The 112,500-nt window shown below is 43.3% G+C and overlaps 3 protein-coding genes across 12 annotated transcripts in view; all 3 read left to right on the forward strand.

Annotated features, from left to right (window-relative positions):
• Nucleotides 1-10,771, forward strand: part of LOC121965174 (phosphatidylinositol 4,5-bisphosphate 3-kinase catalytic subunit alpha isoform) — a 38,854-nt gene extending 28,083 nt beyond the window's left edge. For 3 of the 6 annotated variants that reach the window (XM_088073713.1, XM_088073716.1, XM_088073714.1), the window contains 12 exons: nt 1,482-1,646; nt 2,472-2,575; nt 3,115-3,214; nt 4,652-4,723; nt 4,988-5,094; nt 5,632-5,753; nt 6,072-6,150; nt 6,255-6,425; nt 6,696-6,813; nt 7,082-7,233; nt 7,322-7,470; nt 9,255-10,512. In XM_088073713.1, the coding sequence (XP_087929839.1) occupies nt 1,482-1,646; nt 2,472-2,575; nt 3,115-3,214; nt 4,652-4,723; nt 4,988-5,094; nt 5,632-5,753; nt 6,072-6,150; nt 6,255-6,425; nt 6,696-6,813; nt 7,082-7,233; nt 7,322-7,470; nt 9,255-9,424 (1,509 nt within the window). In that variant the 3' untranslated portion in view covers nt 9,425-10,512. Of the gene's footprint in view, nt 1-1,481; nt 1,647-2,471; nt 2,576-3,114; nt 3,215-4,651; nt 4,724-4,987; nt 5,095-5,631; nt 5,754-6,071; nt 6,151-6,254; nt 6,426-6,695; nt 6,814-7,081; nt 7,234-7,321; nt 7,471-8,778; nt 8,916-9,254; nt 10,513-10,545 lie in introns of those variants that run through there. The other 3 variants (XR_015775726.1, XM_088073715.1, XM_088073717.1) reach the window with 3 other exon arrangements.
• A 5,368-nt stretch (nt 10,772-16,139) lies between these two features.
• Nucleotides 16,140-34,444, forward strand: eif4e2rs1 (eukaryotic translation initiation factor 4E family member 2 related sequence 1). Of its 3 annotated transcripts, XM_088073721.1 has the most exons (7): nt 16,143-16,314; nt 18,305-18,401; nt 19,352-19,486; nt 25,348-25,452; nt 30,921-31,073; nt 32,892-33,028; nt 34,037-34,444. In XM_088073721.1, the coding sequence occupies exons 1-7, from the start codon at nt 16,298-16,300 to the stop codon at nt 34,074-34,076; spliced, it is 684 nt and encodes a 227-aa protein (XP_087929847.1). In that variant the 5' UTR covers nt 16,143-16,297; the 3' UTR covers nt 34,077-34,444. The 3 variants fall into 3 exon arrangements, with proteins under 3 accessions (XP_087929848.1, XP_087929849.1, XP_087929847.1); XM_088073722.1 differs by lacking the exon at nt 25,348-25,452 and having other exon boundaries at nt 16,140-16,314; XM_088073723.1 differs by lacking the exon at nt 19,352-19,486 and having other exon boundaries at nt 16,140-16,314.
• Nucleotides 34,445-37,402: 2,958 nt separating this feature from the next.
• Nucleotides 37,403-105,513, forward strand: LOC121964767 (retinal guanylyl cyclase 2-like). Of its 3 annotated transcripts, XM_088073695.1 has the most exons (25): nt 37,403-37,514; nt 45,406-45,655; nt 57,998-58,228; nt 60,919-61,074; nt 62,122-62,264; nt 64,051-64,206; nt 64,400-64,549; nt 66,179-66,398; nt 66,597-66,672; nt 68,234-68,318; nt 69,273-69,389; nt 73,001-73,084; nt 73,497-73,673; nt 74,991-75,144; nt 76,594-76,737; nt 77,103-77,251; nt 77,398-77,561; nt 77,860-77,983; nt 78,073-78,141; nt 78,544-78,718; nt 93,595-93,693; nt 93,817-93,902; nt 95,940-96,092; nt 103,859-103,944; nt 104,328-105,513. In XM_088073695.1, the coding sequence occupies exons 2-25, from the start codon at nt 45,415-45,417 to the stop codon at nt 104,413-104,415; spliced, it is 3,327 nt and encodes a 1,108-aa protein (XP_087929821.1). In that variant the 5' UTR covers nt 37,403-37,514; nt 45,406-45,414; the 3' UTR covers nt 104,416-105,513. The 3 variants fall into 3 exon arrangements, with proteins under 3 accessions (XP_087929821.1, XP_087929822.1, XP_087929823.1); XM_088073696.1 differs by lacking the exon at nt 95,940-96,092; XM_088073697.1 differs by lacking the exons at nt 95,940-96,092; nt 103,859-103,944; nt 104,328-105,513 and adding an exon at nt 94,712-95,254.
• Nucleotides 105,514-112,500: the final 6,987 nt, after the last annotated feature.

The raw sequence follows: 112,500 nt of genomic DNA on the forward strand, positions 1-112,500 counted from the left end.
TCCTCTCTCCTCCCTCCTCCTCCTCCCTCCCTCCCCTCTCCTCTCTCTCCTCCCTCCTCCTCCCCTCTCTCCTCCTCCTCTCCTCCTCCCTCCTCCTCTCCTCCTCCCTCCCTCCTCCCTCCCTCCTCTCCTCTCCTCCCTCCCTCCCCCTCTCTCTCCCCTCTCCTCCCTCCTCCTCCCCTCCCTCTCTCCTCTCCCTCCCCTCCCTCTCCTCCCTCCCTCTCTCCTCTCTCCTCTCTCTCCCTCCCTCCCTCCCTCCTCCTCCTCCCTCCTCCTCTCTCCTCTCTCTCTCCTCTCCTCCTCCTCCTCCCTCCCTCCTCTCCTCTCCTCCCTCCCTCCTCCTCCCTCCTCCCTCCTCCTCTCCCCTCCTCTCTCCTCTCCCTCTCTCTCCTCCCTCCCTCCCTCCTCTCCCCTCTCCCTCTCTCCTCTCCCTCCCTCCTCCCTCCCTCCTCCCTCTCCTCCCTCCTCCTCCTCCCCCTCCTCTCTCCTCTCCTCCCTCCCTCCTCTCTCTCCTCCTCTCTCCTCCCTCCCTCCTCCTCTCCCTCTCCCTCTCCCTCCTCTCTCTCCTCCTCTCCCTCCTCCTCTCTCTCTCCCTCCCTCCTCCTCCCTCTCTCTTTCTCCCCCCCTCTCTCCCCCTCCCTCCCTCCCTCTCTCTCCTCTCTCCCCTCTCCTCCCTCCTCCCTCCTCCCCTCTCTCTCTCTCCTCCTCCCTCCTCCCCTCCCCCCCCCTCCTCCTCCCCTCCCCTCCTCCCCCCTCCCCCTCCTCCTCCCCTCCCTCTTCTCCTCTCCCCTCCTCTCTCCTCTCTCCTCCTCCTCCTCTCCTCCTCTCCCTCTCCTCCCTCCCTCCTCCTCTCCCTCTCTCCTCCCCTCTCCTCCCTCCTCCCTCCTCCCCTCTCCTCCCCTCTCTCCTCCCTCCTCCCCTCTCCTCTCCTCCTCCTCCTCCCTCCTCTCCCTCCCTCCTCTCTCCTCCCTCCCTCCTCCTCCTCCCTCTCTCCTCTCTCCTCCTTCCTCCTCCCTCTCTCCCTCCTCCCTCCTCTCCCCTCTCTCTCCCTCCTCCCTCCTCCTCCTCCCTCCTCCCTCTCCTCCCTCTCTCCTCCTCCCTCCTCCTCCCTCCTCCTCCCTCCTCCTCTCTCCTCCCTCCCTCCTCCTCCTCCTCCTCTCCCTCCTCCCTCCTCCTCCCTCCTCCTCCCTCCTCCCTCCTCTCTCCTCCTCCTCCTCCCTCTCCTCCTCCCTCCCTCTCTCTCCTCCTCCCTCCCTCCTCTCCCCTCCTCTCTCCTCTCCTCCCTCCCTCCTCCTCCTCCCTCCTCCTCTCTCCTCCTCTCTCCTCCCTCCTCCTCTCCTCTCCTCCCTCCTCCTCCTCCTCACTCTCCTCCTCTCCCCTCCTCTCTCTCTCCCCCCTCCCTCTCCTCCTCCCTCCTCCTCCCTCCCTCCACTCTCCTACCCTCTCCTCCCTCCCCTGCTCCTCCCCCTGCTCCTCCTCAGATGTACTGTCTGTTGAAGGAGTGGCCTCTGATGGAGCCTGAATCGGCTCTGGAGTTGTTGGACTGTAACTTTCCTGATCCGATGGTTCGAGAGTTCGCTCTGCGCTGCCTGGTTCAGGGTCTGACTGACGACAAGCTGTCGCAGTACCTGCTGCAGCTCGTACAGGTGAGTGTGCTCCCTCTGCACCTCCTGCTGCACCTCCCTCTACACCTCCTAACTCCCGTTGTCGGTAGAATTCACCTCCTGCAGCGGGTTCTTTTCCATTCAGTGTGTCCTGCTGCTCTTTATCAGCGTCTGTGCACAGCTGACTGTTGTTTTGTTGTTATTTCGTTGCTTCTAAATCTCGTGTTTTGTCGTCTTGTTCCTTCATTAATCTGCTCCAGCAGCATCCACACTGATGCTCTCAGGTTCTTCTCCGTCTGTTCAGTTTAGTTTGAGAACTTGATTATTCATACACGCTTTGTGGTCGCTAAAGTATACTCTTCATATTTAAACAAAGATAACTTTGGAGACCTCCAAAAGGTGCGCTGGTCTGAACAGGTTTAAAGTCCGCCTGTTTGCAGATGATGTGGTGTCATTTATCAGAAGGTTTTACTGCTGATACATAACGTCATCCAACAGTTCTGACAGGAGGAAAATAAAGATTCACGTTCCAGTCTGCTTGGAAAAGAAGATGATTTCAGGAAAATGAACCAAAAACAGCTTTATGAAACACCTGGCTGAAACATTAGACCTGCACACCTTCAAATCTGCCAACTGCACCGAGGTGAAAGTCACAGAAATCAGTGAGTCGAGTCCGAGTCAGTCTGAAGATGGACCGAAGTGTCTAACGTCAGTCAGTGTGAATGCAGGAGCTTTAAATGTTGTGTTTGTGTAACATCTGCAAACATGGATCCTGCCCCTGCCCGTTTTTATTTATGTTTTATCAGATACAGGTTTGATTTTATCACCACGTGATGAAGCTATCATAGACTCTAAATATGTCCGCAGGTGTTAAAGTACGAGATGTACCTGGACAATCCTCTGGCTCGCTTCCTCATCAAGAAAGCTCTGACCAATCAGAGGATAGGACACTTCTTCTTCTGGCATCTCAAGTGAGGACCCTGACCTGTCGAGTACAGGAGCAGTTCACCTGTACACTTTACCTTCAGCCCCTCCCCCTCTGAGCTCCTTACCTGAAATCAGACTCAGGTTTACTGCAGGTGCAGATTAACTGCAGGTGTGTATTTACTGCAGGTGCAGATTAACTGCAGGTGCAGATTAACTGCAGGTGTGTATTTACTGCAGGTGCAGATTAACTGCAGGTGCAGATTAACTGCAGGTATGTATTTACTGCAGGTGTGTGTTTACTGCAGGTGTGTATTTACTGCAGGTGCAGATTTACTGCAGGTATGTATTTACTGCAGGTGCAGATTAACTGCAGGTATGTATTTACTGCAGGTGCAGATTTACTGCAGGTGCAGATTAACTGCAGGTATGTATTTACTGCAGGTGTGTGTTTACTGCAGGTGTGTATTTACTGCAGGTGCAGATTAACTGCAGGTGTGTATTTACTGCAGGTGTGTATTTACTGCAGGTGCAGATTAACTGCTGATATCTGTTAAATTGACGCAATCTGAAACTCTGCTCTCAGGTCAGAGATGCACAATAAGACGGTTTCCCGCCGCTTTGGTCTGCTGTTGGAAGCTTTCTGCAGAGCCTGTGGGATGTACCTGAAACACCTGAACAGACAGGTGAGCACTGAGACAGAGCCGACCCTCCCACACAGAGGGTCGGTCACAGAGCGTCAGTCCGTCTGTAGAGGGTCGGTCACAGAGCGTCAGTCCGTCTGTAGAGGGTCGGTCACAGAGCGTCAGTCCGTCTAAAGAGGGTCGGTCACAGAGCATCAGTCCGTCTGTAGAGGGTCGGTCTCAGAGCGTCAGCCCGTCTGTAGAGGGTCGGTCTCAGAGCGTCAGTCCGTCTGTAGAGGGTCGGTCTCAGAGCGTCAGCCCGTCTGTAGAGGGTCGGTCTCAGAGCGTCAGTCCGTCTGTAGAGGGTCGGTCTCAGAGCGTCAGTCCGTCTGTAGAGGGTCGGTCTCAGAGCGTCAGTCCGTCTAAAGAGGGTCGGTCACAGAGCGTCGGTCCGTCTGTAGAGGGTCGGTCAAACACTGCAGCAGCTCTGGGACAAACAGACGAGCCGTCCTAACTCTAAGAGCTCTGTCATAGTAGTATTGGACATGTATATTTATATTCTCCTTTTGCTGTTAAAATAAGTAAATGTATTGATAAATAAATAAACGAACACTGATGTTTATAAGCTGCTGGTTTTTGTTTCAACAGTTTCTGCAAATAAACAATAAAATAAAAAACTACCTAAAAAATTAAAAGAACAGAAGATGAGAAATACAGATTTATTCTAAAATATAACGTAGAACATGAAATGTCCTGAGAGTCAAACAGAATTTTATTAGTCGTCTTCATGACGACCACAACACGGCGCTGCAGTCGGTCAGTAAGGCGACGGCGAAGGTATCGAACGCTCGGAGGAAACAGAAACTGAGATTATCTGAACAGGAAAAGATTCATCTGAACAATTCATTAATGTGAAGCTGCTGCCATCTAATGGATCCACGTGGTACTGCAGCCAACAACAGAACGCTCTGTGTGTGTGTGTGTGTGTGTGTGTGTGTTACTGTGCGTGTGTGTGTGTGTGTGTTACTGTGTGTGTGTGTGTGTGTGTGTGTGTGTTACTCTGTGTGTGTGTGTGTGTGTGTGTGTTACTCTGTGTGTGTGTGTGTGTGTGTGTGTGTGTGTGTGTGTGTGTGTTTCTGTGTGTGGGTGACTCTGTGTGTGTGTGTGTGTGTGTGTGTGTTACTGTGTGTGTGTGTTACTCCGTGTGTGTGTGTGTGTGTGTTACTGTGTGTGGGTTACTCTGTGTGTGTGTGTGTGTGTGTGTGTGTGTGTGTGTGTTACTGTGTGTGTGTGTGTTACTGTGTTTGTGTTACTCTGTGTGTGTGTGTGTGTGTTACTGTGTGTGTGTGTGTGTTACTGTGTGTGGGTTACTCTGTGTGTGTGTGTGTGTGTGTGTGTGTGTGTGTGTGTGTGTGTGTGTGTGTGTGTGTGTGTGTGTGTGTGTGTGTGTGTGTGTGTGTTACTCTATGTGTGTGTGTTATTGTGTGTGTGTGTGTGCAGGTGGAGGCCATGGATAAACTGGTGAATCTGACCGACACACTGAAACAAGAGAAGAAGGACGAAACACAGAAAGTAAGAAAACAATAAACTGTTTCTATTTTAATTTAAATGTTTCTACTTTTGATTTTATGTGTTGCTGTGATAGGCTGTCACTAATGTTACTGTGATAGGCTGTCACTAATGTTACTGTGATAGGCTGTCACTAATGTTACTGTGACTGGTTGACAGTGATATGTTGTTGTGATTGGTTGTCACATATATGTTGCTATGATTGGTTGACACTGATATTTTGCTATCATTGGTTGTCACTGATTTGCTGCTGTGATTGGTTGTCAGACTCAGATGAAGTTCTTAGTTGAACACATGTCTCGTCCTGATTACATGGAGGCTCTTCAGGGATTCGTCTCTCCTCTGAACCCCGTCCACCAACTTGGAAACCTCAGGTAACGTCCTGAACCCCAAACCCAAACCCGTAACCTGGGTAACACCTGAACCTGAACCAACCAGCCCAGGAACCACTTTATTTATAAACACAAGAGTCAGCTGAAATCCTAAAATTAAGACTCTGTCCAGACTAAAGGGGGGCAGGATCATAAAGTTTAACAGTGTGTGGACATTGTTTGTGTGTGTGTGTGTGTGTGTCTGTGTCTGTGTCTGTATGCACGTGTGTTACTGTGTGTGTGTGTGTGTGAGTGTTACTGTGTGTTACTGCATGTGCCTGTGTGTGTCTGTGTGTTACTGTGTGTTACTGTGTGTGCCTGTGTGTGCCTGTGTGTGTGTTACTGTGTGTGCCTGTGTGTGTGTTACTGTGTGTGTGTGCGTGTGTGTGTGTGTTACTGTGTGTGCGTGTGTTTGTGTGTTACTGTGTGTGTGTGTGTGTGTTACTGTGTGTGCCTGAGTGTGTGTTACTGTGTGTGTGTGCGTGCATGTTATTGTGTGTTACTGTGTGTGTGTGTGTGTGTGTGTGCGCGTGCACTCAGGCTGGAGGAGTGCAGGATCATGTCGTCGGCGAAGCGCCCCCTGTGGTTGAACTGGGAAAACCCTGACATCATGTCGGAGCTCCTCTTCACCAACAACGAGATCATCTTCAAGAACGGAGACGGTAACTGACTCAGCGCTAACCCAACACCTTCAGTGCTAACCATGCTAACGGGCGACGTTCCCTCGTACGATGGTCGTATTTGTCATACGAACTAACGCCAGAACCACGTTACAAACTTAGAGCGGTTACATATTTAAGCTTAATCACTGTGGTTCTTCTACAGAACAGAAACATGACGAGAACCGTAAAATGACTCACAGGGTTAGGGTTAGGCCAGTTCGATCAGACCTGCATCAAGACAGGGGGTTTGTGGGTAATGTAGTCTGTATGTGTGTGTGTGTGTGTGTGTGTGTGTGTGTGTGTGTGTGTGTGTTGCAGACCTGCGTCAGGACATGCTGACTCTACAGATCATTAAGATCATGGAGAACATCTGGCAGAACCAGGGCCTGGACCTGCGGTGAGACCCTGCAATATCATCAGCGACCCCCATGACATCACCACACACCTGTCTGACCTCTGTGTGTGTGTGTGTGTGTGTGTGTGTGTGTGTGTGTGTGTCAGCATGCTGCCGTATGGCTGCCTGTCCATCGGGGACTGTGTGGGACTTATCGAGGTGGTGAAGAACAGTTTCACCATCATGCAGATTCAGTGCAAAGGAGGCCTGAAGGGGGCGCTGCAGTTCAACTCTAACACCCTGCACCACTGGATCAAGGACAAGAACCGCGGGGAGGGGTCAGTACCTGTCTGTCCGACTGTCTGCCTGTCCAACTGTCTGTCCAACTGTCGGTCCATCTGTCCATATCTTCCGTTTGTTGACATGAAGAGGTTTCAGCAGCCGGTCTTCACACCTTAAAGAGCTGTCACACATCTTAGATTTAGGAAAATAACCTGCATCACTGCGTTTCTGCCTCCACAGGAACCAGTTTAACCACTAATATACAACCTGACTCATCTTTAGCCAGAGTCTGTGTCTGTCTGTCTGTCTGTCTGTCTGTCTCTCAGGTACGACCGAGCCATCGACCTGTTCACCCGCTCGTGTGCAGGTTACTGCGTAGCAACGTTCATCCTGGGAATCGGAGACCGACACAACTCCAACATCATGGTGAAGGAGAACGGACAGGTGAGCCGGCGGCCCTGCAAACATCCTGAAACTGTTCAGACTGTCAACCTAACTCCTCCTCCTTCTCCTCCTTCTCCTCCTTCTCCTCCTCCTCCTCCTTCTCCTCCTCCTTCTCCTCCTCCTCCTTCTCCTTCTTCTCCTCCTCCTTCTCCTTCTTCTCCTCCTCCTCCTCCTTCTCCTTCTTCTCCTCCTCCTTCTCCTTCTTCTCCTCCTCCTCCTCCTCCTCTTCCTCCTCCTCCTTCTCCTCCTCCTCCTCCTCCTCCTCCAGCTGTTCCACATCGACTTCGGTCACTTCCTGGACCACAAGAAGAAGAAGTTCGGGTACAAGAGGGAGCGAGTCCCATTCGTCCTCACTCAGGACTTCCTCATCGTCATCAGTAAAGGAGTCCAGGAGTCGACAAAGACCAAAGAGTTCGAGAGGTCTCTCCTGCTCCTCACTTGTCCAGCGCTGGTCCCCCGGTCTGGCTCTCTGCCCGACTCACCCTCTGTCCACCTGTCTGTGTCTCAGGTTCCAGGAGATGTGCTATAAAGCCTACCTGGCCATCCGGCAGCACGCCAGCCTCTTCATCAACCTCTTCTCCCTCCTGCTGGGCTGCGGCATGCCCGAACTGCAGAGCTTCGACGACATCGCCTACCTGAGGAAGACCCTGGCTCTGGGTAAGACAAATGGGTGGACAGAGGGACAGGTAGAGAGAGACAAAGACAGAGTTGTGCGTCACCTTGCGTAGATGGTGTTCCCCTCAGTGAATCCTTGTTTACATAATCCTGTTCATATGGATCTAAAATACACATCATTTGTTCGTCCGGCAGCAGACCGCCGTGCGTTCATCATGACGTCATCACGCTCGATTTCTGCGGGTCAGAACTCACGGTGGCACCAGAGGAATAAATGATGAGCCAATCACCACGCCTTTGCACTCTGCGCATAAAAATGATCAAATCTCAAAAACTAAATAATGAACAGAGTTCAAATAACTTCTGGAGTTACAGGAAGTATTTAGTTTATGATTCTGCTTTCAAAAATATTTTGGATCCATCTATACTGTGCTTTTATTTTGTAAAATCTGATTTAAAAAAGTCTTATTGTATTTTGTATTGAATTGTATTGAAAACACAATTTAAATACTTTTATCAGTTATTATGATTTATTGACCTTTATCACCTTTTAGCTCAGGTTGTACAGATTTTAGGGATACAAAGCATTTGAAATACTTGTGGACCGAACCAGCTGCAGAGTTCAAATGGTTAAAATTAATTTCAGGTCCGTGATGTTGAGTTAACGGGTGTGAAAATCAGTCTGCAGATTTAAAAATGCTGTCTCTGCAGTTCACGGCTGTCGTCTAAATAAAGACTGTACTGCAGAATTTATTACAAGTATCATTAATACGAATGAAAAAAGCAAGGCTCCCAAAATCGATCCTTGTGGAACACCATTCTTCACAACAGTCCCGTGTTTACAGGATTTTATTCTGGGAGCAGAAAGTCTTGGTTCTTTTGATTTGTGGAAAATGAGGAGAAACTGGCGGAGTTATAAAGTGAACGAGAGTCTGTGTTTGATCAGTATCTGATCCACAGATCAGCTCTTATTTTAGTGAGACTCTAAACTCTGAAAGGTTCATTTCTACGGTCTCCTCACTCTGAAATATCTCAGCTAACCAGCAGAGGCCTGTGCAGCTGAGAATATAAAATCCAAAATTTAAAGTTGGATTGAGTTTATCTTGAACTGACAAGAATCCTGTTGACATGTGAAGCCTTTTATGTGAAGTTTCTACAGATGTTTTTAAGTTTTATGTGGGTTTTTTAAACCTTATTTTTGAAAGGGATTTCGATGTAATATTTTCCACCAGGAGTAGAAAAGGAAATTATCTTAAAATGAATCGAGTTGTAATCTGCGAACTGTGACCCTGTAAGATCCACAGTCTTTGTAAAATCTTAAAATGTGACTAAAACTCTCTTTGTCTTCAGATGTGAGATGGTGTCACGTGTTAAAGTCTTTACAGTCTTTTGGAGTAAAGCAGCCATAAAGAAACCATTTCCTCACAAGTTGGTGGAGACCAAAAGCAGAGCTAAAAGAGAGAGAATACTGGACATAAATTCATCAGGTGAAAGACTCCTCATCTGCTGTTCTCTGTCTGCTGGATGTGGAAACGGAAACATTTAACTGTATGAATCCTAAAAAAAAACTGTCTGTGAGCGACCAAATCAATCAATACTATTGTAAGAAAAACAGCTGCTCCAGTGTAACTAACGGTAACTGGACTCTGTTGCCTCCTGCTACCCAGAGAAAAAGAAACCAAAAACCAAAATGAGTCCAGATGAAACTGGGGTTTCTCTGAACAAAGATGTTGTCTTGTTGGGGTTTAAAAGTCCTTCAGTCTTTGTTGGACATCAGTTTGTCTTCATCTGTTCTGTTTCCATCACTAACTCTCATGTCATTGCAGATGCTGCCTCTCCCTCCTGCCTGCCATCATCTCACCTCCCTCACCTGGTTTTCCTGCCCGCCTCCTCACCTGCAGCTCCTCCCCCATCACCCTCAGTATTTACACCCATCCGGTCTCGTTCACTCTGCGTCACACTCTCTGGATCCTCATTTACGGTCGTACGTGATTAGTGGGTCGACCGTCAGCATGCTGCGCGCCTGCCGAGTCTGAACACCAGTCAGCGGTTATCGGAGCTGGCAGATGGGTCGGTGCTAAATTTCAGGGGCCAAAATGTCATTGTCTTCTGTCTCAGAGGCCTCACAGCAGAGCAACGCTTCTCCTTCAGTTAACAGAAACCAAATCTGCGATTGGTTTATTTTTGTCTTTTGCATTGCTGATAGTTGCAGCCGGAGCCATTATACTGTCGGGTTGTTTTTCCATTTTCGTGAACGTGATATCTCAAGAACACGTTGACAGAATTTCCTCAGATTTCTCAAAAACGTTGACGTAGATTCAGCAATGAACTGATTATATTTTGGTGATCATAGGTCAAAGGTCAAAATCACTGTGACCCTGAATCCATTTAGTCTCATTCTTGTAAACATGAAAAACACCTTTGGAGAGTTTCTTCAAAATTTGGCACAAATGTCTACTTTTAGTCACAAATTTGATGGTCAAAGGTGACTCAGGCCTTGCGTCCATCTCATTCTCATCAGCGTGATACCTCAACAACCCCTTGAGAGAATTTTCTCAAATTTGGCACAAACATCCATGTTAAATCACAGATGAGCTGATTATAATTTGGTGGTTGAAGGGCAAAGGTCAAGGTCATAGTGACCCTGTCTGTCACATTCTCATGAACACAATATCTCAAAAACACCTTTTGAGAGGGTTTCCTTAAATTTGGCACAAATGTTCACTTGGACTCAACAATGAAATGATTAGATGTTGGTGTTCAAAGGTTGCTATAACGTTGCATGTGTAACACTCTCATGAACATGATATGATAGCGCCTTAACTTGATTGGGCAGAAATGTCAATTTTAAGTCAAAATGAACTCATTAAAATTTGGAGGTTGGAGGTCAGACGTTAAGGTCATGGTGACGTTGACCTGTTTCATTCTCTGAAACAAAATATCTTAATAAATTGAGGGAATTTACTCCAATGTGGCACAAACGTCCACACGAAGCTCCACATCCACATCTGACCTCTTCTGCAGGACACCTTTGTGTCCAAGAACACGTCTCATCTATTTCTGTCTCTGTCCGTCTCTCTGTCCGTCTCTCTGTCTGTCCACCTGTCTGTTTCTCAGAGAAGAGTCAGCAGGAGGCGCTGGAGTATTTCACCAAACAGATGAACGACGCTCATCACGGAGGCTGGAGCACCAAGATGGACTGGATCTTCCACACCATCAGACACATGCCCAACGAACACTGACACACACACACACACACACACACACATGTACACACACGCACACACGCACACACACACACACACGCACGCACGGACACACACACATGCACACGCATGCACGGACACACACACACACACACACGCACGGACACACACACATGCACACGCATGCACGGACACACATGCACACGCACGCATGCACGGACACACACACACACGGACACGTGCATACACGCGGACACGCACACACACACGTATGCACGCACGCACGCGCGCACACACGCATGCACACACACACACATGCACGCGCGCACACACATACACACACACACTCACACATTCATGTAACATATATTTATGTGACACGTAGTGTCTGTATAAACACTGAAACATACACTATAACACACACACACACACATACTTTATACATAAGTATATAAACACACACTGTGTCTTTGCTGCACCACTGTGAGGATGAGGATGATGATGAGTATGAGGATGATGATGATGACAATGATGATGATGATGACAATGATGATGATGATGACAATAATAATGATGATGACGATGATGATGAAGATGATGACAATGATGACGATCAGGATGATGATGATGATGATGAGAATGATGATGATGATGATGACAATGATGACGATCAGGATGATGATGATGATGATGAGAATGATGATGATGATGATGATGATGATGACAATGATGACGATCAGGATGATGATGATGATGATGAGAATGATGATGATGATGATGATGATGACAATGATGACGATCAGGATGATGATGATGATGATGATGAGAATGATGATGATGAGGATGAGGATGAGGATGATAATGATGGTGATGATGATGATGATGATGATGAGGATGAGGATGAGGATGATGATGGCAGTGATGAAGGTGTATGGTTGTTGCAGTTTTTGTGTTTCATGGTGTCTGTAGATGGATGGTTGTCACAGCAACATGAATCTCAGGGTCAGAGGTCAAAGGGGCGGTAGAGGATGCCAAAGGCATGCTGGGAAAAGATGATGTCGTGGTAAAAGTCTTCCAGGTGGTGCTAAGTTAGCCAGTTAGCTCTGCTAAAAAATGTAGCATTCATTTGAATCAAACTTTATTGAGAAGCAGCCGATTTAAATGACTGCAGCTTTATTGAAACCAGCAACGTGAACACTGTGAGAGCAATAAAATCTCCAATCGCTGATCAATACTTTGATTTCTGACAATACAAAGCTCTGACCAATAGGAAGGCAGAGCTGACCAGCTGTGGGCGGAGTCAGTGTGAAGAAACACGGCGAGTTTTTATCAGATTCACGTAAAATGTTCAGAAAAACAAAATGTGTTTAAATGCCACAATGACGTCAGTTTTTATTAAATATCATAACATGATAATATTCAAACATGAAATATTTCAACATTTTCTGTATTTAGAGTCACAAATTTTCTCAAAATATTACAGTTTTTTTGGGGGGATGACTTCATCAAATATTAACAAATATTTCAATTACGGCTGTCAAATGATTAACTTTTGAAAATCACGTGTTCGGGTTATTTATTTATTCATTCGTTACCTGAGTGACGTTTTTCAGACTCAGACGACAGTTTTGTCTCTTTTCGTTGCAGTTTGGTGTTTTTCTCTGATTTTGGCTGCTTCTGTTGGACAGAGACGTCTGACTGAGGACGTCCCTCTGAGCCTCAGTGTGTCGATTTGTTGCTTCAGTGTCTTTATCGGGTCTGAGGAGACTTTTTGGTGATTTGGCTGCTCGCTTACATCCTCTGTGCTGAGCTCGAAGGCGGGAACAATCCCACGAATCTTTCAAATATCCAAAAATTTTGGAAGAAAAGAAAATCACAAAAAATATCACCAACATTTTTTTAAGACAAAAAAAGCAATTATTTAAAACAACAACAAAACAACATCTAAAAAAGTCTTTGAAGAAAAAACATTTGTCAAAAGTGTTTTTTTTAAATAAAAAATCACCAAAACGTTCTGAGGGAAAAAATGAAACAGCAAAAATTTTAGGGAGGACAAATAACCCCATGAAAAATAAAACCAAATGTTTTAAAAAAAAAATAATCGCCAAAATATTTTAAAGAAAAGTGGTTAATGAAAAAAAAGTTTAAAAACGAGATTGGCTAAAAATTTTGAATAAAAAATAAAAATTTAAAAAATTCCCTAAATTTTGAAATTTAGGAAATATTGTGTGTTTTTCCCCCAAACCTTGTGAGCCTGAAGTCATAAACTCTTCTGCCTCTTCCTGAGCAGCTCGAGTCCTCGCTGTAGCGTTAACTCTCAGCTCGCCGCGTCCTCGTAAAGACGGGGCGGTCCGCCGGAGATTACCGTGATGACGAAGTTATGTGAACATTAACGGTAACGGCTCTGATTTTATCAAAAACGTTATTTCAACATAAGTCTGATTTTTCTCTTTTAATTACAACATAAAAATCTGACTTACTTTTAAATTCCTGCTGATTTTTAACTTTTCCTGTAAAATTTTGTGTTTGATGCCTGAAAATCTTAATTTTCCTACAGAAGCTGATTTTTGTCCTTAAAGGCGTCCCGAATGTCTTCATTCAGCCAGCTGACGGATTTTAAGTCTCCGTCCTGAGCTGCTGACGGACCGCCGGCTTCGCTCCAGAATATTTTTAATTTTGATGGTTTCAGACAATCTGAATCCATTTAACGATTTTCTTGAAACAACATATCGAGTTTTATCAGGGATCAAAATCTGTCCTCGACAATCTGAACCAATCAGCTGCTCGCTAGCCGTTAGCATGTTAGCTCCGTGAACCATGCTAGGTTAGCCGTTAGCATGTTAGCTCTTTAACTTCAATCAGGTGCACTCATAGTAAGCCATCACTTAGGTCACCTGTTCTGTTGCACTGGGACAAAGAATTGTGGGTAGTGTAGTTGGCGTAACGCAGCATCATTGGAGACTGGGTTAAATTTTATTGTGAAAGTTTGTGTTTGTTTCTGCTCAGGTCAGAGGTCAGATAAACCACACCCACACCGTCAGTAACCATGACAACCTGTGAAGTGGCCTGGCCCCGCCCCCTGTGGCATGATGATGTCACTGCTGGTTACCATAGTGACTGAACATGTGTTTTTTCTCCATGTGATAAATATGATGATGATATGACGATTGATTTTAAGTGATGTATTGATTATTGATTGGTTGATCTTGAAGTGATGTATTAATGATTGATTGATTTTAAAGCGATATTGTGATTATTGATTGATGTGTTTACTCTGATCAGTTTGTTGATACTGATCCTGTTTGAGACACTTTTCTAAAGACTCGGGACTCTGTGGAGCTGACGCCCACTTCCTGCCTGTCGGCCAATCAGAGGGCGTGTCCTGCTCCACGCCCTGATCAGGTTTCAAACTGGGCTTTACTGCGGGTCACCAGGGGGGCGGAGCCTGCTGACCATCAGTGTTGTGATGTGATTTCAAAATAAAAGCTTGACAGGTGTGTGACTCACGAGCTGACCAAACCCTCAGTCTCCAAATGTTTCACCGTCCTCCTCCGCAGAGACCCCGATGTCTGTCCCCGCCGCCCTGAGAGATGCAGGGACGCCATCAGCTGTGACAGGTGAGACAGTCTTCTCTCAGGTCCTCAGGAGGTGGTTACAGCGTCACTCAAAGATGCTCGTAACAAACCCGTCGCACTCCAAGATCAGAATACTCTGCTGCTGAAGATGTCCAATCACCAAACGTCCCCTCTCTCTGTCTGTCTCTGTCTCTGTCTCCAGGGTCAGTGAAATACTTGACATGTGGACGTTACACGTTAAATGTGTGATAACCTGATATTTTTCCTCCTCGCTCTTTTGTTTTAAAAGATTTGATACCAGAACAGAAGCAGTGAAAAAACGTCTGCAGAAAAAGGACAGCTGGCAGGACGGACAGTGGACAGGACGGACAGTGGACAGGATGGACCGTGGACGGGATGGTGGGACGTTTTGACAGCGTGTTCTGTGTTTGATCCGCAGCAGGAAATTTAAAAAGCAGCTGTTAGCAGGAAACTCAAAGAAGAAGAATAGTGGTCGAAAATGTCCACAATTTTTTGGAAAAATCAAATTTGAATTTCAATTTTTTTTTAATGGATGAAACAGAGCAACAGTGTTTTGTGATTTATTTTCTTTTTAATGTAAACTTTTAAAGAAAAATAAACAGCCCCAGATTTCTGAAGTTAACAATGTTACCAATTTTTTTTAAAAGAAAAAAAAAGCCAACAATTTTTACTAAAAAAGGCCTAAATTTTCTGTGAAAAAGTTTTGTAGAACAAAAATTGCTCATAAACTTTAAAAGAAATTAATGCCAAAAAAACAAAACAAAAAAATGTTTTCTGTAAAAATCATCAGATCAATGATTACTGACAAGTGATGTCACTGTTATTGTTTACAAACACCTGCTGACATGTATGTTACATGTCACACTTGAGGAACTCGCTGTTGTGTTAAAGCGCTGTAGTTTCTGCGGTGCCGGCATGCTGCCTAAAATCACTCTGAGCTCCTTATCAAAACATTAAAACACTCATCTGATGTTTTTTCTGATCAACTGTTACAACAAAAAAACAAACACACCTCAGGTGGTTTCTGCTTTTATTTATAAAGCGCAGAATGACCAAAATAATAATAAATATAAAAATAAAGAATATAAATTTAGAGAGACAGAAAACTGCACTTAATTGGTTTCATAGAAAACTCAACGGAATAAACGTCAGAATTTCACGTTAACAATAAAAATCCACTTAAAACTGAAAGTGTGAGTATATGCAGGTTAATGTTGTTTTGTTTGTTTATTTGTGATCATGCTTGGGCTGTACAGTTAGAAATCGTGTATATGTATGTATATCAGTCAGTCATTTTCTGTAACCGCTTGCCCTTGTAACGTCGCGGGGGGGTTGGAGCCAATCCCAGCTGTCATCGGGCGGACGGCGGGGTCACCCTTGACAGGTCACCAGACCATCGACACATATAGACAGACAACCGTACACACTCACAGTCTCACAGTCACACCTACAGGCAATTTAGAGTCACCACTCAACCTGAGCTGCAGGTCTTTGGACTGTGGGAGGAAACCGGAGACTCAGAGAGAACCCACGCAGACACGGGAGAACACGCAAACTCCACACAGAAGGGCCCCCGCCGCCCGGACGCCCAGGCAACAGTGCTAACCACAAAGCCACTGTGCTGCCCTTTGTACATATATATATATATATATATATATATATATACATATATATATGTTTATGTATGTATATATAAAGTTCACATCAGTTCCTTAACAGGTTTTCTCTTCCAGCTGCTCCTGATGTCTGTGTGTGTTTCTCTGTGTTTTTGTGTGTGTTACTGTGTGTATTTCTGTGTGTGTTTCAGGCCTCAGAGGGTTAAATGTCGCCGAGCTCCCGTGGATCCAGGAGTTTAAGGGTTAATGATCAGAGAGGATTTCAAAACGCGAAACGCCCTTTAACTTGTTCTTTCTCGGCTACTGTCCACTGCAGCCGCACATGCGCAGTGAGAGGAGCGATCAGCGGCTGCACGCGGAGGGAAAGAAACAAAGTCAAAATAAATGTAAATAAACTCAAATAAAATCCAAACAGAGACAGAAAACAGAGTCAGAGACGCACCGAGGAGGCATGAACCCGCTGGAGCGGTAAGACGCTCTCTGAGCCGAGAAATACACGAGAAATACACGAGAAGTACACGGATCAAACACCGGTCACTGCTAACAGTTAGCATCAGCTGTTTGTACCGAAAATAAAAATAAAATAAAAATATATTTATTTACACATTTACATCGATGTTTATATACTTATGTCTGCAGTTTGTATATGTACATCCGAGGTTTACATATTTATATCTGTAGTTACTGCACAATGTGTATATTTATATCTGTAGTTTATAAAGTACTGCACAATGTGTATATGTATTTATATCTGTAGTTTTTAAAGTACTGCACAGTGTGTATATTTATATAATTATATCTGTATATTTATATATTTATATATGTACTTTATAAAGTACTGCACAATGTGTATATGTATTTATATCTGTAGTTTTTAAAGTACTGCACAGTGTGTATACTTATATGTTTATATGTGTACTTTATAAAGTACTGCACAGTATGTATATTTATATATGTACTTTATAAAGTACTGCACAGTATGTATATTTATATATGTACTTTATAAAGTACTGCACTGTATGTATATTTATATATGTGCTTTATAAAGTACTGCACAGTGTGTATAATTATATATGTACTTTATAAAGTACTACAGTGTGTATAATTATATATGTACTTTATAAAGTACTGCACAGTGTGTATATTTATATATTTATATATGTACTTTATAAAGTACTACAGTGTGTATAATTATAGATGTACTTTATAAAGTACTGCACAGTGTGTATATTTATATATTTATATATGTGCTTTATAAAGTACTGCACAGTGTGTATATTTATATATTTATATATGTACTTTATAAAGTACTGCACAGTGTGTATATGTATATATTTATATATATATACTTTATAAAGTACTGCACAGTGTGTATATGTATATATTTATATATGTGCTTTATAAAGTACTGCACAGTGTGTATATGTATATATTTATATATGTACTTTATAAAGTACTGCACAGTGTGTATATGTATATATTTATATATGTGCTTTATAAAGTACTGCACAGTGTGTATAATTATATATGTACTTTATAAAGTACTGCACAGTGTGTATATTTATATATTTATATATGTGCTTTATAAAGTACTGCACAGTGTGTATATTTATATATTTATATATGTACTTTATAAAGTACTGCACAGTGTGTATATTTATATATGTATATAGATACTTTATAAAGTACTGCACAGTGTGTATATGTATATATTTATATATGTGCTTTATAAAGTACTGCACAGTGTGTATAATTATATATGTACTTTATAAAGTACTGCACAGTGTGTATATTTATATATTTATATATGTGCTTTATAAAGTACTGCACAGTGTGTATATTTATATATTTATATATATACTTTATAAAGTACTGCACAGTGTGTATATGTATATATTTATATATGTGTTTTATAAAGTACTGCAGTGTGTATATTTATATATTTATATATGTGCTTTATAAAGTACTGCACAGTGTGTATATGTATATATTTATATATGTGCTTTATAAAGTACTGCACAGTGTGTATATGTATATATTTATATGTGTTTTATAAAGTACTGCACAGTGTGTATATTTATATATTTATATATATACTTTATAAAGTACTGCACAGTGTGTATATGTATATATTTATATATGTGTTTTATAAAGTACTGCACAGTGTGTATATTTATATATTTATATATGTGCTTTATAAAGTACTGCACAGTGTGTATATGTATATATTTATATATGTACTTTATAAAGTACTGCACAGTGTGTATATGTATATATTTATATATGTACTTTATAAAGTACTGCACAGTGTGTATATGTATATATTTATATATGTACTTTATAAAGTACTGCACAGTGTGTATATGTATATGGAACTTTCTAAATAATCAATAATTTACACAGATGTGATTCAATGATCAGCTGATGACGTCAGAGACACTTCCTGTTTGTGTTTCAGTCCTAAAGACGAGGAGGACCAGGAGGAGATTGACTGTCTCCATGACAACAGCGATGGGACGACCAACAACAACAACAACAACAACAACCGCCGCAAGGTGAGACGACCTGTCTGTCTGTCCCTCTGTAGCTGTGTATATATATATACACAGTACATATGTGTGTGTGTGTGTGTGTGTGTGTGTATATATACACTAGTGCTGGGCATAGATTAATTTTTTTAATCTAGATTAATCTCACTGCAATCCTGTAGTTAATCTAGATTAATCTAGATTAAAATTATAGATTTGAATTTTGCCAAAGACATTCAAAATAATATCTATCTATCTAAATGATGAAAATGCATCACAAACTGCTTGAGAAAGCTGTTCTACTATAATATTTGGTAAAGAAAAATAATGTTCCATAAGATTTACTTTGGTGTTTAACTTTTTTTTCTTTTGTTAAACACAGACATTTAGGAGCACAGGTTCTGTCTCCATGTGGAAAAAGCTTTTTCCTGCTAACTGGAATGAACAGCAGAGGGCGCAGCCTCTGATAACATGACCCTAACTGAACTGTGGGCCTACATTAGAGGTCATGAAGAAGACCATTAACGGTCAGCAGCTCTGTGACACGGCTTGAGCCAATCACTCCGGTCACTCAGGCAGACCAGCTTCCGCCTTGTTCACGCCCCCTCCGCGTAATTCGACCAGGTATACATCCGCGCTTAAACAACAAAGTGAAATTGGTGCCTTGCTCACTGTATAGACCCAACTTAGTGAATAGTTTATTGCACGATAATTTCCTTATCGCGCGTTAACGCAGCACGTTAATGCCGTTAACGGCCCAGCACTAATATACACACATATATATGGTTCTTCTGTGTGACTGTGTATATATACATATGTGTATGTGTGTGTGTGTGTGTGTGTGTGTGTATGTGTGTGTGTGTAGTCCCGGTTGTCTATTTACAGTATTTTTATTATTTTATTTATTTTTATTTATTCTCTGTCTGTCTCTTTCGGTCCCTCTGTCTCTGTCCCTCTGTCCCCCTCTGCATGGACAGACGGTGTGTCCCGGTGTGGGTGAACACCCTCTGCAGTATAACTACACCTTCTGGTTCAGCAGAAGAACTCCGAGTCGTCCGGCAAGTTCTCAAAGTTACGAACAAAACATCCGACAGATCGGCTCTGTGGCATCGGTACACACACACACACACACACACACACACACACTCTCACACACACTCTCACACACACTCACACTCACACTCACACACTCTCACACACACACACACACACACACACACACACACACACACACACACACACACACACACACACACACACACACACTCACACTCACACTCACACACACACACACACACACACACACACACACTCATACACACTCACACACACACACACACTCAGACACACACTCACACACACACACACTCACACACACTCACTCACACTCACACTCACACACACGCTCACACACACACACACACACTCACACACACACACTCACACACACTCACACACTCACACACACACACACACACACACACTCAGACACACACACACACACACACACACACACACTCACACACACACAGCTGTCTCTGAGTCAGTGACGTTCCTGATGTGTTGCATCATTGTTCTGATACAGATGTGGTGTGGTACCAGATGAAGAGGTGGGTTCTGGCAGGGAGAACGTGTATAGGTGTGTGTGTAGGTTCTGGTTCAGGTGACATGATGATAATAACTTTATTTATGTAGCACCTTTAAAAACACGAGTTTACAAAGTGCTTTGACAGAAACAAAAACAAACTCAGGGAACCCCACAACACATGCAGACAAACAAAACAACAGGATACATTAACATATATATATATATATATATATATATATATATATATATATATATATATATATATATATATATATATATATATATATATATATATATATATATATATATATATATATAGTTAGTGCTGGGCCGTTATGGCGTTAACGTGCTGCGTTAACGCGGGGTTCTTATCGCGCGATAAACTATTCACTAAGTTGGGTCTATACAGTGAGCGAGGCACCAATTTCACTTTGTTGTTTAAGCGCGGATGTATACCTGGTCGAATTACGCGGAGGGGGCGTGAACAAGGCGGGAGCTGGTCTGCCTGAGTGACCGGAGTGATTGGCTCCAGCCGTGTCACAGAGCTGCTGACCGTTAATGGTCTTCTTCATGACCTCTAATGTAGGCCCACAGTTCAGTTAGGGTCATGTTATCAGAGGCTGCGCCCTCTGCTGTTCATTCCAGTTAGCAGGAAAAAGCTTTTTCCACATGGAGACAGAACCTGTGCTCCTAAATGTCTGTTTAACAAAAGAAAATAAAGTTAAACACCAAAGTAAATCTTATGGAACATTATTTTTCTTTACCAAATATTATAGTAGAACAGCTTTCTCAAGCAGTTTGTGATGCATTTTCATCATTTAGATAGATAGATATTATTTTGAATGTCTTTGGCAAAATTCAAATCTATAATTTTAATCTAGATTAATCTAGATTAACTACAGGATTGCAGTGAGATTAATCTAGATTAAAAAAATTAATCTATGCCCAGCACTAATATATATATATATATGTGTACACATATACATACATGCATACATATACACACTCATAAATACAACAACAACAATAATAAAACCATCTGACTTTGTTAATCCAGCAACACAAGAACCCAAACATGATGAGCTGAGACCCGCAGGACTGAAATGATGTGACGGATCAAAGAAGTGAGAATAAAAAGAGGGAAATAAAAAAGTAAAAAGAGATCAGGGCAGTAAAATGAAGCAGTACAAGGTAGTATCAATAAACAATACAAATACAACCATACTGACGAAAAACACGAGACAAATGAGAGAACAGAACATGAAATGAACATGATGAGTAAAAAGAGGGTTAGGGTTAAAGAGGTTAAATAAGAATAAATAAAATAACAAATTAAATCTGTAAATAGGGAAAATACCAGGATGGTATATAAATCTGAAAGGAGCTGATAATATTAGGGAGATGAACAAAGGACAAGAAACACGGCAGGAGGAGGAGCGAAAACACGGAAAACAGGGAAAACACAGAAAACAGGGAAAACGGGAAAGAGGGGAAAAGCGACATCAAATAAAGGCAAGTCTATAGAAGTGGGTTTTAGGAAGCGATTTAAAGATGTAACTGACGTCTTGTCTCCTGGGACAGGTCGTCCCGCAGTCGAGGGGCTCTGATTGAAAATGCTCGATCGCCTTTAGTTTTTAGTGTCGGTTTTGGAACGACCATGAGGTCTTTGCCCGAGGATCTGAGGCTGCAGGCTGACTCACAGGGGGTTAATAATTCAGTTATGTAACTTGGAGCCAGACCCATAAGTGCTTTAAAGGTGATCAGTAAAATCCTAAAATCAATTCTAAAACTAACAGGGAGCCAGTGGAGAGAAGCTAAAACGGGATAATATGATGTCGTCTGTTAAAACCAGTAAGAGGCGTAACTGCTGCGTTCTGGACCAGTTGGAGGCGAGAGTGATTTATGGGTGATACCGGAGAGTTACAGGCGTCTAATCTGGAGAAAACGAGGGCATGTTTGAGTTTTTCCAGATCTGACTAAGTACTGATTTTAGCTGTTGTGCGTATTTGAAGGTAGCGTGATGAGTTTATTTGTAAATGACAGATTTGAATCTGAAACTACGCCTAAATTTCTGGCAGTAAGTTTGACATTTACTGAGAATTCACCAGGGTTATTTTCAATGATATGGGAGTTGTTTTGGACGTGGAACAGTATTATTTCAGATTTTGAGTTGAAGAACATTTTGTCATCCAGCAGCTGATATCAGATAGACGATGTTTGACGGCAGCTCGGCTTCTCGGGTCGTCCGGTCTCAGCGGAGAGTATATCTGTGCGTCGTCTGCTGGCAGTGAAAGGAGACTTTTTGGCGCTGAATTATTTGGCCAGGGGGCAGCATAAAAATAGAAAATCAAATTGGACCTAAAACCGAACCTTGCGGTACACCACCGGTAATAGAAGAGGAGTAATCACCTGCGCTGACTGCAGAGGTTCGCTCTAAAAGATAAGAATGAAACCAGCTAAGCAGCGTCCCACCCAGTGTTTCAAATGTTCGATTAAAACAGCGTGATCAATGGTGTCAAAGGCTGCACTGAGATCCAAAAGGATCCAGATTGAGCCCTCCCCCCATCTGCTGCTGAAAGGATGTCATTGGCTACCTGGAGGAGGGCCGTCTGAGTGCCGTGACCGGCTCCAAAACCAGACTGAAATTTTTCAAAGAGCTTATTCTCAGACATAAAAGTTAAAAGCTGTGCAGAAATCACCGTCTCTAAAAGTTTGAATAAAAATGGGAGCTTTGAAATCGGTCTAAAATTATCAAAATCAAAGGGAACAAGGTTGGGTTTCTTTAAAAGAGGCTGGACCATAGCGTGTATAAAAACAACAACCTTCTGCTAAAGAACTATTAAAAATGGATAAAATACTGGGCCCAACCGTGTTAAAAACCTCCTTTTTATTTAATTTAGTCGGCAAAAAAATCCAGGCTGCACGTCGTTAGTTTCATGTGGGATAAAATCTTTACTAAAAGTGTCCAGACACTGGCTCAGCTGCTAAAATAACTTTGAATCTCCGTCTGTGTGTTTAAGACACAATCTGGGGGAGTGATACTCTGCCGAATGTCCCTAACCTCAGCGGGGAAGGAAATGAAAAATGTCTGGCATAGTTCCCGGGTGGGGTCAGTAAAAGGAGAGGGTCTAAAACCTTAAATAAAATCCTGGGCTTTGAGTGATCAGATGAATTCAGATCAGAGTAAAGTGCTGCCCTCGTGTCTCCAACTGCCTCTTGAGTTTGTCTCAGCACGTCTTTCCAAATGTCGTAGCATACCTGCCTGTCTTCTTCCATTTACGTTCTTTTCTTCTGCAATCTCTTTTTAAGTCATTTCTAAAACCTTTTAGCCTCGGCTGTGGGGCTCTGCCTGAGCTCTTGTTTTTGTAAGGTGCAGCAGAGTCCAGGACAGTCGAGGTGTGATCAAAGAGAGACAAGCTCTTCTGTGTTAAATCTTGATTAGAGGCAGTTAAAGACTCAGTTATAAAAAAAAATAAAACCGTATTAAATAAAACCAGTTTGTGCTGACACATCGATGTCCTTCATCTCAAAGCTGTCAGGGCGGAGGCCGCCATGTAAAACTGGGTCCACGGTGTGGCCCTTTGAGTGTGAGGGCCCCTGTTTTAAATGCGCGAGGTTAAGAGATTCCAGAGTTTCTATAAAATCAGCAGTGAGACACTGTCAGGGACACAGACGTGTATATTATAATCACCTAAAATCAGGATTCTGTCAAACTTAGAAGTAAAATGGGATAGAAACTCTGAAAACTCTGAGATGAAAACATTTTTAGGTGGTCTGTTAACTAAAGTTAATACAGGAAGTTCAGATTAAACTATAAAAACGAGGTGTTCGAACGATGAGAAGCCATCGTGTGTGACAGGAGTGCATTTAAACTGTAGATGACAGAAACCCCCCCCCGGGGCTGATGCAGGTACTTAAAATCTGGGGGACTAGCTTCAGTGAGGGGAGCGCGATCTCCTGGGCTCAGCCAGGTTTCTGTGAAAATAAGATCTAGGTGGTTTTGTGAGATAAAATCAGTGCATGAAAGATTTGTTATTGAGTGATCTGATTTTCAAAAGTCCAAAGTTTGCTGGATCACATTTAAAAGAGGGCGGGGCTGCAGGGGGATTTGAATTAGGTTGGAGAGGTAACAAGATTTGACAGGTGGCGGGTGGAGATGTCTGGAGGTGATGAGGACCGGGACAAGGAGTTGAGTGGTTGGCGTGATGTGGGGAGCGGGAGACGAATGGAGGCTGACAGGTACGATGGCGGGATCTGAAACATGGGTGACTTCAGGTGAACGGGGATTATCGTATGGGGGTGAGGCCTGGGCGTGGGAACATGCTGTTGTTTCTAAAGTGCCGTACGTTTGAGGAGCGGACCGCGTGTTGAATGTTTGCGGACAGCATTCGGTCAGCCCGCCTGTTGGGATGGAGCCCGCCTTGCTGGAAGAGCGAGGCGGGCTCCCAGAGCAGATTAAAATTGTTGGAGCCAGGTGTTCAGGGCAAGGATGTGGCTAAACTGCTCTGCTCCACGACCAACTGTGGGGATTGGTCCAGAGATAAAAACCGGCGTTCCCGTGTCCTTTAAAACGTTAAAAAGCAGGTTAAAATTGTGTTACGTGCGCTTGGATTCCCCTCAGAACGTGTCATTTGTCCCAACATGAAGCACAGTTTTGGATGTGGAGATCGGGACGGAGGGCAGTAAATGCAGCAGTTTGTCCAGGATAACAGAGGAATGCAGTGGGTGATGGCGTTAAAAACCGAAGGTCCCTGGTTATGGAGTCCCCGAAGATTAGAGATGGTGTGCGGGGGCCGGTGCGGCCCCCAGAGTGCTGCGGCCAGCTGAGGAAGGCTCCGGTTGTTGGTGCGTCACAGGTGTGTCGGGGATGGGCGTGTCTGCCCCCTGAGCATCTGGACCCGCTTCAGCAACTGTCGGTGCATCGTCCCGGTCGTGAACGAGCAGCGCAGCCACTCGCCGAGGAGATGCCGGTGCAACAGCTGGTACGGGGTCTGGCCGGTTAATGTGGTGCTGAGGATTCCACGACACCTGAGGGTGGACCGCGACACCTGAGGGTGGACCGTGACACCTGAGGGTGAACCGCGACACCTGAGGGTGGACCTGGGCCTCAGCCATCAGCGCCATGAGGCCATTGGAGAGGGACAGTTGTGGCGGGGGCGGGACTCTCTCAGGAAGCGGGTCCGTCCTCCAGACGAAAGCCGCCTCCGACCACGACAACGAACAGGCTTCGGTGTAGAGCTGCGAGCCGAGACCACGACTTTCATACATCACACCTTTAGTGTCGGATCACCACCGTTTACAGATCAATCAACAGCTTCATCAATACATCCATTAATAAACTGAGTGTGTGTGTGTGTGTGTGTGTGTGTGTGTGTGTGTGTTCAGGTGGAGCAGTTCTGGAGGTTTTACAGTCACATGATCAGACCAGGTGACCTCAGCGGACACAGTGACTTCCACCTGTTCAAAGAAGGAATCAAACCCATGTGGGAGGTAACAACACCGAAAATGTACTGTAGTAGTACTGTAGTAATACTGTACTAACTCTGTCATGCTGTAGAATCTGTAGTTATACTATAATTATATTGTAGTCACGCTGTAGGCATACTACAGTTATGTTGTAGTCATGCTGTAGTCATTCTGCAGTTATGTTGTAGTCATGCTGTAGTTTTATTGTAGTTATACTGTAGTTGTATTGTAGTCATGCTGTAGTCATTCTGCAGTTATGTTGTAGTCATGTTGTAGTTTTATTGTAGTTATACTGTAGTTGTATTGTAGTCATGCTGTAGTCATAATGAGATCATACTGTAGTCATATTGTAATTATGCTATTGTCATACTGTAGTTATAATATAGTCATACTGTAATTATATTGTCATTACACTGTAATCATGCTGTACTAATACTGCAGTTAGTCAGTCAGTCAGTTTTATTTATAGAGCCCATTATCACAAAAACATGGTTTGCCTCAGAGGGCTTTACAGTGTACGACATCCCTCTGCCCTCAGACCCTCACATCACCCGAGGAAAAACTCCCCAAAAAGAACCCCTGTAACGGGGAAAAAAAAGAGGAAGAAACCTCAGGAAGAGCGGTAGAGGATAGTGAGGGATCCCTCTTCCAGGACGGACAGACGAGCAATAGATGTCGTAAATAGCAAATGAAATACAATCATGGCAAAAAAGGAAAGAGAAAGAGAGAGAGGGGAGAGAGGAAGGGGAGGGGGGGCACAGCAACAATAGAAACAGATGCATGTCATATTACAATAATGGTAAGTGTGAAATTAGTAATTGCTCTCTATGATGATGTTGATAGAGATGATAACAGTCTCATGCATATGTGAAAGGGAGTTGTCCAAAGGCAAGATCACAGCATCGGCGCAACCTGGAACAGACCACGATCAGGGCGAGCGGGGGGCACAGAATCAGTACAGCCACAGCACGAGCACAACCAAAGGCAGGGTCGCGGCATCAGCACAGCTATCACCACGGTCAGGCACAGTCAAGGTTACGGCCTGGATCCAGGGAAACTAGGAAACAAGGGAGCAGGAACGCTCCTGAGAGGCAACAGGATTAGCGTAGTGCAGTTCAACAGACCCAGGCTCTGTAATCGCGAGCCCCAGGCAGTGAGAGTACCACAGGGCTATCACAGAGCTAAGCTAAGCTTGCACATGGCAATGCAGTAAACAGACATGCATGATTTCTGATGGCGGCATTGAGAGAAGGAAAAGGAGCTCAGTGTATCAGAGGAAGTCCCCCGGCAGGTTAAACCTATGTCAGCCTAATTATGGGCTGGTCCAGGCAGCCTGAGCCAGCCCTAATTATAAGCTTTATCAAAGAGGAAGGTCTTAAGTCTACCCTTAAAAGCTGAAACGGTGTCTGCCTCCCTGACCGAAAATGGAAGATGGTTCCATAGGAGAGGAGCGTGGTAGCTGAAGGCTCTGGTTCCTAACCTACTTTTTTTTGGGGAAATTTTGGGAACCACAAGTAACCCTGCGTTTTCAGAGCGCAGTGATCTTGAGGGTTGGTAAGGAACTATGAGCTGTGACAGATAAGACGGAGCCTGAACATTTAGAGCTTTGTAAGTAAGGAGGAGGATTTTAAATTCAATCCTGGATTTCACAGGGAGCCAGTGCAGAGAAGCTGAAACAGGAGAAATATGGTCCCTTTTCTTGGTTCCCGTTAAAACACGAGCAGCAGGGTTCTGCACCAGTTGGAGAGACCTAAGAGATTTGTTGGGGCAACCAAATAATAGGGAATTACAGTAATCCAGCCTAGAGGTGACAAATGCATGTACTAATTTTTCAGCATCTGTTTGGGATAGGATATGTCTAATTTTTGCGATGTTACGCAAGTGAAAGAAAGCCGTCCTTGAAGTTTGTTTTATATGGGAGGCAAAGGATAAATCCTGGTCAAATAAAACTCAGAGGTTCCTTACAGTTGTGCTAGAGGCCAAGGTAATGCCATCTAGAGAAATTACAAATTACAATAATTACAATTATTGTTGGAAAAGGAGCTTCTGAGGTGTTTTGGGCCAAGAACAATAACTTCAGTTTTGTCTGAATTCAACATCAGGAAATTACGGCTCATCCAGGCTTTTACATCCTTAAGACATGTTTGAAGTCTAGATAGCTGATCATTTTCATCTGGTTTCATAGATAGATATAATTGCGTATCATCAGCATAACAATGGAAATTTAAGGAATGTTTTCTAATTATGTTGCCTAGAGGAAGCATATATAAAGTGAAAAGGATTGGTCCAAGCACCGAACCTTGTGGCACTCCAAAGCAGACCTTTGTATGTGCGGAGGGTTGATCATTGATGTGAACAAATTGGGAACGATCTGATAAGTATGACTTAAACCAGGCTAGTGACGTTCCTTTAAGGCCAATTGAGGTTTCAAGTCTGTGCAGTAAGATTTGATGGTCAATGGTGACAAATGCAGCACTAAGATCTAATAGGATTAAAACAGAGACCAGACCCGTGTCAGAAGCGATAAATAAGTCGTTATTAATTTTTACTAGTGCCGTCTCTGTGCTATGATGAACTCTGAAGCCTGACTGAAAGTCCTCGAATAAACTGTTGTCTCGGAGAAAGTCACAGAGCTGATGAGCAACCACTCTCTCAAGGATTTTAGAAATAAAGGGGAGATTAGATATTGGTCTATAGTTAGCTAAAATCTCAGGATGGAGAGTGGGCTTCTTTAGAAGAGGTTTAATGACAGCTACTTTAAAAGACTGGGGTACATAACCTGTTAACAAAGACGCGTTGATTATATCTAATAAAAAGTTGTCTAATAAAGGCAAAACTTCCTTAAGGAGCTTAGTTGGGATGGGGTCTAGCAGGCATGTTGATGGCTTAGATGCAGAAACCAAAGTATAGAGTTGATGAAGGTCAATGGGGGAGAAATGGTCTAGATAAATTTCGGGCCTTGCTGCCATATCCAGGCTATCTGAGTTCGGGGTCAGGTCAGTTGAGGGTAAGAGGTGATGGATTTTATCTCGAATAGTTATGATTTTATTATTAAAGAAATTCATAAAGTCGTCACTGCTGAGGGCCAAAGGAATACAGGCTCTATAGAGCTGTGACTCTGAGTCAACCTGGCTACAGTGTTGAAAAGAAACCTGGGATTGTTTTTGTTTTCCTCAATTAATGATGAATAATAGTTTGCCCTGGCATGGCGGAGGGCCTTCTTATAGACTTTAAGACTGTCCAGCCAGACTAAACGGGACTCTTCCAGTTTGGTCGAACGCTAATGTCTTTCAAATTTTCGCGATGTTTATTTCAATTTGCGAATCTGGAGGTTAAACCATGGGGCTAATTTTCTTTGTTTCATTATTTTCTTCTTGAAGGTTGCAACAGTGTCGAGAGCTGATCGCAGTGAGCCAGTAGCATTATCGATGAGACAGTCAATTTGGGAATGACTTAAGTTAGTAGTAGTGTGCTCAGGAGTTGTAAGACATGGTAATGATGTCAAAGCAGAGGGAATTAGTTTCTTAAATTTAGCCACTCCTGAATCAGATAGACATCTAGAAGAGTAGCTCTTACTGAGAGGCTTGTAGTCAAGTAATAAAAAATTGAAAGTTATCAAATAATGGTCAGACAGAGCAGGAATCTCAGGAAAGACTGATAAATCTGCAATATCAATGCCGTATGCAAGGACTAAATCGAGGGTGTGATTGTAGTGGTGGGTGGGTTTATGTACACACTTACTGAAGCCTATTGAATCCAACAGTGTGGAGAAAGCAGAACTAAGGCTATCACTATTAACATCCATGTGAATGTTAAAATCCCCTACAATAATAATTTTGTCTGATTTGAGCACTAAACTTGATATAAGCTCAGAGAACTCAGATAGAAATTCAGAGTATGGGCTGGGGGCGCGGTACACTATAACAAACAGAATTGGCTGTAAAGTTTTCCAGGATGGGTGAGAAGACGAAGAAAAAGGCTTTCAAATGAATTATAGTTTAACTTGGCCTTAGTGTGAATTGCTAAGCTTGAATCAAAAATAGCAGCGACTCCCCCTCCTCGGCCAGTGTCCCGCGCAACGTGAGTATTTATATGACCAGGAGGAGTGGATTCATTCAGGCTAACGTACTCTTCAGGACAGAGCCAGGTCTCAGTGAGGCAGAATAAATCAATATGGTTATCCGATATTAAATCAGTGACTAAATGAGCCTTGGTTGATAAGGATCTAACGTTCAAGAGTCCACATTTAATTCTCCTGTTATGATGCTGTATGACAGGAGATGAGTTAATTTTTATGAGATTTTCATGTACAACTCCCCTTTTGTTTATTTTAGCATTAAACAAATGAAGTGGTCGGGGGACAGACACTGTTTTTATAACATTTACATTATGGGTGTGTGACTGTGCTAGAGGATCAGAGAAGCGTGTAAGACTGCGACTCTGAAACCTGGTCCCAACTCTGGTTTGTCATGGCACGTTTCGCAAAATAGAGCTACCAATGACCAGGGTTGTGTCCTCGGTTGGTGTGTGGTTGAGAGGGGAGTACTTATTTGAAACGTGAAGGGGGGGTGGGTGGTGTACCGTGGGCTTCGGCTTACTACGCTTCGCTCGGACAGTCACCCAGCCTCCCGGCTGCACGGGGGTTGCCGGGGGACGGCTAGCAGAGGCTATGCTATGTTGGTCCGCACCGGCTACAGGGGGCTCGCTAACTATCGCAGCTAAAGAGGGATTATCTACGGTGCGGAGCCACGCTTCCAGATCGCTAAGCCCCGCCTCCAGCGCAGCAAATAAACTACGCTTGTTACAGGTACCACTATCACTGAAGGAGGCAGAGGAGTAACTAAACATCTGACACAATGAGCAGGAGAGGAGCAGAAGGAGAGGAGCAGAGAGGAAAGGAGCAGAGGGAGGGGAGCAGGGAGAAGTCATCGCTAACCAAAGCTAATGCTAACGAAGCTAACCGGCTAACAGTGAGAGCGGTTGTGAATACACAGGAAAAACCGCTGAGAGGAGGAGACAGCTGTGAGTGATTAAATAAAACTTATGTGAGTTTTCAGTCACAGACAGATAAAAGCAGCCGAAGTCAGGAACAAGTTGGAAGATTAGCTGAGAATCGCTCGTAGGAGCAGCTCAGAGACGCTACCAGAGACACAGACAAGATACACCAGAAGTGATGTAACACGCTTACCCGCAGTACATCAGCATGTCAATCATCCAAGCATGACTAAGTTATACTGTAGTCATGCTGTAGTTATACTGCAGTTTTACTGTGGCCACTCTGTATTGATGCTGTAATTATACTGCAGTCATACTGCAGTCATACTGTACTGTCCCTTACCTGTCTGTCCCTCACCTGTCTGTCCCTCACCTGTCTGTCCCTCATCTGTCTATCCCTCACCTGTCTGTCTCTCACCTGTCTGTCCCTCACCTGTCTGTCCCTCACCTGTCTGTCTCTCACCTGTCTGTCTCTCACCTGTCTGTCCTCCCTGCAGGACGAGTCTAACCGCAGTGGGGGGAAGTGGATCATCCGTCTTCGTAAAGGTTTGGCCAGTCGGTTCTGGGAGAACATCATACTGGCCATGCTGGGAGAACAGTTCATGGTGGGAGAGGAGATCTGTGGAGCTGTCGTCTCCATACGCTTTCAGGTACTACTGCTACTGCAGTGCTGCTACTGCAGTGCTGCTACTGCTGTACTACTGCTGCAGCGCTACTACTGCTCTACTACTACTGCCGTACAACTACCGCAGTACTACTATTGCTCTACTAGTAATGCCGTACTTTTACAACTGTACTACTACAGGCTTACTAATATTGTAGTACTACCATTGCACTGCTACTTCTGCTGTACAACTGCTGCGTACTACTACTAATACTACTACTTCAGTACTGCCAATGCAGTACTAATATTGTTATATTACTAATGCTGTACTACTACTACTACTGGAGGATGGAACGGATAGACGTTGAACGTTTCCAAAATCAAAGCAGCAGGACTAGTAGAACATGATGACACAGAAAAACTTGTGCCAGAAGGAGGAGTCGTGTCTGTTGTTTGGAGGTTTTCTGGTTTCAAAAAATCAGACGTCAACCAGACAACTTTAGTCCGGCAACACTTGCATAAAATGATATGCAAGTGTTAAGTGTTGCCGGACTAAAGTTGTCGCCGGAGGCGTGTCTTGGAATATCAAGAATGTATGAAGTCGAGGTCAGCAGCCTCCACATCAGCAGGTCCTGCTAACTTGGGGAACGCAAAAAAAAAGTCGAGCCAAATGCCACCTCAAGTCGCGTTTGCTAGAGGGACTGCCTACGAGAGAACAAGCAACGGTGGACGAAGATTACAAACGCTATCACTACCCACCTAGAAAAGACATGGTTACGCTTAACAGACGAAAAACAAAGCTTCAAGCAGATGATCGAGACGCTGGATATACGGAGCAGAAAGTACTTTATCCAGGCTGCAGTCCCGACCGTCCGCCACTTCGCACCAGCGACTGATATAATGACTGGCTCTTCTTTGTAAACCGCGTCGTCTTCTGGTGCCTGGGAACCTGTATTAGTACTTGTACTTGTACTATACTGTGATTCCTCCCTCAACCGGTCGAAAATGTTGTGATGATGCATGGAAACGAAACACCGTCATATACCGTGAAACCGTAAGAATTTTGAAAAATACCGTGATATACATCTTTGGTCATACCGCCCAGCACTAGCTACTATAGTACTACAACTGCCGTACTGATACTGCTGTACAATTACAGTACTAATATTATACTACAACTACTGTTTCCAATACTAAATTGCTATGGTACTACTACTGCTGGACTAGGACAGCACTACTACTTTTCTACTAATACTGTACTTCTATAGCATCACTACTGCTGTACAAGTACAGTACTACTACTGCACCACTACTGTACTACTAAAGTTTTACTAATGCTATAGTTCTACAGTACTACTACATTGCCACTACTTCCACACTACTGCAGTACTACTATTGTATTATTTGTGCTGCACTACTACACTACTACTGTAGTACTACTTTTGCTGTATGAATACGTTACTACTATAGCACAATCACTACTGCAGTGCCACTACTAGAGTACTACTGTAGTAAAAGAATTGCAGTACTACTGCAGTATTACTGTTGTAAAAGGACTGCAGCACTATAACACTATTACTTTTGTAAAAGGGCTGGAGTACTACCACAGTAACACTACAGGACTACCGCAATAATATTGCAGTACGACCACACAGACATTTGTTCTTAAAATCAGAAGCAATTAAAACTGTGAAGGTCTGTCTCCACCTGTCTGTCTCCACCTGTTTGTCTCCACCTGTCTGTCTCCACCTGTCTGTCTCCACCTGTTTGTCTCCACCTGTCTGTCTCTACCTGTCTTCCTCTCCATCTGTCCGTCTCTATCTGTTTGTCTCCACCTGTCTGTCTTTACCTGTCTCCCTGTCAGGAGGACATCTTGTCCATCTGGAACAGAACGTCCAACGACCAAATGACAACATCCAGAATCAGAGACACTTTGAGACGAGTCCTGAACCTTCCAGCCAACACGATCATGGAGTATAAGACCCACAATGACAGCCTCAGGTATTACTGCTACTACAGCTAGTACTTCTACTACAAGTACCTCTACTACCTGCTTGATTGTATTTCATTTGTTATTTACGACATCTAACGCTCGTCTGTCCGTCCTGAAGAGGGATCCCTCATCATCCTCTGCCGCTCTTCCTGAGGGTTCTTCCTTTTTTCCCGTTACAGGGTTTTTTTTCGGAAGTGTTTCCTCGGGTGATGTGAGGGTCCAAGGGCAGAGGGAGGGTGCCTGCTGTAAAGCCCTCTGAGGCAAACCATGTTTAGTGAAAATGGGCTCTATGAATAAAAATTTACTTGACTTGAGTACCACCACCGCTATTACTAGTACTTCTGCTACTGTATTACTACTGCGAAACACCATCATGGAGTACAAAACCCATAAATTAGCCTCAGGTACAACTACTAATAGTACTAATACCACCACCATAACTACTACTACTTCTACTACTACTACTACTTCTACTACCACCACCACTACTACTGCTATTATTATTACCTTTACCACCATTACTATTACTGCTATTACTTCTACCACTACTACTACTATTACTACTACTACTACTACTATTACTACTACTGCTGCTATTATTATTACCTTTACCACCATTACTATTATTGCTGTTACTTCTACTACTACTACTACTACTTCTGCAAAACCCCATCATGGAGTACAAGACCCACGACAGTCTGGAACAATTCTCTTTTACAGCTAGAACCTGATGTTCCTGTTTGAAATTATTATCCTCTTCGAACTAGAACCCAGTGTTCTTGTTGACACATTTATCCTCTAAGAACTGGAACCTGATGTTCCTGTTGACATGTTTATCCTGTAAGAACTAGAACCTGATGTTCCTTTTACACATTCATCCTGTCAGGACTAGAACCTGATGTTCCTGTTGACATGTTTATATTGTCAGGACTAGAACCTGATGTTCTTGTTGACATGTTTATATTGTCAGGACTAGAACCTGATGTTCTTGTTGACGTTCTCTCTGTGTGTTTCAGGGACAACTCGAGCTTCAGGAACACAAAGATTTCTCTCTAAAGATGTCAGCTGATCATCCGTCTGACCAATCAGGAAGCAGATCATCATCGTTACACCCTGCTGTGTCATTGGCCAGAGGAGGGCCGTGTGTGTGTGTGTGTGTGTGTGTTTGTGTGTTTGTGTGTTAGTGTTTGTGTGTGTGTGTGTGTTAGTGTTTGTGTTTGTGTGTTTGTGTTTGTGTTTGTGTGTGTGTGTGTGTGTTAGTGTTTGTGTGTGTGTGTGTGTGTGTGTGTGTGTTAGTGTTTGTGTTTGTGTTTGTGTGTGTGTGTGTGTTTGTGTTTGTGTGTGTGTGTGTGTGTTTGTGTTTGTGTTTGTGTGTGTGTGTGTGTGTGTGTTGTGACTGTGGACCAATAAACTGACTGAACTGGTCTTGTTTCACTGTTTTTTCGTTTCAATCATTTATTGATTATTGATTGATTATTGATCACAGAAGACTTTAAAAATGTTTAAATTCAAAACTGTGCAATCTAACTAGTACAAACCAGTATGAGCAAGTATATACTAATGTAAACCAGTATTAACCAGTGTAAACCAGAATAGACCAGTGTAAACCAGTGTAAACAAGTATAGACCAGTGTAAAACAGTAAAAACTAGAGTGAACCAGGATAGATCAGTGTAAACCAGTATAGACCAGTGTAAACCAGTATAAACGAGGTTGAACCAGTATATACTAGTGTAAACCAGTATTAACTAGTGTGAATCAGTGTAAATCAGTATAGACCGGTGTAAACCAGTATAGACCAGTGTAAACCAGTGTAAACCAGTATAGACCAGTAGTATAGTATATTTCAACAATGGTAAAATACAGACGACCAGATCAGTATATAAATATTTTAAAACCATCAGTGATGTCAGTTCAGTTTAAATTTTAGAAACAAATCTCCAACAGATTGTTATTATTTGTTTATTATTATTATTTTTAGATTGTTCTGCCCTCTGATGGCTGAAAAGGTTCTTTCAGCTTCAGTCAGGGAGGATTTAAAACAAAATCTCAATAAACTGACGAACATCACTGATCTAAAGACGACAGATAAGAACCGTAAATTAACAAAAACAACAACAACACGCAATTATAAAGAACCACAAGAACAATAACGCAGTGTGTTCTGCATGTCTTTGTGTTTGGTTCTTTGGTCTATAGAGAACCTTATGAACACATGTCTTTATGTTTGGTTCTTTGGTCTATAGAGAACCTTATGAACACATGTCTTTATGTTTGGTTCTTTGGTCTATAGAGAACCTTATGAACACATGTCTTTATGTTTGGTTCTTTGGTCTATAGAGAACCTTATGAACACAGGTCTTTATATTTGGTTCTTTGGTCTATAGAGAACCTTATGAACACAGGTCTTTATATTTGGTTCTTTGGTCTATAGAGAACCTTATGAACACGTCTTTTGTCTTTGGTTCTCAGTGGTCTGAGTTCCATGGTGCCAGGTTCTTGTCCTCAGTGTGACTCGGTGTGTTTGCAGCGGTTTGACCCAGCTGGCAGCACCGTCATCTGTCAGAGTTTGCAGAACCGTCCCAGGCTATTCCAGGCTGTTCCAGGCGGGTTAGTGCAGGTCTAATCCTGCCCCTATTCCTGGCTGCAGACCAGCTGGAAGATGTGATCTCTCAGGATGGACCTAATCCAGATGAGGATTAACAGATCAGCCTCAACACAGAACCCACAGCCACACTCAAACACCTCAGTGCTGTAATACTGCAGAACACCTCACACTGTAATACTGCAGAACACTGAAACACTGTAATACCGCAGAACACTGAAACACTGTAATACCGCAGAACACTGAAACACTGTAATACCGCAGAACACTGAAACACTGTAATACTGCAGAACACTGAAACACTGCAGAACACTGTAATACTGCAGAACACCTCACACTGTAATACTGCAGAACACTGTAATACTGCAGAACACTGAAACACTGTAATACTGCAGAACACTGTAATACTGCAGAACACTGAAACACTGTAATACTGCAGAACACTGTAATACTGCAGAACACTGAAACACTGTAATACTGCAGAACACTGTAATACTGCAGAACACTAATACTGCAGAACACCTCACACTGTAATACTGCAGAACACTGTAATACTGCAGAACACTGTAAAACTGCAGAACACCTCACACTGTAATACTGCAGAACACTGTAATACTGCAGAACACTGTAAAACTGCAGATGAGGATTCGCTGAACGGATCTGCCTCAACAGAGAACCCACAGTCACACTCAAACACTTCAACACTTCAGCACGACAGAACACTGAAACACCAAAAAACACTGAGTCCCTGAAAAAGTGTGATATTTTCGACATTCATCATTAACGTTCTTTACCTTCGTGAACAGACAGAGTTCAGACTGACCAGCGCTGAGACACAACTGGACCAGATCCGGGACAAACCTGGATAAACTGGGACAAACCAGGTCGTTCTGACCAGACTGATCAGATACAGACTTCAGTGAACCCACTTACTGATCCACGTCATCACTGAAATGCTCTGTGAATTACATCATAGTGTGTTTAATGTTATAGTTCAGCTTTATAGTTTGTCATATATTATAGTTACGTTATAGTTCAGCTTTATAGTTTGTCATATATTATAGTTACGTTATAGTTCAGCTTTATAGTTTGTCATATATTATAGTTACGTTATAGTTCAGCTTTATAGTTTGTCATATATTATAGTTACGTTATAGTTCAGCTTTATAGTTTGTCATATATTATAGTTACGTTATAGTTCAGCTTTATAGTTTGTCATATATTATAGTTACATTATAGTTCAGCTTTATAGTTTGTCATATGTTATAGTTATAGTTCAGTTTTTAGTTTGTCATATATTATAGTTACGTTATAGTTCAGCTTTATAGTTTGTCATATATTATAGTTACGTTATAGTTCAGCTTTATAGTTTGTCATATAGTTACGTTATAGTTCAGTTTTATAGTTTGTCATATATTATAGTTACGTTATAGTTCAGCTGTATAGTTTCATATATTATAGTTATGTTATAGTTCAGTACAGGTACACTGAGCACCTGTGACGTCAGGCAGGTCCAAGATGTCATTCAGGAAACGACATTTGGGAAATGCCCTCAGAGATATTCTGCAGGAAACAAGGTCAGATCGTCACACACACACACACACACACACACACACACACACACACACACACACACACACAGAGTCATCCTCTCATTACTGACTCTAAACTGATTCCAAACTTCTTCCTGAACTCTAAATAAGATTAAACTAAATCCTGTGTGTGTGTGTCTGTGTGTGTGTATGTGTGTGTGTTAATGAGTCTCTTTCTCTCTCTTGTTTGACCTGACATCAGCACTTTCTGCAGCTCTGCATCCATTTCAAGACTTTTTTCTTTTAATGACTCGTTTTGAAGGAATTTGTTTGGACTGATGACTCTGTGAGAAAAAAGGTAAACATTGTTCGTGTGTGTGCGTGTGTGTGTTAGAGTATGTGTGTTTGGGAGAATCAGCTGTTTAAGTTTGTTTAAAAGTCATTAAATGTAAAAACATTTCAAGTGCTGATTTAAATATAAATGGGTAAAGACTAAACTGAACGGTGGTTAAGTGTTAACATTCGAGTTAGTTATACACAGAATATATAATAGATAACTAAACTGTACACTGAAATGTGGTTAATTGTAACATTAGAGACAGTTTTAATGACAAAATATGTAATAGATAACTGAACTGTAAACTGTGGTTAGATGTTAACAGTAGAGATAGTTATTATGAACAGCATATTTGATGGATAACTGAACTGTAAACTGAATTGTGGTGGATGTTAACATTGAAGTTAGTTTTTATTGACAGTATATATAATACAAAACTATACTGTACACTGAATTGTGGTTAACTGTTAACATTAGAGATAGTTATTATAAACACTCGATAACTAAACAGTGCATAGAAAGTGTCAGTAACCTGATTCAACCGGAGAAAAAATAAATTAATTAAAAAATATAAAATAAAATTCTGATACAAAAATTCTGTAAAACTCAGTGCAGTTAGTAAAGCAGATAAATACTGTATGTCAAGTCAAGTCAATTTTATTTATAGATCCTACTTTCACAAAACATGTTTTTCCTCAGAGGGCTTTACAGCAGGCACCATCCCTCTGCCCTCAGACCCTCACATCACCCGAGGAAAAACTCCCCAAAAAGACTCCTGTAACGGGAAAAAAAAGAGGAAACCTCAGGAAGAGCAGCAGAGGATGATGAGGGATCCCTCTTCAGGACGGACAGACGAGCAATAGATGTCGTAAATGGCAATTAAATTACAATTATGACAATGAGAAAGAGAAAGAAAGAGGGAGAGAGAGGGAGAGAAAGGGGGAGAGATGCACAGCAACAGACGCATGTCATATTGCAATAACTATAGGTGTAAAATCACTAAATACACGTGGCTCATAATAAAGGCAGTAGGAGGTTGCGTCAAGCACGATCACAGCGTCGGCGCAACCAGGACCCACAACACAGGCGCAGCTTCAGACAGGACCACAGCAACGGCAAAACCAAGACCAGGATCAGGGTGAACCGGGGGTACAGTATCAGTGCAGCCTCAGCACGAGCACAACCAAAGGCAGGATCACAACACCAGCACAATTTTCACCAGGATCAGGCGCAGCCAAGACTGCAGCCAGGATCTGTGAAAAGGATACAAGGGAGCAGGAACGCTCTGTGGAGGCATGGAGTAATGCCGTAAACAGACATGAGCGTTTTCAGATGGAGGGAGTAAGAGAAGGAAAAAGGAGCTCAGTGTGTTATAGAAAGTCCCCTTGCATGTATACTGTATTTATACTTTTAATCACAATGACTCTGTCACACTTGTTACACCTGCTGTGAATTTTTAAAGTTACATTTAGTAAAAATAAAGATAAAATTAATAATGGTGTATCTAACAAAGCTCATATCGGACGGGAGGAGATGCTGAAACTCAAAGTGACAGAATTATGAAGAGAAGTTTGACCTTGTTTTCATCAGCCAATCAGAGAGCTGCATGCTCGTTCTGACAAATCAAATTTACAGCATTCAGATTTACTGTGATTGGATTTAAGGCATCAGGTTAACCTCCTTGTCTCTGATTTTACCTTCAGACTGTTTGATGATGATATCTGATGAAAATGTTTATATCTAGAGACAAAAATCTGTCTTTTCTTGTAAGTCAGAAAATTTTTCATCTGTCATTACTGGAAAGATTTTACAGATGTTTTACATTCAGTTCAATTTTAGTTCAGTTTGATTTTTAAAGTCCAATATCACAAATCACAGTTTCTCTCAGAGGAATTTACAGCTCCTTGTGTCACAGGAAGGCCTCTGACAGACTATATCAGCCTAACTAGGGGCTGGTCCATGGCAAGCTTTATCAAAGAGGAGAGTCTGAGCCAGCCCTGACTATAGGCTTTATCAAAGAGGAGAGTCTGAGCCAGCCCTGACTGTAGGCTTTATCAAAGAGAGTCTGAGCCAGCCCTGACTGTAGGCTTTATCAAAGAGAGTCTGAGCCAGCCCTGACTATAGGCTTTATCAAAGAGGAGAATCTGAGCCAGCCCTGACTATAGGCTTTATCAAAGAGGAGAGTCTGAGCCAGCCCTGACTATAGGCTTTATCAAAGAGGAGAGTCTGAGCCAGCCCTGACTATAAGCTTTATCACAGAGAGTCAGAATGTTCTACTTTGACTTTAGAAACCTTCGTAAATCTGCATTCTTCGATCTTCTGGTCAACATGTCCAAATAAACTGTGCACCAAACTGCTCCTGACGGCTAATTCATCGGTGGGTTAATGTTTATGAATGTTTAAAAACTGAGCAGCAGGTGGCGCCTTGAATGTTCGCCTCCACCAACAGTGTGTGAACGTGTGTGCGTGTGTGTGTGTGTGTGTGTGTGTGTGTGTGTGTGTGCGCGTGTGTGATGCCATCTTGTTTTTTCGATATAATTCATCCCTAACGTCATTGACTCGATGAGTCGTTACGAAGTCATTTCTGTTCCATGGTGTTGTTTTACGGCAACATGTACTTCACCTTGTTTTCACTGACAGGCAGTTATTTAAAATCCATCTTCTGCTGATTAGCTGTGAAAAACTGGTCTTCTGCCTCGTTGTGACAAATAATTGATGACATGACCAGGAAATCGTGTTAAACTTCCCTCTTCAACTAACTCACGACAAGCACAAAACGATCTGAGTTTACTGATAGTTCGACATTTAGGCAAAATTCCTTCAAGAAAAAAGTAAATACTATCTTGAATAGATTAACTTTGAATTTATCATTCACATTCACCCGAATATTAGAAGTTTTTTTTTTAAATGGTAAAATTAATTGAAGCCATAAAGCAACTATAGTGTAGTAAGTATTAAAAGTGATCTGTATGAAATTAAGTAATCCCCAAAATTGTGAATGCCAAAAAACGAGGGGACAGACCTGTCAGCCGCAGGTCAGTGTCACGAATACAAACTTCCATTCCTTTTATTCAAACTTTTATTCAAACTTTTATTTCATTTATTCAAACTTTTACTCAATTTATTTGTAAGGTTCAGGTGTGTCGATGATGTCATAAGTTCAGGTGTGTTGATGATGTCATAGGTTCAGGTGTGTTGATGATGATGATGTCACAGTCAGGTACAGGTGTGTTGATGATGTCATAGGTACAGGTGTGTCAAAGCTGAGCTGCTGAATACAACAAAATGATATCAGATGCCGTCCCTCTGGGTGGTGATGTGGTGATGACATCACAGCGGACACTGTCCCTCTGGGTAGTGATGTCATCATGTCCTCTGTGTGCCTCGCAGCTTGTCTTAAGAGCGTTAGCATTGTTGTTATACTTGGCGTTCTCAGTGCTCTTTAGCATTAGCAAGTGAAGATTTAGAGGTCAAAGGTCACCTCAGTCAGCTGGGTCCAATCTGTGAGATCAGACTCTGAGACAGAGGGACAACTACCTGTCTCACACTGAGGGACAGACAGTGGGACAACTACCTGTCTCACACTGGAGGACAGACAGAGGGACACCTACCTGTCTCACACTGAGGGACAGACAGAGGGACACCTACCTGTCTCACACTGAGGGACAGACAACTATCTGTGAAAAGCGTTCAGACCACAGAGGTCGTTCTGCTGACCTCTGGTTGAGGAAACAGCAGTCTTAATAATCTTCGGTGGTTTCGGTGGTTCAGTGAACGTCTCCTGATGTCAGAAAACAAACAGGCAGCTTTGACATGCAGATGTGTGACTGTTTTTGTCCTCTGAACCCGAATAAAAGAAACACAGGTCCCCCCCCCGAATTCATTATTTTTAAATATTACGAAATTAAAATCTGTGATATAGTGATGAAAAAGATCCGATGAGAGGAATTGCTGGTCGTTTCAGAAAATGTTTGTTTTTTAAAATTAACAGAAAAAAACACTCAGCACATTTGACAAACACTCACGACTAATTAATATAACTTTGTCCATGATGGTAATTAAATCAAATATTCATGAAGTATCTGTTGTCCAGCTTCAAACCTTTTTGTTGTCTGGATGTTTCTGCTTCTGTGAACTTTTTCTGATCTTTCACATTTTCCTTAAAGTCATGGAGAAAAAAAGGAAAAGTCATGGAAACTCATGGAAAAGTCATGGAAATGTATTGGTCAAAATGCGTGTGAACCCTGTTAGTCGCATCCTGTCGGGAACTTTTTCTCCTCCTGGGCTTCTGAAGATTATTGATTATTTTTCATTGATTATTTGTTGTTGATTAACTGCTGCAGTTTAGTTTTCTGTGAGGAGAGATTTTATTTTGAGTCGTGATCGGTCTGACCCCAACACCTTTACAGAAACCCAACAGCACAAATACAGCAGAAACCATCTGAGTAATTCTCTGCAGTTTCCATAGTAACGCAGCACAGAGTCTGCTCAGAGGTTTACCTGTCGACAGGTGACCGTCGGGGTCTGTTATTCACTCAGTGATTGATCAATGTGTGCTGAAGGTTTGATGATCAGTGAAGTTAAGCTGCTCAGCTGGTTCTCCTGATGTCTGATTCTGGATCAGTTTTAGGTCGAGGACTGTTTGTTATTAACCCTTTAGTGACTGTTTGTCTCATTTTAGTCTCTTGTCTTCTTCCTGTTGTGATAATTGTGTGTGTGTTGATGCATGTGTCCTAAATGTAGTCCAGATTGTGTATTTGAGTGTAATCAGTGAATTTGCAGCTCAGCTCCTACAATAAGTCTAAAATACACTGTGGAAACTAAATAGTTACATTCAGACTGTTCAGGTCCAAAAATGCTCCATTGAAACCCATTCAAACTGACATTTTTGATCCCACAGCCATCAGAGCAGAAAAACAGGACTTGTATTATTTCTGGGTGTCATTCTGGGCTTTTGACTCTGAATTTGTCATTTTGGGTTAAGGGTTAGGGTTAACCCTAACCCTAACCCTAACCCTGATGAGGTCATTTTGACCATGTTTGGCATATGGAGGAAATACATGCTATTTCCACTAGGTGACCTGTCACAGTCAATGTAGCTGCTGATCACTGACATATCCCAGACTGTCAGCAGCTACACATGGTGGCATCATGACAAAAACCTGGCATTTAAAGGGTTACAATTCTGAAAAATAATGAACACATGATATTAATGATTAGGACTGATTTTGGTTAAAAAAAAATAATCTCAGTCAAGTAAACGTCATATTAATGTATATTGATTTAAAGTTTCATTTTGAAAAGTACATTTTGTGTGCAGAGCGATATGAGTGTGTGTGACATTAATTCGGGGCCTAAAGGGTTAATCTGAGCTCTTGTTAATAAAGTTTGAAATCTGAATACAGTCAGAGTTTTGGTCACCACTGTGCTGAAGGTGCTGAGTGTTTAATCCTGAGCTGATCGGCAGTTAAAAATACACCAGAAATCTGGATTATACCCAACACACACACACACACACACACACACACACACACACACACACACACACACACACACACACACACACACACATCACACACACACACACACACACACATCACACACACATCACACACACACACACACACACACACACACACACACACACACACACACACACACACACACACACACACACACACACACACACACACACACTGACACACACACACACACACACACACACACACACACACACACACACACACACACACACACACACACACTGACACAGACACACACACACACACACACACACACACACAGACACACACACACACACACAGACACACACACGCTGTGGTTCACAGTCAGAAAAGATAACCCTCTATGCAGATGATGCAGTTTTTTGTTCACTTTTGGTCCAAAGAAATTAAAACTTGTTATAGCTAATAACAGAAGTTCTGCACTAAAACAGCAGAAGGAACTAAAGCAGGTCGACACGTCGTCCACCAATCAGAAGCTCGAGTTCGATCCGCTGTCAACACAAGTCAAGATACCGAACTCCAAACTGGACCTGATTACCTGATCAGCAGGTGGCACCTCCACGGTCGCCATGGCCACCAGTGCGTGAATGTGTGTGTGAATGTTGTGTGTGTGTGAGTGTGTGAATCTGTGTGTGAATGTTGTGTGTGTGTGTGTGTGTTTGAATGTGTGTGAGTGTGTGTGATGTGTGTTTGAATGTGTGTGTGATGTGTTTGTGTGTTTGAAAGTGTGTGTGATGTGTGTGTGTGTGTGTGTGTGTGTGTGTGTGTGTGTGTGTGTGATGTGTGTGTGTGTGTTTGAAAGTGTGTGTGTGTGTGATGTGTGTGTGTGTGTTTGAAAGTGTGTGTGATGTGTGTGTGTTTGTGTGTGTGTGTGTGTGTGTGTGTGTGTGTGTGTGTGTGTGTGTGTGTGTGTGTTTGAATGAGTGTGTGTGAGTGTGTGTGTGTGTTTTCCAGGCTTTGACGTGTTTGAATTAATCAAATGTTCAGTAAAAGTTTAGAAAACACACATTTGGCTTGTTTTTAAGGTTTGGGGTAAATGTTTATTTAAAAGTGTTCCTGAGGTTCAAACGAAACAAAAACTGACTGATTTAAACTTCTTTAAAAAGTCAAAGAAACAGAGTAAAATATGAAGAAAAGTTTTTAAAATGCTTTGATAAAAATGAGGTGATTTTTTTTTGGTTCAGTCCGTACTTGAACAAACATCAAATCAAATTTTAACGGTGGTGCATTCAGTGTCTTTTCTAAATGCGAGAGTGAATCTGTTTTTTAAATGTCACTTTGTTCTGATGGTTTTCATTGTTAAGATTTTTCTTAAAAAAAGCTTTTCCAGAATGTTTTCCAAAAGGTTCTGGGCAGAACCGCAGCCCTTTTTTCTCTGAGAGTGTGAAACATTGGCACATTGAAAGCAACACTGTTCCTGTTGTTGTTTATTGTCTCTATTTTTGTTTATAGTTTGTTGTTTATTCCTGAAGATCAGTTTGGACTGAGTGAGGGTTAGTGTAGAGCAGAGCGTGAGATGTACGGACGCTTCGGTGCGGCGTCTGCAGTGATGCGGGAGTTTGACTGTCATGGTTAAGAAGGAGCTGAGCCGACTCAGAGAGAGCTGAGATCTGGACTTACCGGTCCATCTGTGGTCCGACCCTCACCTTTGGTCATGAGCTCTGACCGAAAGAATGAGATCGTGGATACAAGCGGCCTGATGGGCTTCCCCCAGAAGGCGGCTGGGCTCAGCCTTAGAGATAGGGTGAGGAGCTCAGAGTGCTCTGCTCAGCCTGCTGCCCCCACGACCCGGCCTCAGATAAGAGGACAGAAAGGGATGGATCGATGGATGGATGGATGGAGGGATGATGGATGTATGGATGATGTATGGATGATGGATGGATGGATGATGGATGGATGGATGGATGATGGATGGATGGATGATGGATGGATGGATGGAGGGATGATGGATGGATGGATGGATGATGGATGGATGATAGCTGGATGGATGGATGATGGATGGATGGATGATGGATGGATGGATGGATGGATGGATGGATGGATGGATGATGGATGATGATGATGGATGGAGGGATGATGGATGGATGGATGATGGAGGGATGATGGATGGATGGATGGATGGATGGATGATGGATGGATGATGGATGGAGGGATGATGGATGGATGGATGGATGGATGGATGATGGATGGATGGATGGATGGATGATGGATGGAGGGATGATGGATGGATGGATGGATGGATGATGGATGGATGGATGGATGATGGATGGAGGGATGATGGATGGATGGATGGAAGGATGATGGATGGATGGATGTTGGAGTTCTAAATGAGCTCAACAATCTGTTTCTATTGTTGTTTATTGTTGTTTATTGTTTATGTTCTGCAGGTCACCACAATGCAACTTCTCATGTGGTTGCTAGGGGCGTGTCTGTGGTTGCTATGCATTAATGAAGTCCAGACAGCGACCTTCAAGCTGGCTCTGATTGGTCCGTGGTCATGTGACCCCATGTTCTCGCGGGCGATGCCCTCGGCGGCGGCCAACCTGGCGTTGTCACGGTTACGGAGCGACACCAGTCTGAGAAGAGGATACTGGTACGACGTCAAACTGCTGGAGGAGGACTGCTCCACCTCCAAAGGTTCGTTAACCAATTCGCTAACAAGCAGAAACAGACTGAAGACGTGAATGACTCTGAAGTACGAGATAAGTCACTAAATTTTACATTTTAATTAATGACAAAATTCTGATTAAATCAGAGAGATAAAACTGATTCATTTCTCATCAGAACTTTTATTTCTCTTCTTCTGTTTTATTTTTGACAAACCTCAAGTAATAAGGAGTAACAAAAGTTAATTAATCTGAATTATGACAAAATAATCAGACTAAATAAAGTCAAACTTTATTCAGATAGGATCTAATCTGAGTTATAAAATGATAATCAGACTAAATAAAGTCCATCTTTATTTGGATTAAATGAAGTCTGAGTTGATGACCAGTGATGTACAAAATAACTTTCTAATAATGTAAATGTAATCATGAGTAATTGTGTGATGTATAGAATAATTTCATCATGATTTTTGAATCCTCCACTGTCTCCAATAAATCTGAGTGTTTCGATATTGTCAGAGCGAGACCTTGTCGCTGTCCTGATTACATAGTTTAGGCACAGCTGTGTGACGTCTGAAATGGAGTTTGATGAAACTAAAGTTCATGACTCTTCTGTTCCTTTAAGTCTTGGTTTGTCTCTGCCCGTGTGACCAGATTAGTGTAATAAATATTTTTACACTGAACAAAAATATAAATGACACACTTTTGTTTTTGCTCCCATTTTTCATGAGCTGAACTCAAAGACCTAAAACATTTTTCTAAAAACACAAAAGACACATTTCTCTCAGATTTTGTTCACAGATCCGTCTAAATCTGCGTCAGCGAGGCTTCTCTGTGCAGAGATAATCCGTCCCACCAACGTGTTATTCACGTTGGCGGCAATGACACCCGGTTACGTCAATCGGAGGTCACTAAAATTAACATAGAGTCAGTGTGTGAGTACGCCAAGAGGGTTAGGGTTAGGGTTAGGGCTAACCCTAACCCTAACCCGGACACCGTAATCTTCTCTGGACCCCTCCCCAATGTGACCAGTGATGACATGTTTAGCTGCATGTCAGCACTCAACCGCTGGTTGTCGTGGAGATGTCCAGCAAATGATGTGGGCTTTGTTAATAATTGGTGCTCCTTTTGGGGTAAACCTGGTCTTATCCGGAGGGACGGCATCCATCCCACTTTGGATGGAGCCGCTCTCCTCTCTAAGAATCTGGCCGATTTTATTAGAGGCCCAAAGCCATGACAAACCAGAGTTGGGACCAGGTTTCAGAGTCGCAGTCTTACACGCTTCTCTGAGCTTCCTCTAGCACAGTCACACACCCATAATGTAAATGTTATAAAAACAATGTCTGTCCCCCGACCACTTCATTTGTTTAATGCTAAAATAAAAAAAGGGGAGTTGTACATGAAAATCTCATAAAAATTAACTCATCTCCTGTCATACAGCATCATAACAGGAGAATTAAATGCGGACTCTTGAACGTTAGATCCTTATCAACCAAGGCTCATTTAGTCACTGATTTAATATCGGATAACCATATTGATTTATTCTGCCTCACTGAGACCTGGCTCTGTCCTGAAGAGTACGTTAGCCTGAATGAATCCACTCCTCCTGGTCATATAAATAGTCACGTTGCGCGGGACACTGGCCGAGGAGGGGGAGTCGCTGCTATTTTTGATTCAAGCTTAGCAATTCACACTAAGGCTAAGCTAAACTATAATTCATTTGAAAGCCTTTTTCTTAGTCTTTCTCACCCATCCTGGAAAACTTTACAGCCAATTCTGTTTGTCATAGTGTACCGCGCCCCCGGCCCATACTCTGAATTTCTATCTGAATTCTCTGAGCTTATATCAAGTTTAGTGCTCAAATCAGACAAAATTATTATCGTAGGGGATTTTAACATTCACATGGATGTTAATAGTGATAGCCTTAGCTCTGCTTTCTCCACACTGTTGGATTCAATAGGCTTCAGTCAGTGTGTACATAAACCCACCCACCGCTACAATCACACCCTCGATTTAGTCCTTGCATACGGCATTGATATTGCAGATTTATTAATCTTTCCTGAGATTCCTGCTCCGTCAGACCATTATTTGATAACTTTCAATTTTTTATTACTTGACTACAAGCCTCTCAGTAAGAGCTACTCTTCTAGATGTCTATCTGATTCAGCAGTGGCTAAATTTAAGAAACTAATTCCTTCTGCTTTGACATCATTACCATTACCAAGTCATTCCCAAATTGACTGTCTCATCGATAATGCTACTGGCTCACTGCGATCAGCTCTCGACACTGTTGCACCCTTCAAGAAGAAAATAATGAAACAAAGAAAATTAGCCCCATGGTTTAACCTCCAGATTTGCAAATTGAAACAAACATCGCGAAAATTTGAAAGACATTAGCGTTCAACCAAACTGGAAGAGTCCCATTTAGTCTGGCTGGACAGTCTTAAAGTCTATAAGAAGGCCCTCCGCCATGCCAGGGCAAACTATTATTCATCACTAATTGAGGAAAACAAAAACAATCCCAGGTTTCTTTTCAACACTGTAGCCAGGTTGACTCAGAGTCACAGCTCTATAGAGCCCTGTATTCCTTCAGCCCTCAGCAGTGACGACTTTATGAATTTCTTTAATAATAAAATCATAACTATTCGAGATAAAATCCATCACCTCTTACCCTCAACTGACCTGACCCCGAACTCAGATAGCCTAGATATGGCAGCAAGGCCCGAAATTTATCTAGACCATTTCTCCCCCATTGACCTTCATCAACTCTATACTTTGGTTTCTGCATCTAAGCCATCAACATGCCTGCTAGACCCCATCCCAACTAAGCTCCTTAAGGAAGTTTTGCCTTTATTAGACAACTTTTTATTAGATATAATCAACGCGTCTTTGTTAACAGGTTATGTACCCCAGTCTTTTAAAGTAGCTGTCATTAAACCTCTTCTAAAGAAGCCCACTCTCCATCCTGAGATTTTAGCTAACTATAGACCGATATCTAATCTCCCCTTTATTTCTAAAATCCTTGAGAGAGTGGTTGCTCATCAGCTCTGTGACTTTCTCCGAGACAACAGTTTATTCGAGGACTTTCAGTCAGGCTTCAGAGTTCATCATAGCACAGAGACGGCACTAGTAAAAATTAATAACGACTTATTTATCGCTTCTGACACGGGTCTGGTCTCTGTTTTAATCCTATTAGATCTTAGTGCTGCATTTGTCACCATTGACCATCAAATCTTACTGCACAGACTTGAAACCTCAATTGGCCTTAAAGGAACGTCACTAGCCTGGTTTAAGTCATACTTATCAGATCGTTCCCAATTTGTTCACATCAATGATCAACCCTCCGCACATACAAAGGTCTGCTTTGGAGTGCCACAAGGTTCGGTGCTTGGACCAATCCTTTTCACTTTATATATGCTTCCTCTAGGCAACATAATTAGAAAACATTCCTTAAATTTCCATTGTTATGCTGATGATACGCAATTATATCTATCTATGAAACCAGATGAAACTGATCAGCTATCTAGACTTCAAACATCTCTTAAGGACGTAAAAGCCTGGATGAGCCGTAATTTCCTGATGTTGAATTCAGACAAAACTGAAGTTATTGTTCTTGGCCCAAAACACCTCAGAAGCTCCTTTTCCAACAATAATTGTAATTATTGTAATTTGTAATTTCTCTAGATGGCATTACCTTGGCCTCTAGCACAACTGTAAGGAACCTCTGAGTTTTATTTGACCAGGATTTATCCTTTGCCTCCCATATAAAACAAACTTCAAGGACGGCTTTCTTTCACTTGCGTAACATCGCAAAAATTAGACATATCCTATCCCAAACAGATGCTGAAAAATTAGTACATGCATTTGTCACCTCTAGGCTGGATTACTGTAATTCCCTATTATTTGGTTGCCCCAACAAATCTCTTAGGTCTCTCCAGCTGGTGCAGAACGCTGCTGCTCATGTTTTAATGGGAACCAAGAAAAGGGATCATATTTCTCCTGTTTTAGCTTCTCTGCACTGGCTCCCTGTGAAATCCAGGATTGAATTTAAAATCCTCCTCCTTACTTACAAAGCTCTAAATGTTCAGGCTCCGTCTTATCTGTCACAGCTCATAGTTCCTTACCAACCCTCAAGATCACTGCGCTCTGAAAACGCAGGGTTACTTGTGGTTCCCAAAATTTCCCAAAAAAAAAGTAGGTTAGGAACCAGAGCCTTCAGCTACCACGCTCCTCTCCTATGGAACCATCTTCCATTTTCGGTCAGGGAGGCAGACACCGTTTCAACTTTTAAGGGTAGACTTAAGACCTTCCTCTTTGATAAAGCTTATAATCAGGGCTGGCTCAGGCTGCCTGGACCAGCCCATAATTAGGCTGACATAGGTTTAACCTGCCGGGGGACTTCCCCTGATACGCTGAGCTCCTTTCCTTCTCTCAATGCCGCCATCAGAAATCATGCATGTCTGTTTACTGCATTGCCATGTGCAAGCTTAGCTTAGCTCTGTGATAGCCCTGTGGTACTCTCACTACCTGGGGCTCGCGATTACAGAGCCTGGGTCTGTTGAACTGCACTACGCTAATCCTGCTGCCTCTCGGGAGCATTCCTGCTCCCTTGTTTCCTAGTTTCCCTGGATCCTGGCCGTAACCTTGACTGTGCCTGACCGTGGTGATAGCTGTGCTGATGCTGCGACCCTGCCTTTGGTTGTGCTCGTGCTCTGGCTGTACTGATTCTGTGCCCCCCGCTCGCCCTGATCGTGGTCTGGTCCTGGTTGCGCCGATGCTGTGATCTTGCCTTTGGACAACTCCCTTTCACATATGCATGAGACTGTTATCATCTCTCTCAACATCATCATAGAGAGCAATTACTAATTCCACACCTACCATTATTGTAATATGACATGCATCTGTTTCTGTTATTGCTGTGTCCCCCCACCCTCTCTCCCCCTCTCTCTTTCCTTTTTTGCCATGATTGTATTTCATTTGCTATTTGCGACATCTATTGCTCGTCTGTCCGTCCTGGAAGAGGGATCCCTCACTATCCTCTACCGCTCTTCCTGAGGTTTCTTCCTTTTTTTTCCCCGTTACAGGGGTTCTTTTTGGGGAGTTTTTCCTCGGGTGATGTGAGGGTCTAAGGGCAGAGGGATGTCGTACACTGTAAAGCCCTCTGAGGCAAACCATGTTTTGTGATAATGGGCTATATAAATAAAACTGACTTGACTTGACCTCACAGGTGTGGCAGATCAGGATGCTGATTGGACAGGTGATTATTGCACAGGTGCGCCTCAGGCTGGACGCAGTAAAGGCCACTCTGAAAGGTTCGGTTTTTGCTTTATTGGGGGGTCTGGGGGGTCAGAGGACCGTTCAGTATCTGGTGTGACCCCTGTTTGTCTCGCGCAGTTCTCACAGCTGCTCCGTACAGAGCTGATCGGGGTGTTGATTGTGGCCTGAGGAGCGCTGGTCCTCCTCAGTGGATGTGCCAAGTCGCTGGATATCGGCAGGAAGTGTAACACGCTGTCGTATACGCTGATCCGGAGCATCCCGAACATGCTCAAAGGGTCACATGTCCGGCGAGTATGCTGGCCATGCAGGAGCTGGGATGTTTTCAGCTTCCAGGACTCGTGTGCAGATCTTTGCAGCATGTGTCCGCGCATCATCGCGCTGCAGCGTGACGTGGTGGTCGTGGATCAATGGCACAAAATCTCCGTCAATCAAAATGCCATCAATAAAATGCACCTGTGTTCGTTGTCCATAACATACGCCGGCCCATACCATAACCCCACCGCCGCCATGGGCAATTCGATCCGCAGCATCGACATCAGCAAACCACTCACCCACACGACGCCACGCACGCTGTCCGCCATCCGCCCCGAACAGTGAAACCGGGATTCATCCATGAACAGAACACCTCTCCAGCGTGCCAGACGCCAGCGAATGTGAGCATTTGCCCACTGAGGTTGGTTAAGATGCCCTGCGGTCAGGTTGAGACCCCGATGAGGACGACGAGCGCGCAGACGAGCTTCCCTGAGACGGTTTCTGATGGTTTGTGCAAAAATTCTTTGTTTATGCAAACCGACTGTTGCAGCAGCTGTGCGGGTGGCTGGTCTTGGTGTGGAGGTCCTGGGCCAGGGCGGGTCACGCCTGCTCGGCGGTTGTGAGGCTGGTCGGATGTACTGCCAAATTGTCTGAAACGCCTTTGGAGACGGCTTATGGTAGAGAAACGGACATTCAATTCACGGGAAACAGCTCTGATGGACATTCCTGCAGTCAGCACACCGACTGCACGCTCCCCCAAAACCTGCGACGTCTGTGGTGTTGTGCCGTAAAACCGAACATTTCAGAGCGGCCTTTACTGTGTCCAGCCTGAGGCGCACCTGTGCAATAATCACCTGTCCAATCAGCATCCTGATCTGCCACACCTGTGAGGTGGGATGGATTATCTCTAGCCTCGCTGACGCAGATTTAGACGGATCTGTGAACAAAATCTGAGAGAAATGTGTCTTTTGTGTTTTTAGAAAAATGCTTTAGGTCTTTGAGTTCAGCTCGTGAAAAATGGGAGCAAAAACAAAATTGTTGCGTTTCTGTTTTCAGTCTGCTTTCAGTCTAACGCACAACGCACAATGTGTCTCTCATGCATCCCGGTCATTATCGGCAACCGGAAAAGACGCACAGTCTGCCGTACACGCAATCTTTGAAACCTGTCCGCTCTCCCAGAAAGTGGTCCCAGCCCACACTCACTTACCTTTGGTCTTTGGGACTGTCAGTCCGCAGTTAACAAGACAGAATTCATCAGTTCACTGGTGAAACTCTCAGACATTCAGGTCCTAGCCCTGACTGAGACATGGATCCGCCCAGAAAACTCAGCTACACCAGCTGCACTCTCTGAGTCCGCTGCGCTAAGCCACACCCCTCGCTCCACTGGACAAGGAGGCGGTGCTGGCGTGCTCATTCCTGACAACTGGTCTTTTTCCACACTGCGCCCGTTGAGCAGCAACACAACATTTGAATATCATGCTCTAAATGTCACTGCTCCTGTCAAAGCATATATTCTGGTTGTGTACCGCCCACCAGGGGGTAATCTGGATGGCTTTGTCTCTGAAATGGACATGTTACTCTCTGACATCCCTGATGATGGCACATCACTTATTGTCATGGGAGACATGAACATTCACATTGACAGTACTCTGGCAAACAACTTTCTGGCACTACTCTCCTCCTTTGCACTTGTACTAGCTCCTTCTCCTCCCACCCACAAAGCTGGTAAAGTCCTTGACTTGGTGCTGACTCGTAACTGCTCCATAGCAGATGTGACAGTTACCCCACTACACCTGTCAGACCATTTCTTGACCATACAATTTCTCTCCGCAGAAACCATAAGTCCCTCACAGCAGCACAGCTGTCTGATGAGGTGAGCTCTGCCATGCCTGACCACTCACACTTCTCCTCACTTTCTGTTAATGAGGCTACAGAAACACTCTGTTCCTCTCTGGCATCCTCTCTGGACAAACTCTGCCCCCTGGTGTCCAAACCAGCCAAGAAAAAACAATTAAGTCCATGGCTCTCTGAAGTCCTGAGAGAACAAAGAACTGGACTCAGGGCAGCAGAAAGAAAGTGGCGTAAATCCCAAGAACCCACTGATTTGTCCTCATACAAACAGAAACTTGCTTCCTTTACCTCTTCCTTGCAGTCCACTAAGAAAGCCTTCTATCAGAACAAGATCTGTGCTGCTACTGACTCCAGAAAACTGTTTATGGTGTTTAACTCCTTGCTTTCTCCTCCAGCTGCTCAGCCCTCCCCTACACTGACTCCAGACATGTTCTCCTCCTTTTTCACTGAAAACGTGGCTGCAATCAGCAACCAGTTCTCTGAGCCTGACCGGCCCAGTCAGCTCAAACCCACTACTGCAGCTTCACTCTGCTCTTTCGCTCCTCTGACTGAGGATGAGGTCTCCAGACTTCTTCTGAGCTCAAAACCTACAACATGTCCTCTCGATCCAATACCCACCCGCATCCTGCAGACCATCCTGCCCACTATCAAACCTGCAGTCCTCCCTAAAAACTGGCACTTTTCCTGCTACTTTTAAGCAAACCCATGTCACCCCACTGCTCAAAAAGCCTAATCTCAACCCCGCCCAGGTTGAAAACTACAGGCCAGTCTCACTTCTACCATTTCTGTCGAAAATACTGGAGCGTGCAGTATTTAACCAGGTCTCTGAACACTTGCGGAACAACAACCTACTCGACTCCTTTCAGTCTGGCTTCAGGTGTGACCACTCCACTGAGACTGCACTCCTGTCAGTCACCAAGTCACTGAGACTGGCTCGAGCTGCTGGTCAATCCTCTGTCCTACTGCTGCTGGACCTGTCTGCTGCCTTTGACATGGTGAACCATCAAATCCTCTTCTCCACACTCTCTGAGCTCGGCATCTCAGGTTCTGTCCTATGGTGGTTCAAGTCCTACCTCACAGGCAGCTCCTTCAGAGTGTCATGGCGAGGAGAGGTGTCTAGGTCACATGGCCTATCGACAGGGGTTCCTCAGGGGTCGGTGCTTGGTCCCCTACTCTTCTCTCTGTACACCACCTCACTCGGTGCAGTGATCCACTCCCACGGTTTCTCCTACCGCTGCTATGCTGATGACACTCAGCTCTTCCTCTCCTTTCCACCTGATGACAGAACGGTCTCAGCTCGGATATCAGCGTGTCTGGCTGATATCTCCACATGGATGAAAGAAGGCCACCTTCAGCTAAATCTGTCTAAGACCGAACTCATGGTCTTTCCAGCTTGTCCATCTGTTCAGCCCCGGATCAGTGTCCAACTTGACTCGAGCCTACTTGTGCCCACAAACTCAGCCAGAAACCTGGGTGTCATGATCGATGACCAGCTGACCTTTAAGGTTCATGTGGCCTCAGTTTCTCGGTCTTGTCGTTATGCCCTCTACAACATCAGGAAGATCAGACCCTTCCTGACCCAACAGGCCACACAGCTTCTGGTTCAGGCTCTTGTGATCTCACGCATTGACTACTGCAACTCTCTTCTGGCAGGCCTCCCTGCATGCTCATTCAAACCTCTTCAGATGATCCAGAACGCAGCAGCACGTCTGGTCTTCAACCAGCCCAAAAGAGCACATGTCACCCCGCTGCTAATTTCTCTTCACTGGCTTCCAGTGGCAGCCAGGATCAAATTCAAAGCACTTCTCTTGGCTTACAAAACAATCACAAGAACTGCTCCAGCCTACCTGGAATCCCTGATCCAGGTCTACTCTTCTTCTCGCCCACTACGCTCTGCATGCGAAAGACGCCCGGTGCTTCCAGCCCAGCACGGCTCTAAATCTATAGCCAGACTCTTTTCTTCTGTTGTTCCCAAATGGTGGAACAAACTTCCAAACTCTGTGCGATCTGCTGAGTCCCTTTCTACCTTTAAGAGACAATTGAAAACTCAATTGTTCCGAGAACACCTCGGCACTTAACCTGACTCTTCTCCTCTTTGCCCTTTGGGGTAGATTAAGTCGGATGGTCCAAAACCCAGCACTTATTGATTATCTAGCACTGACAAAGTTGTGTGATGTTGTATGTTGACTGTCATTGTAAGTAGTGATACTGAGATTGCTGAATCTCAGATGCTGAGATCGCTACTGGTTATTACTTTGGTTTCCAAAAAAAAAAAAGGGGGTGGGGGGCTGTGCGGCACTTCTTCTGCCACTAGACGGCAATACCTGTGACCAATCACACCTGCACCTGAAGCACTTTTTGCACTTACTAAGGGTTTTTTCCTTAAGTCTAAATTCTTGCTTGTGTTGTACGTTGCTTTGGATAAAAGCGTCTGCTAAATGAAACTGTAGAATTGTAGAATTCTATTTTTGTTCAGTGTATTAAAGAAAGGACAACTGAAGCTCACCAAGTTCTTTTCATTATACAAGTATACTTCTTTTCTTGTTAAGTTTATTTAACTATACATCAAGTTTAGACTATTAGTTATCAGGTTTACTTCACCATTCAGTGGTTCAAGGGTTAGGGTTCAAGTGTACAAGATTTTTCAAAATAAGAGGAAAACTTTTGGCCCAAAAAAAAATGGCACAAAAAAATCCAAGTCCAGGCACTCAAGTGGGTTTGAAAAATGTAAAAGGCCTTTAATTTAATGGGCGACATTCATTAAAATTACACCAACGCGTATCGGCTTGCGCCTTCTTCAGGGTGCAGTGACACAAAGACAAACAGAGTAATCATGGTTGCAATTACTAGGGCGTTTGATTATGTCCCCACCCCTGGCATCAAAGCTGATGGCCTCAATACCTGACACTCTTAGAGTTGCATCACTTCCATGTTTGGCCTCCTTGTAGTGTTTAGCCATTGGATAATTCATGTTTCCACTGCGAATAGCATACCTGTGGCTGAACACAGGTATGCTATTCGCAGTGGAAACATAAAAAATCAAACGCCTCAAACAAAGGGAGGCATACTGGATTTATGCCCTTAAAGGCACCAGTTACCCTGGCCTCAATGAAGACTTTGATCTCACATCTTTCTTGTAGTCATTGCTTCAGTCCTATTGTATAGATGTGCTTTTTCCTTTAAGGATTAGATATTCTCAACATTTTTTCTAAATGTGCTACGAAGTGGTTTCCTCAGTTTTACTACTTTTGCAACTTCTCATTATCTCTGCCATAATGTCTTCACTAATGCTAAATGCTGTACTTTAATGTTTAATTCTTAGTGTGGATTTTATCCTCCTTTGCCTACACCACCCCTAACAGGGTTTGTGTTGTTTCAGGGATCTTGTTCTTATATTTATTTTTTCATATTTCTCTCTATGTGTTTGCTGTTTGGTGCCTCTAGAGGCTAGAGAGAAAAAATGTCGCACATGGGAGGTTCTCATGTTTGTACTTCCTGTCTTGTATTCACTGAGTACTGCCCCTACAGGTCAGAACAAACTTTGCATGTTTCACTCTTGCTCACCTGTGTACATTTCTAGTAATTGCAACCATGATTACTCTGTTTGTCTTTGTGTCACTGCACCCTGAAGAAGGCGCAAGCTGATACGCGATGGTGTAATTTTAATGAATGTCGCCCATTAAATTAAAGGCCTTTTACATTTTTCAAACCCACTTGAGTGCCTGGACTTGGATTTTTTTGTGCCATTTTTTTTTTGGCCAGAAGTGTCACAATCCTGCTCCTCTCCTCCCTCAGTACTTTTCCACTCACTCTCCCTCTGCTCCCTCTACCTGCTGACCACGCCCACTCTGCCTGCTCTGCTCACTCACCTCCAGCTGCAGTCCATCAGTAATCAACTCAGTATATAAGCCACCCACACACACACACTCATTGCCAGATTGTTCCTCGCATTATGCAAGACTCTCCAGCATTCTCCTGCCAGATCTCTGAAAGCCGACCCTGCCTGTTCCTGACCTGCTCTCTTCGCCTGATCCCCGGTAAACCTACCTGCCTTCTGTCCCCGACCACGAGTTCTGTTTTGGCGTTCCTGATCTGCTCTGCTGGCAAAGACCTCTCCGCCTGGCCCCGACGATCCTCCTGGTCCATCCCCATCGGTACCGTTGCATCATCGGACTGCTCACTCGGTTTCGGAACCTCCGCCTGTCCCCGACCACGCTTCCGCCTTCTCCTCGACGATATCTCCACACGTGCTGTCGAGCTGCTGGGCTACGGGGTTTCCTCTGCATCCACGTCGAGTGACGTAAGCTTCGGTTTGTTGCTTCGATCTCCCTCCAGAGACTTTGTTGTGGGTTCCGACCCGAAGAACGAACTGTGTGCAGAATTACTTCATCTTGCTTCGTGTCTGATTTGTGCTGGGCTGAATAAACGTCATTACCAACTATCCCTGTTTACCGGTGTACTGCATCTGGGTCCGTACAACACCCGTTACAAGAAATTTTCCTCTTATTTTGGACATTTTTCCCTTCCATGAGCACTGGTGGTTTAAGGGACACCAGCAGCGCTCCAGTCTCCTCCCTCTCTCTGTACAAGATTTTCTTCAACAATAAGACTAAATTAAGTCGAGCTTTATTCACATTAAATCAAGTCTAAATTGCGAGATGATAATCAGACTAAATTAAGTCAGGCTTTATTTAGATTAAATCTAATCTGAGTTATAAGATAATAATCAGACTAAATTAAATCAAACTTTATTCAGATTAGATCTAATCTGAATTATAAAATGATAATCAGACTAAATTAAGTCAAGCTTTATTTAGATTAGATCTAATCTGAATTATAAAATGATAATCAGACTAAATTAAGTCAAACTTTATTTAGATTAAATCTAATCTGAGTTAGAAGATAATAATCAGACTAAATTAAGTCAAGCTTTATTTAGATTAGATCTAGTCTGAGTTATAAGATGATCAGTCTTTTCTGTGCTTTTTTTCAGCTCTAATAGAATTTGGGGACCTGGAGGGTTATGGCCACGCCTACATCGGCCCCTTTAACCCCGCCCTCTGTCACGCTGCGTCCCTATTGGCCCAGCACTGGGAGGCAGGGCTTGCCTCTCCAGGCTGTCTGGATGCTGATTGGCCGAACCTGCCGCCCATCTCTCCGCCCAGCAGAATCCTGTTCACCGTGCTGCGATTCTTCCGCTGGGCACATGTCGCCGTCATCTCAGGTGAGTGTGATGTTAACTTAGCAGGTGTGGTCTTCTGATTCCTGAGCTTCACCACTTAAGTTTTTCAGGATTCAGATACGTTTAATTTCGTCACATGACAAATAACCAACACAAACACTAACAACCACATAATTACATCGAACCAAATCATGAGGTTTAGGAAAAAGTTTGAGTAATTTTGATAAATACTCTCATCAGCTGTGTGTTCATCCCGACTCAGTTAACTGCCCATGAAAGAGGAGCATCGTAGCTGAAGGCTCTGGTTCCCATCCTACATTTGGAGACTTTGGGAACCACAAGTAACCCTGCGTTTTCAGAGCGCAGTGATCTTGAGGGTTGGTAAGGAACTATGAGCTGTGACAGATAAGACGGAGCCTGAACATTTAGAGCTTTGTAAGTAAGGAGGAGGATTTTAAATTCAATCCTGGATTTCACAGGGAGCCAGTGCAGAGAAGCTAAAACAGGAGAAATATGATCCCTTTTCTTGCTTCCCGTTAAAACACGAGCAGCAGCGTTCTGCACCAGTTGGAGAGACCTAAGAGATTTGTTGGGTCAACCAAATAATAGGGAATTACAGTAATCCAGCCTAGAGGTGACAAGTGCATGTACTAATTTTTCAGCATCTGTTTGTGATAGGATATGTCTAATTTTTGCGATGTTACGCAAGTGAAAGAAAGCCATCCTTGAAGTTTGTTTTATATGGGAGGCAAAGGATAAATCCTGGTCAAATAAAACGCCGAGGTTCCTTACAGTTGTGCTAGAGGCCAAGGTAATGCCATCTAGAGAAATTACACTGTTGGAAAAGGAGCTTCTGAGGTGTTTTGGGCCAAGAACAATAACTTCAGTTTTGTCTGAATTCAACATCAGGAAATTATGGCTCATCCAGGCTTTTACATCCTTAAGACATGTTTGAAGTCTAGATAGCTGATCAGTTTCATCTGGTTTCATAGATAGATACAGTCGCACATCATCCGCATAAAAATGGAAATTTACAGAGAGATTTCTAATTATGTTGCCCGTGGAAAGCACATATGAAGTGAAAAGGACGGGTCAGAAAAAGGATTGGTTCGTAATGATAATGATTGATAATGAATGATAATGATCATGTTCAATAATAATTATTAATAATGAAATTGATAATGATCATGTTTAATAAAGATAATTATTTATAATGATCAGGATTGATAATAATCACCTTTAATAATGATAATGATTGATAATGATAATAATTGATAATGATCACATCTAATAGTGATAATGATTGATAATGATCATGTCTAATATAGATAATGATTAATAATGATAATGTTTAATGAAGATAATATTTGAGTATAATAATGTTTAATAAAGATAATGATTAATAATTATCATGTTTAATAAAAATAATGATTGATAATCAAATTGATTGATGATTTAATATTTATGAAGTTTTATTTATTAAATTAATGAATTAGGTTAATGCACATTAATCAACATATCAGCGCATCAATGTAAATATGCCGGAATAGCTACATTTCATCAGTAATCCTAAAGCAGGTATCACAAAGAACATAAAAAAGACGACAGATGACCAGAAGACAAAAGACAGAAAACATCACCCTTTACAGACAAATGGACACATTACAACTAATAGATCCACAGAAATGATCAAAAATGGTTAAGAAGCAGGATTTGCCATTAACCCCGCGGATATAGGCATCAAAGAAGGAGACATATACTGAACCAGTGTTTGAGTGTATTTTTAGAGGTTTTTAAAGGTTAATAGTTGTCACAGTCTCTGATATCTGCTGGTACTTTGTTCCGTGAACTTTGGTACTTTGAACCTTCTGACCAAATTCAGTTCTGCGCTTCGGTGTTTACAGTCTCCTCTGGTCTGAGCTCTGGTATTTATCCTGTTACTGTGGTTTTTCTGGATGAAATCATTTAATGGTTTAATGGCAAACCCATTTAAAACCTTAAACACAAGGCACAAATCCCTGAACATTAAGGAACTCAAAGTTTAAAATACTTCACTTACTAATGAAATTACAGAAATGGAAATCAAAAGGATCTGTCCGGGATTTTGACTGTCTTCTTAACGAGATACTTGATGGGTTTAAATTGTGATAATGATTGATAATGATCATGTTTAATAATAATAATGACTGATAGTGATCATGTTTAATAGTGATAATGATTGATAATGATCATGTTTCATAGTGATAATGATTGATAATGATCATGTTTCATAGTGATAATGATCACATTTAATAGTGATAATGATTGATAATGATCATGTTTCATAGTGATAATGATTGATAATGATCATGTTTCATAGTGATAATGATCACATTTAATAGTGATAATGATTGATAATGATCATGTTTCATAGTGATAATGATTATAATGATCATGTTTAATAGTGATGATTGATAATGATCACATTTAATGGTGATAATGATTGATAATGATCATGTTTCATAGTGATAATGATTGATAATGATCACATTTAATACTGATAAAGAGTAATAATGAAATTGATTGACATTAATCACGTTCAATAATGACAATGATTAATAATGAAACTGATTGATAATGAGGTTCAGGTTTAGTAATCAGGTTTAATAAAGATAATGTTTGATGATGATAATGTTTAATAATGATAATGATTGGTAATGATTGATTTTGATATCTTCTTATTTGGTCATCAGCTCCTTCTGACCTATGGGAGAGCACCGGACAGGAAGTGGCCTCTGCACTCAGAGCTCTGGGTCTGCCCATTGGTCCGGTGGTTACCATGGAAACGAAGAACAGAGGAGGACCTCGGGCGGCGCTCAATACCATCAGAGAGGCCGACAAGGTCAAAGGTCAGAGCAGAAAGATGAACCTACAGATGTTTTCTATGTTCATATTAAAATCCAATAATTACAGCACATCTGTGAACGTTTTACATCATTTTAGCAACTAAAGTTCAAACATTTCTAATCTGCGACTGTAATCTCACAGATTTTAATCCCGAGAATAAATCTGAAAGATTAGAACTGAAGATTTCTCTGTTTTCACATTAAAGCCCAGATGTTCGGGCACATCTGTGACTGTTTTACATCCTCCAGATTAAATCTGAAAGACTAGAAACTACAGATAAACTATTCATAATCTCTCTCTGTAATACGACACATTTGAATCACCAGATTAAATCTGAAAGATTAGAAATTAAAGATGTTTCACATTAAAGTTCAAACATTACAGCACATCTGTGACTGTTTTACATCCTTTCAGAAATTTAAGATTAATAATTCATAATCTGTCTATAATCTGAAAGGTTTTAATATTCTGATTAAACCAAAAAGATTAGAAACTCAAAATAAAACATTCATAATCTATCTCTGTAATATGACACATTCTAATTTACAGGTTAAATCTGTAACATTAGAAACTCAAGATTAATGATTTATAATCTGTCTCTGTAATCTGACAGATTTTAATCTTCATATTAAATCTAAAATGTTAGAATTTAAAGATAAAACATTCATAATCTCTCTGTAATGTGACAGATTTTAATCTCAAAATTAACTCTTGAAAGATTGGAAACTTTAGATAAATCATTCATAATCTCTCTAAAATCTGACAGATTCTGATCTCCATATTAAATTTAAAAGATTCAAAATTAAAGATAAAACAGTCATAATCTCTCTCTCTGTAATCTGAGGGATGTGAATTTCTAGATAAAATCTGAAAGATTAGAAATTAAAGAGAAAACATTTATGATCTCTCTGCAATCTGTCAGATTTTAATCTCCAGATTAAATCTGAAACATTAATTATCTCACGCTTTAATCTAACACATTTTAATCTCCAGATTAGGTCTGAAAGATTAGAAATTGATAAACTCTGTTTTTCGGTTCAAATCTTCAGTGGTGATAATGTGCATGAGCTCCGTCCTAATTGGTGGAGAGGATCAGAGAGAGCTCCTATTGGCTGCTCTGGACATGGGGATGGTTTCGGAAGGTTACGTGTTTATTCCATACGACGCCCTGCTGTACGCCATGCCCTACCAGGTAATCAATCACTTCAATCCCAAATACGCTGATCAATAACTCAATCAAACTGCTGCATTTAAACAGAAACCCCTAACCCTAACCCCCTCTGATACAGAAACATAAATATAATCAGAAATCAATGATTCTTTCTAATCAATATTCAGATCGATCCAGACCAAATGTTCAATTTTCAAACAAATCAACTTTATTGGTTTTAGCACTTTCAAATAAAGTTAGACAGTTTGTAAACAGGTTACAGGTCAACAGGTTACAGGTCAACAGGTTACAGGTGGACAAGTGAGCAGGTCAACAGGTCAACAGGTCAACAGGTAACAGGTCAACAGGTAACAGGTAACAGGTCAACAGGTTACAGGTCAACAGGTTACAGGTCAACAGGTAACAGGTCAACAGGTCAACAGGTTACAGGTCAACAGGTAACAGGTCAACAGGTAACAGGTCAACAGGTGACAGGTCAACAGGTTACAGGTCAACAGGTAACAGGTCAACAGGTTACAGGTCAACAGGTAACAGGTCAACAGGTCAACAGGTAACAGGTCAACAGGTAACAGGTCAACAGGTAACAGGTCAACAGGTGACAGGTCAACAGGTTACAGGTCAACAGGTTACAGGTCAACAGGTTACAGGTGGACAAGTGAGCAGCTAACAGGTCAACAGGTTACAGGTCAATAGGTAACAGGTCAACAGGTTACAGGTCAACAGGTTACAGGTGGACAAGTGAGCAGGTAACAGGTCAACAGGTAACAGGTCAACAGGTTACAGGTCAACAGGTTACAGGTCAGCAGATAACAGGTCAACAGGTCCATGCAGGATTTAGAGCAACATATACTGCCATTCAGACCAGTCTTTCTTCAGGGACGTCCCTGCGTCTTCCACAGAGACAGTGAGACACTTAGTGTAGGGGTGCCAGGTCAGTGACCAGACTGACCTGATGCTGTCCAGATGTGTCCCCCATTGGACATGTGAGGGACATCATGAAGCTAAACAAATGACCCCAGAGAGGACACACCGAAGATGCACATCAAGACAGAATGGACAGTTAGTGTTCTCACTGAAGACAGACATGAGGACAGAATGGACAGAAACGACAGTTAGTGTCTTCACTGAAGTGTGAAGTGTGCAGATGGACGAAGACTTTGTTGTTAAATGAACTCGATTGTAAATAAACACGCTTGAGTGTCTGATGTCTCACAGTGGGGACAGTCTCCTGTCCAACTTTATGACGAAAGTTGATCAGTTTGATCATTAACTGTTTCTGATTGATTATCGATCAGAGAGGATCATTGATCTCTGATTTCTGGTTTAGGAATCAGAGACAGACACAGACACAGACACAGACACAGACATAAAGACAAATATAATAACAAATATAAATAAAACAAGTTTTTTTTCCACATTTTAGGTAGAAAAAGAAGTTTTACTTTAAAAACTGGATTTATAGAATTTCCTCTGCTGCTTTTTGTTCTTCCTCTTGTCCCTGGTGTAGTCACTGTTTTTTTTTTATTATTATTATTTTCTTTTTTCTCGTAGTGGGTTAGGGTTAGGGTTAGGGTTGTTATTATTTTTATTATCATTGTAAAAAATATTTGTTCTTGTTATATTTATTGTTATTTTTCTTTTTGTTGTTGTTGTTATATCACTGAAGCTGTTTTATGAATTACACATTTCAAAATCATCTTTAATCCTCAGAGTGGTCAAACCGCAAACAGGAAGTCCTCTTTCAAAATAAAGTTCATATGAAGATTTTTTTTCTTTCATTTCCTTGTTTTCTTCTCTGTCCAATCAGGATGCAGCATTCCCTCAGCTGACCAACAACACAAAACTTCGTCACGCCTACAGCGTCGTTCTGACCATCACCATGGCATCCGACCAGAGCTTCTATGAAGCTTTCCGACAGGCGCAAATCAACCGAGAGATCCGCTCTGCTGTGGCTGCGACTGAGGTAAACAACAACAACAACAACAAATACACACAATGAGAACAAATACATAAACAACAACAGACACAACAACAAACAGACACAACAACAAACAGACAACACACCAGATGAAACCAAACGTTATCTCTCTCTGGGATTATTGATTGAACTAAATGGTTGAGAGTTGTGATCGGTGTGCCCTGGGTGCTGTCTGCAGGTGTCTCCGGTTTTTGGGACGATCTTTAACATGGTGTACTTCGTTGCTAAGGCCGTGGAGGAGCGTCGTCAGGCAGGCGGCGGGCACTGGGTGACGGGCGAAAAGCTCATCCAATCAGATGGAGGCTTTGATTTCCAGGGTTTCAATCAGGTCAGAAACTTTTCAACATTTAACCCTAATGTTGATAAATAAACGTTTGTATGCTGTGTGACTTCGTGTTGTTTCGGATTTCACCGGACTGAACTCACGGCGCTTCACGTCCAACCTCACAGGAAATTAGACGATTTAAAACTATTCTTAAATACTTTGGCAAGAAAATCAAACTTTTGAGGATCCAAGTTATTTTAAACCCTTTTTTCCTAAAGTTTATTCATTAGACCTGTAAAACTTCAATCGACTTTAATTAATCATCAGAAAAAGTTTAGTTCTTTCTTTAAAAACTGTGATGAATGTCAACGGGTTCAGAGGTCAAACTCTACGAAGACGGATTTTTTCACTGTAAAAACATCAACACCAACTGTTTATTTTTTCAACTCTGATCCTGAGAGAGTTAGTTTTTATATCAATTTATACCGTTTATTTTATATGAGTTTATACTGTTTATTTTATGAGTTTATATGTTTATTTTATGAGTTTATACTGTTTATTTTATGGGTTTATATGTTTTTTTATATGAGTTTATACTGTTTATTTTATGAGTTTATATGTTTTTTTATATGAGTTTATACTGTTTATTTTATGAGTTTATACTGTTTATTTTATATGAGTTTATACTGTTTATTTTATGAATTTATACTGTTTATTATATATGAGTTTATACAGTTTATTTTATAGTTTTCACCGTCTGTTTTATGAATTTATACTATACATATATAGATTGTATATAAACACATTTATAGATTGTACATAAGGACACATATTTAGATTTTATATAAAGACATATACAGACAGATTATACACACATATACAAACAGTATATAAAGACACGTATGCAGACTGTATATAAAGACACATATGTGGTCTGTAAATAAAGACAGAGACTGTATATAAAAATACACATACAGACTGTATTTAAAGACAAATATATAGACTTTACATGAAGACACATATATAGTCTGTATATAAAGACACATATATAGACTGTATATAAATACACATATGTGGTCTGTGGTGTTGTAGATTGTACTTTGTATGTTGTAAAGTTTTCAAATTTGTGATTTCACTGATGTGATTTTCAGGTACACTTAAAATAACAATAATTTTAATTATGTAATAGACGAATACAGTCACACACTCTGAAAGTCATTGTGTGTCAAATGTTTCTGTGATTTTTGGTTCCTGCTTCCTCGGCTTCAGGTCAAATAAACGTTTTTGTTGTGCGTAAAAGGCAGGGTTGGGACTCTGAATGCAACCCTCACAAAGCTATATAAATCATGTGTTAATGTGAATAATAATAAAATGTTTAAATAAATTCAAATATTTGGGAAATTGTCGTTTCCAAAGCTAAAAATCGACACAGATGTTGCATTATATCCTGATGTGTATTATGTCCTAAATCCTTGTATAAATTGTGGTGTACTGTTGCTTTAACAACATTATGAATAAATGTGTTTGTGAACTTTATCATCAGTTCGGTCTTATGAAGTTCCTGCAGATCCACATCTTTTAGTCTGTTCTTGTTTTGGTTTTAGTCACATCGGTCACATGATAAACCAGAGAGCAGGAGGACGTTTTCAGCTCAGTCTCATCAGCCCCTCTCCTCTGATTTTTGTTTTTCAGGTGTTGTACGGAGGTAGAGAGGGGCGGGGCCTGCAGGCCAAGTACGTGGTGTTGGACAGCGACGGTGACCGACTCGTGCCGACGCACTCGCTCGCTCCGACACACACTGAGGGGACGGTTGGCGGCCTGAGACCCATGAGTCGCTCCTTCTTCTTCCCCGGAGGAAAACCCCCCAGCGCCAGCTTCTGTTGGTTCGATCCGGAGGAGGCCTGCAGGGGGGGTACGTTTGCTGACCGCTCCCCCTGACCGCTCCCCCTGACCGCTCCCCCTGAGTGCTCCCCCTGACCGCTCCTCCTGTCCGGCTCCCCCTGACCGCTCCCCCTGCCCGCTCCCCCTGCCGTCCGTCATCATGAGGTCAGTTTTGGTTAATTTCACCGATCAGCAGGAAGTAATTTTTTTATTATCTTGTCTTTTGCAGGTTTGGACTCAGTGACGATGCTGTTTGTCTTCCTGTTGCTCTGCGCTGTGATTGGAGCTTTTATCTATTGGATAAGGTGAACACACACAACTGACCGGTACAACATCTACACACAGACACACAACTGACCGGTACAACATCTACACACAGACACACAACTGACCGGTACAACATCTACACACAGATACACAACTGACCGGTACAACATCTACACACAGACACACAACTGACCGGTACAACATCTACACACAGACACACAACTGACCGGTACAACATCTACACACAGACACACAACATACATAGACAAAGAGAAGCTAATGATGGAAAAACACAAAAGTGACACAAGTGCGTTTTATAAGGACGACCATGGAGGAACCCATCGAAGGTTAATGGAACCACTTATTGGGAGTTCTGGGAGCGGATGGAGATTTTACTTCTTCTTCTGTCCTGATAAACTGTGTGTGATTCGTCCGCATCCGTAGAGCCAGTCTTTTCCGCACCTGCCTTACTAACCTGACCTCAGCCCCTCCTCCCGTGAGGGGTGGGCAGCTCCCTTTGGTTGAGGCACAACCACCAGACATTCGATGGTGTGGTTTTCTGCCAGATCTGGTTTCAGAGGGGGCCTTGGTTTACCTTTTGCGAGCGATGTACTCCAGCTTCCTTTTCTGGATCCATGAGGGTCTGTTGAGTCACGTGTAGTCTCTCCCCTCCTCTGGGTTCAGTTTACTTTGGGAAACCCTCTCAGGAGGTACTGCCTCCAGAAATATTGCTCCCAGGATCACAGCAGCACCCTAACACCCCACCACATTTAGCCCCCCCACATTTAGCCCCCCACCACCACCACCACAGTTAGGCCCCTCCCTCCACCACATTTAGGCCCCTCCCACCACCACATTTAGAGTCCTCCGCCCACCACATTTAGGCTCCTCCCTCCACCACAGTTAGGCTCCTCCCTCCACCAGAGCGTTTGGTTCCAGCAGAAAACGCCGTCAGAGATGCACAGCTGTCTGAGGACGTTTCACAGGCTCTGCGTTTTCTCTGCGGAGAGGCTGTGTACTATGTATGTGTGTATGTGTGTACTACTATGAGTACTATGATACAGGATATCTGCAGAAGTAAACACACTGACAAAAGTTTCGGTACCAGGGAAAACACTGAATTATATTTATTGTTGTGAGTAAGGGGGAGACTGAAGCATGCTGGGACAGAGGATGGACTGCTGCTCAGTGAGGCTTCATGACGGGAAACATGACGCGTGTTACGGTTTATTAATGGGTTTTTGATGTTGTTTAACCCTTTGTCGTGTCAGATATGACGGTTTGTCTTCGTGGTCAGGTGTCTGTTCCTCCTCCACTGTGACTGGACGGCTGAAGTGACAGTGACAAGCGTTAACTCTTGGAGCGCTGGAAAAAAAATGCCCATTCAGCAGTTTGTTGTGTGACGTGAACATGCGACACTCATTAAAAAATACACTGAACAAAGAAAAATAAAGAAAAAATAAAGAAAACAAAGAAAAATACACAGAAAATACACTTTGGTGGATAAAGCCACTGAGTTTGTGATTCTGGCGGGGGTAATAACAATAATAGTAACGGGAGTAATAAAACTGTTACTAATATAAAACTCTGCGTTTACAGGAAGTACAAGAGAACAGTGAACACGACCAAACTCATCCTGAATCTGGACGACATCGTTTTCATCGACACTCAAGTCAGCAGGAAGGTGAGAAACTGTGAACTGAGATCCAGTACCCAGAACGGTACCTGGTCTCTGATCCAGTACTCAGAACAGTACCCCATCTCTGATCCAGTACCCAGAACAGTACCCGATCTCTGATCCAGTACACAGAACAGTACCTGGTCTCTGATCCAGTACTCAGAACAGTACCCGATCTCTGATCCAGTACACAGAACAGTACTGAGTCTGAGATCCACTACACAGAACAGCACCCGATCTCTGATCCAGTACCCAGAACAGTACCTGGTCTCTGATCCAGTACCCAGAACAGTGCCTGGTCTCTGATCCAGTACCCAAAACAGTACCCAGTCTGAAATCCAGTACCTAGAACAGTACCTGGTCTCTGATCCAGTACACAGAAAAGTACTGAATCTGAGATCCAGTACACAGAACAGTACCTGGTCTCTGATCCAGTACACAGAACAGTACCCAGTCTGAGATCCAGTGCACAGAACAGTACCTGGTCTCTGATCCAGTACACAGAACAGTACCTGGTCTCTAATCCAGTACCCAGAACAGTACCTGGTCTCTGATCCAGTACACAGAACAGTACTGAGTCTGAGATCCAGTACCCAGAACAGTACCTGGTCTCTGATCCAGTACACAGAACAGTACTGAATCTGAGATCCAGTACACAGAACAGTACCTGCTCTCTGATCCAGTACACAGAACAGTACCCAGTCTGAGATCCAGTACCCAGAACAGTACCTGGACTCTGATCCAGTACCCAGAACAGTACCTGGTCTCAGATCCAGTACCCAGAACAGTACCTGGACTCTGATCCAGTACCCAGAACAGTATCTGGTCTCTGATCCAGTACACAGAACAGTACTGAGTGCATTTTTCTTTTGTTATTGTTGTGTGTTTGTATGTTTGTTTTTTTCTATGTTTATCTCATTGTTGTTGTTGTTGTTGTTGTTGTTGTTTTCGTTCTTGTAGAAACTGAATGATGAGTCGATCATGAGGAGTCTTCTGGAAATCAAAACTCCGTTTCGCTCGATTGCTCGAAGTTACATCCTGACGACACCTGAGAGCTCCAATATCGGAATACTGGAGGTATACCTGTCTGTCTGTCTGTCTACCCTCACCTGTCTGTCTGTCTGTTTACCCTCACCTGTCTGTCTGTCTGTCTGTCTGTTTACCCTCACCTGTCTGTATGTTTACCCTCTACAATTCTACAATTTCATTTGGCAGACGCTTTTATCCAAAGTGACGTACAACACAAGCAAGAATTTAGACTTAAGGAAAAAACCCTTAGTAAGTGCAAAAAGTGCTTCAGGTGCAGGTGTGATTGGTCACAGGTATTGCCGTCTAGTGGCAGAAGAAGTTTTTGGAAACCAAAGTAATAACCAGTAGCGATCTCAGCATCTGAGATTCAACAATCTCAGTGTCACTACTTACGATGACAATCAACATACAACATCACACAACTTTGTCAGTGCTAGATAATCATTAGGTGCTGGGTTTTGGACCATCTGACTTAATCTACCCCAAAGGGCGAAGAGGAGAAGAGTCAGGTTAAGTGCCGAGGTGTTCTCGGAACAAATGAGTTTTCAATTGTCTCTTAAAAGTAGAAAGGGACTCAGCAGATCGCACAGAGTTTGGAAGTTTGTTCCACCATTTGGGAACAACAGAAGAGAAGAGTCTGGCTATAGATTTAGAGCCGTGCTGGGCTGGAAGCACCAGGCGTCTTTCGCATGCAGAGCGTAGTGGGCGAGAAGGAGAGTAGACCTGGATCAGGGATTCCAGGTAGGCTGGAGCAGTTCTTGTGATTGTTTTGTAAGCCAAGAGAAGTGCTTTGAATTTGATCCTGGCTGCCACTGGAAGCCAGTGAAGAGAAATTAGCAGCGGGGTGACATGTGCTCTTTTGGGCTGGTTGAAGACCAGACGTGCTGCTGCATTCTGGATCATCTGAAGAGGTTTGAATGAGCATGCAGGGAGGCCTGCCAGAAGAGAGTTGCAGTAGTCAATGCGTAAGATCACAAGAGCCTGAACCAGAAGCTGTGTGGCCTGTTGGGTCAGGAAGGGTCTGATCTTCCTGATGTTGTAGAGGGCATAACGGCAAGACCGAGAAACTGAGGCCACATGAACCTTAAAGGTCAGCTGGTCATCAATCATGGCACCCAGGTTTCTGGCTGAGTTTGTGGGCACAAGTAGGCTCGAGTCAAGTTGGACACTGATCCGAGGCTGAACAGATGGACAAGCTGGAAAGACCATGAGTTCGGTCTTAGACAGATTTAGCTGAAGGTGGCCTTCCTTCATCCATGTGGAGATATCAGCCAGACATGCTGATATCCGAGCTGAGACCGTTCTGTCATCAGGTGGAAAGGAGAGGAAGAGCTGAGTGTCATCAGCATAGTAGTGGTAGGAGAAACCGTGGGAGCGGATCACTGCACCGAGTGAGGTGGTGTACAGAGAGAAGAGTAGGGGACCAAGCACCGACCCCTGAGGAACCCCTGTCGATAGGCCATGTGACCTAGACACCTCTCCTCGCCATGACACTCTGAAGGATCTGCTTGTGAGGTAGGACTTGAACCACCATAGGACAGAACCTGAGATGCCGAGCTCAGAGAGTGCGGAGAGGAGGATTTGATGGTTCACCGTGTCAAAGGCAGCAGACAGGTCCAGCAGCAGTAGGACAGAGGATTGACCAGCAGCTCGAGCCAGTCTCAGTGATTTGGTGACTGACAGGAGTGCAGTCTCAGTGGAGTGGTCACACCTGAAGCCAGACTGAAAGGAGTCGAGTAGGTTGTTGTTCCGCAAGTGTTCAGAGACCTGGTTAAATACTGCACACTCCAGTATTTTCGACAGAAATGGTAGAAGTGAGACTGGCCTGTAGTTTTCAACCTGGGCGGGGTTGAGATTAGGCTTTTTGAGCAGTGGGGTGACATGGGCTTGCTTAAAAGTAGCAGGAAAAGTGCTAGTTTTTAGGGAGGAATTGACAATATGTGTGACTGCAGGTTTGATAGTGGGCAGGATGGTCTGCAGGATGCGGGTGGGTATTGGATCGAGAGGACATGTTGTAGGTTTTGAGCTCAGAAGAAGTCTGGAGACCTCATCCTCGGTCAGAGGAGCAAAAGAGCGGAGTGAAGCAGCAGTAGTGGGTTTGCTGATTGCAGCCACCTTTTCAGTGAAAAAGGAGGCAAACATGTCTGGAGTCAGTGTAGGGGAAGGAAGCAGCTGGAGGAGAAAGCAAGGACTTAAACACCATAAACAGTTTTCTGGAGTCAGTAGCAGCACAGATCTTGTTCTGATAGAAGGCTTTCTTAGTGGACTGCAAGGAAGAGGTAAAGGAAGCAAGTTTCTGTTTGTATGAGGACAAATCAGTGGGTTCTTGGGATTTACGCCACTTTCTTTCTGCTGCCCTGAGTCCAGTTCTTTGTTCTCTCAGGACTTCAGAGAGCCATGGACTTGGTTGTTTTTTCTTGGCTGGTTTGGACACCAGGGGGCAGAGTTTGTCCAGAGACCAGAATATATGCTTTGACGGGAGCAGTGACATTTAGAGCATGATATTCAAATGTTGTGTTGCTGCTCAACAGGCGCAGTGTTGAAAAAGACCAGTTGTCAGGAATGAGCACACCAGCACCGCCTCCTCGTCCAGTGGAGCGAGGGATGTGGCTTAGCGTAGCAGACTCAGAGAGTGCAGCTGGTGTAGCTGAGTTTTCTGGGCAGATCCATGTCTCAGTCAGGGCTAGGACCTGAATGTCTGAGAGTTTCACCAGTGAACTGATGAATTCTGTCTTGTTAACTGCGGACTGACACTCCCAAAGACCAAAGGTAAGTGAGTGTGGGCTGGGACCACTTTCTGGGAGAGTGGACAGGTTTTGCGGATTGCGTGTACGGCAGACTGCTTCTTTTCCGGTTGCCGATAATGACCGGATGCGTGAGAGACTCATTGTGAGACACATTGTGCGTTAGACTGACAACAGACTGAAAACAGACAGGCGGCAGCGGTAGTCGGTGTCCTTGCTCGGTGGACTCGCGCAGGTAGACTCGCAGGTCTTCCCACTGTGTGGGCTGACGCTTGAGCGAGGTATCTGAACACAGTCACAGCTGTTTCCAACTTGACTGATTGCGCCCAGCTGAACCGCCCCTGTCTGGTTTCACTTGGGCAATCAATAGAGGGTGTGACCCGCGTCAGCTGACCTCACCTATTGTTGCAGAGAGAAACTGAAACTCAGTGCTAAGCACTTAACGACCCCCCAGCACAAAAACAAACCCAAGCAAGATTTCACCTTACCTAAGCTGGCTCAATCCTTCTTCTGTCTAAGATTCAGTGCTACCCTCACCTGTCTGTCTGTCTGTCTGTTAACCCTCACCTGTCTTTCTGTTTGCCTTCACCTGTCTGTCTGTCTGTTTACCTTCAGCTGTCTGTCTGTCTGTTTACCTTCAGCTGTCTGTCTGTCTGTGTGTCTGTCTGTCTGTCTGTCTGTCTGTCTGTGTGTCTGTCTGTCTGTCTGTGTGTCGGTGTGTCTGTCTGTCTGTGTGTCTGTGTGTCTGTCTGTCTGTCTGTCTGTGTGTCTGTGTGTCTGTCTGTCTGTGTGTCTGTCTGTCTGTGTGTCTGTGTGTCTGTCTGTCTGTGTGTCTGTGTGTCTGTCTGTCTGTCTGTGTGTCTGTCTGTGTGTCTGTCTGTCTGCCTGTGCTCTTAATGGTTGTGCTGTTGCCAGGGCGACTGGGTTTGGCTGAAGAAGATTCCTGTTGAAAAGACGATAACAGCTGTCAATCAAAACACCCAAAGTCTGTTCAGCCAGGTATGATGAACAGTAGAATCACAGTAGAATCACAGTAGAATCGCAGTAGAATACCTGAAGAATCACAGTATAATAGCTGTAGAATTGCAGTAGAATTACTGAATAAGGGTGTGACATGAAAACCTGAATAGTATTTTAACAGTATTATATATATATATTTAAACTGTGTGTAGATTTATGTCGACATTAAAGTGAATATATTTAACCAGACTATAGATTAAATGTTGACATTAAAGTGAATATATTTCACCAGTCTATAGATTAAATGTTGACATTAAAGTGAATATATTTCACCAGTCTATAGATTAAATGTTGACATTAAAGTGAATACATTTAACCAGTCTATAGATTAAATGTTGACATTAAATTGTATATATTTTAAAAGTATTTTTTCCGCCTCTCATGTCTCCAGCTGAGGGAGATGCGACATGAGAACCTGAACCTGTACGTGGGTTTGTTTCTGGATTCGGGGATCTTTGCTCTGGTGGTCGAACATTGTCCTCGAGGGAGTCTGGCTGACCTGCTGGCCAACAGTGAAATGAGGCTGGACTGGATGTTCAAGTCCTCCCTGCTCATGGACCTCATCAAGGTGCTACAAATACTCATAATACTCATAATAATACAAATGCTTCAAATATCACTACGAATACGTATAATACTACTAATAGCTATAACAATAACGATGAAACATCCTGATAAAATCTGGTGGTAGGTGTTCGTATGTGTCATTTTTTGTTAGTTTTTGTTGGTTTTTGTTCGTGTTCATTAGCATGCATTAGTAGGTGTTGTTTTTTTTTGCAGTTTTTGTTGGTATGTGTTATTTTTGTCAGTTTTTGTTGGTTAGTGTTAGTTTTTGTTATTTTTTGTTGGTTAGTGTTTGTTTTTGTTAGTTTTTGTTGGTTTTTGTTAGTGTTCATTAGTATGCATTAGTAGATGTTAGTTTTTGTTAGTTTTTGTTGGTTAATGTTTGTTTTTATTATTTTTTGTTGGTATGTGTTATTTTTTGTCAGTTTTTGTTGGTTAGTGTTTGTTTTTGTTAGTTTTTGTTGGCATGCATTAGTAGATGTTAGTTTTTGTTGGTATGTGTTATTTTTTGTTATTTTTTGTTGGTTAGTGTTTGTTTTTGTTAGTTTTTGTTGGTATGCATTAGCAGATGTTAGTTTTTGTCAGTTTTTGTTGGTTAATGTTATTTTTTGTGTTAGTTTTTGTTGGTTAGTGTTTGCTTTTGTTGGTTTTTGTTGGTATGCATTAGTAGATGTTAGTTTTTGTTGGTATGTGTTAGTTTTTGTCAGTTTTTGTTGGTTAGTGTTAGTTTTGTCAGTTTTTGTTGGTATGTGTTAGTTTTTGTCAGTTTTTGTTGGTTAGTGTTATTTTTTGTGTTAGTTTTTGTTGGTTAGTGTTTGCTTTTGTTGGTTTTTGTTGGTATGCATCAGTAGATGTTAGTTTTTGTTGGTTTGTGTTATTTTTTGTCAGTTTTTGTTGGTTAGTGATTGCTTTTGTTGGTTTTTGTTGGTATGCATTCGTAGCTGTTAGGTTTTATTATGATATGTTGGTATGTGTTGTGTCCTGTTTTGGGTTTTTGGGTGTCCAGGCTTTGTGTGATGTGACTTTGGTTTCTTTGCTGATCCTTTAATCCTCTGTTCCTGTCCTTCACATGGGAACTTCCTGTCTCTCTTTGCAAAGTTGAAGTCTGAAGGTGACTAAGCCTCAGTCTTAAGGAGATTACATCTGAAGTTTATAATACCGTGTGAATTATACATTTACAATCCAGCCTTTAAAGAGAAACTGAAACAATGCTCTGTGTTTCATGTGTATGATGTGGTATTTCTTCAATTTTTCGCTGTTTATTCTCAGACAAATTCTAATTCAAATCTTTAGTGATAATGAAACCTGTTTTCTTTGTCAGGGGATGAAGTATCTCCATCTACGAGGCTTAAGTCATGGTCGATTGAAGTCCACAAATTGCTTAGTCGACGGGCGCTTCGTTCTGAAAATCACAGACTATGGACTTCCCATGATCCTTCACTCTCAGAACCTCAGCCTTCCTGAGGACCCACAAGGTAAAAACTTTAATGGTGCTTTCACACCTGAACTGTCAGGTCCAAATCAGCTGAATGGTGGAGTGTTTTGTCAGATAGTTTGGTTGGTTTGGAGTGGTCCTGAAGGTTAGGGTCTCAGTTCACATCCAAGTAATGGTGGAGTGGTGGGTATACGCGAGCTGTTTGAATGTGGAGGATACTCACTTCCTCCTCAGTAACCCAACCATTGACGTGGCATTACACTCAGCTCAGCAAATGCCCTTAAACCACTGACGCCAGGTGTACTGACATTCGGTCCACTCAGAATGTGATCTGATCCGATGACAGGAAGTGAACTGAACACAGAGCTTGTTGTCTTTGTAACAAGGTCACCTCATCATAATCTGTTTTTCATGCAAGACCCTGTCTGAATGAGGCATGAACAAACTAAATCCAAACCAACTGATGACTAATAACAACTCATTCAATAGCACTGCATCAATACATGGTACACACGTACGGTGAAAGATAAACAGTCTTGCTCAGCCTATACGTATGTCCTCATGCTATGCCCGGATGTTACCTGCCGTTCTGGGAGTGGTACAAGAGTTCTCTGGGTTGCTGGTTGGGGAAAAGGGAGTTCTGGTTCGGTCACTTCAGACCTGCAGTCTTCCAGACCTGCAGCCTTCCAGACCTGCAGTCTTCCAGACCTGCAGTCCTCCAGACCTGCAGTCTTCCAGACCTGCAGTCTTCCTCAGAGGAGGTTTGGGACTGAGCCAGAAGGATGGCAGTCGTGTCTCTTCTTGACTGTGTGACATCCTAGGGGTCAGAACATGAGGCATTCTGGGACACTGATTTCAAATGGCTGTTCGAGGAACAAAGGAGACAACAGAAGCCATTTGGAAGAAGAAACTCACAGGACATGTGACACATGTCCAGTGGCAAGTGTCCAAATGAACAAATTATATGTGGAATTCCCAGGTCCCTATAATGTGATTGATCTCAACAACAAATCAAAATCAGAAAACCAGGAACTGAATTTATTTTATGTTTGTGCATTATTTCAGAGAACATTAAGTATCACTGAGTTTCACTCAGATATTCTGTCCAACAGATGAGAGGCTGATTCACATTGTGAAGTTTGGTTCTCTTCAATTCAGTGTGAATGCTAACTGCACCAAACGAAAAATGCACCAGTGTTGAATCTCACCGAATCTTCTGAACTGCAGGTGTGAAAAACGTTCTCTGTCGTCAAGAGCTGAAACATAAAGATGAGGTTTTCTTTCTGCTGCTTAAGTGAATAAAAAACAGGAATAAGAATGATGTCAGAGGTTTAAAGGAACTTTCTACCAGTCTGTCTCTCTGTCTACCCATCTGTCTCTTTGTGAACCTGTCTCTCTTTCTACCTGCCTGTCTCTGTCTGAATCTGTCTCTCTGTCTCCCTGTCTGTCTCTGTCTGAACTTCTCTCTGTCCACCTGTCTGTGTCTCAGAGCTGCTGTGGACAGCTCCAGAGCTCTTGAGAAATCCGGTCCGAGGAGGTTCCTTTGCTGGAGACGTCTTCAGTTTCTCCATCATCATACAGGAAGTGATCTCACGAACACTGCCGTACGCCATGATGGACATGCCCGCGCATGGTGAGACCACCTGTCTGTCTTTTTAACCACCTGTCTGTCTGTCTGTGTGCCTGTCTGTCTCTCAGAGATTGTGCAGCGTCTGAAGAAGCCCCCTCCTCTCTGCAGACCACCTGTCTGTCTCTTTAACCACCTGTCTGTCTGTCTGTGTACCTGTCTGTCTCTCAGAGATTGTGCAGCGTCTGAAGAAGCCCCCTCCTCTCTGCAGACCACCTGTCTGTCTCTTTAACCACCTGTCTGTCTGTCTGTGTACCTGTCTGTCTCTCAGAGATTGTGGAGCATCTGAAGAAGCCCCCTCCTCTCTGCAGACCACCTGTCTGTCTCTTTAACCACCTGTCTGTCTGTCTGTGTACCTGTCTGTCTCTCAGAGATTGTGGAGCGTCTGAAGAAGCCCCCTCCTCTCTGCAGGCCTCTGGTTTCAGTGGATGAGGCTCCTGCCGAGTGTCTGAGTCTGATGAATGAATGTTGGAATGAAGATCCGAGTAAGAGGCCGAGCTTCGATGACATTTTCAAACAGGTAAGACGAATTGCACCGCTGCCATCTGGTGGCCTATGTCATGTATTACCTTTGTATGTTGAACTGATTTCCATTAGTTTTTTTATGCAGGACATTTCTGAGCACTTCAGGCATATTTTTATTCATTTTGTCCTTTGTGTTTGCAGTTTCGGGGCATTAACCGAGGGAAGAGGGCGAACATCATCGACTCCATGTTGCGGATGTTGGAGCAATATAGTTCAAACCTGGAGGATTTGATCAGAGAACGAACAGACGAACTGGAGGTTGAGAGAAACAAGACGGAGAAGCTGGTCGGACAGCTGCTGCCAAAGTAAGATGCAATCAAACTTCTCTTTAATCGGCTCAGCGGTCAGGACATTGTAACCATGATGATATTATGGGCTGTTTGTCCAGAATAAATGTCACTTAATTAGCTGAGATATGATAGAACGCAGAATCACTGTGTTTTTGAATGGTGGTCAGTTGGTAGTTTTCTATAAATTCAAACTGCTCATACATTATTCAGATCACTGTGAAGGGACACATTTCGTAAAGAAGGATGTTTATTTAACCTCTAAATGTAAATAAATGTGAATAAATGTGTGTGTGTGTGTGTGTGTGTTTTTCAGGTCTGTGGCTCAGGCTCTGAAGAAAGGGAGGCCGGTACGACCTGAACATTATTCGGACTGCACTCTTTACTTTAGTGACATTGTTGGATTCACAACCATCTCTGCTCTCAGCGAACCCATCGAGGTACAAACTGTTCAACATCTGCTGATGATGCACGTCCGTCACTGTAAACATCACTAACCCTAACCCCAGCACCTTGTGTGTATGTGTAGGTGGTAGACCTGCTTAATGACCTCTACACCATGTTTGATGCCATCATTGCTACTCACGATGTGTACAAGGTAGGAACCATTTCATGTTTGACATTAACCTTTGTTTCATCATCATGAGTTTATCCATATGAAGCAGCTGGAATGAATAAACCTCCTTTTAGAGTAAAGTTAGGTTATATTAAAAATCTCTGCAGAGTTTGAATGCATAACAGACTGGTACTCAACAAGAAGAGATGCACTAATTTTCATATTTTCCAGATGTTTTACAGCAAAGTCTCCTGACACACCTGGAGACTCAAGACGACTTCATTTAATCAAAGAATCTCACTCATCTGACATCTAAATGCTCACTTTATCTTTTCATGTTAACAAAGATCTTGATTGTGAACCTCAGTAGCCATGTCTGATAGATTATCAATAACTGTTTCCTTCAGTCTACTGTGAAGTGTTTTGTGTGCATCATGTTTGCAGGTGGAAACTATCGGAGACGCCTACATGGTGGCTTCAGGTATTCCTAACAGAAACGGGAATCGACACGCAGGAGAAGTGGCCAACATGTCTCTAGACATCCTGCACTCAATAGGAGCGTTTAAGATCAAACACATGCCTGAGATCAAAGTCAAAATACGCATCGGATTGCACACAGGTACAAACACACACATACAACTATCTCTGCATAACAACAGAGCGCCGAAGGGATGACCTGTTTTTGTGTGCCAACCAGGAAGTTGGCATCTGTGTCTGCTGTGAGGACGTCTAATGTCCCTGACAAACACTGTAGTCCATTTAGCCACTTGTTAGCAACTGCCTTTTTTAGGACGAGTAAAACCTAAAAAGTTTAAAAAATTGGGTTTAAACAGATGTATTTTTTGTTGCAAAACAAAATGTCTCAATATCATTAGCGTGCCAATGTGCAGGCTGATTTTTACACCTTATAACACACCCTTACAGACCCGAAACTGCTTTTGTACTCAACAAAAACAAAAATTTTGATTCTCTCTCCCAGGCAGACAGAGGTTCCAACTATACTCAATCAATAATTTCAATTGTCTCTCTTTGGTTTGTTGATAATTATAAATGTTTGGAAATTAGGTTGGACAAAAGTCTCCCCTTTAAACACCACATTGACTATGTTACAAAGAAATCAAAATTATCACTGGACTTTCTGTTCAGGCTGAAGTCTGGTTTTTCCACAGGATCGAGAAAATGCCGGGTGCTGGCCTAGGTGATGAGTCCAGTTTAATTGGTTATACTTTATGGTGATTTTTACAGCTTTGCCTAACTGTCCACCTTGTCCAAGCTTAATCCCCTATATTGCTCAGCCTGGGGCGTATTACTAAATCTAGCCTCAGGACCCATCATTGTACCTTATACAGCATGGAGTGATGGCCATCTATCAGTATGCATGTTTCAACACTGGCACATTCAAGTCTTTAAAATCCTCTCATTTACATTTCCAACTGACCTCAGCCAGAAGTTTTCATCTTTGCACAACAGCCATAATCTGAAGTCCAGCAGAGAGAGACACCCGGTTTGTTCTGCTGTGGTCTCTGATACTAGACGACCTGCAGAGACCCTCATTTCTTTAAATGATTTTAAACTTAGAGCACAGGGAGTGGTCACAGCTTGCTGCAACTGCTTCATTTAACAAAGTATAGATTAAATAATGTTGCCAGTTAATGCACTCTTTTGACATACTGTATATTTGTACAGCTGTTGTTGCTGTTATTGTTGGATGTTTTTTTTTTATAACTTTTATTTATAAAGGACAAGTCATCAATATTCAGTGTATATAAGAGTGTGTACAATCCCCCCCCCCCTTTTTTTATAACATTAACAAGTAAATTGAACATAAATAGATAAGCAGTGCCTCCCCCCACCCAAATCCCCTGAACCCCTTGTATAATTATAAAGTACGAAGGTGACAGACCAACTGATGAGAATAAACACAGGTCACAACAATTTAAATAAATAATTTAAAAAAAAGAATAATAATAATAATTAAATAAGATAAAATAAACAGATAGAAAAATGAAATTATAGTAATAATATTGCTATAACAATAATAGCAATATATATATATATATATATATATATATATATATATATATATATATATATATATATATATATATATAATAATAATATTATATATATATGTATATACGTCTGCAGGATAGATACCTACCCAGATACATACACACATACTTCCACATTCACACATATATACTGTACACATATACATACTCATACATATCCACATATTACATATCTATATAGGTAAAGGCCAGTGTAGATCATTAGAAATACGAAATACATAATGGTGGCTGCCCACTCCTTGGTCATGGATGCAAAATAATTATGCTGGCGTGTCTTAGGATAAATACGTTATTGGGGGGGTGGCTATCTGCCGCTGGTGGGTTAGTTCTTATCAGTTTACAGAAAGATTTCCCCAGCTGGAAGCTTATCCAAATAATTGAGTAGTGGTCTCCAGTGGGTGTAAAACCTGTTGGATGAGCCTCTAAGTGAAAACTTGATCTTTTCCAGTTTTAGAAGAGATAAAATGTCATGTAACCAAACTTTGATTGATGGTGATTGAGGAGACTTCCATAATAAGAGGATTCTTTTACGAGCAATAAGAGAGGCAAAGGCTATAACATTGTTTTGAATATTTGTAGTATGAAGTTCGTCTGGGGGTTTCCCAAAAATAGCGATATGTGGGGTTGGGGTTATATTTATATTCAGGACATCTGAGATTGTTTTGAAGAATAGTTGCCAGAATTTAGTCAGTTTGGGACATGACCAGAACATGTGGGTGAGATTACATGGAGATTGTGAGCATCTATTGCATTTCCCATCAATTTTGTCAGGATATAGCTTCGATAGTTTCTCTTTACTGTAGTGTAATCTATGAAGGATCTTAAACTGTATTAGTGAGAGCCTGGCGCAGCTGGATGATGAGTTGACAGCTCTCGTAGCCCCTTCCCAGAAAGACTCTGAAAAATTTAGTTGAAGCTCTGACTCCCAGCTTAGCTTGATCCTGTTTTATAATAGATTCATCGGTAGGGGAGAGTAATTTATAAAAGAAGGAGATGTGACCCTTTGTTAGGGTTTTAGCCTTAAGAGCCAGGTCTATTCCACTGGGTGTTGGGGTTTGTGGGAATGATGTTGCATGCGTTTTTGCAAAATTCCGCAGTTGGAAATACCGAAAAAAGTCTGATCTATGCAAATTAAAAGCAGAGATTAGTTGGTTAAAGCTTGCAAACACACCATCAATGTACAAGTCTCCCAAACTACCTAGCCCCTTATTTGCTAAGGTGCTGAATCGTGGATCAGTCTTCGCTGGAATAAATAAATGATTGTTGCAAATGGGTGAGGCCAGAGGGAGGGTAAGCCATCTAAAGTGGTGTCTTATTTGTGCCCAGATTTTTAAAGTTCCAGCAACAACTGGATTAGAGGTAAAATTTGACGGGAGGAGGGGCAAGGTACTGCATGTCAACGCTAACAGCGATGAGGAGCAGGAGGCTGCCTTACTCCGGCACCAAATAGATTGAGGGGTGGTAAACCATGATATTATCTTATGCGTGTTGGCTGCCCAATAATAACCAATAAGGTTAGGTAGCCCCAGCCCCCCGACCGATTTATCCCTACAGAGCAATGACCGATTCGCCCTTGGACGTCTGTTGGCCCAGATGAATGATGAAATAATACCGTTTACAGCAGTGAAGAACGATTTTGGAAGATATATTGGGAGACATTGGAAGACATATAAATATCTTGGTAGTACATTCATTTTAATAATTTGTATCCTACCTGCTAAGGATAATGGTAGGTAATTCCATTTTTGTAGGTCTGATTTAACTGCAGTTGTTAGTGAGGTCAGATTATGCTCTCGCATCATTCGTATAGATTGTGTAATTGTAATGCAAAGGTAATTAAATCCCTTATTGGCTAATTTAAAAGGGATGAACGAGGGTGGTATATCAATGGCTGACTGGTTGATTGGGAAATATTCACTTTTAGAAATGTTAAGTTTATATCCAGATAAACGACCAAAAGCATCTAATACTGTCAGGATGTGTGGGATGCTTGCTAAGGGGTTTCTGACATAGAGAAGCATGTCGTCTGCATATAACGAAACTCGATGTTCTATGTTCCATCTCACAATTCCCTCGAATCCTGTCTCCCTTTTTAGAGCGGCCGACAGTGGTTCAGTCGCTAGTGCAAATAGCAGTGGGGATAATGGACATCCCTGTCGAGTGCCCCGAAAAAGTGAAAATGGCAGATCGTTGATTGTTTGTGCACACTGAGGCATAGGGAGAGGAGTAAAGTAATTTGATCCATGAGATAAAGTTGCTATTGAACCCAAACTGTCGCAGGGAAAAAAATAGATAGGCCCACTCCACCCTGTCGAATGCCTTCTTGGCATCGAGAGATATTATGGCCTCTGGAACATCAGAAGAGGATGGAGAGAGAATGACGTTGAGGAGCCTCCTTATGTTGGAATATGAGTGTCTTCCTCTTATAAATCCCGTCTGATCATCTGAGATGATCTGGGGCATAATACACTCTAATCGGCGAGCTAATATTTTTGCAAGTATTTTGACATCTACTGGGAGAAGCGATATTGGGCGGTAGGATGAACAATTTAGTGGGTCTTTACCCTTCTTAAAAATTAGAGAGATGGAAGCTTGCATTAGTGTAGGTGGCAGGATGCCTTGATTAAATGAGTTATTAAACATGTCGAGTAAAAGTGGAGCCAGTTGATCCAAAAATCTTTTGAAAAATTCAACCGGGTATCCGTCGGGGCCAGGGGATTTACCACTACTCATTGATTGTATTGCTTCTTTAATTTCTGATAGCGTAAGAGCAGTGTCTAGTTTTAGATTGTTTTCAGGTGAGACCTTAGGTAGGTCCAAATTTTCAAAAAAAGTATTAAGTTGATTTTCGTCTGTGAGAGACTCTGAAGTATACAGCTGGGAGTAGAACCATTTAAAGGTGCTATTTATTTTGTCCGGGTCAGAGGTTATGGAGCCTGATCCGTCTATTACCTGTGTAATTTGGTTTGATGCTGTTCTTGCCTTCAGCTGGTGAGCCAACAGGCGTCCAGCTTTGTCACCATGTTCATATACTAGCCCGCGGGAGCGAAGGAGGAGCTGTTCAGCCTCATTAGTGAGGAGCAGATCCAGTTCTGTTTGGAGCCTAATTCTTTCTTTATACAAGTCTGGAGTGTTTGTGGTTGAGATTGCATTATCTAAGTTTGCAATAGATTCCTCTAATTCTTTCTGCCGAGACCTCCGTAGTTTATTTGCATGTGAAGTGAAAGAAATAATTTCGCCCCTTATATATGCTTTAAGGGTATCCCATAATATAGACGGGGAGGTTTCCTTATTTTTATTAGTTTCACAGAAGAACGTAATTGACTCGGAGATGCGCTTACAGAAGTTGGCATCCGCCAGTAAAAGGGGATTCAGACTCCAATGTCTGAATCTCTTTGGTTTCATACTAAAATGGAGATCTAAAATTACTGTGGCATGGTCCGACACTGTGATGGGTAAATACTGAGTGGAGACGACTGCTGAGGTAAGTTTTTTATCAATCAAAAAATAGTCAATACGCGAGAATGAACGGTGTGCATGGGAAAAAAAGGAGTATTGTTTTGCAGCGGGATGTGAAAGTCGCCAGGGGTCAACAAATCCATATTGTGTCATAAATGTGGTGAGAGCCTGGGACATTTTCATAGGTGTGGCTGAACGTGAGGTAGACCTATCCAGTGCTGGGTCGAGTACGCAGTTCATGTCTCCTCCCATTATCAGTAAATGAGTGTCTAAATTTGGGATAGTAGCAAATAGCGAACTCACAAAATTATGATCATCCCAGTTGGGAGCGTAGACGGATACTAAAATTACTTGCTTTTCGTATAATATCCCGGTGACAATTGTCATGGTTCCTGCTTCCTCCCCCTCCTCCTCACCGCCAGTATTCTTCCACTCACCTTCCCCTGACCTGCTCTCCAGACAAGCCACGCCCACTGCTGCAGCCTCCTCTCTCACAGCTGCAGCTCATCGCCAATCAGGCCGGTATTTAAGACACTCCCACACATTCATTCACTGCCAGATTGTTCCTCTGCATAATGCACGACTCTCCAGCGTTTTCCTGCCAGATTTACCGTTGCCGACCCAGCCTGTTCCCGACCAGCTCTCCGTGCCTGACTCCCCGTGTACCTACCTGCCTTCTGTCCCCGACCACGTGCTTCGTTTCGGCGTTCCGGAAATCTGACGGCTTCACTGGCAAAGACCTCCCCGCTCGACCACGACGATCCTCCTGCCTGCTCCTCGACGGTACCGTTCTCTCGGACTGTTTTCCCGGCTACGGATCCACTGCCTGTCCCCGACCACGATTCAGCGCAATCCCCGACAACGCTCACACACGTGTTGTCGGCTCGTCGAACTACAGGGTTTCCAGCTCTCCAGCCACGGTAGATTCAAGCTTCGTGTCTTCTCCTCGTGGGATACCCAGAGACTGTGTTTGGGCTCACGGCCCGAAGAACGGACTGAATATCTGTGAGTTGCTTTTCGTGAGTGTTGGGATTAATAAAAGTCATTACCAACAATCCCTGAGCTGTGGTGTACTGCATCTGGGTTCAACACACACCCGTTTCAGTACAATCTGGCCAGAAATGGACCCAGCAGACGCCAGCGCTCTCCAGAATCCTACCATGCAGCGTCAAGGAATGTTGCAGCAGCACGAGGCTCAGCTCTCCTCCAACGCAGCTGAGGCTCGTCAGTCTGCCTCTGCCTTGGAAAGAGCTCTCACCCTGTTGGCTAATCAAGTCCAACAGATGGCAACCACGCTGACACAGCACGCCGTCCCAGCTGCAAGTTCCGCTCAACTGGCTCCCAGTTCCACTCCATCGCCCAGCTCCGCTCCAGAACCCCGGGTGGGCGCGCCAAAACGATATGCTGGAGATCCGGAGGGATGCAACCCGTTCTTGACGAACTGTTCCATCTTGTTTGCTCTGCAGCCACACACGTTCGCCACTGAGGGAGCCAGAGTGGCCCTTGCTATTAACCACCTCACGGGCCGAGCACGTCTGTGGGGAACGGCCGAGTGGGAGAGAGGCACTACAGCCTGTTCTTCATTCCACGCTTTCGCTGAGGAGCTACGAAAGGTTTTCGGGGCTGTTCCTCTGGGTCCCGATGCCACTGGAGGTCTCCTGAACCAGCGACAGGGCGATCGGACCGTGGCTGATTTTGCTATCGACTTCCGGACCCGAGCCCGGCAGAGTGACTGGAATTTGGCGGCCCAATGTGACGCTTTTCTCAATGGGTTAGCTCCTTACATAAAGGATGAGCTGATCTCGTTTGATCTTCCCCACTCCCTGGATGGCCTCATTGAACTGACCACCAGACTGGACAGGCGAATTCAGGCGAGGAGGAGGGAGCAGCGACTAGAGGGAGGCGCTCAGCGGGTTCCTGTTCATCGACATGGTCCTTCTGCAACCACCAGCAGTTCCCCAAACTCAGTTCCTGGTGGAACGGAGCCCATGCAGGTGGGTCGCACCAGGCTATCTCCAGAGGAGCGAGAAAGGTGACGTCGGGCTAATCTCTGCCTTTACTGTGGTCAGGCCGGTCATTTCATCTCCGGCTGTCCGGTAAAAGGGCAGGCTCAGCGGTAGAAAGGGGCATCCTGCTGAGCCGTTCCCAGAACTCTGCTCCTAGTCTTCGTCCCCTATTCCACGTCCAGTTCCTGTTGAAAGAGGGTTCACACACCCTCTCCACGTTCATTGACTCTGGGGCCGACGTAAACCTGATCGATGAGGACCTCGCATTGCAGTTGGATATTGAGCTGGTTCCTCTTCCACGCCCGTTACCAGCCAGCGCACTGGATGGTCACCTCCTGGGAACCGTCACTCATCAGACCACCCCCATTTCCATGCTCCTGTCGGGGAGACACCACGAGACCATCCAGTTCCACGTCCTGAAGTCTCCCAACTTACCCCTGATCCTCGGATACCCCTGGCTCCGTCGTCACAACCCGCACATAGACTGGTCCACTGGTTCAATCCTGGCGTGGGGGTCATCTTGCCAACAGATCTGCCTCCAACAGTCAGACGCAGCCAGACCCATCTCCAGGACCGGGTCCGTTCCAGATCTCTCCGGGGTGCCGCCCGAATACAACGACTTCAGGGAAGTGTTCAATAAGTCAAGGGCCACTTCTCTGCCTCCTCACCGGCCCTATGACTGCGCCATTGACCGCCTACCCGGGTCAGCACCTCCTAAGGGTCGTCTCTACTCCCTCTCTGCTCCCGAGAGGGAGGCCATGGAGACCTACATAAATGACTCTTTGGCTAGCGGCATAATCCGTCCCTCCTCATCTCCTGCCGGAGCCGGATTTTTCTTCATGGGGAAGAAAGATGGTTCTTTACGACCATGCATTGACTATAGGGGGCTGAATGACATTACCGTGAAGAACCGTTACCCTCTCCCCCTCATCGCCTCAGCGTTTGAACTGTTACAAGGGGCCACCATCTTCACTAAGCTGGACCTTCGTAACGCCTACCACCTGGTCCGCGCCAAGAGAGAGGGGATGAGTGGAAAACGGCCTTTAACACCCCCACTGGACATTATGAGTATCTAGTGATGCCGTTCGGTCTCACTAATGCCCCGACGTTTCCAGGCCCTCACGTCAGCAGCGTCCTCAGAGACTACCTAAATAAGTTTGTGTTAGTTTATTTGGACGACATCCTGATTTTCTCTCGGTCCAGACAGGAACACATCCATCACGTCCAGTCGGTCCTGCAGCTTCTTCTCAAGAACTCTCTGTTCGTAAAGGCGGAAAAATGTCACTTCCACGTATCCTCTGTTTCTTTCCTGGGGTACATCGTGGGTCACAACCGCATGGAGATGGACCCTGATAAGGTCTCAGCGGTGACCTCCTGGCCCGTTCCGGACTCACGCAAACAGTTGCAACGTTTCCTGGGGTTTGCCAACTTTTACAGACGGTTTATTCGTGGATACAGCACGGTGGCAGCTCCCCTCACAGCTCTCACCTCATCCAAGGTTCTGTTCCGCTGGTCTCCTGCCGCCGCCGACGCCTTCCAACACCTCAAGGAACGCTTCTGCTCTGCCCCCATACTCCTCATTCCTGACCCAGACAGACAGTTCGTAGTGAGGCGCTAGTCACGCCGGATGTGGGGTGGGAGCTGTCCCTCCCAACGTTCGGCTGTAGATGAGAAGTTGCACCCATGTGCATTCTTCTCTCGGCGGCTGTCTGTGGGAGAGAAACTACGACATTGGCAATCGGGAGTTACTGGCAGTAAAGTTGGCATTGGAGGAGTGGCGCCATTGGCTGGAGGGCACCAAGATTCCCTTCCTGGTCTGGACGGATCACAAAAACCTCGAGTACATCCGCTCCGCCAAAAGACTGAACTCTCGCCAGGCCCGTTGGGCCCTGTTCTTCACCCGCTTCTCCTTCACCCTCTCCTATCGTCCCGGTTCCCGCAATGTCAAGCCCGACGCTCTGTCCCGCCAGTTCCTGGAGGAGGAAGAGGCCACATCCCGTCCTGACAACATTCTCCCTGCTCCCCGTCTCCTAGCTGCCCTCACCTGGGAAATTGAAGAACGCATATTGTCAGCATTGGAGGAGCAGCCAGGTCCCAGCTCCTGCCCACAGAACCGCCTGTTCGTTCCCGATGAGTTCAGGTCGGAGGTTCTCCAGTGGGCCCACGCCTCGTGCCTCACCTGTCACCCGGGGATCACTCGCACCAGGGAGGTTCTGCAGCGACGGTTTTGGTGGACCACCCTGGCCGAAGACACAAAAGACTTTGTTAATGCCTGTCCGGTATGTAACCAAAGCAAGACGCCACGCCAAGCTCCTGCCGGCCTCCTGCACCCACTCCCAGTGCCTCATCGCCCCTGGTCCCACATCTCGCTGGACTTCGTTACTGGTCTACCACTGTCGGGTGGCAACACAACAGTCCTGACAGTGGTAGACCGGTTCAGCAAAATGGCACATTCCGTGCCTCTACCCAAGCTTCCCTCCGCCAAAGAGACTGCAGGGTTACTATTGGAGCATGTGGTCCGGCTTCATGGCATCCCTTCTGATGTGGTCTCCGATCGCGGACCTCAGTTCACTTCTGCGTTCTGGAGAGAGTTCTGCCGGCTCCTGGGGGCGTCTACCAGCCTGTCCTCGGGATATCACCCCCAGTCCAACGGCCAGACGAACGCATGAACCAGGAGATGGAGACCAGCAGCTGCGATGTATGGCCTCCAACCAGCCAGCTTCCTGGTCATCTCAGCTATTATGGGTAGAGTTTTGCTCCTAACACCCTCGTCAGTTCCGCCACTGGATTATCCCGTTCCAGTCGCATATGGTAGTTCCAGCCTCGCTGTTTCCTGCTCAAGAGAAAGGAGCGGCCTACCCTTCGGTGGAGGTCTACATTCGTCGCTGCCGTCAGACCTGGTTCCGGGCCAGAGCGACTCTCCTACGGGCGGCTGGTCGGTACACCTCCACGGCCAACCGTCGCTGTTCCCGGGCTCCCTCCTACCAGGTGGGCCAAAGGGTCTGGTTGTCGACGAGGGACCTCCCGCTGAGGGTGGAATCCCGGAAGCTGGCTCCTAAGTTCATCGGTCCGTTCCCCGTAGAGAAGGTCATCAACCCTGTGGCAGTTCGGCTGAAACTGCCCCGCTCCATGAGGGTCCACTCCACGTTCCACGTCTCCAGGGTCAAGCCGGTTCGGGAGTGCCCTCTGCAGCCGGCCTCTCGACCTCCCCCACCTCCTCGTCTCCGAGGCGCTCCTGCCTGCAGTGCGTCGACTCCTGCGTTCAAGCGCCCGGCAGGGACTCAGTACCTCGTGGATTGGGAAGGTTACGGTCCGGAGGGCGGTCCTGGTCGGCCCGGCAGATCCTGGGCCGGCCAGCTCGTTGAGGACTTCCATCGTCTCCATCCGGATCAGCCCTCCCGTACCATCCCTGGGCGGGGTCCTCCGCCTCCTCCGCCGTCCTCCTTCTCTGGTTCCTGGACCGTCGGGTGTGGATCTCGCCTGGGGAGCTCCGCCTCCCGCCTGGGGGGCAACCGTCTTCCGATGACGACGGTGACGACGGTGACAACGATGACGACGGTGACGACGGTGTCGACGTTGGGTCGGAGGGTTCTGTGGAGTTCTAGCCCTCCTCCGGGCCCCCTCCGCCCGCCTGTTTTGGGACATCGTGGGCCGTCCCTTGGGGGGGGGGTTCTGTCATGGTTCCTGCTTCCTCCCCCTCCTCCTCACCGCCAGTATTCTTCCACTCACCTTCCCCTGACCTGCTCTCCAGACGAGCCACGCCCACTGCTGCAGCCTCCTCTCTCACAGCTGCAGCTCATCGCCAATCAGGCCGGTATTTAAGACACTCCCACACATTCATTCACTGCCAGATTGTTCCTCTGCATAATGCACGACTCTCCAGCATTTTCCTGCCAGATTTACCGTTGCCGACCCAGCCTGTTCCCGACCAGCTCTCCGTGCCTGACTCCCCGTGTACCTACCTGCCTTCTGTCCCCGACCACGTGCTTCGTTTCGGCGTTCCGGAAATCTGCCGGCTTCACTGGCAAAGACCTCCCGCCGACCACGACGATCCTCCTGCCTGCTCCTCGACGGTACCGTTGTTCTCTCGGACTGTTTTCCCGGCTACGGATCCACTGCCTGTCCCCGACCACGATTCAGCGCAATCCCCGACAACGCTCACACACGTGTTGTCGGCTCGTCCGAAGCTCTGGGTTTCCAGCTCTCAGCCCGCAGTAGATTCAAGCCGTGTCTTCTCCTCGTGGGATACCCAGAGACTGTGTTTGGGCTCACGGCCCGAAGAACGGACTGAATACCTGTGAGTTGCTTTTCGTGAGTGTTGGGATTAATAAAAGTCATTACCAACAATCCCTGAGCTGTGGTGTACTGCATCTGGGTTCAACACACACCCGTTTCAACAATAGCATAACGGCCGTTCGGATCTGTTAGTACTTTATCTGGGCTAAAATGAACATTCTTCCGAATTAATATGGCCGTGCCCCTTGCTTTAACATATAATTGAGAATGAAAAAAATTGTCAATCCAAGGCCTGCTCAATTTCCTGTGATCAGAGTTACATAAATGAGTCTTTTGAAGAAACATTATATCTGCATTTAAGTTGTTGATATGTGTCATAACTTTTGTGTGTTTGATTGAAGCATTTAGCCCACCAGTATTTAGTGAAATGATCCTTACAGTCTGTCCACCAGCAGCACCCTAGCCATGATCCAGCATCCAGCAGTAGATTGTCGGGTCAGTTCCAAGGAGCAAGCAGCCAGAAGTAAATGTAAGCCTCTGTACAAAGACAGCATGATATGGAATGAAAACATATATAATAAGGAAATGAAAACAGACAATATCAAATAAAGAGGTTCTTCTCCACCCCTCCTCCCCAATCCCATTAATCAAAACTACCCCCAACTCTTCACACTTCCCTTTCTGTATCATCTTACCTCTTCTTGTCTGTCTGTCTCAGCTTGCAGCTTCTTTATGTCAGTTAAAACCCCCAAAATCTTAGGTGTGAACCCTGAACATATTCACAACTCTTCTACAGTATATATAGGTATGAGAATGATTTAGAATACCAAAAGCAATTCAAATAGCAACAACAAAGTGGGGGATTAACATAAATGTTCAAAAGGAACATGGTGCATACTTGGATTTATAAGAAAAAAGAAATATTACATTGTAGAAATAGTTCCCCCTCCATTATAATAATAGTAGTTTCTAACCATGTATTGACTTGGCGACAACACAGCACTAGCTTCTGAACTTATGAGAACGTGGCCACTGCTTAAATACACAGCACAACAGCTGAACAGTGAGACATCAGGCCTAAGCTCTACAGTGTCCAAGACGTCTTTAAGTCTCTTTAGGATGAACGAACTGACCAAGCATATTGTCCATCTGGTGCTAAGGCACAGAAGATTCCCGTTTTAGACATATTGCTTACCGATGCGATGCCAGCTCCTCCTGTAAGGAGGTTAGGTTACCTGAGCCCAGTTAGCTGCGGGTAGGTTAGCAGTTAAGCTAATCGGGCCTCGGAGTTTGTTGATATTTGGCCACGAAAGTAGAGGCTTCCTCGGGAGATGCGAATCTCTTTTTCGCTCCGTTCTCCAGGGTAATCTGTAGTCGAGCTGGGAAGAGGAGTGCCGGCCGAAGAGCGAGGTTGTAAAGTTCGGCCATCACTGCTCGGTATTTAGCCCGTTCTTCAGCGACTTCTGGCGTGTAGTCCTCAAAGATCTGGATTGGTGACCCCCGGTACTGGAGCTTCCCTCGGTTCTTACGAGCCTCTCGGATGATCTGCTCCTTGATCTGGTAGCGATGGAGGCGAATTATCACCGGTCTTGGTCACGAGCCTAGTTGTGGTTTAGCGGTGAGTGTCCTGTGGGCCCGGTCTAGCTCAGGAGGAGACTGCAGTATCTGGTCACCAAGTACCTCGGTCAGGAGGTCAGCGAAAAAGCTTGTGGGTCTGGGACCTTCAATTGATTTGGGGAGGCCGATTATTCTAATATTGTTTCTACGGCTGCGGCTCTCAAGATCGATAGCTTTAGCTGTTAGCTTGATGTTGCTAGCCGCTAATGCCGCACAGCTCTCCTCTAATGCCTGAATCCGTTGGTCTTGTAGCTCGACATGGGATTCCAAAGAGTCCACTCGTTGGCCATACTCTGTTATCGTTGACTGAATTTTGTCGAGTCTCACCTCCAACGCAGCGAATGAAGTTTTAAAGTCGGTAGCGAGGCTAGCTCTGTGGTCCTCTAGCATGGTGGCTATGCTAGTTAGGGCTGTTTCGCTGTTGGTCACGGAGGCGTCTGCCTCCGTCTTCTTGGACGATTTTGTTGTCTTTGACATCTCTCCAAGATAGTCAGGGCTCTAATATTATCTTTCCCACTCACAGCTGATTGGGTTTTTGAAGAAAAAGTAAGTTTCTAAAGTTATAGCTGCGGAGACTGAGACGACGCTCCTCTCACATGTTCACCCAAACCGGAAGTCTGCTATTGTTGGATGTTGTTGTCCTGTTTGTGTTGGATGCCGTTATTTGATCCTGTCTTGTAGGTCTCACTTAAAAAGGAGGGTTGGATCTCACTGTGACTTCCTAGTTGACTAAGGGATATATAAAAAACCTTTTTTAGCACAAGTTTATGCTCAGACACACAACATGTGCTGTGTGATTTGTGACTGTGAAGTGTTAGATCCTGTCACCTGACCTTCGGTGTGACTGACAAGTTACTGTTCCTGAGAAGTCAAGTCAAGTCTTTTTTATGTAAAGAGCTCATTTTCACAAAACAGAGGGCTTTGCCTCAGAGGGTTGTACAGCATATGACATCCCTCTGCCCTCAGACCCTCACATCACCTGAGGAAAAACTCCCGAAAAACAACCCCTGTAACCGTGGGGAGAAACTTCAGGAAGAGTGACAGAGGATGATGAGGGATCCTTCGTCCATGACGGACAGATGAGCAATAGATGTTGTAAATAACAGTTGAAATACGATGATGACAAAAAGGAAAGAGAAAGAGAGAGAGGGACAGAGGGGGAGAGAGAGGGACAGAGGGGGAGAAAGGGGGACAGAGGGGGAGAGATGCACAGCAATAATGGAAACAGACGCATGTCATATTACAATAACTATAGGTGTGAAATCACTAAATGCACTCTGTGATAATATTGTGGGTGTGGATAAGAGTCCCATACGTATATAGATAATGGAGGCGTGGCTCATAATAATGGCAGTAGAAGGTCGCGTCAAGCACGATCACGGTTTCGGCGCAACCAGGATCCACAACACAGGTGCAGCTTCAGACAGGACCACAGCAACGGCAAAACCAAGACCAGGATCAGGGCGAGCCAGGGGTACAGTATCAGCGCACGAGCACAACCAAAGACAGGATCACAGCACCAGCACAGCTATCACTGCGAACAGGCAAAGCCAAGACTGCAGCCAGGATCTGTGAAAACTAGGAGACAGAAGTGTTCTGGAGAGGCAACGGAGTTAGCGTAATGCAGTGAACAGACATGAGCGTTTTTAGCTGGAGGGAGTAAGAGAAGGAAAAAGGAGCTCAGTGTATCAGAAATGCCGCCGGTAGATTAAATCTATGTCAGCCTGACTAGGAGCTGGTACAGGCAACCTGAGCCAGCCCAAATTATAAGATTTATTAAAGAGGAGAGTCTTAAGTCTACCTTTGAAAGTGGAAACGGTGTCTGCCTCCCTGACTGAAACTGGGAACGATCTGATCAGTGTGATTTAAACCAGCTTAGCGCCGTTCCTTTAAGACTAATTAAGTGTTCCAGTCTGTGCAGTAAGATTTGATGGTCAGTGGATTAAGACAGAGACCAGACCTGTATCAGAGGCAATAAATAAGTCATTAGTAATTTTTAGTCGTGCCGTCTCTGTACTATGATGAACTCTGAAAGTGAGAAGTGTTATAAAATAAAGCTCCACTCTGTCCAAGTTGATGTGTAAATGCTGTCCGTCTCTCTCCAGGTGCGGTGGTAGCAGGTGTGGTCGGTCTTACTATGCCCAGGTATTGTCTGTTTGGAGACACGGTGACCACCGCATCACACATGGAAGCCACGGGACTGCGTATGTAGAAAACATTAAAACTGATGATTTATTAAAAGTAAATATTTGGATGTGAGCTGAATTGGTATTATGTGATGGTGTTTAAATGGTGTTCTATAATAATTCTGTGTTTGTGGTCTGCAGCCTACAGGATCCACATCAGTCTGAGCACAGTGAAAGTCCTGACCAGTCTCAAGGCAGGATACCACATAGACACCAGAAAGACACAGGTACACTCACCTGCACACACGTTTAGCTATGGAGATGGAAAACAGCTCTCTAATGACAACAGTCCAAAAAAACCCAATGTTGAGCATTTGGGATTATTTAAAAATAGTAATTGGTGACTTAAAAAAAACTTTAATTCTAACTCTATGACTAAGATGTGTAATGTCCTAAAACTGAGCCTACAAGTATTTCATAATGCAAACTGGAAGAAATGGCGTGTTAGTAAAATGAGATTGAGCTGAAGTGTTCAATTTCAATAAGTTACCATCAATAACAACCAATCACATCAGTTCAGTTGAATATTGTTAGGAATTTTTTCAACTGCAAACAAGCATTGATCAAAACTTAAGCCAATATTTCAAAAACTCTGTCAATGAACCAACATGCATCCTGACCAAAACTCTTCAAATAGTATGTAAACCAACATGCATCCTGTTAAAACGTGTTTATTCAGTATATAAACCAGCATGCATCCTGTTAAAAAGTGTTTATTCAGTATATAAACCAACATGCATCCTGTTAAAAAGTGTTTATTCAGTGTATAAACCAACATGCATCCTGTTAAAAAGTGTTTATTCAGTGTATAAACCAACATGCATCCTGTTAAAAAGTGTTTATTCAGTATATAAACCAACATGCATCCTGTTCAAAACTCTTCATACAGTCTGTAAACCAACACGTATCCGATACATACAGTATTATCACTCATACTGTTCAACACTGTGGTGGTTTTTGTTTTTTGTCTTTGCTGCATTTGGCCTCAACCTCTCATCAACATCTTCTGTCTTCCCTGGCAATGTGTCTTGAAAAGTGTCTTCTGGAATGTCTTATCCAACCCTGACAGTCTTCAGGACAAGTGTCTCCTCGCCTCGCTTTCATGGTGTCCAGTAAAAACATCTGATTACGAACCTGCCATCGCCATGCAGAGAAAAACTCTTCCATGAAGTTTAGGAAGGGACAGAACTGAGGCAGGAATAGTTCTGAAATCAGGGAGGTTCAAAGTAATTTTGGGGGTTTTAAGTCTGTCTTTCTGGTTTGGGTTGCTTTGCAGTGTAGACAGTTGTTGCCGATGCTGCAACTTTCTTTACGGGATTTTGCTTCGTTAAATCAGACTTTCACCATCTGAAAGGACGCTCATGCACATCTGCAGATGTGGAACAGCTAACAGAAAAACGCTCTCTCTGAAATGAGCTGTGACTGGAAAAAGTGTCCTTAAAAAATGTTAAGAGGAGGAGCAGAAGTCTAGTTTTGTCCCATAACATTTGAAATGTAATGTGATCAAAGATTATTATGGGATTAAGGTTAGGTGTCAATTATTCATGCCCGAATAAATCATTCAAGAAACAGTAAAACAAACATTGTGCTCATGTTTCTTTATGGTGACTCAATCTAGTTTTGTATTTAAAAATGTTTATAGAACAAGTACAAAATGTGACAATGGATTTACTGAACATATTTTCTGGCCTTACCATCCGTTCGGTCACTGTAGCTATTAGATATAACATACTCTGTATTTATCATGATGAAAATGTCACTCGCCTGTTTCCAATTAAAAATGCAATGCTAAGTTTATTTAGGTAAGACTGACACAGTCAAAGCTTCAACAGCAACAATATAATCGAGTTATTACGACTCACACAGTCAAAGATTCAATGACAGCAACAATATCGAGCTTGTTAGACCAAAACCACCAGAGCCCAGACTGCAGCAGCTACACTGAGTTTACTCAGTTAGACCAACGCTGTCAAAGCCTCGATAGCAGCAACAAAGATTTCACTCTGTGTCATTATTTTATGGCTTTGGGTCACTACATTTGTGTGTCCCTTAGAGGCTTGTGTTTCCATCCATCCATCCATCCATCCATCCATCCATTGTATTCTGCTTAACCGGGCCGGGTCGTTCATTGTGTTTCAAAAAGTAATAAAAATTTGGATGATGTTGGGATTTAATTTAGTCCCATTTCAACACTTATGGGGTGCTATTCATATTCATGCAACCCTAACAGCAAAAGTAAAACAATTATTTTTTTCCCCCTCCAGACGGGCAGCACAGCCAAAGAGGGCAAATGGTCTGCTGCTCGGGCAAGTTTAGCCCGGCCTTGTGTACGCCCTTTCTCCATGGGAAGTGCAGAAAACCAGTCTGTGACTGCAGCAGAGTTGTGGAAAGACACATTATCCCAAACATCAGCGAAGGTAGGGGAGTTTCCTGCCCCCTGAGTTTTCTCATGCGCTGGCACAGGTCGATGATGCAGGTTATCCAGAACAGAAATGAGCCTCTCTGTGTTGCAGCGTTAGGGTTAATGCTGCACGCAGTGATGCACCTCGAAAACAAACGTATGTGCTTACAGAGGAAGGGGGTGTGGCTTATTGCAGATAGCAGCCACGTGTTTGTCAGTTTAGAATTATTGTGATTCACCAACATTCACACGGTGGAGTGCACATGTGATGTGAATGAGGCCTATTGAGATGTTGGCTGCTGTCTGACCTGGGACATCCTGTCTGTCCAATCATGTCTGTCCCTGGGGGGACAAGTTCAGTGTGGCGATGAATGTCTGTGCTGTTTGCTTGCGTTCCATTACTCTGAAAAATGTCATATCCTGCTTACCTGTGCATGGACCCTGTTTGGTTTTTGGACAGACATCTAACGTGGACACACTGATAGCAGAGTTCTGTTACGTTCCTCATTTTTCTCAAAAGGGCGCCATGTTAACCGTCTTCCTAAAACTGATATCGCTTGCCAGCAGTCTGCGTAGAACATGGTACAGTTTTACTGAATCCAAAAGGAGACAACCGCTGTCTCTCGAACTCAAAACAAACATGTAAAAATGTAAATATTCGTAATGCAGTAAATTGTGTAGTTCAGTAATGTTTGATGGACCAACATCTCAGCTGCTGTTTTGTTTAGATGAAACAGTTGAACATCAGTTACACTAAACTGTCCTCTGTTAAAAAGAGACAATGGTTTGCAACATAACCAATACCTGTGACCTCATCAGAAATCAATAATGGTGATCGTTACCTCATCAAAAACAGTAAGTGTAATCTTTACCTAATCAAGAATCAATAAATGTGCACTTTGGGGTTAGGGCTCCTCTCCTTTGTCCTCTGTGAATTGTCCCACTTGCTGACACTTGTCTATCCTTACCAACCTGTTTGTTTCAGGACAGTCTTTCCAAAATCGTCTCCTGTTGTCTGTCTGCTAATGAGACAAAAACAGGTCACCTGGACATGCTGACGGCTGAGACAGAACTGATCAATATTTAATTATCTGAAATATTCTGCAGAGATTTTCTGTTTCTGTTAATGTGGTTTAAGTCCATCGTTCAGTTCTAATGCGTTTTTAAGAGTTTATAAAAGATGCTGCAGGAAAAAGTGAATGCAGGTGACAAAGTGTGAGAAGAGTTTGTGTTTTCTGTGAAAGAAAAATAATTTACAGTGTTTTTTAGTTTACAGTTCACACTGTCACCGTTAGCTGACTGTGTGAAGAGTTTTGACCGATGCATGTTAGCAGTGAAAAATAAATCCTGCGATGACGTAACAGACCATTCAGAAGGAAGGAAATTATACAACAAAACGTTTTGTTATAGTCACATGAAAACACTTGAGTGACGTCTGATGATTCATACATCAGATAAATATAATAAAATTAAATAAAATAATAAAATTAATTAATGTAAGACAGAAGAAGTTTCAAAAATAACTATAACGATTTTAATAAAATTAATGAAGATCCCAACCACATTTAATTAAATACATTAATTTACAACAGAAAATGTTTGTTCAGAAATTTCAACCAAATTAAACGTCAATAAATTGAATCAGAACAAAATCTGTAAGTTAAAACAATAAAATCTGTGATGGAGGTCAGTTTGTATGATCAACACGACACAAACCGCATAAATCAATCAAGTCTACCGAGTTAAACAGAGTTAAACAGAGTTAAACTGAGTTACACTGAGTTACACTCAATTAAACTGAGTTAAACTGAATTACATTCAGTTAAACTGAGTTAAATCGAGTTAAACTGAGTTAAACTGACTTCCGGTCTGGGCGGAGCCATGTGAAGACGTGTCTGAGTCAAGCTCTTCGGTAAACCATTAAAATTTCAAGAATAACGCTTTAACTTCAGTGCACATCTGACCTGGACTGAGGCAATTTGTATCTCTATCTGACGGAGAGTGTAAATAGCGGTGTATCAGCGAACTTTTTCCAAGAATGCCTAAACATGCTAAGAACGTCGAAGCCCAAGAAGCTAACGACAATGCTAATGCTAGCGCGCAACAAGCAATACTAGCAGCCATCAGTGAACTTCGAGAAGAAGTTATGGGAAAAATTTCAAGTACGGCGTCGGCCCACTCGGACCAACTTCGCGGGCTACAGGACACCGTGGAAAAGATGAGTACCACGGTGGAGGCCACAACGAGCCGGGTAACAGAAATGGAATCTGCGTTGAATGACCATTCTGATGCTATTGGCACCCTGGAGGCAGGGATGCTGGCATTGCAAAGAGATACTAAGAGAGACTGTCTACTCTAAAGGAGCGGTGCGAGGACCTGGAGGCTAGGTCTCGCCGCTGCAATGTCCGAATAATGGGAGTGAAAGAGGGACGGGAGGACGGGGAAAGAATGTCCAATTTTGTAGCACGTCTGCTGAAAGAAGCACTGGCTCTCGACAAGCCACCGCTATTGGACCGAGCGCACCGTAGTCTTCGCAGGAAGCCCACGGTTGACAACGCACCGCCCCGGGCGATAATTGTTCGATGTCATTACTTTGAGGAAAAAGAAGCTATTCTTCGCAAGGCAACGGAGCGCTGTCCAATTACAACAGCGGCGGGTGACAAGATCTCGGTTCTCCCGGACTATACGCAGGCAGTGAGTAGGCAGCGGGCGGCTTTTACTGAAATAAGGGCGCTGCTGCGAAACTACGAGCAAGTCCGTTATGGTCTTCTGTTCCCGGCCACACTGAGGATTACCACCCCGAACAGGAATGAAGTTCGCTTCAAGGATCCGGGACAGGCTAAAGACTTCATAGTGAAAAACCTGACACCAAAAGTGGACTAGACATAAAAGATGGTGCGTAGCACTCTCTCTTCTCTCTTCTCCTTTTCCCATTCTCAGTTTTGGGTCAATTTGTGAGCAATCAAACTGCACTATTATGTGTCAACACAAAGATATTATGCCCCCGTTTGAGCTAGGCTGTCATGAGGCCACTGTTTATGGCATATGAGGTTCGGAATAGGTGGTTCGAGGTTAATGTTAGAAGAGTGTATTGCACACCATTTTATGCTTGTTTGACTTTTTATGTTTTGCTTTTCCTTTACATTTTCTCCACTGGGTCATGTATATTGTGCTGGGTTTTGGACTTTCTCAAGTATATGGTACAGGAGGATGGCTGGTTTCTGGGTCGGACGGATCAAAAGACATGCAGGAAGGCAGAAGTTTGGGCTGGTTGGCAACATCGAATAGGTCATTCTTACTATGACTACGTGCAGCACTAAGGTAGCTGGGGTTGGGATCAGAGTTGTGAGCTGGAATGTGCGAGGGCTTAACCATCCAATTAAACGTAATAAGGTGTTCCTTCATTTAAATAAATTAAAGGGCGACATAGTGTACTTTCAGGAAACACACTTATTGAAAAAGGATCAGAACAGAATTAAAAGAGCAGGTTTTACACAAATCTATCACTCCTTTTTAACTGTAAAGCTAGGGGTGTGGCAATAATTATACACAGATCAATACAATTTAAGGAACTTAATACGATTCAAGATAAAGACGGACGTTATGTAATTGTACAAGGAACTCTAGGTAACACACCTGTAATATTAGCAAATGTTTATGCCCCTAATTGGGATAACAGACGGTTCTTTCAAAACTATATTCTCACTCCTTCCTGATCTTGACAGGTACAATTTCATACTTGGGGGGGATTTCAGTTGTGTTCTGCATCCAACACTAGACCGCTCCCATCCAAGTCACAACACTGGCACCTCATTGAATAACTCTGCCCAGTGTATTAACGCATTTCTACAGACCTATGGGATGGTGGATCCTTGGAGGTTTAAACACCCTGCATCAAAACAGTTTTCTTTTATTTCCGCATCACATCAATCGTATTCGAGAATTGATTACTTTTCATTGGACCGTAGACTTCTCCCCTTCTTAATTTCGACAGACTATGAAACAATAGTAATATCAGACCACAGTCCTGTAATCTTAAATCTCAGATTCCCAGACATAGTACCTCCCAGGCCACTATGGCGGCTCAACACAAGACTTTTGGCAGATGAGGAATTTGTGCAGTTCATCAACACACAAATTGATTTTTTTCTTGAAACAAACAGTTCACCAGATATAAGTTACACCCTCCTATGGGAGTCATTTAAGGCCTTCATAAGGGGGCAAATAATTTCCTATGATGCAAGTCGCTCTAAAAGAAAATTAAAACGCTTGTCAGACATTAGTGACAGACTGAAATCAGTTGATCAGTGTCAATCAGTCTCACCTTCTGCAGATCTTTTGAGGGAAAGATCATTACTCCAAGCTGAATATGACCTCTTGATGAATGAAAGGGCCATAGATATGCATTTGAAATCGCAACAGCAATATTTTGAACATGGAGAAAGGGCCAGTAAGATGTTAAGTCATCAGCTGAAACAAATGGCTGCATAAAATTACATATCAGCAGTTAAAGATAAGGATGGTAGTATTGTCACAGATCAATTGGGAATTAACAACCAATTTAAGACATTTTATGAGGAGTTATACACCTCTGAACAGTGTGAAGAAGGAGTAGTGGAGGATTTCTTTAAGAGGATCAGGGTTCCCATGTTAGAAGATGCAGACAGAGACAGTATAGAGGGTGGAGTACAGCTAATGGAAATAGAACAGGCAGTTAGGGAAATGAAGTCAGGGAAAACCCAGGGCCGGATGGATTCCCAATAGAATTCTATCGAACTTTTTCACTGAAACTCCTCCCTTTCCTATATAAAGTTTATGATGAAGCCTTCAGGGTCCAATCCCTTCCTCCGACAATGACACAGGCGACCATCTCAGTGCTTCTCAAGAGGGACAAAGACCCATTGCAATGTGAATCCTATCGTCCAGTGAGCTTGCTTTGCTGTGACTATAAAATATTAACTAGAGTATTAGCAGACAGATTAGAGCGAGTGCTAGACAAAATCATTCACTGCGATCAAACAGGGTTTATAAGGGGTAGACAGCTATACAGTAATCTTCGCTGAATATACAATGTAATGTATCTTCCGGGTAATGATAATGTTCCTGAGGTTATTATTGCATTGGATGCTCATAAAGCATTCGACAGAATCGAGCATAGATATTTGCTTTCGGCCCTCAAAAATTTTGGATTTGGACCTTCTTTTTTCTCTTGGGTGAATTTGTTGTACACCTGCCCACAGGCTGCAGTCAGGACTAACAACAATGTATCGAAATGTTTCTCCCTATTTAGAGGAACTAGACAGGGGTGTCCCCTATCCCCTCTACTCTTTGGTGTTGCCATTGAGCCTTTGGCTGTTTCGCTGAGATGCGACAACACTTTGACAGGAATTAACAGAGGAGGACACATACACAAACTTTCGTTATATGCCGATGACCTCCTCCTTTTTTTGTCTGACCCCAGGAATGCCATTCCAAGTGCTCTGAAAATTATCACTGATTTTGGATTAATTTCAGGATACAAAATAAATATGGCAAAAAGCCTAATCTTCCCAGTTAATGATAAAGCTAGCCAAATGCATTTGGAGACTTATCCATTTAAGATAAGCAAAGATAAATTCTCCTATTTGGGAGTGTCGGTAACCAAGCATTAATGGGACTTGTTTAAACATAATTTCCAACCAGCTCTAATACAGGCAAAAAAAGACATGGTACGATGGTCAACACTTCCTCTGTCAATGGCAGGACGCATAAATTCAGTAAAGATGGTAATAATGCCAAAATTCTTATTTCTCTTCCAAACTATACCACTATTCATAAAAAAGTCATTTTTTAAAGAACTAGATAGGGCTACTTCATTGTATATATGGAATAAGAAGATACCACGTATCAGAAAGGAGTGCTTGGACAGGCAGAAGGAGGAAGGAGGGTTAGCCATGCCCAGTGACATGTGTTACTACTGGGCAGCTAACACTTCTAAGTTGAGCATTCTAATGTGGCCTCCTGAAAGGGAACAGATGCCCCTCTGGGAACAGCAATCCTGCAGCCCGATAGCACTGAGCTCCTTAATCTGTGCTCCACTGCCAATGAGTAAAGGTCCGCTTGGGCATAACCCAGTGACACAAGGATCGCTTAAGATATGGAAACAGTTAAGAATCCATTTTGGGTGCAAACAGGGCCTCCCTTTAGCTCCCATCTTGGCAAACGCCCTCTTCCCGCCATCTCTGATCGACAGAACTTTTCAGCTCTGGACAAGAAAAGGGGTAGGCTTGGTCAGGGATCTCTTTAAAGAAGGCAATTTCATGTCATTTCAGCAGATAAAAATAAAACTTAATATTCCACAATCACACTTTTTCAGATATCTACAGGTCCGAAGTTTTATCAAAAAATACTTTTCTCCTTCTCTTCAAAATCTACAGAGCAGCTCGTTGGAAGAATGCTTGAAAGCTGATCCTTTGCAAAGAGGATGTGTATCTGCTATATATGAGCTTTTGCAGGGGGCAGCAACTCCCTGTTTGGACCATATTAAACAGCAGTGGGAGACAGAGCTAGGCTTTGGTCTTTCTGTAACAGAGTGGAGGAGGGCAGTTGGATGGGTGCATAATTCATCTATTTGTATCAGGCATGGACTCCTCCAATTTAAAGTCCTGCACAGACTCCACCTATCAAACAGCAGGCTGGCCAAAATGTGTCCAGGAACCAGTGAAAACTGTCCTAGGTGCAAATGTGACCCAGGCACCCTTAGCCATATGTTTTGGAGCTGCCCAAGGCTAAAAAACTTTTGGGAAGGGGTTTTTGACACAATCACTACAGTGTGGGAATTAACCCTGTCACAGCCTTATTTGGTGTGGTGCCACTAGACTGTAGGATTTCAGCCACCCATGTCACAGCAGTGGCCTTCGCCACACTTCTGGCACAGTGGACTATCCTGCTAAAATGGAAAAAGTCGGTACCCCCTTCTCATAGGCGATGGGTGATGGACATGGTGGCTCATCTCAAAGTGGAACAACTAAGATATATACTGTAACTCAAGGCTCGGAAAGAAAATTCAAAAAGCTTTGGCAACCGTTCCTACTATATGTTGAGAAACTCCCTGTTGAATAAATGATTACAATGGCCCTGTGATTTTTAAAAAATTTTTTTTAAGTTATTACTTTTTTTATTTGTTCACTTATTTGTCGTTTTTTGTGCAGCTGATTTGCATTGTTTGTGTAGTTATTTTTACTTTTCTTTGTTGGAATGTCTGTTTATTTTGTCTATTGTCATTAACGCCAATATTTGTGGGTCAATCTAATTTTGTTTCTTTTCATTTTCATTATTATATTTTTTAATGGATTTTATGGTGTGAATGCAAAGCACTGGAATAGATGTTCTTGAGTTTCTAGATGTTTTCATGCTGTGTGTACAGCTATTTATGTGTTAAGTAAAATCCAATAAAAACATTCACATAAACTGAGTTAAACTGAGCTAAACCGAGTTAAGCTGAGTTAAACTGAGTTAAACTGAGTTAAACCGAGTTAAACTGAATTAAACTGGGTTAAACTGAGTTACACCGTGTTAAACCGAGTTAAGCCGAGTTAACCCTAAACTAACCCAAGTGAAGCAGAATTCCTGGAGTTTACTCTGAGTTAACCCAGAGTCCTGATCAGGTCCAGTATTGATCAGCTGCAGTGTTGATCAGGTCCAGTGTTGATCAGCTGCAGTGTTGATCAGGTCGAGTATTGATCAGCTGCAGTCCTGATCAGGTCCAGGACTGTACTGTGACAGAGGTGTTTGTCATTGCAGGTGAAGGGAACAGTGGACACGTACTGGCTGACTGGTCGAGATGGTTTTGATAAACCTCTTCCTGTTCCTCCAGACCTCGTTGGAGGGTAACAGTGCATGCACAGTTATCATTGTCATCAACATAATAGAAGTGTTACTGTCTCTTTCTAACTTGTCTCCTTGTCTGTCTTTCTCTTTCCAACTTGTCTCTGTCTCTGTCTTTCTGTCTCTTTCTTCCTTTCCTTTTCTGTCTCACTCACTTGGTCTGTCTGTCTCTGTCTGTCTGTCTCTGTCTCTGTCTCTCTCCCTGTCTTTCTCTCTATCTTTCTGTCTCTTTCTTCCTTTCTTTTTCTGTCTCGCTCACTCGGTCTGTCTGTCTTTGTCTCTCTCTCTCTCTCTCTCTCTGTCTTTCTGTCCTTCTGTCGCTTTCTTCCTTTCTTTTTCTGTCTCACTCACTCGGTCTGTCTGTCTCTGTCTCTGTCTCTATCAGGGCTAGTAACCATGGTATCAGTTTGGACGAGATTCCAATTGAAAGAAGACAAAAGTTTTTAGATCGACAGAAGAAGATGAAGAAATAATACCAACAAACACACACTTGCTATGCATATATAAATAAACACAGATCTACACATATAAATACACACTACCTCAAGATAGGACTTCTGTTTAAAGGACATTTTTATCAGCCGGTGAGAAAGTTTCAGCCAAACCTTGTGAGATCTGGATGGAGTCGTGAAAGGACAGAGACTTTTCTTCCTGTTTGTAGGTGGAGGACATTCTGCTCTGATTAGTCAACTCCCTTCATGACATTTATATTGAACCAGTACATTTCTGTGCCTCCTGTGGGTCTCTGACACATTTTGTAATAATAATAACTATGATAATAAAGTAATCACATTACTGATCCTGTTACTTAGCCATGAATTGGATACATGGTGATATGGCATGATCAGAAACCTTTTCACTCTGTAGTGACATGTTCTTCAGTGCAGTGCATGCTGGGAAACACTTGTGGCTCAGGATCAGGATCTGCCATCTTATTGTGATATCTTTTTCCAACATACTGGAGCTGCGGTGATTAGTTTCTGATAATCAATAGTCAGTTTTTCAGAATGATTGTGTAAAATTACTAGTTGTTTTTCAGTCACATGATAATGGGGTGTTAGTTATTATGTTTGTTATCTAAAATTACAAAATGTTATAAATAACTGAAGACAAACAAAGTAAAAACATACAGTAAAACCCTCACCTATTATACGTATATAAATCTATGAAAGAACTTCCCAACGTTCATTTTATGTCATTTTTCATTATCCATACATCAAACTGAATCAAACTTAGATTTTACATGATGCATTTTAAGGTAACTCACTACTTATTAAAGTAAAAAGGAGAAAAAAGGTGTAAACAAGAGGTGGTCTGATATGTCAAGTTTTGTATCAAAATCCACCAAGTGGTTATTTTCTGTCTACAACAAATATATGTTATAACCCTAACCCTAAAGTTATAATCTAGGAAGTTTTGATGAATTAATGTTAGCCTCTTCCATCACTTTTCAATGAAACCTGCATGCTGGACATTGAAATATTCTTTCAGTTTGTGCGTCTTCTATGTTACTAAAAATCCAATAAAATGTGTATTACACAGCTTGTCTGTCTTTGAAAAGTGTCTCAGACTTAACTGTCTAACCTTAGACTTAAACCGCTTAGGGTTAGGGTTTGGGTAGGGTTAGGATGAGGGAAGTGTGGACTGTGTCACGCCGAAGGCGTGGCACAGTCCAATGCTCTCTCCATCCATCACATCCCGTGTCTGGGACCTCTCAGTGACTCCCTTACAACAAACAAACTCTCCAACAGGAGCTTTATTCCCAACAATTGTAAAGAACAGATTTATTTATTTATTACTTTTATTATATTATATTATATTATATTATATTATATTATATTATATTATATTATATTATATTATATTATATTATATTTATTTATTTATTTATTTATATTATTATATTATGTTGTATTATGTTTGTTTTATTTGTTTATTAGTTTATCTATTAGGGGAAAGGGGGTTATGATTAATTGGTTTGTTCGCATTTGATATTATATAGGCAGGTAAATTGATTTGTTTATCTATTAATTTCTTATGTATATAATTTAATGTCCAATTTAGGGTTTGGCATAATTAATAGGGATAGGGGATGATTAGGGTTAGGAATTTTGTCGGTAGAGACATATGAGGGGTATGGGTCTTGAAATAAGAATAAGGGTCCCGGTTAGGGTTAGACGTTATGCAATAAATAATTGGGGGTTAAGGGGGTGGTTAGGGTTAGGGTCAGGGGTTAGGGTAGGGGATAAGGGTTAGGGTTAGGGTTAGGGTTAGGATGAGGGAAGTGTGGACTGTGTCACGCCGAAGGCGTGGCACAGTCCAATGCTCTCTCCATCCATCACATCCCGTGTCTGGGACCTCTCAGTGGCTCCCTTACAACAAACAAACTAACTCTCCAACAGGAGCTTTATTCCCAATGATTGTAAGAACAGATTTATTTATTTATTGATTTATTAATTTTATTGTATTATATTATGTTATATTATATTATATTTATTTGTTTATTTATTTATTCTATTTTGTTATATTATATTTATTTTATTTGTTTATTAGTTTGTCTATTAAAGAAAAGGGGTTATAATTAATTGGTTTATTCATGTTTGATATTTTATAGAGGGTAAATTGATTTGTTTCTCAATTAATTTCTTATTTTATATAATTTAATATCCAATATAGGGTTAAGCATAATTAATAGGGATAGGGGATGATTAGGGTTAGGAAATTTGTCGGTAGAGACATATAGGGGGTATGGGTCTTGAAATAAGAATAAGGGTCCCGGTTAGGGTTAAGCGTTATGAAATAAATAATTGGGGGTTAAAGGGATGGTTAGGGTTAGGGTCAGGGGTTAGGGTAGGGTTAGGGTTAGGTTAGGGTTAGGTTAGGGTTAGGTTTAGGTTAGGTTTAGGGTTGGGTTTAGGGTTGGGTTTAGGGTTGGGGTTGGGTTTAGGGTTGGGTTTAGGGTTAGGGTTAGGGTTAGGGGGTTAGGGTTAGGGTTAGGGTAGGGGTTGGGGTTGGGGTTGGGGTTGGGGTTGGGGTTAGGGGTTGGGGTTGGGGTTGGGGGTTGGGGTTAGGGTTGGGGTTGGGGTTGGGGGTTGGGGTTGGGATGAAGGAGTGTGGACTGTGTCACGCAAGGCGTGGCACAGATCGATGCATACTCCATCCATCAAATCCCGTGTCTGGGACCTCTCAGTGACTCCCAACAATAAATACATTTTCCAAATAGGACTTTATTATAGAAGGTTGTGAAAAACAGATTTTATTTATTTATTTATTTATTTATTTATTTATTTATTTATTGTATTTATTTATTTTATTTATATATTAGTTAATCTATTAATGAGAAAGGGGTTATAATTAATTGGTTTATTCATGTATGGTATATTTTTAGGGGGTAAATTGATTTGTTCATCTATTAATTACTTATTTTGTGCAGTTTAATTTTAGATTTGGGGTATGACATTATTCATAGGGCTAGGGGATGATTAGGGTTAGGAAATTTGTCGGTAGAGACATATGAGTGGTATGGGTCTTAAAATAAGAATAAGGGTCCAGTTAGGGTTAGGCATTATGAAATAAATAATATGGGGTTAAAGGGATGGTGAGGTTAGGGTTAGGGTCAGGGGTTAGGGTTAGGTTCAGGGGTTAGGGGTTAGGGGTTGGGGTCAGGGGTTAGGGTTAGGGTTAGGGTCAGGGGTTGGGGTTAGGTTTAGGGTTTGGGGTTAGGGTTGGGGTTTGGGGTTAGGGGTTAGGGTTAGGGTTAGGGTTAGGGTTAGGGGTTAGGGTTAGGGTTAGGGTTAGGGTAGGGTTAGGGTTAGGGGTTAGGGTTAGGGTTAGGGTTAGGGTCAGGGGTTAGGGTTAGGGTTAGGGGTTGGGGTTAGGGGTCAGGGGTTAGGGTTAGGGTCAGGGGTTAAGGTTAGGGTTAGGGTCAGGGGTTAGGGTTAGGGTTAGGGTAGGGTAGGGTTAAGGTTAGGGTTAGGGGTTGGGGTTAGGATGGGGGGTTAGGTTTAGGGTTAGGGCCTTGGATTTAGGCGTCAAAAGGAAATATAATCCATCAGTATGACACTAATATTAGTATAATAAAATAATGACAGTAATAATAAAGAAATATATAATATATATATATATTTTTTATATATTAAAAAATATTATTCAGTCCCTAAAATATATTCTCTCATTTAGACCTTGTGGATAAATTGTACCTAATTTGTGGATCCAGTCTCTCTCTGCTCTACGTCTTTGTTGTATGGACCAATTTGGATTACATTGTAGTATAAGGGCCTGTACCGAGTCCCAACCATGGGAAATAAAATGTGCTACCACATGGCGGTCTGTGTTTTTTTGTTTAATTATATTATGTTTATGGCTGGTGAATCTAACTTGAATTGTTAGTCCGGTTTCACCCACATATTTCTTGTTACATTGTTTACATTTGATCAAATACACGCAATTTTTAGTATGAATATTTCCTTGGGTGGCCGTTGTAAACACTTTCTGGAGGGAGGAATCATAAACATATTTAATTTGTTTGAAATAATTATTATTTCTATCAATTTGAGAGGTTTTATGTGATCTGAGTTTTGCTCGGACTAAATGGTCCTGTAGACTTTTATTTTTTCTATAGGCAGCGATTATTTTTATATCTAATTGAAGGTTATTTGAATTAATAATATGCTCTAAATTATTTTTAATTTTTTTAACTAGGGATACAGATGAAGGGGAGTAAGTTGTTACGAAGGGGAGGGCCGTAGTAATTGTGATGGGCTTGGTTTGTAAATAAAGTCTAAAACACTTCCTAAGGAAAGTCCTGGAGTACCCTCTGCTGGACAAAGCGCGAAACAGCACCCTGGTGGCCGCAAGAAAATCCTGTTTCTGTGTGCAGATTCTATGGAATCTGAGAAGCTGTGATTTAATTAAACCACTGAAAGTGTGTTTGGGGTGGTGACTACTTTTATGTAAAAGAGCATGGGTGTCAGTTTCTTTGAAAAATACTTTTATGTCCAATTTGTGTTCCGTGGCGAATTTGGGTCCTTTAAATGTGGTCGTATCTAGAAAGTCAATTGAGTTATTATTGGTGGTGGCTTTTAATTTTATAGATGGATTATGGTTATTTAGGGTGTTTAAAAAATTGTCAAATTCTCCAGCAGAGTGAGTCCAGACTCCCCATATATCATCCAGGTATCTAAAGTAATATAAGGGTTTAATGTTGCATTTATCAAGCGCTGCTGTCTCCCAAGCTGCCATAAATATGTCGGCATATGCCGGTGCGAATTTTTTGCCCATGGCTGTTCCCTTTATTTGGAGGTAAAATTCGTCGTTAAATTCAAAATCATTTTTAGTTAGATTGATTTCTAATAATTTAATTAGTTCTTTGTCTGGTCTATTTTTGACATAATTTTTTTGGAAAATATTTTTTATGGCTTGTATGCCCTCAACTGTATCTATATTGGTATATAAACTATCTACATCTATGGTGAAAAGAATGGAATGTTGTGGGATAATTAGGTTTTTAATTTTATCTATAAAGTCATATGTATCTTTAATATAGCTATTATGTAGTTTGGCTAGTGGGTTAATGAAATAATCAATAAATTCCGCTGACCTATAAGTTTCACTATTGCAATCCGATACTATGGGGCGTCCTGGTGGGACTTCAAAGGGTTTGGGCCATTTGCTGGGATCTTTGTGGATTTTCGGGAGTAAATAAAATCGTCTAGGCCTTGGTTCTGTATCGCCAATTAAATAATTCCTTTGTTTCGCATTAATTAGTTTTTTGTCATAAATTTTTTGAAAAATGTCTGTAATTTCTGTTAACGTCTCCATGTAAATCGGTTTATTTAATTTGGAATAATACTTTTTGTTTTCTAATTGTTTATGACCCTCCCATAAATATTGTGTTCTGTCCATAACAACGACCATGCTGCCTTTATCGGCTGGTTTGATGATAATGTCCGGGTTATTAATTAAATCTTTAAGGGCGGCCTTTTCTTCTGGGGTTAGGTTAGGTCGTATGCTCTTGATGTGAAACGAATTTTCAAAGTATGCCAGGTCTAATTGGATTAGGTTTTTGACATACTCTGGGAGTTGCAGTTCAGGGGGAGTCCAACTTGAGGATGACGTAAAGGGTTGTTTTTGGGTGGATTTGTTATCCCCATGATAGGCCCATAATTTCAACCGTCTATGGTAATTTTGGATGTCTAACCTGGCCTGTGGTGTCAAATTTTTGTTACTCATAGTGGTTGGGATAAAGTTAAGTCCCCTATTTAGCAGAGAGAGCTGTTGGGTTGTAAGTGTAATTTTTTTGGCTAAAATCAACACATTTTTGAACCCCTCCTGATAAAACAGGCTTGTGGGGTCTTTTAGTTTAAACAATTTTTCCAATGGGTTAGAATATTGGCGGCTGTGCCGCGGGTCCAGTGAATATTATCTCTCTCAGTTTTAAAATGTGTCTCTGGCAGTGCCGTAAAAAAGTCGTGGTGTTTTGTGATGTAATTGTTCAATACCTGAAGATTGTGCTTCTCTCCGTAGGGCAGGTCCGGGGAGAAGTTGATCTCCGGGATGAAGATCATGGCGTCCGGGAACCTCTCCGTTGCCGTCTGGACAGTCTTTTTTAGCTGCCTGATGATGGTGGGCCTGGCTTTTTGCCGTCTGTCATTCAGGCCAAAGGAGAGGATGATGATCTCCGGTGTCTGGGTGCAGATCGCTCTCCTCAGGAGAGACTCCGCGTGTCTGAAGGTGGCACCAGGAAAACTGTCGATTTGGACCTGTCCGTTGGCGAAGGGGGGGACTCTGGAGAGATTGGAGTCCCCCATGATGACCACTTTGTGCGTAATGGTAAGTGACCAGTCTCTTAATTTATTATTGGTGGAGATGTGCCTGGTGGGTTTGCGTCTGGGGAGGTGTGTGTTAAAAAGCTCCGGGAGCGGTAGCTCGTCCTCTGCTACCGCCTGGTCAGGCTGGGATGGGGGCTGTGAAGCTGCTCTCTGGGTCGCAGCTCGGGTCCTGGGTCCGATGGGTGTAAGCCTCACGGGGAGGAGGGAGGAGGGCTGGGAGGGCCGCCTGACTCGTCTCCTTCATCAGACAGGATCACGGTGTCGAGGGGTTGGACGCATGGATTCTGCGTGCGGGCGATGAAGGTGGAGGCTGCTGCTGATGCTGTTGCCATGGTAACAGCCTGTTGTTGGTCTCTCCCGGGCTGCTGGTTCTGGGCCTGTGTTTGAAAGATAGGAAAAAGGCCCGAGCGGGGAGCTCTTTGAGGGAGAGGAGAAGCAGGAGGAGGAGAAGGAGGAGGAGGAGAGGGAGAGATAGGGATAGGAATATGCTCAGGGACGCGGTCTGCCGTCCCATCTTCCTCTCGGTCGGGGGTCCACCCGCTGCCTCTCTGATCGGTCATCGTGCCAGTGGTGGTGTGTATTATGGCGGAGGTCGTGATCTGGCGTCTGGGTGAGGCCTCTGCTGGCTGCTGAGACCGTTACTTCCTGGTCCGGGTTGTTGGGCTGGAGCTGCTGCAGGCTGCTGTGTCGGTTACTGCCTGGACCGTGGGTGGCTGAGCTGCGGCGGGTCGCTGAGTCGGGGTCGTCTGTGCCTGGCGGGAGTTTGCCGTAGGAATATGCTCATTTAGCTTAGCCCTTAAAAGGGCTTTGGTTTGGTCCAGGGTTTCTTCCCTGAGTCTGCGGCCGAGTTTGCGTCTAGCCCACGCTGCCGCGATGATGAAGGGACCCTCCCACTCCAAGGAGGGGAACTCAGCCAGGTTCTGGAGTTCATCTGTCATCAGGTCTTCGTAATGTTGCTGGAGTATGAGTAAGGCGTTGGTTTGCCAATTTAACGCGTTGCCTTCCAGCATTAACTGCGTTTTTTCGCAGGGGGAGGCGGGTTTAATAAAAGTGGCTAAATCAGCCGTTGCTTTTTTAATTGTGGGTGGTGGGTCTCTCCCCGACGTGTTTTTTAGATGGTGTTTTGCTGTAATTATTTTAAAAATTATTCTGATTTTGTGCGTAAAATGCGCATCCTGGGACTCAATCCAATTGGGATTATTTCGCCCTGGTTGTCCCCTGGTGTTACCGGAGCCCTGGGTACGCCCCCAACCTGTGTTGTTTTGGTTGAAGTAGCGTGGTTGGCGGCTGGTGTGGAAGTTGTGCCCCTGCCTCTGTTGCTGGGGCCGTGCGTCATGGCGCTGGAAGCCGGAGGACCAGGGCCGGTGATGATGCTCCGGGCGGCCATCCCAGTGGGTATGGTGGGCCGGAGGGTGACGGTGTGCGGGGTGGTCTCTTGGTCTGTAGGCTGGAGAGCGGCGGCGCTCTCGGATGGTTATATTGCGCTCAGCTGGGGAGCGGCGGCGGACAGGGCGCTCTCTCTCTCTGTCTGGAGGCGGGAGATGGTGTGGCTGGCGGTCTCCTCTCCAGTAGCCGGTGGGACGGTTCTTTTCCTTAGGTTCAGGGGTTAGGGGTTGGGGGTTGGGGTCAGGGGTTAGGGTTAGGGTTAGGGTCAGGGTTGGGGTTAGGTTTAGGGGTTAGGGGTTAGGAGTTGGGGTTGGGGTTGGGGGTTAGGGTTAGGGTTAGGGT

Source organism: Plectropomus leopardus, chromosome 23 (genome assembly GCF_026936395.1).
Source record: "Plectropomus leopardus strain MGB_pleo_1.0 chromosome 23, ASM2693639v1, whole genome shotgun sequence".
NCBI classification, from domain to species: domain Eukaryota; kingdom Metazoa; phylum Chordata; class Actinopteri; order Perciformes; family Serranidae; genus Plectropomus; species Plectropomus leopardus.

Bases quoted from the DNA above. Each gene is read 5' to 3' on its own strand.
- LOC121964767 (XM_088073695.1), top strand. From the start codon at position 45,415: ATGCAACTTCTCATGTGGTTGCTAGGGGCGTGTCTGTGGTTGCTATGC. The intron at 66,399-66,596 runs GTACGTTTGCTG...TGTCTTTTGCAG, and splicing joins GGAGGAGGCCTGCAGGGGGG to GTTTGGACTCAGTGACGATG. The intron at 77,252-77,397 runs GTAAGACGAATT...TTGTGTTTGCAG, and splicing joins TCGATGACATTTTCAAACAG to TTTCGGGGCATTAACCGAGG.
- eif4e2rs1 (XM_088073721.1), top strand. The intron at 31,074-32,891 runs GTACTACTGCTA...TCTCCCTGTCAG, and splicing joins TCGTCTCCATACGCTTTCAG to GAGGACATCTTGTCCATCTG. The intron at 33,029-34,036 runs GTATTACTGCTA...TGTGTGTTTCAG, and splicing joins ACCCACAATGACAGCCTCAG to GGACAACTCGAGCTTCAGGA.